The sequence below is a fragment of the Eucyclogobius newberryi genome, unplaced genomic scaffold (genome assembly GCF_026437365.1).
Source record: "Eucyclogobius newberryi isolate DKJ021-1_F unplaced genomic scaffold, fEucNew1.0.hap1 SCAF_4, whole genome shotgun sequence".
Taxonomy (NCBI): Eukaryota; Metazoa; Chordata; class Actinopteri; order Gobiiformes; family Gobiidae; genus Eucyclogobius; species Eucyclogobius newberryi.
The window spans coordinates 23,128,438-23,256,909 of NW_027316056.1; the positions used below are offsets into that span (position 1 = coordinate 23,128,438).

The 128,472-nt window shown below is 40.9% G+C and overlaps 11 protein-coding genes and 1 long non-coding RNA gene across 23 annotated transcripts in view; 3 read left to right on the plus strand and 9 right to left on the minus strand.

The window, feature by feature from the left end:
• Positions 1-9,699, plus strand: part of tnrc6c2 (trinucleotide repeat containing adaptor 6C2) — a 115,261-nt gene extending 105,562 nt beyond the window's left edge. For 2 of the 5 annotated variants that reach the window (XM_072463870.1, XM_072463871.1), the window contains 11 exons: positions 994-1,113; positions 1,203-1,286; positions 1,501-1,774; positions 1,871-2,035; positions 2,134-2,325; positions 2,440-2,589; positions 2,691-2,798; positions 3,143-3,358; positions 3,768-3,841; positions 3,924-4,063; positions 4,691-9,699. In XM_072463870.1, coding sequence (XP_072319971.1) covers positions 994-1,113; positions 1,203-1,286; positions 1,501-1,774; positions 1,871-2,035; positions 2,134-2,325; positions 2,440-2,589; positions 2,691-2,798; positions 3,143-3,358; positions 3,768-3,841; positions 3,924-4,063; positions 4,691-5,063 — 1,896 coding nt within the window. In that variant the 3' untranslated portion in view covers positions 5,064-9,699. The remainder of the gene's footprint in view (positions 1-993; positions 1,114-1,202; positions 1,287-1,500; positions 1,775-1,870; positions 2,036-2,133; positions 2,326-2,439; positions 2,590-2,690; positions 2,799-3,142; positions 3,359-3,767; positions 3,842-3,923; positions 4,064-4,690) is intronic. The other 3 variants (XM_072463872.1, XM_072463873.1, XM_072463874.1) reach the window with 2 other exon arrangements.
• A 1,683-nt stretch (positions 9,700-11,382) lies between these two features.
• Positions 11,383-15,201, minus strand: cd7al (cd7 antigen-like). Its single transcript, XM_072463913.1, has 5 exons — positions 15,082-15,201; positions 13,948-14,304; positions 13,127-13,480; positions 12,206-12,309; positions 11,383-11,841 (listed from the first exon to the last, which is right to left on the minus strand). Exons 1-5 carry the CDS (start codon positions 15,137-15,139, stop codon positions 11,638-11,640), a joined length of 1,077 nt encoding a protein of 358 aa, XP_072320014.1. The 5' UTR covers positions 15,140-15,201; the 3' UTR covers positions 11,383-11,637.
• A 4,545-nt stretch (positions 15,202-19,746) lies between these two features.
• LOC140377458 (cilia- and flagella-associated protein 52-like) lies at positions 19,747-23,634 on the minus strand. The gene is made up of 14 exons (XM_072462869.1): positions 23,573-23,634; positions 22,656-22,855; positions 22,450-22,586; positions 22,241-22,369; positions 22,061-22,160; positions 21,844-21,960; positions 21,686-21,786; positions 21,440-21,610; positions 21,220-21,368; positions 20,991-21,136; positions 20,623-20,774; positions 20,411-20,513; positions 20,028-20,139; positions 19,747-19,929 (listed from the first exon to the last, which is right to left on the minus strand). Exons 1-14 carry the CDS (start codon positions 23,625-23,627, stop codon positions 19,748-19,750), a joined length of 1,854 nt encoding a protein of 617 aa, XP_072318970.1. The 5' UTR covers positions 23,628-23,634; the 3' UTR covers position 19,747.
• An 18,045-nt stretch (positions 23,635-41,679) lies between these two features.
• znf207b (zinc finger protein 207, b) lies at positions 41,680-46,648 on the minus strand. 3 transcript variants are annotated; one of them, XM_072463876.1, is made up of 11 exons: positions 46,469-46,648; positions 45,859-45,985; positions 45,149-45,287; positions 44,887-45,057; positions 44,153-44,228; positions 44,015-44,076; positions 43,772-43,905; positions 43,542-43,616; positions 42,893-43,129; positions 42,488-42,632; positions 41,680-42,417 (listed from the first exon to the last, which is right to left on the minus strand). In XM_072463876.1, exons 1-11 carry the CDS (start codon positions 46,507-46,509, stop codon positions 42,269-42,271), a joined length of 1,356 nt encoding a protein of 451 aa, XP_072319977.1. In that variant the 5' UTR covers positions 46,510-46,648; the 3' UTR covers positions 41,680-42,268. The 3 variants fall into 3 exon arrangements, with proteins under 3 accessions (XP_072319977.1, XP_072319979.1, XP_072319980.1); XM_072463879.1 differs by having other exon boundaries at positions 42,272-42,396; positions 42,470-42,632; XM_072463878.1 differs by lacking the exon at positions 43,542-43,616.
• Positions 46,649-47,694: 1,046 nt separating this feature from the next.
• Positions 47,695-86,161, minus strand: rhbdl3 (rhomboid, veinlet-like 3 (Drosophila)). Of its 4 annotated transcripts, XM_072463328.1 has the most exons (9): positions 85,931-86,161; positions 84,964-84,987; positions 59,941-60,093; positions 55,960-56,184; positions 55,124-55,272; positions 53,177-53,289; positions 50,146-50,246; positions 49,511-49,571; positions 47,695-49,340 (listed from the first exon to the last, which is right to left on the minus strand). In XM_072463328.1, exons 1-9 carry the CDS (start codon positions 86,075-86,077, stop codon positions 49,069-49,071), a joined length of 1,245 nt encoding a protein of 414 aa, XP_072319429.1. In that variant the 5' UTR covers positions 86,078-86,161; the 3' UTR covers positions 47,695-49,068. The 4 variants fall into 4 exon arrangements, with proteins under 4 accessions (XP_072319429.1, XP_072319431.1, XP_072319430.1 ...); XM_072463330.1 differs by lacking the exon at positions 59,941-60,093; XM_072463329.1 differs by lacking the exon at positions 84,964-84,987 and having other exon boundaries at positions 85,931-86,143.
• Positions 86,162-91,382: 5,221 nt separating this feature from the next.
• Positions 91,383-98,671, minus strand: rhot1b (ras homolog family member T1). Of its 3 annotated transcripts, none has more exons than XM_072462704.1 (20): positions 98,367-98,671; positions 98,038-98,096; positions 97,764-97,845; positions 97,644-97,687; positions 97,519-97,572; positions 97,394-97,446; positions 97,187-97,295; positions 96,373-96,474; positions 96,164-96,262; positions 95,982-96,090; positions 95,790-95,910; positions 95,631-95,715; positions 95,272-95,417; positions 94,545-94,645; positions 94,050-94,180; positions 93,484-93,567; positions 93,237-93,359; positions 92,958-93,160; positions 92,486-92,550; positions 91,383-91,970 (listed from the first exon to the last, which is right to left on the minus strand). In XM_072462704.1, exons 1-20 carry the CDS (start codon positions 98,401-98,403, stop codon positions 91,963-91,965), a joined length of 1,815 nt encoding a protein of 604 aa, XP_072318805.1. In that variant the 5' UTR covers positions 98,404-98,671; the 3' UTR covers positions 91,383-91,962. The 3 variants fall into 3 exon arrangements, with proteins under 3 accessions (XP_072318805.1, XP_072318803.1, XP_072318804.1); XM_072462702.1 differs by having other exon boundaries at positions 91,384-91,970; positions 92,486-92,608; positions 98,367-98,670; XM_072462703.1 differs by lacking the exon at positions 92,486-92,550 and having other exon boundaries at positions 91,384-91,970.
• A 1,231-nt stretch (positions 98,672-99,902) lies between these two features.
• LOC140377415 (arf-GAP with dual PH domain-containing protein 2-like) lies at positions 99,903-102,486 on the minus strand. The gene is made up of 11 exons (XM_072462806.1): positions 102,206-102,486; positions 101,861-101,991; positions 101,552-101,643; positions 101,304-101,392; positions 101,097-101,209; positions 100,870-101,019; positions 100,658-100,741; positions 100,526-100,588; positions 100,367-100,444; positions 100,070-100,298; positions 99,903-99,990 (listed from the first exon to the last, which is right to left on the minus strand). The coding sequence occupies exons 1-11, from the start codon at positions 102,291-102,293 to the stop codon at positions 99,962-99,964; spliced, it is 1,146 nt and encodes a 381-aa protein (XP_072318907.1). The 5' UTR covers positions 102,294-102,486; the 3' UTR covers positions 99,903-99,961.
• Positions 102,487-102,733: 247 nt separating this feature from the next.
• tefm (transcription elongation factor, mitochondrial) lies at positions 102,734-104,864 on the plus strand. The gene is made up of 5 exons (XM_072463556.1): positions 102,734-102,866; positions 103,324-103,796; positions 104,094-104,243; positions 104,312-104,490; positions 104,563-104,864. Exons 1-5 carry the CDS (start codon positions 102,824-102,826, stop codon positions 104,825-104,827), a joined length of 1,110 nt encoding a protein of 369 aa, XP_072319657.1. The 5' UTR covers positions 102,734-102,823; the 3' UTR covers positions 104,828-104,864.
• Positions 104,865-105,216: 352 nt separating this feature from the next.
• atad5b (ATPase family AAA domain containing 5b) lies at positions 105,217-109,370 on the minus strand. Its single transcript, XM_072463841.1, has 14 exons — positions 108,929-109,370; positions 108,578-108,856; positions 108,387-108,483; positions 108,232-108,308; positions 108,004-108,152; positions 107,769-107,940; positions 107,469-107,698; positions 107,297-107,390; positions 106,764-106,828; positions 106,523-106,685; positions 106,343-106,434; positions 105,627-106,267; positions 105,387-105,548; positions 105,217-105,307 (listed from the first exon to the last, which is right to left on the minus strand). Exons 1-14 carry the CDS (start codon positions 109,347-109,349, stop codon positions 105,232-105,234), a joined length of 2,718 nt encoding a protein of 905 aa, XP_072319942.1. The 5' UTR covers positions 109,350-109,370; the 3' UTR covers positions 105,217-105,231.
• A 447-nt stretch (positions 109,371-109,817) lies between these two features.
• On the minus strand, positions 109,818-115,830 carry suz12b (SUZ12 polycomb repressive complex 2 subunit b). The gene is given in 18 exon segments (XM_072462497.1): positions 109,818-111,227; positions 111,329-111,408; positions 111,726-111,924; positions 112,164-112,321; positions 112,999-113,142; positions 113,226-113,311; positions 113,382-113,430; positions 113,433-113,573; positions 113,650-113,755; positions 113,833-113,938; positions 114,025-114,256; positions 114,335-114,420; positions 114,496-114,545; positions 114,621-114,689; positions 114,763-114,827; positions 114,898-114,944; positions 115,172-115,316; positions 115,508-115,830. Coding segments are annotated over 18 exon segments (2,082 nt in total). The 5' UTR covers positions 115,523-115,830; the 3' UTR covers positions 109,818-110,923.
• Positions 115,831-116,284: 454 nt separating this feature from the next.
• On the plus strand, positions 116,285-120,568 carry utp6 (UTP6 small subunit processome component). Its single transcript, XM_072463103.1, has 19 exons — positions 116,285-116,515; positions 116,654-116,738; positions 116,807-116,848; positions 116,928-117,020; positions 117,093-117,140; positions 117,222-117,285; positions 117,369-117,487; positions 117,551-117,628; positions 117,700-117,781; positions 117,865-117,946; positions 118,021-118,199; positions 118,298-118,377; positions 118,542-118,619; positions 118,704-118,883; positions 119,506-119,586; positions 119,685-119,794; positions 119,877-119,943; positions 120,071-120,143; positions 120,240-120,568. The coding sequence occupies exons 1-19, from the start codon at positions 116,424-116,426 to the stop codon at positions 120,392-120,394; spliced, it is 1,788 nt and encodes a 595-aa protein (XP_072319204.1). The 5' UTR covers positions 116,285-116,423; the 3' UTR covers positions 120,395-120,568.
• Positions 120,569-123,028: 2,460 nt separating this feature from the next.
• Positions 123,029-123,741, minus strand: LOC140377610 (uncharacterized). Its single transcript, XR_011930113.1, has 2 exons — positions 123,611-123,741; positions 123,029-123,346 (listed from the first exon to the last, which is right to left on the minus strand). It is a non-coding gene; the product is annotated as an uncharacterized lncRNA (long non-coding RNA).
• Positions 123,742-128,472: the final 4,731 nt, after the last annotated feature.

Here is a 128,472-nt window from a genome sequence, read left to right on the forward strand (position 1 = left end):
TTCATAAGAAACTCACAAACTCCCAGACCTTTTTAATGCTATGATCATGTCTTGATTTTACTCCTGTATAACATGCTGGTCCCAGGCAAAACTTAGTTCCTTAGTATCCTTAGTTTAGGCCGTTGAAATCCCTGCACAAGCAAGTCTTAAAAACCCTAGACCGGAAACCATGCCAGCAAAAATACAGAGTGCTAAACTTCGACAATATACAAGAACTAGCTGCAATTTGAATGGTATACAGAAGCACCTCTTAAGCACTTTGTTCAGTCCACATCTGTAATGACTTCCAGAGCCACACAGGCTTCCACCAGGGGCCAGTGTGTCATACCAAAAATGTAAAACTACATTGACATGAACAGCCGTCTGCTAGAACACAGTAAAGGAGTGGAACAATATTTCTGCTGAACTTAAAAGTCAAACAAACTATTCAACATTCAAACAAACTATTCAACATTCTCTGTGGAATAATTAAACTTGTCAGCATTAACAATTTAACATTCTTCTGCTTATAATAAGTCAAATGTAGAGCGCATTGTTTTATGACATGCAACACCACATGCTGCGGTAATGTGTGTATATTATGTAAATATGTAATTATACACGTTCATGAATAATCATGCTTCTCAGGACAAATTGAGTGTGCTATATATATATATATATATGATGATATGTATTTTATGGACTGTTTTAATAGTGCAAAGCTAAACTGGTAGGTCATGTATGCTCCTTATATTTATGTAAATACACTCAAATACTACCACACATCTCACAAGTATTTGGGCCAGAGAGTTGACTCCTGTAAATCAGGGACTGCAGATTAGCTACTTAGCTACAATTTGGTGCAGAACATCTTTCTCTTTTACGAGCTTAATGTCTCATTTTATACTTTTAGCTACAAACTGTCTCTGCAGTTTCCTTTCCAAAAACACTGAGAAGTTTGACTCACACTTTGCTGAAACTTCTTTTCATTTTGCCAACTCATTTTCCCCCCAGGTCCAAGCACAGCTCTTGCAGTTTGCAGCAAAAAACATTGGTCTGAATCCTGCACTTTTAACCTCACCAATAAATCCTCAACAAATGACCCTGCTATACCAACTACAGCAACTGCAAATGGTAATGTTTTTTCCAGAAACATTCACATGATGATAAATTAGATGTTCACCTTTGTGACTAATTATATTAAATGCATTCTCCCTCGCCAGGCATACCAGCGTTTACAAATCCAGCAGCAGATGATGCAGGCACAACGCAATGTTTCTGGCCCTATTAGACAACAAGAGCAGCAAGTGAGTCGACACACAATCCCAGCACCTGTTTTTGTGATTAGTGAGAGACTAAAGCCACTGCCTATGCAGTGATGGTATGAGAATAGACTTTATAGAAATAGAAAAGAGGTGAACTGCTTTTATGTGACCATGAGTTTCAGTTAGTCTTTTTGACAGTAACAACACATTTTTCTAAGAATCTGCTGAACAACTAGTGCTGTTATTCTTTTTGTAGGTTGCACGTACAATCACCAACATGCAGCAGCAGATCCAGCAGCACCAGCGTCAGCTATACCAGGCGCTGCTGATGAAGCAGCAGCAACTTCCTTCTCATTCCTCCAACTCTTCCTCTTCTGCCGGCCTGCACCCCCCAGGAGGCCCTCCTGGAGGCCCCGGCAAATCATCCCTGGACCCTTTCTCTGGCTCCCACCACGCTCCGGGCCTCGCTGACTCACTGCACACCAAAGAGCCTCAGTCTTCACCCAATACCTACAATACCTATCCTCTCAGTAAGTACTAAAAATGTATACCACACTCTCTACATACTGTTTAAACTCTGCCTTAACCCTTCTGTTTTCCCTTTTATTCTGACTGTTTCTGTGCAGCTGGACTAAATCCGAACATGAATGTAAACTGCATGGATGTGGGGGGCCTGTCCCTGAAGGAGCCCCCTCAGCCTCAGTCTCGTCTGTCCCAGTGGACACACTCCAATGCCATGGATAACCTGTCCAGCAATGCCACTAATATGGAGAGTAACCTCAATAAACATGGTAAGTTCATTAAACATGCAGGTGATAGTCGCAAGATGCCGTATGTCACAACCTATTTTCCCCGTTAAACATCAACAAAATATTGTAATATGGTTAAGGTGCCATAACTGCTGCCTCTACTTTAGGCCCTCCTGGGAAGTCCCCGCAGCTGGACGACTCCTACAGCCCTTATAACCTAATGTCCACTTCGGAGTCTCCCTCCAGCCCCCTGGTCACCTCAGACAGCTGGGGCCAAGGCAAGAGCCCAAATGAAAAGTTGTCTAATGGGAACAACATCAACTGGCCTCCAGGTGAGAATATGGCATCAACCTGTTTGACCACATTTTATTATTTAAAAAATAAATATATATACATATATATTTTTTAATAAAATATATATTAAAATTTGGGTTTTTATTTTACAGAGTTCTGCCCAGGCGTGCCATGGAAGGGCCTTCAGAATATTGACCCTGAGAATGACCCCAACATGACTCCTGGCAGCGTCTCAACTGGTCCCACCATCAACACCAACATTCATGATGTCAATAGATACCTTCTACGGGACAGGAATGGGGGTATGAAAACAAAACACCTTGGCATGTTGCATGTAACTGAATCACTGTTTATCAAATCATATTTTTCTCTTTATGTTGCTTCATTATTCTTACTACAACAGTCATATCCACAGCTTCTCCACTTGAGAATGGCTCATCCATCTGTGACTGGCCTGTCAGTAGCTTCTCTTACTCTTTCAGTCTGTCGCCCACTCATGGAGACGACGCAGGTACACCACTAAAGTGCCCTGTTTTTGTGTAGACCTGCCGAGTTCCCCACAAAGAAGCCTTGATAAGACATTATCACAGGTTTCAATTCCTCTGAAACCCCAACATTAACTACACCTTTCCTGGAACAGCAGCCTCGCCCCGTGGTTTTTGGCCACACCTCTCTTTAGTTCATGACCCACCTTGTATCCTGTGTGCACCTGTCACTGTGTTTTTATCCATTATACAAAACCATTTCTTTATTTTTTCAAAATCCCTTGTAAACACACCAAAAGTCATGCCTTTCATATCATACGTTACATGCTATTGATCATTTCATCTCATCTGTTCTTTTTGTCATGTAAAGGGAAACTCTCTGACATGAAGTCCACTTGGTCTCCAGGGCCCATCTCCCAAAACCAAGGCTCTCTGTCCCATGAGCTGTGGAAAGTTCCTCCAGGGCCGCGTAACACCACAGCCCCTTCTCGCCCCCCACCCGGCCTCACCCACACTAAACCTTCCTCCACCTGGGGTGGCAACTCACTGGGACTGAGCCAGGGCTGGAGTGGCTCCTACTCCTCTGGTGAGTCCATTTTAGTGCAAGCCTTTGAAACTTATAACTTAAAAACTGTTTCAGTTGGTATAAAATTAATAATTATGTCATTTACATTGTTACATGACACATGACCTTATCTGCACTTCAACATTTATCTTCCCTGTAGCTGTGAACTAGTGTTTGATCTTGCAATGATTTAGCTCTGCTGGTGTCACATTTCTTTGTGACGCATAGTGTCAGTAGGTTTTGAGAACACACCCTGTTAAACTGACATTTTGAGGTTTACTGGTTCAAGAAACGGTTATACACAAACTAAATCAGATTCCTTCTAATGTATAACACAATTGAGTACATTTTCCTATTTCAAAAGTATGAGATATTTAAATCCAAATCTAGTTGTGTGAAGATAATAACTGATGTTTAATGGACGTTGTAGAGGGGACCACTTGGAGCACGGACAGCACCAACAGAACCAGCAGCTGGCTGGTGCTGAGGAACCTTACTCCACAAGTATGTACTCTCAGTACTGTAACAATGTCAACTGGATTTCTGTATTCGAGATGGTTTTGAATTATTGTTGTCTGTGTTCTAGATTGATGGTTCAACTCTGCGGACTCTGTGCATGCAGCACGGCCCCCTAATCACATTCCACCTCAATCTGACCCAGGGCAACGCTGTGGTCCGCTACAGCTCCAAGGATGAGGCCTCCAAGGCCCAGAAGTCTCTGCATATGTAAGCTATAATCATTTAAGATTGAAAGATTATTTTAAATGAATTATTTCCTAAACTAGAAAATGGGAAACTGACTGACTGACAAGTATAACCCCCCTTTAAGCATATGTGTAGAAAACAATAAAAAACTAATTACAAATGCAATATCGGCTACAGGCTTTTTAGGATTGATAAAGCACAGATATATTGTAAAATCTGTTCAGGTGAAAATGAGACTAAAGCGCCATCTAATTATTATATTTATTCTCCGAGAAGCAGGAAGTGTGCCGTTAGCATGCTAATGTTGTAAGCTTTACTGTCAGCTAAACTCTGAGCTCAGAGAGTTGTGAAAAGCGTTGTTAAACTCATTGTACTTGTGAACTGCTGCAAAGAGTTAAGTTCTGTTCTTTACATGTAAAAATCAGGTACAGCTCCTTAAAGTAAAGTAATTACATATTTAATATATATTTTTATCAAAAGTAACAGGGCTCAGTCTTTAATCAGGACTTCAGCATCAGTAAGATGAGGGGCACATGTTTCTGATCTGGAGACCTGTAACGGCAAATGAAAAATTCCTTTTGGACATTTATTCAATTAATAGTTTCATCTTCACTCTAATGTTTGTCTTGTTTTTGTGCTCTGTCATAGGTGTGTGCTTGGAAACACCACCATTCTAGCAGAGTTTGCTGGTGAGGAGGAGGTGAACCGCTTCTTTGCACAAGGCCAGTCACTTGGGTCCAACACCACTAGCTGGCAGGCCAACCAGGGAACCAATCAAAACCGGATGGGCGGGTCCACGCAGTCTCACACTATTGGTCAGTGGAGCAGCGGTGGCAGCGGAGCAGGAGGCAGCGGCGGGGCTAAGAACGGCGGGGGCAGTGGCGACCTGCTGTGGGGTGGCGTTCCACAATACTCCAGCCTGTGGGGGCCTCCGAGCGGGGACGACGCGCGCGTGATCGGCAGCCCCACTCCCATCAACACACTTCTGCCTGGAGACCTGCTGAGCGGAGAGTCCATGTAGAACCATGCAACAACACCCAAACACCTACTTGCCTTCTGCCACCGTCATGTGAAGCAATTGGTGCAGAGCAGGCAACAAACCAATTCAATATGAACAGGAGCTAAATCCAAGCAAATCATGTGGCGATAATCAGTATCACTATTTTGAACTATTTGAACTGTGAATTGTAAATCAGGAGACTGGGGTCCCCACCACACCGACAAAGAGACTCCAGATCTTTTGATTTACCTTTGTTGTTTTTGAGAATTTCTTTTTTTTTTTTGAAACAAACTGAACAGTGTACACAGAAGAAGCTGTGTATTTGTTTTGTTTTCCATAAGTATACTACATTCTGTGTGAAGTGTTTTTAGGAGAAGCAATCAAAGCTGCCATCTGAGACTTTCCTTTCCCCTCTAAAAGAAATCATCCCAAAAGAAGACCCAAAATTACCATTCCCAGCATGTCCATGGCCAATGACCATGTGGTTCAAAGACCTTTACTAGCAATGCTCTCATTTGTTTCTCAGCACTAATATTAGCCTTAAGTGCTCTATGGCCCAGGTTCTTCCCAAGCCGCCTTTATTTGTTGTTATTTGTTTTTGTAACTGAAGAAATTGCTAAAATCTTGCACAGTTTTCACCTCTGAGCCAGAAAGTGGTACAGGACACAACTGGTGACACACTGTCACTGGGCAGTATCAAGGCCTGACCTGAGCGTCTGGTCCTACCAATCATCAGCGTCAATGTTCCTTTGACTCCTTCATCCGTTTACTGTTCATTCTGTAGGTCAACCCCGTCTGTGGAAAGTAACCACAACATGTAAGCTCACGGGACAGGGATTTATTTTACAGAGGCACTGAGTCAAGAACAAGTCCACATTCTTCAAGGAAGCAAGTTCATCACCTGGTGCTTTAGTTGAAATCTTTTATTGTTGTTGATAAGAAGTCCAGCATTTTGCCATTTTTGGAGGACAAAACCCAATTTGAACTTAAAGACAGTATCATTGTGCAATATGCCATAGACTTCTTCCGTCCATCTTCACACCGGAGCTGTTTTATTGCTTTTATTTGATCTTTTGTTTTAACTCGGTGCAGCAGCAAAAGACTTTGGAACTTCTGAAAAAAAATACCCTTTTTAAAACGTTGACTTTCTCCCGACCGCCAATTCCTAATAACTGTTGGGACACGTTTGCAGAGAGGAAGCCGTAGCTGTTGAACTGAGCATGCTGAAAACTGTTTTGAGAAGTGAGACTGGAGATTAAACGCACACTTCCTCGGTGCGCACCACAGCCACACCCAACAGAGACTGAATCCTTCTGGGATTGGCCGGTTCTGGCTCCCTGGCACAATACCAAATATGAGGGGTTTCTCCTAATGCAGTAGACCTACGAGTGTTCCTTGAGTTTGGTTCTGTACAAACAAAAAGAAATGACTTTTATTAATTCAAAAGGTTTTATCATAGCACTTATGAAGAGCAAACTGCTTCAACTGCAATCCAGTAAATCAAAAAAGAGCAGCAAAAAAACAAAAACAAAAAACCACCTGCTCTTCACGTACTGTATGTATTTGATGGCGTTGTGTATGGCGTTGTTCATCTGGTAGCAGGGCACGAGAAACTGAAATGTACCATTTGAACTCTGGAGGAAACACCTGCAGTGTGGTGTTTCCCCTCTTTTGAACAATATCTAAGTGAATATCACTGTTACTCCAAATGTTAAGCCTTGATTTGTTTGGAGGCACTTGACTTGCAACATTAGCTGTTTCAGACCCCCGCTGGCCGTCAGTGGTCAGTGCGTGCGTCGGAGTGTGGTGGGGAGCTGGTGAGTCCACTGAGTGCCTCTCTGCTGTGGTCTTGGCTGCTCACGGAATCACTTCCTCCTTCGTTTGCATCTCAGTAAGGCAAGTACACAACAGCTCGGCCTAAACCTGGCAACATCCGTCGCCCGCCCTCTCCCCACCACCACTCAGTCCTTTGACACAAAGATCACTTTAGCTGGAACATGTAATAGTCATATTTCTGGAATTTTGCCAGTGTAATTTTTATGATGGTTTATTTTATTTTTTTTGTCAGTATGCAGTGGTAAAGCAACATATTTGCTGCTGAACTAGCCCTTCACTGTTCATATGCAGAACACTTTGGTCAGAGGTGCCTCTGTATGTTCATCCTGTGTATTGAATGCAAAACAATACTACAGACCATTATCGATTGTCTATATGTGAAACTGCTCATGCTTTGTGTTTGACAGTATTCTGTAGTACTTCCAGGTAGTTGTCTTGATGTGTAAAAGTAGTGTGTCTCACACAGGGTTGTAGCTGTTGGTTGCTCCACGCTGCTCCACCTGTCCACAGGCTGTCCCCCCTGTGCCCATTGCCAAGCTGCTACTTTATGACCTCCTCCTCCTCCTCCTCCTCCTCCTCCTCCTCCTCCTCCTCCTCCTCCTCCTCCTCCTCCTCCTCCTCCTCCTCCTCCTCCAGACCCAGTAGCCTCTACCCCATCAGGCACCCAAAGGCCCTCCAATCTGTTTCTATGCAAAAGACTAGAGATTGGAGAATGCCACTCCTTTTGAGAAAAGCACTCGTTTCCGGAGCTTGTATCCCTGAGCCCTATACATACACTTTCTCTGGTCAGTCTTTGCCCCTCTCTGTGCTGACCGCACTAGTGTCCAGCTCGATCTCAGGGTGGTGGAGTTGATGATACAAAGTATGAAATCCAGCTCTCCATGATTGTCCTTTTGACTGTGAGAGCAATGTCTTACTTTTAAAGGCCATGTGCACAACTTAAACACAGACCTCATGCCTAATAAACGTAATTGGAAGGAGACAGGAGGATATTGTCACATCCTGTTCTCATTTTGGCCTGTATGGCAATGTAACGTGCCGCGATGTGCCAATCTGCTGCACAGCACTTGTTTCCTGTGAGGAGGAGCTTTGAAACACTGAGCAGAGGGTACAGCGGGGACAGAGGGAACAAAGACTAGGGCCCAACGCTCAGTCCTGTAGACATGTTTATATGCTTTGAGGGAACACCCACAGAGGAGAAAGTCCTTACTCAGTTGTGGGTTCCAGTTTGCTACAGTGCACAGTTGATGATGGGTAATCCCGGGTACATATTTTTTTAAAACCAAAAATGAAATTGCATTTTAACGTCATTTTTATGAAGTTTGACATAAAATCTTAAAAAATGTAAAAAATCTAAATGTAAAAAAAAAAAAAAAAAGATCTATAATATGTTAAAGCTCTGCACTTCTAGCTGAAACGTCTCTGGTCGTCAGTGTCTGCTGCCACCATCCACTGGAGCGAGCAAGCTGGCGGCTGGTGCCTTTTTGTGGATGCTATATTTAACTTTTATTTTTGTGTCCTGCTCAAAGCGGACCCTCTGAACTGTACATTTCCACAAACCCAGATGACTTGGGCCCACTGTATCAGCCTCACTCGTTTTACAGGAGAGGCTCAGACTTCATGAGGTACAAAGTCTTAAAACAAAAGAAAAAAAAAGAAACAAGAAAGCAGAAAACGGCCACCTTTCGGGGCTCTGTGTCCTGCAGCACACAAGCAAAAATCACTATTGCCTGTTTCTGTAACTGCCTTGATCCAAGCTCAGAAAGACCCAATAGCCGAGGACCTCCCAGCATCCTGTCGAACTGGAGAACCCTAACCGTGAAGGGGTTTCCTGTGCTGCACCAGCATCGAGAGGCTCTCCTCTCTACCGCTACATCTGTCAACAGTATCTATGTACATTAGGCACAATGATACATACATACTGTTTGTACGCTGTGTTCTATCAAGACTCTTGGATCCAAACCTCTGATGCGTTCTGTTTCTATTCCAAAAGGTCTTTGATACAAACTGAAAAAGAGCAATATGTCATTTTCCGCAAATAAGTAGGTGGAACAAAAGATTTTTGGTCGGATGTTAACTTGATACTTGATTGAATGAAAGCTGCATCTTTCTGATCTGGCGCTGGATATTGCACGCTCTAGTGTAGACGGCATATGCAGTACACACAGTGTTGTACTGTGTATGCGAAGTACTTGTTTGTTTATTAACGTGTCTAAAAGCCCAACCTGAATCATCTGCTTTGATACATATTTTAACCTAGTTGAATCACAAACATATCAAAGCAAAATACTGAACATAAATACTTGAATCATACAGCGCCAATAACATAATGTGAAGTCAGTAATTAATTTTGTTGTCTCAATCTGACAGGTACACATGCAGCATTTATCAAAATGTATTACATTAAGTTACACAAATGTAGAAAAGAAGCAGTAGTCATCTTAGATGTGTGCTTGCTGTTGAATGAATGTATGCAGAGAACTGTGAGGATGTTCCACTCGGTATGATCACATTGTTTTGTTGATTTTGTTCTGTCCAAACTATTCTTCTAACATTGTTATTATCTTCTAATGTTGCACTGAGTGTCTTCTACCCCTCGCTCAGCTAATCGTAAAAAAGGAGTCAAAGTACAGAGGGGAGACCGTGACAATTCTCGTGTACATGTTTACTCAAGGACTTAATGGATTTTATTTCATTCTATATGTAATAAATTATCTACCTTATAGTGGCTTTTATTGTGGAATAATCCAACATATGGATTATAAGTATTGCACCACTTTGTTCCAGTTCAATATAAAAAGTTTTAAAAAAATAATAAAAACTATGAATAAAAAATTAAAAAAAAACACACAAAACAAAAAAAGCCTAAAAACAAGAGAACTGTGGCCATAGCTAGCTGTAGAAAGACTAGTAAATCCCTATGTTACTACTTTGAAAAAATGTTAAGGGATTCAAGGAGATAACCGTGCAGATGGTGAGTTTGTTCTGAGACTCATTTCAGAGGTGCCTATCTTTTCATTTGTTCTGCTAAAGCCACCTGTCGTTTACAAGCATTTCATTTGTCTAGAGTTTAAGGACTTGGACATATACAACAGCAATGTATGGAAAACAGTTCACCTTCCATCAAAAATGGACATAAAATCTTACAAAATGAAGATTTATGCTACTTAAGAACTCTGGGATTGATCAGTGTTGTCATATTTGGATTTTTAATTTGTATGTCGATGGACTATCTCTGTATTTGTGAATTGTATGTTTTTACTTTCTGTAAGCAACAGTTTGCTTACAATCTTGCACACTCATAAAAGATGTGGATTTTGTCTCAGGAAGGCCAGGGTTCCAGTTACCAACTCCATAATTTTTATGTTTTTGTTTTAATGTGAAAAGAGCAACTGAAGACCCAAGCGGCATGGAAGTTGGACAGAATCTAGTACCATTTTGTTTGAAACAAAAAGTTTGTAGCAAGTTACATAATTACCAAATAAGACTGAGAATCAACTTGGAAAAGTGGTGTGCTTTACGTGTGAAATCTAAGTAGAAATTGCTTTACATTTAATATGAACAGTTTGATTGTCAAGACATTGACAGAAAATGCATTTGTATGTTGTTTTTATTTCCCAGGAGCATCGTGTAAGTTTAGTTTGAATCAGCTCTCGGCCTGTTGCTGAGAGGTTCTTACATGTGTGGAGGGGTTTCAGAGGAAGGTGGAGAAAGTCGAGATGGTTTCTAAAGGATCATGATCTATGCACAAGTGGGAGGGAGAGTCCAGGCCGCAGACTGTGGACCTGTGCACTCTGGGAGGGTTAAAGTGGGTTGTATTATTATTTTTTTGCTTTCCTTTTACTCATCCCCTCTCCTTGCCAATTCTTCATTGTCTAATGTTTTTTGCAACACTTACCATTGCGAGGCCATCTTGTGTAATTTAACCAATGAGCTCTTATTTTCTGCTGAAGCACTGTGGGTTTGTACTGAATAAGCCCATGACTTTTCTTTTGAAGGGGAGGGTTTGGGGGGTCAATAGGGACTTTGCCTTTGCCTTTCTCTTTACTTTGACAAACATTAAGGAAAATGTCTGTAACTCAAAATACGTTGTGGCTTTTAATGTTGTTAATTTTTCTCCTCATAGAATGTGATTGTTAAGGACATGAACCGAGAAAAAATGTTTCCATTGACAATGGAGCTTCTTTCTGACTATTAATAAAGTAAAACATTTCTTGGCTGTAATATTGTCATCTACCTCATTGTTTTCATAGTTTAATTCTGTGATGGGTGAGTTCCAATCCTGCTCTCGACAATTTGCTGCATGTCATTCCCCAGTTTCATTCCCATTTCACGCTACACCGTCCTGTAGAATAAAGCCTACGGGCCCAAAAAAATCCTTCAATAAAAATAAAGCCTCACACAACAAAACATACAACAGTGTTTTAATTCAAATATTCAGGTGCAGGATTCAAACTATTACAGAGGTACAAAATATAATAGAATCATTAAAACAACCATATGTCTGTTTGCCATCTTAATGTATTACTAAAAATGCACAATAAAGGAAGGAATTGCACAAAGGTCTACAATACATTTGAAGCCCATGTAAAATATAAGCAAACATTAATTTGTGGTATGGCATAAGTTAGAGACCTACACATAATGTTAAATAAAACAACTAAATAATTAATATATTTATGTTTCTTTTCTTTTTACCTTTTAAAAGGAGAAGAAAGCTGGAAATGTTTCATGCAGTTTAGTAACGTTCGTAACACAATCACTCTAGTTTGGAATTGATGGCCCTACTTGGACTCTCATAGTGGTTTTCGGGGCAAGAGTCCTTAAGCGAAATGTTCCTGTAGTCGGTTAGGGGCTCGTCTGTGGGGCCCCTGGACCGTTTGGGGCAGTTGGGCTGGAGACCAGTCATCTCCTCGTATATGGGAGCTGTGGTGTGTGTCGTCTTCACACTTGGACGATTTCCCTAAATGTGAAAACAAAACCACCGAATGAAACTAAATCAATTTCCTGTGTCAAAATCAGTGTCTGTGACTTTTTGTATCCGTTTACAGACAATTTTACCACAATATTTAAATGTTTATATATAACCTTTTAAAAAGACATATTCGTGTACTAAATAAATGCATTAATGGAATATCATCTTGCTTCTCATTTCCATTTGCCAGGAGAATAGAGAACATTTTAAAACTGCTCGGTTGTGAAACAGAGTGATTTTGTGGTTAGTAGCAGAGGAAGTGTGTTTTACTTCTTAACACGCAGGTGCTGTAGTTCTACGCCTCAGTTTAGCCTGTAAATAGATGTTGCAATATGCTTTGTTTAAAACTCACTCTGTACACGAGTACAACCACCACCAGGAGGGCCAAAGTGACCGCCACAGCTGCAGACAATGCATATATGAGAGTCGAGTAACTGGAGCAGCCACACTGGTCACCTGCACACACGAAAAACACAGTCACTGTTTAAGATGGATTTGATGTGGGAAGAAGAGGGAATCCGCCTCTTCTTCACCTTGGCCTGGAGAAGCGGTGGAAGATGAAAAAGGCACAATGTAAAGACAAGCATGAGAAGATCTGTTGGGGTTAGTGCAATGTGTTATAGAAATGCAGAAACCACTGAGGCAAACTTCCTTCCTTTTAAGTATTACAAACCACAAAAAACCACAAACAATTAGACAAAAGGCATCTTGAAATGTCAATGAACTGATCACAGACACAAAGAGGCTAGTTTGACATCAAACTCCTTGAGCGGCGGGATTAAACACAATCTGATGCTTCACTATTAACGTTTTTTTTAATATATATATTTTTTAATATACATAGTGTATGTTAAAGTGCTATTAGTCTCAGTTAAATGAACAATAGGTGGACAGATGCAGTGCACCCACATCAGCAGTATTTATTTTATTTTATTTGTTTGACATTTATCCAAGTAGTTCGATAGAGGGACTAATTCTCACTTACAACAATGACCTGGTCAAGAGGCAGCAGTGCAAAAAGCAGACCGACTGTACAGTGAAACATACAAAGAAAACATTACATTTTCACAGATTATTAGTAAAAGAGTATTAACTCTGAGCCACTTAAAACAGGTTTACTCTTCAGAAAGTTCATGCCTTAAGGAGGACTTGGAAGCAGCTAAAGGGGTCAAAGCATGGAGGATTAACATTTTTGGATAATGCCCAATTTGTGACATTAATTATGAGACAATCACAAGCTCATTCCAATGATTGAGGGCATGCAAATGTTTACCTTGCACAGACACATAGAGCCCCTGTGGGCCCATGGAGGGGCTGTGAGGCCGACCCTGCAGCAGCAGCTGGCAGCTGTACAGCCCACTGTCCTCCGGCTGCAGATCTCCCACTGTCAGGCTGTAGCTGATGCCCCCTGGTCCTGGAGCCGTGTTCAGCTGAACCCTGTCCACAGGGAACTGCGAGGGCCATGAAGTGTGCTTTGAGTGGTACAAGAGCTCCACATGCTGCTGGCCTTGCTTCCTTTTCAAGACCACACCCTCCACAGCAGAACCATCACCCACCGGTGGGACACAGGGCACCAGGGCGGAGCCCCCAACACAGGTGTTAACCAAGTCTCTGTCAACATCCAGGACTTAAAATACACATTATGATTAGATGTTTTGACTTAAACACACAAATAACCTTTTACAATGACTTTCAGCTGAAATAAGCTAGAGAACTAAACTAGAGAAAAGAAAGGATTGGGTTTCATAGGTTTCATTTTCATCCAAGAGGATAGAAAAATGTAGGTTTGACAGAAGTTTGTTCCACATTGATGGCTTTGATGTCACTGTGATGATGATGCCGGACACTTCCTGTCAGGATATGAGTCATCACCACCACAGTGAGGCACATGAGACATGTGTGAGCCGGAAGAGCTGATGGTCATGCCTTCACTTACAAAACAGTTCAATCATTTTAAACACCAGCTTCTGTTTATAACAGGGCTATGCACAAAACTAGTTCATGTGCCCGTCTGAGCCCGCAGAAAATGTAATAAAAATAGTTGCAGAGAAAACTGTTTAAATGTTGTTTGTCAGTGTTGTGTGGGCCACTCACCGCCACTGACAAAGAGGAAAAACTCCTTGTTCCCGCGCAGGACCGTGTCTGCGGCGTGCGGGGTGTTTACGTTGAACTCGCAGTAGTAGCGGTCGGTGTCTGAAGGCCGCAGCCCCGAGATGGTCACATTGAGCGCATGGATGTTGGGGTCTCCGCTCACGCTGGTCCGGTTGTGGTACTCCTGATCCAGTATGCTGACCTCTGACCCCTCATACTTGAACAGAACACTAGTGCGCCGCAGCCATGAGCGTTTCAGGTAAACTCCAATGGGCGGGGATGTGGTCTGGTCCACCAGGCACGAGAGGACCACTTGGTCCCCCTCGTCTCGCGCCACAAACTGAATGCTGCTGCACAGCACTGCAACAACAAACACAATCATTTCTTGTGTGCATTAAGTCACTTTTCTGGTGGAGGGTCTGCTTATCTCCGCGGAGATGATAGTGCTTTGTTTAGAATGTCCCACACTGTGGCATTAACAAGCACACTGACTGAACTGTAAACCATGTCCCTTGTTCTGTTGAATTGCTCATCGATGAGGCAACTGCTGTTTTCGGGTTTACAAATTAAATAAAATAAAAAAAACTCAAGCATAACGCACATTCAACAAATTACACAATTTATACAATTTATACAATGTAAACAATTTATACAATGTAAACAATTTATACAATAGGGGGTCCCCAGCCAGGGACCCCCTATTGTATAAAAATGTCTCCATGACCCCCAAGGGTCCCTGGACCCCACTTTGAGAACCACTGACCTTAAATATAAAACAAAAGTCCAGTTAGGGTTTGTTGTCACGTATGAAAATAGGTGAGAACGTATCACAACACAAGAGCTGGATTATTTGTCACACTTTCACCTCAGATTTTTTTGAAAACATTGCAATATTGTGTTTAAATGTGGGAAAGAAGCTTAGTCTCACATAGAAAATAATCAAGTTACTGCCCTGTCTTATTCTGTTTATTAAACATTTGTGTTGGAGTTCTGAAAGTGACTTCATGCTTTTCCTATTTCAGTCTGGATTTACAAAGCAACCAGTAAACATAGTTCATTATTTTAAAACTTGAACATTTTGATTACATAACTAAATGCACGGTGTATGTGAGTAAATAAAAGCAAAAAAGCACTCACCAGTGTCTGCATGTATAACTATCAGAGTCCATAAACAAAGACATTTAAAGTCAATCATGTTAAGGTGAACCTCAAAATGAGGCAGTGAGACAGTGACAGCGGGTAAACCACAGCTTCAATGTTGTGTGCTGTATGTTTTAACTGTCAGTGAAACCAAGTAGGAACTCTGCAAGGCTCCACCTTCAGGCATACTGCGACTAGCAGCTGTTATAAATAAGATGAAACATATAACCTAAAGTGAAATTATTCAGCTTAAGACAAAAAACATAGTAGAAACAAATAGCAGTGTTGATTTGATGTACATATAGTATATTGTTTGTTCAGCTGCGGATATAAGCATGATGTTTGTTCAAAATAATAGCTACTTTTTAATAATCTTTTTAAAAGTGCTACTTTTCCAATGGGACAGACATTTTCCGTGATAGTTCAAATCGATGCCAATGTGTCAGATCATTGGTTATAGTAAAGTTTTTGCAAATCCACCAATCCACCAAGAAATTGTTCTTGTGACGGGAGGTTCTGATCCGGATGGACCATAGCCTCCTTCCTGCCTGAGGGGAGTGGCTCAAATAGTCTGTGTCCAGGGTGAGAAGGGTCAGCTGTGATCAGTCAGCTGTGTCTAATAAAAGTGTTTATTAAACCGCTCATTAAATAGTATAAAAGTATTTGTTCATCAATAGAAATAAATAAATGTATAATAGTCTTTTATAAACCTCCAATAATGAAGCGTTTGTTCATTTATTTATTAAATATTAATTTTGATAAAAGCTTTTTCCTATTTAACGCAGCTCTCAGGGTGCTCCATAATTGTGTCATTTTGTAGAAATGGTCCTGACATGAATACTAAACAGACAACAAAACAAGGCTCTCAGGGTTCTCCGGCTTCCTCCCACCATCCCCTGTCCAGAGTGTTCCCCGCCTAAGGCCCAAAGTCACTGGGATAGGCTCCAGTCACCCGTGACCCCTTACGGGAACAAGCGGTAGAAAATTAATTAATGAACTACAAGCAAAACCTAAATGTTATTTTTTTTTGTCAGTTCACTTTCTCAACAAATAGGCTCCCTACATTGTTTTGATTGTTTAATTGAATCCACTCACAACCATAGATTTATATGGGACATTGTAACCTCAAGGACCTTTTCTGAAAATGCATTTTTCTCTCATAAACATAAAGATAAGCCCTAAAAGGACCTACACACACAAACTTTACAAACTTGTACATAAGATTTTGATAGAACATAAAAAAGGAAAAGGATCTAATTCTCATGAAATAGGCAAATGTCTGATTTATTCAAGTTTTAATTGTAAAAAAAAAAAAAAAAATAGAGTAAATTTTCTGTCAGATCGAGTTTACTAAAAAGTTAAATAAAATATTAAAGATATCCAAAATCCAATTATTATTTTTTTCATTCTACAGTCAACAAAACAACCAATTTGAACATCCCAATTTGGCCATTTTTACACATAGAATGCCTTATTTCTATATGAAAATCATACATCATGGAAAAACTCCAGGAAAATTTCAATTAATATCTTTAAATTTAAGATTTTTTCCTATTCACTTGTAGTGTCTTGCCCAAAGTTTATTTATCTAATCTTCATACAAAGTAAGTCCAGCTGTGTTTGATGCAACCTTATTTATATGCCTGTATCTCTCAAAACCTTCACATTTTAACAAATCTTCTCAAACGTTTTGTTTATGACACTTAAGTAATGTTGGATTACATCCAAAAAGGAATAATAGAGGATTTTTTGACACCAAATCTGAGTCTCATTTCCTCGTGGCGTGGACAGCCGAGTAGTTCATTCACATGTCAATCATAGGATGCACCTACTGCACACCTGCATCTTCGGTCTGGCTTGTCCCCAGCATAGCAGCACATTTCCCTGGCTGTGAATGCGTGGTTGATATGCCGGTAGTAGTACATATAGTACATATAGTACAGTAGTACAGAGACTCAGAAAGGACCGTTTAGCAAGCTTTATTACGTGGGTCATTTGGCGCTCAGACCCCGGCGGAAGACATAGCGATCATGGGAACTCCATAATCTAATTGTATTAGATGTCTCCCCTCAGGGCCTGGAGACTGATGGTGGTAGATATGGTGAGAAGGTAGAGAGGATGATTAGGATGAGAGGGATGCAGAGGAGGAGGAGGGGAGGTGGTGGGTCGCAGTACGGTCTGAGCCAACTGCATGAGGGTTTAAATGGGACTGGCTGATGGGAGCAGAGGAGGTGCGCTGTGCCATGGGGAGGAGTGACTTGTGACTTGATTTACGATGTGAAGCAGGTGCGAGGGCGATGTCCCTTGTCCTTGGACCCTCCTTCTTGGTCAGGAAAAACTACAAAAACCTCATTGGGAAAAATTAGAAACCTGGAGGAGTTCCACGCGAAGGAGGAATCTGACTCTCACAGAGGGACAGGCGGACTTGGGTGCGTTAATAGAGGCTGGAGAGAGGTGGCCCTGGCATGGCAGTTGACGCAAATGGAGTTAGGTCTTCCAGGTGAACTTACGCAGGCTTCATTTGTCACGTGACCTAAAATGTCCAGTAACAGTTTAGCCTCAGACGTTCAGTAACCGACACATCTCAGAGAGCAACTGGTCCTAAGTTTTTTTTAATTTATTCAAATCAAAAGGTCTTTCTTAGAGAAATTCTCTACAATTCTAAAACTCATTTGAACATGTAAATCATTTTACTGGACACAATAGCCCATTGTGCTGGTGTCCAAGCGCAGCTCATCGCAGGTGCCTGGGGAGAGGGTCAGAACACACACTGGTTAGGTTGTTGGTCGGCACTAAGCCTACTGTAAAGCCCAGGAAGAGCCTGGCGCACCGACCCACTGACCAATAGCCAGGTTTTAACACTAAAGCTTTGGTCGAGGGAGGGGCAGACGAGACTAGGTCCGTCGGTAAAGATACAAAGCGCCACACATCAGGTGGAGGCGTCGACGAGAGTCGTCGTAAAAGAAACATACGCTCAGCACAGACGTGTGCAGTTTGCAGAAAGCGCGTAGATATGGGAACAAATCAATTTAAAAGTGATGTGTCCATCCCAGAGACGCCTGTCATGCTGCAATGTCAAATAAATATGGGAAGGAGTGTCTGGAATGCCTGCCAATGTGGTCAGATAAATTTGGGTTTGGCTAGGTGTTTATTATTTAATTTTTTTAAATTTAGTTAATTTTATTGTATTTCTGTTTCTGTAATTTCTTTGTGATTTGAATGCATTTTTCCTGCTGTGTGAAGCACTTTGAATTGCCCTGTGTACGAAATGTGCTCTACAAATAAACTTGCCTTGCCTTTCCTAAGATTTATGTTTAATGGGCTCAAATGTGGGTCTTTATTCTACCCGCACAAGCCAAAATGCTGTCCCTAATAGTCGTCTCTCCCTCCCTGGTCTGAATGTCACAAACTCCAGCTTAAAAAGGCACAACAGTCTGAACATGATGTCAGAAAGTAATGGTTGTTGTTAGAGGCTTTTGTTTCATCCCTGGCTGTGGGTTATCAGGCCGCTCACTCAAGGATGAGCACACAGGCATCTTTCCTAATCCCTCACATACAGGATAGTATTTTATGGCAGAGGCCTCTGTCCTTCACCCAGCCAGTGTCAACTGACCAAAGCGCAGAACAAAGGTTACTAAACTGACCATGTTGAAACAATCAAACATCCTGTGTAACTTATTCGCTAAACATCAACAAGTAAATTAACTTCTAATGAACTGACATTTTTCCATTTCACTACTCATCCTGCATTCCTGGTTTAAGGCTTTCTTGCATCACGTCGTCCGGCATTTTGGTTCATTTTGCTCGTAATGTTTGATGGGAATCAACAGCTGTTCAACTAAAGTGGTCTATGACACAAAGCATACATTGTTTTTCTTCTTGAGTGCCATCTAGCAGACCACAATATTCCTGTTATCTCACATTTATTCAGTTTTCGTTCTTGTCAAAGTTGTTTTGTGTTGGGCTCCTCCGAAGCTCATGCTCTAGTTGAGCCTGGTCGTTTTACTTGATGTAGAGGCTAATCTTTTCATTCAGTAAATTTAATCTATTCGATAAATAATGACTGCAAGAGCCTGTTTTACGCGTAGGACAACATTGATGTCACCACAGCGCGGTAAAACGACTGTGTTGCGTCAGCCATCTTTCATTTCCAAAGTTGAAAGTTCAAAAAATTACATGAGCAAAACATCAAGGTAGCAGTAGTGCGCCCCAAATCATGTATCCCATTTCATATTTAAATTGTATTTAAACAGAAACACAAATTATTGTTATTGAGTTGTAAATGACTCATGCAAAAATATTGACCATATAATAGGGTGCTTATAGCTAGAAAATACAATATGGATTAATGCACAAAGGCAAAATGGCTATTGCCATTAAAACACAACTGTAATTGACAGCAAGCTTACAGGCCTATAGCCTACTGCACTCAGATATGTAATGTAGGGCTACATTATGGTACATATACATCACTGTCTCCAGATTTTATAATGGATAATGGTTTATTTTTACAATCTGTCAAACACTGGTTAACGTATATCATTTACTGACTCCTTTACCTTATGCTTGTTCACGTTCAAAATTCTATGATACCATCCAATGAAAATTCTACTTTTGTTATTCAACAAGGTGTTTTGTTATCAGAATGGAATGTGTGTTCTAATCAGGAGGAAGCAGCATGAGGGAACCTCCAACACAGAATGGCTCCATCGGCACTAGTGCTGACCAAGAGGCGGCTGTTGTTACAGACTTTGACACTGGTTATACTGCCTCCATGTGCTATGCCTGTGTGGGTAACAAAGGCATCCATGTAGTCCCACACCTTAACCAACTTTTCATCCCCACCTATAAAAATAACAAAAGGTTATTTATGTTAATATCAGCAACACTGGACCAGCGATGTCACTAAATGGAACAAAGAAATGACAGGTTAAGGTCCTTACCTGTCACAAAATATTTTCCATCTTGAGTTATGTGGACACCATTGATGGCGCCTGACTGTGATCCTTCTAGTTCTCTAATAGGTGAGCCATCATACACATCCCAATATGTAACCTATAGCGATGGAAAGAGAATACCGGTAATTGAAATCCACAATGTGTAGTTTTTTTACGGACTCATTTGGGGAAACAAGCCTTTTATTATGTTAACTGTTTTCAAACAGTTTTTCAAAGATAAATTCACAAAAAGCTTTACAGAGAGCAAATGGTGCTATGCTTATGCTGCTCCCACAGCTTGGAACCCTCCTCAAACTGAACTGACACTTTGTGTGTGTGAGCTGGTTCCTCTTACGGGTGTTTGCTCTATTTAAAAACATAAAACATACCTTTCGATCAGTCCCACTTGTGAGGATCTGGTATTCCTCCGGATGGTAACAAACTGTGCTGAAAAAAGTGTTTGCAATCACAGTTTGAAGACTCACACAACGCCTGTAAAAATAAACACATAAAACATTTGAAAAAAGGTGGCACAATAATGCAGTATTACAAAAGTATACAGGCACTAGTGGAGGATTTGTATCAATAGCACCCTACTTACTCTAGGTCCCAGATAATACAGGCTCCATCAGAGCTCGCGGTCACACCCTCCTTATCATCACTCTTAATCTTAATACAGGTGACCGTGTCTTTGTGCTCTTTCATGGAGCCCAGCATTCGGTGGCTACTTGACATCAGTTCCCAAATTCTCACCTGCAACAATCAAACACACAATATGTTACTCATTTTATAGGTTGACTTCATGTGACTTCACACCATCCTAAACTGAATTCTATGGGAGAATTGGTCTTTCAAGTGGCAAAAGATTGTTTGTGATGAATAATTATTGCTGGGCCGATCCACATGAAACCACATCTGACACAAAATCTACTAAGCACAAATAACCCAAGTATGTGTGGAAAATCTCACCTGCCCTGCTCCTCCTCCACTTACAATCCTTCTACAATCTCTGGCCCCTGCAATAGCCGTAACTCCCAGTTTGTGAGCGTTATGAATGGTCATCACAAGTTTGCCACTCTCTGGGGCGAATACTCTAATCTTGCCATCATTCCATGCTAAGAAGCAAAATCCGCACAATGAACAACACATTGGTAAGTAAGAACAACCAAACAACAGATAAAATGATCATCTCTCATACCACTGATGATGCTATGTCCGTCTATCATGAAAGCAATGGAATTGCACATCATGTTGGGAACAGTGATGCGCAGCAGTTCTTTGGCTTTGTTTATGTGCCACACCCTGATATCTTCTTGAGAACATGTTGCAAACAGCTCGGATGTGCCACTAACAAGAGTAAAACAGTTAAAGAAGCGCAGCACTATCTGCATTTGTAACCCACTAGCTTTTCCACTTACTATGGTATAGCCACATCTTTTACAGCACTATTGTGGCTGCTCGAAATTAGCTCTGGCTTGAAGTCCTCAAATGAGAAATGATAAATCTGAGCAGATTCTGTCCCAACAAAGAACTGTCGACCATCTTTTCGTAAAGTAATGGAGGTGACCCCTTTCTCTAGCTCCACCTGTCTAGTGTGACAGAAGAGAAAGTAGAAAACCACATTTTATTTAAAATACATTTACAATTTTACAACAAAGACTTACTTCAAAATTTTGAAATTCGCTTTGGAACACAAAGTGAAAAGTCCTGATCCGGAACCAACAAGTAGATGTCCAGAGTTCACAAACTTCAGGGCAGTTACACCCTGTGAAAACACAAAAGTTACAAAAGGACTTGATGTAAGATGTGAGAAACGACTTACCAAACTGTATTTAGTTTTGACAGGCCCAAAGTCATAAAGAAGGCCGTTCTTCATGTTCACTCTCATTATGTCTCCACTGGTGGTGCCACACAGAACAAAGCCATCATCCTCTTCTATCTGGTCAAAGACGTATAACAAAACATCACTCGCCACACAGCAGCAGTGCTTTTCATATAAGAAACAACTATATTTACATTCATATTTATTTTTGCCATACCTCTATGCATTTAACAATTCGTTTCAATTTGCCTGTCTGACATTCTAAGGGTCGAATCTTCCTGTTAGGAACATCAAGTTCCCAAACACGCAATGATCCACTGCACACACAGAACAAATCAAATTCTAAAGATAAAATACAACAGGCTACCAAATAAAAACATGTAATTATGTATTATACCTTCCAGCAGACACAAAAATGTAGTCGTTATGATTTGAATACTTCACTGTAAGACAGTGACCGGCCGTCTGGGCAGAAGCAGGGCTCCCACAGACGGCCTGCTTTGTTTCAATGTTCCACACTACAAGGCTTGAACAAAATAGGCAAATACAAATCTTAATCAAACTTATTTTAAGGTTTTCTCACTGTGGTTGTAAACATAAACTTACCTCCCATCATCTACACCACCAAGAGACACAAGATATTTGTTGTTGGGTGAAAATGACAGTGCCTCCACTTTAGCCATGTGGAGTGAAAGCTGAGCATAGATGCTCCGCTGTTCAAAGTCCCAGATAATTATATCAGCCTAGGATCAAACACGTTATAATCAATAGAATGATACTTTTCCTCTGTATTGTTCTTGCATTGAACAAACCTTAAACCCCATAAAGTGGACCTGTCCAGAGGCAATGTACTGTCCACTTTTGGACACAGATAAGCAGGACACATTATTGTTATGTCCATGCAGGAAGTCCTGCTTCCCATCGCTAATGTTTTTTATGAGGACTGTCCATCCTAGAGGATAGATGAGATGTTTTTGGTCTGGATGGAGCCTCAAGCCAGAGACTACATGTCCTGTAAACACAAGAGTCCCAGGTAACTATCAAGGCAAACTATTCAACATGTTACAGAAAAGAACAGTAAAAAACAAACAAAAGCTGAATAATGTTGCTAAAATGTCAAGGTAAACATGCACACACGGTTATGAGAATAATGATGAGAATTCCCTCATCATTTGCGTTGTAGGAGCCATATTTAGGTTTTGTGCATGTGCTTGGATACGAGCATGACTCTCCGGTTGTTAGGAAGCGGCGCTAAGGTATGTTTGTAAGGTTAATTAGTGAGAGCGCTCACCTGCGTTTATTGGCTCGGATAATGGCGGCGGGGTGAGCACGGGGAAGGAGAACTTTGTTGACCGTTTATACTATTGTCACGTAAAGTTTTTTGTTACGTTTTGTTACCGTTATCATTTTGTTATTCGTTCACGTATCTACGCCTCGTTTAAGTTGATCGTTTCCATCACACCAGAAAGAGACTGTTCAGGTATCATTGTTTTGTCCCAAGCGTGTATCATCTGCTTTGCGTTTTGGAACAATAAAAGTAACCTGGCATGTGCACCTGGCACGTGCACCTGTCTGTGACGCGTCTTCAATCTCAAATACCTGTGTCTTTGCCCGACGTGGCTTTGGTTTGGTTGGATACCATCGCCGCAATAAGCATAATATCCATTTGGAGTTTCCCAATTAACGGTAAGCGACCAGAACCAGTGAATCACCTAAAATGCTCACTTACCATTGAATCCAATAACTGATTCCAGTTCGAGAGAGTTTTGTGTTTCTTGAGACATTGCACCGAAAAAATGAACTGCAGGCCGATTTCTTCAAGGCAGGATTTCATTCAACAACAAACACAGTAGGCGTAGGTTCACGTAGCCTACTTACAGGTAGACCAAGTGAGCAAAATTTTATAGCAGAGCTTCTTAAACTTTTTTCTAGCACGCCCCCATTGGGATAAATAAAAAAGTATCCACGACCCTCACAGTGTCTTGGACAGAGCAGAATTGGCGCTTTACTGCTGTAAATAGGGCATTTCGAGGAGAAGATGCACTTGCTTTACTTCTCATCACTTTTACCACTGCAGGTCCACTGCTTTCTGTTGTTGTTGTTGCTTTTAATGGCGGCTGGCAGCCAACTGCAAAGGTGCATTTACCACCATCTTATTTAGATTTTAGTCTTTACACTTTATTCTTCAGACTTTCTTGAAACAGGCATTTTCAAGTTGGTATCCAAGCGTTACATTACCACCACCCACCCACGGTGCTGACTCGTACCTCTTCTGTTTCATTGTCTTCAAAGCTGAGCTCAAAGTGGAAAGGAATCAATTGCACACATTCTTTTCGCATATGCTTTATATGTCACATGACCGGTCAGAATCTCTTTCTCTCTCTCTCTTTCTCCATTTTTACGACATAGCGTAAAACACATACTTTGAAGACGTACAACTACAGTAGGTGGCGGTAATGTGGATACAGAGTGATCAGAGTGACGAGATGGGGGTGGGGGTGGTCTCCTGTCCTCGCCCAGTCTCGTAGACGCACGGCTACCAAGCGGCGACATCAGTGGACATATTAAAGCCTATAGAATGAAGCCTGAAGAATAAAGCTGTACGGTGGAAGCACCGAACGTCAAAGAAGGAGAGGAAGATGAAGAAGAGTCTCCCTGGAATAAAGCCGGTTGTTGTTGTTGTTGTTGTTGTTTTATGGCGGTTGGCATCCAAGTGTTGCATTACCGCCAGACTTTATTCCTCAGACTCTGTCGTAGTCCGTAAAAGTACTCCTTCCATTGCTTTGGTGTTACAAAGCCGGTTGGTCTCTGAAACAACAACAACTATTCTAGTCACAAAGACATATCATGACCTCATGGGCTTTGTAACACCAAAGCAATGGAAGGAGTACTTTTACGGACTACGACAGAGTCTGAGGACTACGACAAAGTCTGAGGAATAAAGTCTGGCGGTAATGCAACACTTGGATGCCAACCGCCATAAAACAACAACAACAACAACAACAACCGCCATAAAACACCAAAGAAGAATACCGGTCAGAATGTTGCAAACATCATAAGACTGACCATTGTTTTAGCTGGGTAGGAAATGCAAAGGCACAACTTGAACCATTCAGTGGCTTTGTCAACCATAGCTCCTTGGAAGTTTATTCCGGCTCTTGTTGATATTAGTTCACATCACAAACTTAAAGGAAAAACTAAAAAGGCAAAAGGCCTTTTTAGTTTTTCCTTGGATACCAACCGCCATAAAACACCAAAGAGGAATTGTTGTTGTTGTTGTTGTTTTATGGCGGTTGGCATCCGAGTGTTGCATTACCGCCAGACTTTATTCCTCAGACGTTTCGTAGTCCTCAGACTCTGTCGTAGTCCGTTGTTGTTGTTGTTGTTGTTTTATGGCGGTTGGCATCCAAGTGTTGCATTACCGCCAGACTTTATTCCTCAGTCGTAGTCCTCAGACTCTGTCGTAGTCCGTAAAAGTACTCCTTCCATTGCTTTGGTGTTACAAAGCCCATGAGGTCATGATATGTCTTTGTGACTAGAATAGTTGTTGTTGTATCAGAGAACAACCGGCTTTATTCCAGGGAGACTCTTCTTCATCTTCCTCTCCTTCTTTGACGTTCGGTGCTTCCACCGTACAGCTTTATTCTTTAGGCTTCATTCTATAGGCTTTAATATGTCCACTGATGTCGCTGCTTGGTAGCCGTGCGTCTACGAGACTGGGCGAGGACAGGAGACCACCCCCACCCCCATCTCGTCACTCTGATCACTCTGACTCCCCACAAGCAGACCCCCATCACTCCGACTCCCATTTAGCGCCTTTAGCCTGTTTTCTATATCTGCCCAATCAAGCTCCTTTGTTCCAAGGAATCTCCCTGCAGCTTTAGCAATGATCCTGATCCTTTCAGTTCTGCTTTGAGCCTGAGCAGCACAGTTTACAACATCCACCATAAAGAGTACAAAATCCTCTCTATCCACAACCAGGGTATTCTCATTAATTCTGGAACCTGCACACTTGGGACCTCCACTCTTGAAACTTTCACACTTCTTGGGAGCCACGCTGGCCTCTCTCATTTCGCCCTGGCTGGGAGCAGCGCTGGCTCCTCTCTCTGTATTTACTCTAAACTCGTTACTTGAAACTTTCTTGACTGCATCTGCATAGGATATACCTTGAGAGACCTTTATTTTCTGCACCTCAGCAGCTCTTTTGCTAAACCTGCATCCCCCGTAGGCAGAGCTATGTTCTTCCCCACAGTTACAGCACTTCAGTTTTGCACCCACGTCACACTTCCCATACTCATGATCTCCTGCACATTGATAAGCATTCTGATGACGTGTTTATTTATACCGATGGATCTAATAGTGGAGCGGTTAACCTCAAGATTTGAAAGGAATTGTGCACTTTTTGAAAGAAGCGTGAGACTTTCAGGACAGGATCATTACACCCCTTAGGTAAATATTTGATGTGGAAGCACTCTGGATCTGACCCGTGACGGCCTAGAAACAGGATTTTCAAAAATGGCCGCCAGCAAATAAACCATACATAGTTATTTCACTTGTAGGACACATAAGAATATGAACTTGGTGTCTAAACATCAGTTTTGAGAAACTGTGAGTCTACTGGCATATAGTACAAGGTCCCAAGTATGTCAGCCATCTTGATTTTTCAAAATGGCCGACACCAATTTGACAAAACTACACATTTCAGCATATAGAGAAGATAGAAGCATGATTTTGGTGTCTAAACATTGGTTTTGGGGTATTGTGAGTATACTGTCATATGCTAGAATGTCCCAAGTATGTCAGTCATCTTGGATTTTCCAAATTGCTGCCTTTAAAATGACAAAATCACTAATTTTAGCATGGAGATATGAGTGACCGTGCCACAGCATGGATCTTAAGGCTTACATAGAGTGGGAGTGGAGTTTCCTGGTTTCGATTGTGGGGCCCAGTGCCAGTAGATTCTGGGCGGGCATGGATGACACTGTTAAAGATCAGTAACTGTGAGACTGTGAGGGCAGCGGTTTTGGTGGATGAATTTGAAAGTTGTGTCTGGTCCTTTATGTTGGCACCATCCAATATCATGCTTATCAGTGCAATTAATGTGGGTGGAACTGCCTTAGCCTGGCACTCGGGCCCTCAGGATCAAATGAACCATCAAAGGTGAACTTGGCTTCAAAGATTTCTGCACGTATTGTTTTCGCTGTTCTCATATGTATGGCAGTCACAAGCTTTTTTCAGGGCTTCTCCAAGGTTCTCCTCAAATGTGATGAGTGTGTCTCTCCCATGTGTATATGTGATATAAGGCCTGGGACTGTCAAGAGAAGTCTGTTCTTAAGTCTAGTGGTACGGCTGCGGTTCTCCGCAGGAGCATCCAACTGATTGAGACAAACCTTGTAGAGTTCTGCCAATTCTGCTAACCTGAACACTTGTGAGCAATCCATATCTCTCCTTTCCTCCATAAAGGCCACAAGCTCAGCAAATGCAATTCCTTCCAGACAGGCATCTTCTTGTGTCCTGTTGCATTGCTCTCCTGGCCCTATTATAGAGTTTGTTCAAACAGTTGTGGTGGTACTTAGCCTCCATGGCTATCATGTCTCCAGGCACAAGCTTGGCCAAAAGCTTTGTGTCGTTTAGTTGTGTGGCACACTGTCTAACATTTATATCTAACTGTTTAGTTATGCTCCTCCTTGAACCGACACCTTAACGTGGTGGAGGGGTTTGAGTGCCCGAATGATCCCGGGAGCTATGTTGTCGGGGGCTTCATGCCCCTGGTAGGGTCTCCCAAGGCAAACAGGTCCTAGGTGACGGGTCAGACAAAGATCGGTTCAGAAGCCTCTTATGACGACGACACAATCAAGGCAGTTCACGTCGCCCGGATCGGCGTCACCGGGGCCCCATCCTGGAGCCAGGCCTGGGATGGGTGCTCCATGGCGAGCGCCTGGTGGCCGGGTCTTACCCCACGGGGCCCGGCCGGGCACAGCCCGAAAGAGCGACGTGGGGCCGCCCTCCCGTGGGCCCACCACCCGCAGGAGGATCCATAAGGGGCCGGTACAGAGAGATCTGGGCGGCAGTCGACGGCAGGGGCCTCGGCGACCAGATCTCCAGACACAGAGACTAACTCTGGGGACATGGAATGTCACCTCGCTGGGGGGGAAAGAGCCTGAGCTTGTGCGGGAGGTTGAGCGATACCAACTAGATATAGTCGGCCTCACCTCCACGCACAGTTTGGGCTCTGGAACCCATCTCCTCGAGAGGGGCTGGACGCTCCACTTCTCTGGTGTTGCCCGCGGGGAGAGGCGGCGGGCTGGTGTGGGCTTGCTGATAGCCCCTCAGCTCAGCCGCCACGTGTTGGAGTTTACCCCGGTGAACGAGAGGGTCGCGTCCCTCCGCCTTCGGGTGGGGGACAGGTCTCTCACTGTTGTGGCGGCCTACAGGCTGAACAGCAGTGCAGAGTACCCGGCCTTCTTGGAGTCCTTGGGAGGGGTACTGGACAGTGCACCGACCGGGGACTCCGTTGTTCTACTGGGGGACTTCAACGCCCACGTGGGCAATGACAGTGACACCTGGAGAGGGGTGATCGGGAAGAACGGCTTCCCCGATCTGAACCCGAGCGGTGTTCAGTTATTGGACTTCTGTGCTAGCCACGGATTGTCCATAACGAACACCATGTTCAAGCACAAGGGTGTCCATCAGTGCACGTGGCACCAGGACACCCTAGGCCGGAGGTCAATGATCGACTTAGTTGTCGTGTCATCAGACCTCCGGCCGCGTGTCTTGGACACTCGGGTGAAGAGAGGGGCAGAGTTGTCAACCGATCACCACCTGGTGGTGAGTTGGATCCGCTGGCGGAGGAGGAAGCCGGACAGACTTGGCAGACCCAAGCCCATTGTGAGGGTCTGTTGGGAACGTCTAGTGGAGCCCTCTGTCAGTAGGGTATTCAACTCGCACCTCCGGGAGAGCTTCTCCCATGTCCCGGGGGAGGCTGGGGACATTGAGTCCGAGTGGACCATGTTCTCCGCCTCCATTGTTGATGCGGCTGCTCGGAGCTGTGGTCGCAAGGTCTCCGGTGCCTGTCGTGGCGGCAACCCCCGAACCCGGTGGTGGACACCGGAAGTAAGGGATGCCGTCAGACTAAAGAAGGAGGCCTATCAGGCCACTCTGGCTTGTGGGTCTCCGGAGGTCATCGACGGGTATCGGCAGGCCAAGCGAGCCGCGGCTCGTGCTGTCGCAGAGGCAAAAACCCGGGCCTGGGAGGAGTTCGGGGAGGCCATGGAGGAGGACTATCGGTCGGCACCAAAGAAATTCTGGCAAACCGTCCGGCGCCTCAGGAAGGGGAAGCAGTGTCTCACAAACACCGTTTACGGTGCGGGTGGAGGCCTGCTGACCTCGACTGGGGATGTCGTCGGACGGTGGAAGGAATACTTTGAAGATCTCCTTAATCCCTCAGTCACGTCTTCTGAAGAGGAAGTAGAGACCGGGGACTCGGAGGCTGGCTCATCCATCACCCAAGCTGAAGTCACTGAGGTTGTCCGCAAACTCCTCGGTGGCAGGGCTCCGGGGGTGGATGAGAACCGCCCTGAGTACCTAAAGTATCTGGATGTTGTAGGACTGTCTTGGTTGACACGTCTCTGCAACATCGCGTGGCGTTCGGGGACCGTGCCTCTGGACTGGCAGACCGGGGTGGTGGTCCCTCTGTTCAAGAAGGGGGACCGGAGGGTGTGTTCCAACTACAGAGGGATCACACTCCTCAGCCTCCCGGGTAAGGTCTATTCCAAGGTACTGGAGAGGAGAATCCGACCGATAGTCGAACCTCGGATTCAGGAGGAGCAGAGTGGTTTTCGTCCCGGTCGTGGAACACTGGACCAGCTCTATACCCTCCATCGGGTGCTCGAGGGTTCATGGGAGTTTGCCCAACCAGTCCATATGTGCTTTGTGGATCTGGAGAAGGCTTTTGACCGTGTCCCTCGGGGTGTCCTTTGGGGGGTGCTCCGGGAGTACGGGGTCCGGGGCCCTTTGCTCAGGGCTGTCCGGTCCCTGTATGACCGGAGCAGGAGCTGTGTTCGCATTGCCGGCAGTAAGTCAGACCTGTTCCCAGTGCATGTTGGACTCCGCCAGGGCTGCCCTGTGTCACCGGTTCTGTTCATAATTTTTATGGACAGAATTTCTAGGCGCAGTCAGGGGTCGGAGGGGGTCTCATCTCTGCTGTTTGCAGACGATGTTGTCCTGATGGCTCCATCAAACCCGGACCTGCAACATGCACTGGGACGGTTTGCAGCCGAGTGTGAAGCGGCTGGGATGAGAATCAGCACCTCCAAATCCGAGGCCATGGTTCTCGACCGGAAAAAGGTGGCTTGCCCTCTCCAGGTGGGTGGGGTGTCCTTGCCCCAAGTGGAGGAGTTCAAGTATCTCGGGGTCTTGTTCACGAGTGAGGGAAGGATGGAGCGTGAGATCGACAGGCGGATCGGTGCAGCGGCTGCAGTGATGCAGTTGTGGTAAAGAGGGAGCTGAGCCGAAAGGCAAAGCTCTCTATTTACCGGTCGGTCTACGTTCCTACCCTCACCTATGGTCATGAGCTTTGGGTAGTGACCGAAAGAACAAGATCGCGGATACAAGCGGTCGAAATGAGTTTCCTCCGCCGTGTGGCTGGGCGCTCCCTTAGAGATAAGGTGAGGAGCTCGGCCACACGGGGGGAGCTCGGAGTAGAGCCGCTGCTCCTCCACGTCGAGAGGAGCCAGCTGAGGTGGCTCGGGCATCTGTTCCGGATGCCTCCTGGGCGCCTCCCTCGGGAGGTGTTTCAGGCATGTCCCACCGGGAAGAGGCCCCGGGGAAGACCCAGGACACGCTGGAGAGACTATGTCTCTCGGCTGGCCTGGGAACGCCTCGGGATCCCCCCGGAGGAGTTAGAGGAAGTGTCTGGGGAGAAGGAAGTCTGGGAGTCCCTGCTCAGACTGCTGCCCCCGCGACCCGGCCCCGGATAAAGCGGCAGAAGATGGATGGATGGATGGATGGATGGATGGATGTTTAGTTATGACCTCATGGAAGCCTTCGGGACCCGCAGGATCGTCAGAAGAAACACAAAGATTCTTCAACTTGTCGCATTGAGCCTGTTGTGTTTTGTTGTTGCGTTTTGTTATAACACACCCCCTTGTTCTCATAATATTTACCCAGAACTTGTATTTCCAAAGAACCATTTTTGAAACTTGAATATTCTTCATTATTTTTCTTAAAGACCAGCTCAAAGTCATTTGTGCCTTTGAGGTACCTTAGGACATGCTTTGCCATCACCAAATCCTCTCTCTTTGGTTGTGCTAACCTTTGTGACAGTTTACTGACCACCCAGCTGATGTCTGGTCTAGTGCTAGTCATGGCATAAATAAGACTGCCCACAATCTCACGATACTCTCTTGGGTTAACTGTCTCACGTTTGTAATTTTCTTCATTTGAGGTAGTGTCTGTTTTTAATTCACAAGGTGTGGACCAGGGTTTGCACTCAGACGTGCCAAAACGTTGAAGCATTTTCTCAATGTACTTTTTCTGAGTCATTTTGATTTCATTCCCCTTCTGTTCAAACTGTATCCCGAGAAAATAGGAGATTTTGCCCAGGTCTTTCATATTGAATTTGGACTTCATCGTTTCTTTAAATGCCATTAGCAAATCCAGGTTGCAAGCACCAATTATTAAGTAATCTACCCAAATGATGACAAGTACAGTTTCATTTTCTGAACATTTTCTGTACACACAATGATCAGAAGAGTTTCTCTCAAAACTGTTTTGTTTCAAATAGTCATGTAAAAGTTTGTACCAGTTTTGGCCGGATTGTTTTAGGCTGTAAAGAGATTTTCTTAATCTATACACCTTGTTCTTTTCTGACCCTGTTTGTTCAAAACCTTCAGGTTGATCTATGAATATTTCCTCTTCAATAGGAGCATGTAAATATGCCGTCTTGACATCCATTTGATGGACAATAAGGTCACTTTGGGTTGCTATCTGCATTAAACCACACACCGCAGTGATATTTGCTGTGGGTGCAAAAGTTTCGTGATAATCTATTCTTTCTGTTTGGCTATATCCTTTTGCCAGAAATCTAGCTTTAAAAAAATTTCCCTGCACATTTTCTTTAAGTGCATATACCCATTTTCCACCTACAGTGGTTCTACCTTCAGGTAATGTAGTCAGTTCAAATGCCTTGTTTTCTTTGAGAGAGTTCATCTCTTCTGCCATTGCTTGTTCCCACTTAGAAGCCTCCGGTGCCATCAAGGCCTCTTTAAAGATTTGGGGGATCCCACATGCTGCCATGTAACAATAATCAACACTTAAATAGGTTACAGGCTCATCTTTACAGTTTGATGTGTAATCCTCCAAGTATTTTGGAGGTTTTGTTTCCCTCTTTGGATAGCGTCCTTGTTGGCATTGCTCCTCAGTCTCTTTTGTGTCTGTTGTATCACAGTCCGGTTCATTGATGTTTTCTTCACTTTCATGTAGTGATTCTCCTACTGGAGCGTTTACAGGTGCTTTGTATTTGTCCAGTTGTAATTCTGACTCACTTTCTTCAGTTTGTGTTTGTTGTTCAACTTTTTTGGATGTGTAATTTTTAATAAACTTGACCTGTCTATGCTTTGACACTTTTCCCTTGTGTGGAATATAAACTAAGTATGCTGGGCTATTTTTGCTGTAGCCCACAAATATTCCTTTTTCACATCTGGGATCAAGCTTCTTGTGGTTTCATGGATGTATGCGTAACACTCAGATCCAAATATCCAGAGTTTAGAGACATCTGGTCTTTTGCCTGTAAGCATCTGATATGTTGTACTTTTAGTTATATTATTGTAACACCTGTTTCGAATTTGAGCAGCATTTTGAATGGCATAGGGCCACAGTGCTTTAGGTAACCCTTTTCCAACAGTAGGCGCCTTCCCATATCAAACAAAGTTCTCCATTGTCTCTCCGCTGCGCCGTTCTGATGAGGAGAATATGGTGCAGATGTTTCATGTTTTATACCCCCTTTCTCTTAGTAGGGTTTGAAAGGAGATGCTCGTGAATTCAGTGCCATTTTCTGATCTAATGCACCTGACACGGCCGTAAGGTGCACAGTCTGCTAGAAACATTTCTGTCGCCACTGTGGTTTCACTTTTGTATTTTAGGAAATAGACCGACACTGCCCGTGAAAAGTCATCTGTAAATATAATAGCATACTTATGACCACTGTGGCCGTTTGGCTCAATGTGGCCAGCTAAATCAGAATGCACCAATTCTAAGGGCTCACTTGCTTTTGGGTCACATTTTCTGTTTCTGTTATTTGTGAATTTTCCTTCTGTGCACACCTTACATTCTAATTTAGTATTACCAGTCATTTTCATTCCCTCTACAACATCAGGTAATTTATACACATCACTCACATTGCAGTGGCCTAAAATCTCGTGCCATGTTATCACATGTCAGATTTACATTGTCACAAGATCCTATGTCATGAAATGAAGAGTAATTGTTTACCGTTTTCAGGTAGTAGAGCCTATTGTATTCTTTGATGGTGAAGGCAGTCCCGTCTTTGTTGATGAGCTCATTCTGGTCTTTCTTGAAGACCACCGCTGCTCCGTAGGCTGTGGCTGCTTTCACAGAGAATATGCTCTGCGGGTAAGATGGGATGAAGAGTGCATCCTTCAGCGTGACTGTGGTCCATTTGCCTTGAACATCTTGTAGAGCGACGCTGGCATCCCCCCTCTTCAGCGCCACGTTGTTGGTCCTGGATCCATCGGCGAGTTCCATGTAGTGCTTCCCAGGGTCGAAGGTCTCGTCGAACTGCCTGAATTTATTCATCTCTGTAATGATGTGTGATGTAGCTCCACAGTCCACCATTAGTCTCTCTTTCATTACGTCAGTGGGTATTAGTCTATTGCTGACTTTGAACACAAAGGTTTGTTCTGCTTGTTTATCAGCTATCTGTTTAGCATCATCTTCATTTTTATTCTTCCATCTGCATGTCTCATCACTGTGTGTAGAACTTCTGTGATAAGTACACCACTTTGGGGCAGTTTTATGAGGACAGTCTTTGGCAATGTGCCCACGTTTCCCACATCCATAACATGTGATTGAAGTTGTGTTTACTTTCATCACATTGTCTGCTTTTGGTTTATTTTCAAACCTCTCCATCTCTTCATAACTCTGCAGGTTGCTCTTAAACTGTGTGAATGTTATGTCATCCGTGCTTTGGGCTGTGTGAATAGAAAAAGGTTTGTACCCTTCTGGAAGTCCCTTCAGAATCATGGCGATAATGAGGCCATCACTTATGACTTAATTTGCATTTCTCAGCGCTGTTACTGCTTTTTCAGTTCGTATTATATATTCCGTCACAGGTTCATCTGGTTTCTTTTGTAGGGATGTGAGCTCCGTGTACAGCGCGATGATTCTTGGCTTGCCCTGACTGGCGTAGTGATCCCGTAATATTTTAAGGGCCTTTTTGCCGTCATCAGCTGCGTCCCGCATGACCAGGGATAAACTTTTGTCGTCAAGAAATTGGATGAGTTCCGCATAACACACAGCGTTTTGGTCGACATCAGGCTCAGCAATCGATAGGATAATGTCTTTCAGCCCTATTATTCGTAAGTGGCCGAGAAATTTTACTTCCCAAAGTTCGTAGTCATTTTCATCACCGCTGAAGACCAACCTTTGCCATCTTCCTCGAGTGTCGCGCCTGGGCCCATAACCTGTTGCGTTTTGTTGTTCATCAGACATCTTTTCTGAAAAGAACACACACTTGTAGCTTCTTTGTTCCAGTTTATTTCCGTCAGGTGCAGAGCTCAACAGCAATCAATTTATGTCCCGCCAAGACACCAGGTAGAGGTGGTCACAACCGGAAGTGATCAAATATAACAACAATATAATACATTAACATAAAGTGCACATAAATAACAATATGTATGAGAACACAATTCTAACAGAGCCAATTGAAGAACGTGTGTGTATGCCTGATGTCTTCTGCTTTTCTCACTGCTGTTTTAGATACCTATTTAGCATGCTTTGGTTGAAAATCACCCTACATCTTTTGTGCCACACTGCCTCATTAACAACTAGGGCTGACTCTATTCCTTTTCCTTCATCTAGTCTCGTCAGATCAAGAGGCAATGGAAAGTACTCTGCTTCTTTGCATAGGAGTAAATCTTTTTCAAGTGATACAAAGCCAGCACCAACTAGTTTATTTGTGGACCGGATGGGACATTGCACGTCTGGGTCATCACTTGATCCTTCTTGGCACAAAGCACTATTTGTCCAGTTTGTTGTACATGGCATCTTTGGCTGTTTGTGCTCCTGTGGTAAAGAAGTATCTACAAGCGAAGGTCGTTTAGACATGTTCACGGTTTCTAGATAGTAAAGCTGATGCAGAGAAGCAGATGTGTTAAGTGTTTCTAGTCTACATTCGACCACCACCATATATAAAAGCACCTTACATGCACCCTGAAACAATATAAAATATGAGTTAGTGTGACCAATGCAGAGACAATGAACGACTTACAACTGCTTATTCCTGATATTAGGTAAATGGCTTTATACATGACTCACTCCTTATCATAAGGAATTTTGGGTGCACCATTATATATGCATTGCCATATGCATATATAAAGGACAGGGTATTAATCAGTATTTGATCATTTTATACATTACAATTAAAGTGATTTTGGTATATTAAATACATAATCGATGACGAAAGTAATTGACACAGCAAATTACCAACAGAATATTATATGTGATTTAGCAAAGAAACTATATCATTCTTCATCATTCTTATATAAACACAGAAATTGATAGCTTATAGATGTATTTTGCAGTTAGTATGACTAATTTAGCAAAAGCAAGCATTACTTGACACATTTGGTGAATTCAAATGAGCTACCCATACCCAAAAGGCTGAGTTCAGAAACCATAATAATGCTTCTATCATGTCTACATGCTAAACATTTGTATTTTGGTCATTTTTGAGGCAGCCATTTCGAAAATCCAAGATGGCTGAGATACGTGGAACATTCTAGTGCATGCTATAAGACTCACTGTACCTCAAAACCCATGTTTAGACATCAAAATCATGCTTTTATCTTCTCTATATGCTGAAATGTGAAGTTTTGTCACTTTGGTGTCGGCCATTTTGAAAATCAAAGATGTCTGACACACTTGGGACCTTGTATTTTATGCCAGTAGACTCACAGTACCTAAAAACCTATGTTTGGACACCAAGTTCATGTTCCTACAAGTGAAATAACTATGTATGGTTAATTTGCTGGCGGCCATTTCAGAAAATCCTGTTTCCAGGCCGTCATGGGTCAGATCCAGAGTGCTTCCACATCAAATATTTACCTTAGAGATGTAATGATCCTGTCCTGAAAGTCTCATGCTTCTTTCAAAAAGTGCACAATTTATCACCTTAACCGCTCCACTATAAAGATCTTGAGGGTGGGCTAACCAGGGGCGATTCTAGGGAGTGTGGGGGCCCTAGGCAGAAATTCTTAGGGGGCCCTACCGACCAGTGTTCACAAAAAATCTTCGAGGTCTATTCTGGCCTCACTGTGGTGTCACTACCAGGGCTAGACAGATAGCGAACATCCAAAAAAGAGAGTCCAACGACCATGTAGAGAAGACTTGTCTTTAATGTCTTTTAAGACGCTTTTCCCCACAACTTGTCTCTTTGACAATTGGAATTTTGTAAAAGTGTAACAAACACATAAAAACACATATTTACCTTATAAATGTACCTTCACATTAATTGTACATGAACAGATACATATAAGCGCAATGAAAATAAAGGTTTGAACACATAGCCTAGCTTAAAATGTGACAAGGCTACATGCACAGCAGCTAGCAACAACCAACATTCAAAGGAAGTACAGATTAAGCTTAAGTTTGACATAAGTTTGAATATGCAAACGTAGAACAACATTATAACACAGAATAACATTCAACTTACGGACAAAGATACCCCAAGGCAGAAAACGGGATGTTTTTGTCAGTAGCTGCACTGCCGGAGCCGGACATGCTTGACTCAATGCATGAGGCCGAAAAACGAAACTTATACCGACAACGTCCACTAGGGGCAGTAGTCGACTATCGCGCGCACGAAGAAGTTTATAAATGACGTAATCCTGTGTCAGTATTAAGCACAACCAGAATTAAACCATATATTAAGCGCACGGGCGGCTTCGCGGGGGGCCCCTAGTGGCCTGGGGCCCCAGGCAATTGCCTGGTTTGCCTAATGGGATGCAGCGCCTCTGGGGCTAACTGGCGTTGCTTTTTTCATACCTGACCTTGAGATAGCGGTTAAGAAGAGGTTAACAGATCATCTCTGTCTTCACCACAGAACTCACAGCAATACAATAAGCAATGGAATGGGCTGAATCTACTTTGCAGTGTCACAACACTGTGATAACTTCTGACTTCTGTCTCTCTGCATTGCAAAGCATTAAATCTGGAACATAAGATTGTAGACAGGATATTGAATATAGTATCTTCTATTTGATAATCTCTCTGTCCAGGTAGGGTGTGAGGGTTTCCTTTAATTTGGGTTCCTATCCATTTTGGGGTGGATGGTAATGAAATGGTTAATTTGCTGGCTAAAAAGTCCCTAAACCTGCCATAAATTGATGTGATGATTGAAATAAGTAGATCTGTGTAAGTAAACTTTGGCAGGTTACTGGATTATTTGTGATACTGGACAGCATTGATCTCCTGTCCACACAATCCAGTAGGTGGCAGTAAATGCATCTTTTCAGTTGGCTACCAATTAAAAAAGTTACAGAAGTAGCAGAGCAAGTTCAAAAGTTAGATTCATGGATCTATTATATCAGTTTAGATTCAAAAGGGGAGTGTAGTATCCAGTCAAATTGAAAAGGCTGAGAGAGATTGAGAGAAGAGGAGAGACAGGAGGGGCAGAGGAGAGACAGAGGAGAGACAGAGGAGGGGCAGAGGAGAGAAGAGGAGAGACAGAGAAGGGGCAGAGGAGAGACAGAGAGACAGGAGGGGCAGAGGAGAGATAGGAGAGAAGAGGAGAGACAGAGAAGGGGCAGAGGAGAGAAGAGGAGAGACAGAGGAGGGGCAGAGGAGAGAAGAGGAGAGACAGAGGGGCAGAGGAGAGAAGAGGAGGGACAAACATCCATCCATCCATCTTCTACCGCTTTATCCGGGGCCGAGTCGCGGGGCAGCAATCTAACCAGGGACTCCCAGACTTCCTTCTCCCCAGACACTTCCTCCAACTCCTCCGGGGGATCCCGAGGCGTTCCCAGGCCAGCCGAGAGACATAGTCCCTCCAGGGTGTCCCGAGTCATCCCCGGGGCCTCTTCCCGGTGGGACATGCCCGAAACACCTCCCCAGGGAGGCGCCCAGGAGGCATCCAGAACAGATGTCCGGGCTACCTCAGCTGGCTCCTCTCGACGTGGAGGAGCAGCGGCTCTACTCCGAGCTCCCCCCGTGTGGCCGAGCTCCTCATCTTATCTCTAAGGGAGCGCCCAGCCACCCGACGAAAGAAACTAATTTCAACCGCTTTTATTCGCGATCTTGTCCTTTCGGTCATTACCCAAAGCTCATGACCATAGGTGAGGGTAGGAACGTAGACCGAGCTTTGACTTTCGACTCAGCTCTTCCTTCACCACAACAGTCCAATGCAGCCGCTGCACCGATACGCCTGTCAACCTCACGCTCCATCCTTCCCTCACTCGTGAACAAGACCTCGAGATACTTGAACTCCTCCACTTGGGGCAAGGACTCCCCAGCCACCTGAAGAGGACAAGCCACCTTTTTCCGGTCGAGAACCATGGCCTCGGATTTGGAGGTGCTGATTCTCATCCCAGCCGCTTCACACTCGGCTGCAAACCGTCCCAGTGCATGATGCAGGTCCGGGTTTGATGGAGCCATCAGGACAACATCGTCTGCAAACAGCAGAGATGGAATCCTGTTGTCCCCAAACCGGACACCCTCCGACCCCTGACTGTGCCTAGAAATTCTGTCCATAAAAAATATGAACAGAACCGGTGACACAGGGCAGCCCTGGCGGAGTCCAACATGCACTGGGAACAGGTCTGACTTACTGCCGGCAATGCGAACACAGCTCCTGCTCCGGTCATACAGGGACCGGACAGCCCTGAGCAAAAGGGCCCCGGACTCCCGGAGCACCCCCCAAAGGACACCCCGAGGCAGGACTAATCGGCAGTCCACGCAACGAGGAAATAAGACTTAGATTTGTGCCAAAAAAAAAAAAAAAAAAAAAAAAAAAAAAAATCGACCCGATAAAGGCTTGTGGAAATTTACTTTCAAAATGATCTTTCAAGTGTGAGAAATTAGTTGTGGGGACTCGTAGCCTATAGTTCTAGCCCAGGGTAGTCTTGGTTTAAATCTAAGTCTAATACAATTATGGTACTTTTTAAAATTACTTTAGACACTACAACACTATACTGCTTTAGTTAGTGTGAATTGAACTAAATTAATTAAAATCAGGATGAACGTAACATTTTGTATTACTTGTTGTGCTTGTTGTCCATTTATAATTAATACCATTGGGTGCCAAATTAATATATTATTAAAAATCTGAAATGCATTAGTGAAATATAATACTTAATGGTAATGAATTAATACAAACTGAGGCCCGAAGTCACTGGGATAGGCTACAGTCACCCTCGACCCCAAAAGGGAACAAGCGGTAGAAAATGGATGGATGAAATAAAAAGAGACAACAGAATACATTAAAGCACTATTTATATTCTATGCCATTACAACAAATGTAAGTTACTTTTTAGGCCCACACACGCGGGAGGTGGTCCTGGTGCATCAACCTGGAGTTCAACCCCAGCCCAGGTCGGATCACAGCTGACCCTTCTCCTGGACACGGACCACCAAGACCAGAACCTAGAGTTTCTTTCCCTCTACAGTTGGACTCATGAACACTTGACACCTGTCACTTTAATATGTCAACCATTTGCACTATTGTTCTGACCACTGTAAAGTTTGTGTATTTATTAAATTTAAGTATTTAGTCCAAGTTTATTTTAATTAGAAACACTTCAATTTTTATGCATGCCTTACTTTATCCTAGGTTATATTTTTGGGACACAGGCCTTGAATCTGTACGTTAAAATATAAGCTACTATTTAATTGTGTTATTTGTGCATTCAACTAAAATCTACATGTACTCTTTAGGTTTAAAGAGTGATTTAATGGTGCTTTGTTGTGGGCTACTGAATGTGTAATGGCTAAAATGTACAACCTAATAAACTGCATACATTGGCCGCTTCAACTACAATTAGAACACACTAGCTTTATTTGACACCTGTCAACAAACCGTTCAATTAAAACACATTTAGACGTTTAGATGACTGGCTGTGTATTAATGACACAAAATTGAGTTAATCTTGAGTTTGTTACTTTATGTGCTGCATCAAGTTGCCACTAGTATAAACCTGTAGAGTAACTCACCCTTTAATGATTGAAATGCGTGTTGAACTGGAAAAGGAAAAATTACTTTATGGTCTCTGAATTTGAAATAAACTATCAAGCTAAATATTGTTTAGTGGTTTTCAAGAACAAATGGGAGAACAACAAATCAAGTACAGTACAGCAGTTTATTGGAGGACACTTTTTACAAGGTTGGTAAAATGTTTGTACAAATGCATGTACACATGACATAATTACAACAAAAATACCATTCTCCATCTTCATATTGCCTTTATACCAATTGCCGTTTTAGGCCGGTATAAATCAGACTTCACTGGTTACTTACCAGTTTAAAAAGGTGCACTAACTAACTTTTGATAGAGTCCACTACCTGCTTGTCCCCATAGCGATGTCGCAAACTTTGCCTGGAATGACCCACAGTATGGCATTAAAGCTTCATTCCAGGTGTTAGTGTAAAATACATTGGAAAACATGCGTTCTTACTATGAGCAGGCTCCCCTTACAACAGATCTGACCTATAACTTCACCAGATGGCCCCACCTGCGCATCTCCATGGAGATAGATGCCATACTGTAGAACATTCAAGGCAAAACAATTACATCTCCATGGAGGCAGGCAAGTGGCAGACCTGCACCAGATGCTATTGTGCACCTTTAACTTCATTGGATTGATATACAGTGGACATCTGTCACTAAAACACATTTCCTGCTTCAATACACATGAAGCGCAGGACATTCAGTGAGAAAAACTAGAACAATGAATAGCAGGTACTTACTGGGTTTAACTGACCTGTCATGGCAGCCCAGTAGATTTAAAGGCTCATAAGCTGATGGAAGGGCTACAGACAAAAACAAATACATATCAATGATATGTTTAACTGAGGATATATCCCAGTCCCCTATGATGCGAGACAGGGCTCACGGGGCCCATAAACAATTTACTCCTTTAAAGTAAACCTAATTTCAGGGATTTTAAATGTCTTAAATGGAAGCAACAAGTGTCTTGATGCAGTGAATTGCACTTAATGCTGTTGCACAAAAGTTCTGTAGTTGTATAGGAAATCCACAACATACTGTACATGGATGATCGGGGGTGCTAAATAAAGTATGTGACAGCTGGCATTCGACAGTTAATTTTTTCCCCTGCAAGATAAATAAATGTACTGGCCTCATTTTTGACAAATGAGCAAAATAAAGAACTATTTAGATTCAGCCTGCATAACCACTAAACATTTTTGACTTTTACTTTACAAAACGCAGCCATTTTTAAGACGTTGATATATGTGGTGGATTTCCCGATTTTGATGATGGCAAACTTGTGTGATGAAATACCAGTTTAAATATATCTGATGCCCCATTATAACACCAGTACTAACCTTCATGACTCACCTTCGTAGGTCAGGACAAACCAGCATTGGATTTCAAGATGGATTTTATTACAACAGATTCATAAAACATTACAAAGGATGAATACATGTACCCTTTTAACCAAGATAGTTAAAAACAAACCTGAAACAAAAATAAAGCTAGAGACTGATGAGTCATGGATTTGTAACACTAATCAGGAATCATCTTTACCACTGAGACCCTCACCAACCAAAGTTGGGGACGCAAGTCCAACAGCACCTAAATGTGCTGTGAGGGCCTCAATATCTACCAAACAAAAAAAAAAGAAAGATCCAAATGTTTACATGAGAAACTTGCCTTTGTAAGAAGATGGGTACGCTCATGTTACTCCAGCAGCTTCAAAAAGGTAATATGAAATCGTTTTAACACACATTTCTATAAACCTGAGTGGAACCTATAGGGGAAAATACATCCTTACACATAAGCAACAGAGAGAATCTTGTGTGGTGTTTTATAATGTTGCATTAAATGTCCATGTGTCTAATAGTTCACCACCACAGAGCTCACAGCTGGTTGCGTGCAGCTACTGTTGAAAAGAGCACTAGGATGAGAAAAGGTGTTAGCCTCAAACCTAATGTGACGGCAGCTTTGAAGCTTCAGTAGCGTCCAGCTGGTGACATGACAGGTGGCCTCATGCCTAAGGGAGGGCCCCCCTGATAAGGGGGAACCATAGGACCCTGCCCATATGGAGGCATCCCACCAGCCATGTAGCCAGGCATGGCCTGTGGAGGAGCACCGTACTGACCTGTCGGAAAAACAACACATTAGACATGTTGACGCCACATTTACTACTAAAGATTAGGTTCACAACTTGCCATGCATGGGATGCCTCATTCCGGGCTGCTGGGGTATTCCTTGTTGTGGGGGAATCATGCCACCCACTGTTGCTGCAGCAGCATGGACCTGTCCCACTCTGGGGACGAGGCGCTGATAACGGGGCAACTGTGCCCTCATTTCTTCCTGTTCAGAAACACATTATAGACAGTCTTTAGACAAATTAAACATGAGACGCACAGATACAACATTAGCAGGGATACAAGGCACTGTATTGTTAACTATCCTTCAAATAAACTAGGAGTTGAACAAGAATAATTTGTTACATAAACATGTCAAAATTTATCATTTCAAGTGTCATTCTTCCATTATAGCATATTATAACCAACTGTATAGCATTCATTACTTACTGTGAAAAGAGAAAAACAAAAGCTAAAGCGACTTACCAGTGAGATATCCTCATCAGGGTGGATCAACTTACTAGTTGCACTCGTGGTAGTTAGTGTGGCAGGTTTACTAGTCACTGTGGCCGGGGGTTTGGCCACAGTGCTGCTAGAGGGATTAGAAGCAGAAGTGGAAGAGGAGGCAGAGACAGAGGGCTGAGTATAGGCGGGGAATGTTGCTTTGGGAGGGTCAGATGAGGCTGCTGTGGAAGCAGCAACTCCTGATGCATTTTGCTGGGCCTGTTCAAAGAAGGAACTGCACTTAGCCAACATGTTGGTTAAACTATACAAGTTATTAACATATAGCAGACAAGAATGAAAGACACCATTACAAAACCAGTCTTGTTTTCACTGAGCTTGATCATTAATGTTCTGGAATAGCAAAGTCTTTCATTCTTGTGTCCTCAAATTAAACACCATTTTACATCGAAGATTATTTCAAAAGGCAAGATTCACGAAACAGAATAATGCTACAGTAATTGAGACACAATGAACGGCCTATTGTATTAAAAAAGCACATGCAATCTAATATTGTGTATAGATGAAATAGCTGCTCTTCCCCAACCCAAATACTCTTTTGGGCAAAACTCAAGGATTACAGGCTTTAAATAAGCAACATGCAGCTGCCACAGTTCCAAGTCTGGGAGCGTACTTGAGGCGTGTTAGGAAAGGATGGCTGGGAGGAGGCAGACTGAACGTCTGCAGGAGATGAAGCTCCAGAGCCCATCTGCAGCATGGTAGAGAGGAGATCACAGCGATGACACAAATGTCTATATTAAAACTAACCCTTTCACACCACTTAGTTTACTGGCAGCAAACTGCAGGCAAGATCTCGTATTTCTTCAGAAGGAAATGTGTTCACTAGTCTTGGATTTTTTTTACCTGAGCTGCACTGGGAAACAAAGGCTTAGAGACAGCAGGTTGTGCTGCTGAAGATGGTCGAATCTGGATCGCTCCTGTGGGAGCTTGAGTCATGTGAGGCATCCCAGGCCGTGGAGCCATGTGAGGAGGCATTCCTGCGGATCACAAACAGAAGACACATATATGACAAAGGGATCATTGTCTCATTTCAGGATAACCTGCCACCAGTTTACTGTTACTAAAAAAAATCTATAGTGTACTAACCTGGAGGTATTCCGGGCATCCCAGGCATCATGGGAGGCATCATTCCACCCATTGGTATCATGCTGGAAAATACAAAACAACACACTTAGCAATCTGTAAACTGTTTTGACAGGCACAGTTTTACTGAGGACTTCATACCCTGGTGGCATCCCATGCATTCCATGAGGCATGCCATGCATCATTGGAGGAACACCTGGCATCATAGGAGGCATTCCTGCAACAAAAAAATAAAACATTTTGGATTGTGCAATGCAATGGTGTGTCTAAGGGAACACCCTGGTTAACCAATTAACTTAAGGCAGTAGGTCATAACCATTTAGTTGATTAATCGGTCAATGGTGTCCTAGTTGAACAAAATTTGCACGTCATCTCATTGTTCATGTTATAAAATATGGGACAACAGCAGAAAGGAGAACAAATAGAGTGAGGTAGCAGAAGATTTGGGAGTGGATCAAAAGATTACTGTATTTTTTGGGGAATAGAGCACTCCTGAATATAAACAGCACTTACAAAGAAAAAATAAGTTGTACACATACAGACTGCACGCCACCGGTGCCCAAATTGTAACATGACATATTTACACATACGGATGGCCTACGGTAATGCTGCTTGGGTTATCTTTAGTCTAGACCAATTTCTGATTGTAATATAAATCAGCATTTTGAAGTTTAACATACAGAGAACACATCTGAAGACCATGAACAGTGCTTCCACCGACATCTTTTAGTGTGTGAGAGACTTGCGCTTCCTGCTAGTGCCCCCGACGGACAGTAAAAATCTATAAATTAGCCGCATTGTTTTAAAGGCCGCAGGGTTCAAAGCATGGGAAAAGCGGCAGGGCTAGGTCTTTGCTAAAACGACTAATTTCTTGCCTTGGTATCCTCCAGGAGGTAACCCTGGTGCCCCAGCTACAGGCATTCCAGGCTGGGCCATGGGCGCAACGTAGGCAGCCTGAGGTTGAACAGGAGGTTGAGCTGAAGGTCCAGGCTCATCATCATCATCGTCGTCATCAGAGTCATCCTGATTTTTCCTTTTTTGACTTTCTTAAAAACAAACGTACAAGCCGATATAAGTGACAATAATAGTGTAATAATAATGTAAAGAAAAAGATGATATCAGGGCATGCAATGAGACCTTGAGATTTTTGTTCTAACGTCCGTCGTCTTTCCTGCATATCTTTCTCCGGTATTCCTTCCATGCCGTAGATCTCCAGCTCAATGTCAGTTCGTCCCGGAATTGCATTTGGAACACTATCAATTGTCTCCTTGTGAACCTGAAACACATTCAACCCATTTAATCATAATTCTGTCCTTTTATTTAAGGCTTTATTGTCGTCATTACGCTACATAATAAAGTTTTATTTGTTACATTGCACAATACAATTGAAGAATTTATCAGAATGTGGCTGACTTTCACAGGTCTTGTTTTTGATACAGAAGAGGCTAAGGTCCTCAGCAGGTGGACATTTTGATCAAGGTATGGAAATCTGGAGCTAGATGGGTGATTTGTGGCTTTTGGTTAGGTCACAGTGGAAATGTGGGAACAACGAACAAATAATAAATTGAAATAATGCAAAATTGTGTGGAATGATACGTAAAACACTATGTAAAAGCCAGGAGTCAGACCGTGTATGTGACCCAGTGCTCACGCCTGTCAGCATGCATGGAAGTATTCTTGTTGCATTTCATAAAACTCAAACATTTGATCTAAATGGTAAAAAGCTAATAATGGCTCAAAAGACACGTTCCATTTTTGTTTCAACCGCTCAAGTGTCACACAGCAGTCTCAATCTAAATGGGTTCTTACATGGTTAAATTTAAGTTAATTAATACAAAAACACTTACTTGCATACAGTGGATGGCTAAACCAGGGCCAGTGTACAGTTTCTTGTGGCAGATGTGACATTTAAAATGCTTAGCCTTTTGATGCTGAATAAGAATCTTTTCATCATCGAAGTCTCGATTACAATACCTTAGGAAGATAGTTAAGGGCCGATACATGAAACACCAAAAACGCTGACATGCACTTGATATGATTGATAATAGAAAACAACAGATATCCTAAATATAGGCTAAATTAAGACCAATTGTGAAAAAATATACATACAATATAACGTTATGTTGCCTTGAATATTTTAATTGAAATTGCGGTCAAATAGCTACAAAACAATTTAGGCCTTTGCCATAAGCGACAAATGTTAGCATTAGCCCCGTAAACCTTAAGCTAGCGGGTAGGAAAAACAATCAGTCACCACGACAAAAAGCAGTTTCACAGATGGATGCTCTACCCGGACATATATCCAACTTGAGTACACACACTTTCAAACAGTTTACAGCGAGTAAAGGTTTATTTCCCGTTTAGCGTAGAAAAGTTAGCATCCAAACACACAGGCCTCGAGTTGGCGACGCGAACATTTGCCACTACAGTAAACAACAACTGAGTCTGAAAGGATACCAGCACCATGGCTTCATCTGCTTCTTCTTCTTACGTCCCATCTTTCAACAAACACTGACACGAGTTATTAGAAGTGCAAATATCGGCCTTATTATCTGTTTGATAATGGCATGCTTTTATCCAGGGCCGTGACGAGGCCGAAAATGGCGCTTGGCTCAAAGACCGTTGTAGGAAGTGAGGAAATATCGCGAGATTACATCACGTCCGAGAACAAGCGCTACATAAAAGCAAACACATCCATGCGTAGAGCACAGGAGATAAAGGAGGTAAAGCTATAATGTAGGCGGGACGATTTGTGTGCTTTTTTTTTTAGCTCTCACACATTCACATACTAGCAGGATTATAATTTATAACTAGGGTAACAAATCAATATGGATTTTATAACTTTCACTAACCAGTCTGGAATACTAAGGTATGACCGCTGGATGGCGTCATTGCAGTGTTTTCGACAGTGTGTACTTTGTGGCCAGTAAAAATCCTATTATCATGATAATTATGATTATGATAACCAAATTAGTCAATCGAATAATGATCTGATGTGTGTTTACATGCATAAGAGATATGTGACAGTTGATCAAAGGAGTTTTGTACAATTAATTCTGAAATAACTCCCCTTTTCAAAAGTCTTTTAAAATACTTTCAAATTCAAGAATTTGTCAGCCAAAATTGCATTTGCACCCTATGCCCCAGGATATTTATTTAGCCAAGCTTAATATTGGCCTTTGGCTAACTCATTGACTTTCCCCTATATTCATGCTCTGGCAAGAGCCTTTTACCTAAAGATCCAGTTTACACTTCTCAGAGCACCAATCATTTTGTGGCTAGTTTAGTTTAGTCTTTATTTGAAGGGACAATGTGAATAAGGAGTATACCTGAGTAGGTCAGGTACTGCTACATATTTACATATCACACACATTTCCGCAGCATGTGGCGTTCATGTCATAAAACAGTTAACAAAATGCTACATTAGACTTATTATAAGGGGGAGAATGTTAAATTGTTAATGTTGACAAGTTTGATTGTTCCAAAGCCACTTTTTAGGTTCTACAGAGAATGTAGAATAGTTTGTTTGACGTTCTAGTTCAGTAGAAATATTGTTCCACTCATTTATTGCATTACAGGTATGACACATTGGCCTCTGGTGGAAGCCCGTGTGGCTCTGGAAGTAACTATAGAGCTTATAAGCACAAGCATAAGCATGCACAATATGAAATAACCACTCAGCATTACATTTATGTATAAAACAGTTTTAATGTACTTCAGTACGTATGGAATCTACAAAACATTAATATAATCCCCACAATGAGTTAGGAGAGCCGACTTGCCCTTAAAAGAGACCCATCCACACACAGTCTCTCAAACTTTAAATAGGACAAAAACAAATTGTTCACAATGAAGAATATGCACAATATAAAGTAAAATAGTATAATCAATAACATTTCATTTCTATCTCAGATAAAAGCTTGTAAAGTGCAAGCATTATGTCAGTAGCCTATAATTGAGTAGCCAACAGCACACTTTAATAATTACTGATGAAAGAAGGGTTAATTTTCTGTCTGAATTTTCAATCAAATAGCAGTTTAAGTTGTGACACTGCCTAATGAGGGAGCATTGATTTAGTACAAACTTATCTTTTAAACAGGGACATAAGGGGAGAGGTGTGTGCCACAGTACATTAAGACAAATTAAGTCAATACAAATTTTCAACAGAATTCTTCTTTGATGATACAGGTCTCTTGACTACATTCCACCGTAAACAGTTAAAAAGCTTACATTAGCTCCGAAGTGCTTGAGTCAGTCTTTTGGCATTAGTTTAAAAGCTAATGGAATGGCACTTTAACATACTACACACCATAATATAAACACCGCACCTTCCATGAATGAATTAAATTGGAAACCTTTTGTAAGTTTGTGCCAAATAGCCTACCAATTTGCAACATGAATGGTAAACTACACACAATATAGTATCAAAGTTACTCATAGCGCACAATGCAATGCCAACACCGCATATTTAGAACAAGATCTGTGCTGTAAAAGTTCCAGCTATTACCAGAGGTTAAGAATTTCTTCAGATTTGCGACAAATCACAAGCTTCTAAGACATAACGATGTAAGTGAATCAACATATTGCAGGGCTGTGCTTGAGTTACCCCACACAAAAGGCAAGTGTGCTGACATAATTTATAGGCACCGCTGGGTTGTGCATGACGAGGCAGAAGAGATTATGAGGAGATCCAAGGCCTCTGAACGTATACAATTTCTGGCCACATTGTGACACAGTACGCAACGCATACTGTAAAACACTTCTACTAATTGCAAGAGGCAAATTAACAGATCACTAGGTAAAACCACAGTCAAGATAGAAAGACTGTCTGGACAATACACTGGAATAGAGACATAGTATATTTGAATTTAGTGTTCTTTCCATGACTAAATAATGTTTCAGCATTTGGTAATTATATTTTTTACATTTGAAAGCATAAAACATATGTACTGAATAATGTGGCCAGCGTATTTGTCAGTACACTGTTAAGACATGATTTTCGCTTTGATTGATATACCAGTGCTACAAATAGTCACTTTCAGCCCCTCTGCCATAAGTCACGGTGGTGGGGGGAGCCGGACGTCGAGCAAGCTGTACGCAAATATATTCCAGAAAACAGCACATAACACAAACAAGGTGTAGACACAGAAGAAGATCCAGAACAGGGACTGCTCCTGGAGTTTTTGTTCATAATTGTGGAGGACAACCACGCCCAGAGTCAAACCCACAACCACGCCTCCCAGGTGGGCCACGAAGCTCGGGTTGGGACATGGAGGGAAAGCTGGGGGGTAAAACCGGAGCCACACAGCCCGACCAAACTCAACGCTCACTGCAAACAGAACAGAGGAGTTAAATGATTAGATGCATTGAACCTGTGATTCTTTCCTCACCTTGCCTGTGTGAATATGCATGCATGATTGGGGTATTGGGTTATATAAGTAGCACAAACGGATTGTGTTGGAACGGCCACATGTATATTTATTATCTGTCTTAACTTACTGCAAACAAGAGCCATGGCCATGCGGAATAACTTGAACTGACACTTCATTCCCGACCAGTTCTAATGAGAAAGAGGACACAGAATAAAAAACGACATATTATACATTCAGATACAAAGAACGGGACAACTTGTGCAAGGTCACGTTTCATCTGGATACACAAAGTCCTCTGACATGACATGGTCGCCGCGTGCCTCAATTCATGTCAATTTCCACGTCTTCAGATACACCCTGACCCCTAATCTCCTCTGTCTGGGAGAAATAATGTGATTTGAACTGAGAGGGCAGGCCATTTCTATCTCGACCTGCAGATTATTGTGGGGGTTGTGGAGAGGTATATAATAACCGAGCTTATCTCCACACAATAGATCACCTTGAGCACTCGATGCACACAATGGTGAATAGAAGAACACTGGCATCCGTTGCATGTACCTTTTTCTAACTGTAATGTATATTGCATTTTGAAAGGCACGTGAAATAAGATTTATGTATATTATGATTATGATTATTATCAGTTTCTTCTCAGTGATGTATGTGGTGGTCCCTAACAGATTCCTTAGTCAAGTTTTGTGCTCCACATAAGGCTGACTTCAATTTCCAGCTCCTTGTACTTTGTAGTAAAATATTAAAGCTTACCATGACCACATTAGCCAGGTGTGCCGACACAAGAGCATACACTCCACCAGATGAACCAACCACTGGAGCAGTCATATCGGTGACAGACACGGCCAGGGACCCTGAAGAGATGAAGACGTTTTTGATATTCATAATGTCCAAAAAAACACACCGAAATGAGCTTGGCAATGGTTAATGGCACTCTGAAGACTTTGTGACGGCGAGACTCAATATTATCCTGCTTACAGTGTGGTTGGATAAGAACCTCCTTTTCTCGGCAAGTCATAACACATTGATCTTAAAGGTGCCATAACATGCTTTTTTCACGTTTCGTAGTCTATCCTAAGTGTATAATTGATAATAATAAGGGTTGTGCAACACCTCTAACATAATAGTTAAGAAATATCACCCAGACCTTGGACCCCCTCACCAACCCGGAAATGCAAACGGCTTGGTTTGATATTCGCCCCCACCCTTGCGAAGAGCGATCTGGCTCCTCCGCCCAACCCGTGACGTAGTCTCAGAGCGTGTGTGTGCCCCGCCCACCCGTGACGTAGTGTGTGCCCCACAGCTGTCTGCTCCGCGCTGCGCCGCTCCTGCAGCGCGACTGAGTGAGAAACGATAGAACTTCAGATCAACACTACTTTGAGACTAAATAAATCTGGTGTTTATTCTACATCGTGCGCAGAACAGATATATATATATATATAGATCTATATATATATATATAAAAGTCTTATGTCCATCGCGCTCTTATTTCCTGTTTTTTTGGTATCAGATAGAACTTCTCTTCGTTTATTTTCCTGCTGCATCAACTGCCACATAAACCTTCACCATTGTGATAATAATAAAGAGTGCGATATCATTAATGAAGTTTTGGGCCTCTTTGAGCCGTGTTTCGTCGTAAATCGAAGCAGAAAAACTCCGGGGCTTGTATGGTGAGACGAGCCTGGAGCCAGCGCGGAGCTGGGGGGAAGGGGGCGGGAGGCGGCAGGCGGGAGGGGGGATGATGACGCGTGCCTGTGGGTATGATGCAGTCTTGCACCCACCGCCCGTCAGTTTGGAGATTCGCGGAAAGGAAATAGTCTGTACTATAGCTAAACACTGCGGGAATCAATCAAAAAAACACTCTGGGTACATATATGAAGCACAAATAGCAATGTAAGAAGGTTAAAAGCTCTGAAAAGTCGATTTTGCATGTTATGGGACCTTTAAATACATAAATGATTCCAATGATGGCATAAGGATTTAAATTTCACAACACCATAGTTACGGGGCCATATTAGATGGTTCTTTTCCTATTAACAACAAGACTATAACTATAACTAATCTTTACAATGTTATAAAATACATGTTACCCTATATGAATAAAATTACTGAGGTGCTTTATGAACCCTCACTAAAAAGTATACCAGCTTTGGAAACAGCTAGTGCTTTTCCTCTGAGGCCGGCAGTTTTTCCACAAAGTGACAGCTCATTTATCGTCCGAACAGCAGATGGAGGATGAGGAACGTAATGGCAATAATAATACATATCACTACTCATGATGGAAGCACTTTATTTAGTTTTGTGTACACACTTATCCCCCCAACATTTCCATTGTATACGTTTAAGTCCAGCAAGCCTTTGGGATCTTTGACTGTCCTTGAATCATTACTTGACCTTTGAACTTTGCCCTAACTCCTTTGTATAACAGCTGAGCCCGACTACCAGATAATTTTATGATTTTCACGTCTGGTTTCTTGAGATTGGAAAGGAGAAAAGGACTCATCCGACAGTGTGAAACAATAGAAACCATTCCCTGTACACTATAGTCCTAACTATTTAAGATCTTTTAGTTCAGAGGTAAATGCTTAATCTATTGAGCCTTCTTTCTATCCAGTCCAAACATTTTTCCTTCACAGACATGCTTGGTCATCACATGTCGCAACTAATTCATCTATTTCTATTACTGACTTTTCATTAAAATGTATTCCAAATCAATTACTTTTTTTAATGAGATAATCAACCAACACGCCAGAAAATGGTAGAAGGTCTAGAGGAACACAAAAGATTTATGGATGTTAAATAAGTAAGTCGGTATGAGAGAAGCAGAGAATAGGCTTAAAGACTTGTCACTCGCTGCATCCAACTCAAAATATATGTACACGTATGTACTAAGTTGACTTTGACTTGTGTCCTCCACCAATATTTGAAGAAGACACGACAAATCCAAACATGAGGGGCGACAACAGGGCATGTCTTTGCTCCGGCTCCAGTGGTCGATAACTAATTAAAGTGTGAGGCGTCCGGGTGCGTGTCTGTCTGAGCGCATCTATACACTGTGTGTGGGTGATTTTTAACACATTAGTTTACAATGGGATTAACGCTACAGATCACTGCTTGTCTACCTGGGGTTTATGTATCCGACACATATAGTAATAGACAGTTTTGCTTTCATTACTCCCTTGATGCACTTGTCTTTGGCATAAGCAACATTAATTATTAGATGCTCTGATCACAACTACAATTTATTCTAGATCTTGGTTGTAACGTTCACATTTTTGTAACATTGTGGGAGAATCTGTAATTGGCAAAATATTAGTTTCAGTTTTAAAATTTGTGGATTAAATCATTTCGCTTTTGCCCTTTGACTCAGGACATACAGTTACACCTATAACACAAGAGAAAGACTTTTATTTTGTATCCTTTTATGTGTTTTTCCCTGAGTGAAGAAACATGTAGGGGCTTTGATGTGCTATTGACAACCCCCATTTCACCATGACTGCAATCAGAGACACCAGCGCTCAGCCATCTGCCTCAACAATTGCACACACGCCACATTTTACCATTGAACAGACTCACATTCTGCTTGGACAAGATTGTGAATGCATGATAACAACAGGCAGAGAGAACAACGGTCCATTCCATTGGCCTACGCGGCATTTGAATTGAGCGTGTAGGTGGGGGAGTGCCCTATGCAGAGTGGAGGATAAGTGGATCATGAATATGTATATGAATGTGTGTGTGTGTGTGTGTGTGTGTGTGTGTGTGCGTGTGTGAGACAGCCCACCTGCTAACACACCACACACATAGACCAGCCCGATTCTCGCGGCTCCGTGGACCATCTCCAGAGGGACCCCGACCAAGAGCTGCATAGCCATGTTCAGACTTAGGTGCTCAATCCTGCAAAAAATAAATTAATTTTAAAAGTGATGGCCTATTATTATTTAAAGCCATGTGGATTGAGTTTTGATTACAATCCAGTCAGATTTTTCCCAGTTCACTTAAATTGGTTTTCATCTTGCATGTACACACATTCAGAAAGACCTGCACCTCCATCAGACCACACCCAGTGTCCCCGCACTCTTCAATGCACCCAAACACAAGCAATAAAGGCAGAAAAATACAAGATTAAAGACCACTGCAAATGTACCCAATTCCCCTCATAGATTCTGATCATTACAGGCACAAAAACAGTGTCCTTCAGAATTTGAAAGTCCTCTCTTTCTCAATGGTACATCACAGCACAAGATGACACAAGTCTTCGCAAAATGGCCTATAACAAACTTCACATTAGTTTGGTGAAGAAAAAATATATATTGATTTATCTAATATTATGTAGCAAATAATATATTATATATATAATACTAGATTGAAAGAAATCCTTAAATTGTTCTACAAGAAAATGGAAATGTATAGAGTTAAACACATACATTGTTCATTCATTGTTGCAAATGTTAAAATACAGCAAAAGTCCAATAGGCCGTGACATTAGACAACCATATGGTTTATTGACCAGGTCAGAGACCTGTATAAAATCCAAAAGCCATTTTAGATAACAACAGCAACACAAAATTAGGATTTTAAGAAAAGATTTTTGGAACGTTTTTACTATGCAGCTCTTCATGTCACAGTTTTGCAGAATAAATCCAGCATACTTAGATTTGGTGGGGAGAATTGGGTTGGAGTCACTGCAGTGTTATGCTGTTGACAGGATTAGATGCTTTGTGTGTGTGTGTGTGTGTGTGTGTGTGTGTGTGTGTGTGTGTGTGTGCGTGCGTGCGGGCGGGCGTGCGTGTGTGTGTGTGTGTGTGTGTGTGTGTGTGAAGAGAATTGAGCAGCTTCAGTTTGTAAGCCTTACGGTACATCACTCACACTGAACTCTACTGTAAATATATACTATTATTGAGCACTCATAGGGAGAGTGCATTTAAAGCCCCAGCTGTCAATCATCTGTGGAAAATAACTTACTTAAAGCTAAAATATTACCTTCTGAACTACTTCCCATTTACTTTTCTTTTTTACTGCAAACGATGATGTGTTGTGCAGTGATTTACATAATAAATGAGGCATGATATAGATATATTATTATAGAGGCATATTTGACTTATCTTAGCTTCATGCCCTTCTCGACCATTTACAGTCTTAGCACAAGAAAAAACGGGCACAATGGCTAGCATTTAGAGATTTTTCACTCGAGGCAAGTATTTATTATTCTCCAACACAATCAATGTATGTTAAACACCTAAATCCATCCTTCTTTTCTATTCAGCGGCATCTGCTCACCTCCGGCTCGCACTAATTAAATTACAAATTTAATAGTTCCCTGGAACAACACACCGGGCTATGATTACTGACTATCTGACATAATTTATTTTTACATATTGATTTTGTATCCAGGCACAGCGGTGTTGACTTAGGGCGCTACCCAAAAAAACACATTGATAAATGATAATATTACAGGCCATTTTACCATCGATACAATGATCCAAAAGTAAACCATGATAAGAAAAAAGAAGCATAATCCAAACACATTAATTAAGGTGTACTTTAATGGAACTAATAAAAGCCTGCAATCCCATTACTAGTGGTTATAAGATTGTTTACTTAAGTAACCCTCAATTTCCCACTTTAAACAAATGCCCCTAAACCATATTGAGCTATGAAAACCTGTTTTGTTGAACTGAACATAAAGTGGATCATACAGTATGTAGACAGAGGACATATTAAGACTTACCCTGTGTGCATGAAGATGTAGCTGAGGTACCTCCAGGCCTGCGCTCTCAGCTGAGGATGGTACGGTAAAGGACTCTTGAGGAAGGACGGACTAGACACTTGCAGCACCAGACGGTCCAACTTGAACCCGTAATACATGAAGACTGCTACCTGCCAACGCAAGCACACAATCAAAGCACTAAATCAACAAATATCAAGGTCATTTTAAAATCCTGTAATATGTTTGTTTTGAGAGTGATTGGTGAATTGGGCCATCATGTAGAAATTGCCTTAATTGCAAAATGTGTTATCCATCAATCATAATTAATATGATTGATAGATAACAAATTTTGTAATGAAGGCAATATGTGTGATGACATTTTTATTACATAGCAAGGCTGGTTTGAAACTGACCACAAGATAATGTAAACATATATGAATTAAACAAAAGAAAGGAAGTCATCAAAAAGCTAAAACGGAGCAATGGGTTTTTATATGATTTAATCTCAGAAACAAATGGCTATTGTCTGTTTGCTTGTATTTTAGTTATGTGTTTGTGTTTTACTCTACTATATATATACAATACTATATATAGTTAATGGCATCACTTGAGACATATCAAGAGCAGTTTACAATGAACAAAATGCAAAATAGTAACATATGTATGTTTACCGGTCAATCTTAAATACCCTGTGCGTCTTTCCTGTTTCCTGCACCTTACATTAATTATTTGTTCTGTTTTAAATCAGTATATCATCTAAAAAAATCCTGAGAAGAAAGGAATGATACAAAGGGAGATTTTTTTCATCTCAATTATGATTAACTAATTTACAGTGAACTAAAAGTAAATAAACTGACCTCTGCTATGGTGATGGCCAGTATGAGCCAGGGCGGGGGGCAGTAGGTGTAGCTGTCGAAGTACCACTTGCGGTCCACTTCTCGCGGCAGAGTTTCATAGGCGATGTGTCGTACCAGCCTCTGGGACAGTCCCAGCCCCACCTCGTCCCGCAGATTGCATCCCTTCAGCTGCCGGCTACCCTGAAGGATGGCCCGCCGAAAACTGTTGGAGCGCTTGTTGGTCATCTGGAAGGAGACAGACAAAAATATGACTGATACATATATAAAAAATATTTGAGATTTGGGGAGTGAGATGCTCCTGTGTACGTATATTTTGTGATGCAGACTGCTAAATCCCTGTTTTTGGACCACACCCCCCCTGCTCTGACAGAGGCAGACCCTTTCTCCTTGTCACAAAAACTGAATGCCTGTCCCATCGCCTAGCAACCACCAAACCCTGCACTTCACCTCTTTCTGTCCACAAACATTCATTCCCCAAATACAGTTGGCATTATGTCCAGTTTTCTTCTGACTCACAAAGACGGGTACAAAGCATGGTTCCAGCTCTTCCAGCCAGTAAATGGTTGTGCTGGGCAAAGAACTGTTTAGACATCTCGTAATTTTCAATAGATTTATAGATTTATATATATATATATCCTATTGTTAGGATGAACAGTATTTAGAACCAAACTTTTCCCCATAGACAAAAATAAGTTATTCAACTCGCTGAGCTCATTTGCACGTCTGGCTACCGTTAAAACTACTATACAGGAAAGGGTAAGGTACTAAAGATAGACCTGATTTATATTAAGACATAGATAATTAATGTGTAGTGGATTTTAAAACCAGGTATTGCTTAAGTACTGACAAAGATGGAATGGCCCCCACTACTCAGCCTAAGTAGCTTGTCTGTTCAATCTGACCTCATGAGCCAAACTTTACACCCTAATGCATCACCTGAGCACAGGCGCATCTGTGTTTAACACACCAACTCGAAATAAACTGTAATGTCCACCTTTTATACTGAATATCCCATTCCTTTCGTCTAAACAGCCCATGAAGTCTTATAGTTGTAGCAATAGAAATGATGCAGCAGCAGCAGTATAGTTATAGTCATAATTATAATATAAGTTGCTTCTTCTAAGCATTAAACATTTTATAAATGTCCTGATAAAAACAGCAGTCCCCTCAAAGCATTGTATAAAATATTGCTTTGTTAAATTTAATGAGGCCATGTCTGTGGAGAAATCACTATTTGAAGACTGCTGAGAAAAAGCTAATTATTTCAGCTTTTATGTACCAAGCCCAACAAAACTGTGGAAAAATGATTACAGGTTACCATGGTCAACGTGGTCATTTTTTTTGCACTGCTCCCATAAAGTCCCTCAGACAAATAAGACACACATACACAGACAGTGCTCCCCGAGCAACCGCCGTCCAATAACAGCCAATGCTTTCTTTGTGTGAACTGACTGCAATTCCAATTCCTTCCCTCTTTGTTTTACACAAAAGGAAAGTGACACCCTGTCTGTTTGGGAAAAGGAGGGGAAAATGGCACAAATGGGCATCGAGCCACTAACAATTTTACTGTTTGATCAATGACACAGACAATCTGAGCCAAGGGATGAGAAGCGAGGCGGGAGAGACACAAACACAAGATAATTAAAGAACACATTTTAATCCATAACTTTCAGACGTGTGAAAAGATGTTTTTTGTTTGTAGGTGTAGTTTGCTGACATTGGCAACCCAACGACAATGGAAGACTTAAAAATAATTATAGTGTGACTGATCTCCTTTTTATAGAAAACATGTGTTTTTGTGGCTAAATAGTAATTCACTCCTGAGGTAGATATTGAAACCATTGCTCCTATAGTACTGGCATGAATTGCAGTAGTAGTGATGGTGGAATTGCAGCAGTATTGTAGTAGTGATTGTGGTAGTAGTAGCCGTGGCTGTCGTTGTAATATAATATCAGCAACCTGCATGTTATACTTCTTAAATTGTCTCATGTTACTCATAGATCAAAAGTTCTCTTTGCCATTAAAACTTTTAACTTCATTTTCAGGGTTATTTTGGGAGGCGTAAACCTTTTACCAGCACCGCAGGACAGCCATAAGCACAGCAGGAGTGTGATGTACGAGGAGCTCCTAAGCAAAATAGAAAGGCAGAAAGCTTCAAATACGAACGTAGCAACAAGAAAAAGGCTTAACTTGAACAGAGGAAGCAGGGTGAAGGGTGCATATAGAAGATTGATGGAGGGACCCGGAGCTGTGATTGGAACCTTTGCTGTGATGAAGCTGTGGTCATGCAGTTACTGACTATAATCGTGATATAGGAGAACACTGCCACAACTTAAGTCTCCATATTTGGTGAGGGATTTGGATTTTATGGTACTATTGCAAATGTCTGTGGTTAACACTCATGTCATTACAGAGTATATCTCCTGAAGATACGGGATTGAAGGTGCATGTTTTTTTCACAGCTGAAAGTTTAGATTAACATGACAGAATACTATTTATTTTATTTTTTTCATTTTCTACAAGGATATTTGTATATCTTTCAAAATAGTGAGTTGACCAGTGAGAAAAATAGGCTTTACCTTTGGAAATTTGACATTTGAATAATAAAATACCAGAATGTGAATCCAACCAGACAAAGTCAATTAACCTGTTGGAGATTTCTTAGTTCTCCGAAATGCATTATGTGCCTTTGATCTTACTCTCCAAGCAACTCACATTTGACTTTCAAGGCAACTTAAATTATATTTACATTCATGACATTCCTCCCACCTTATTCTGGAAAGTAAATGAGGAAAAGACATTTCACCTTGAAGCTTTGTTTATGCAGCCAACAAGACGCACAACAAGATTAGATGTTGTTCTCTGCAGATTTGTCACATTGACCTTTATTTAACCAGGAAAGTGCCACCTAGATTAAGAATCTCTTTTGCGGGGGAGTCCTGGCCCATGGTCACGTTTCAAATTTAGATAAAACAAAATGTTTTTAAGTAGAAAAAGCTTCAGTTGTAGACATCTGGACTCAGTTAGAAAAAATAGACGTTTCGACTCTCATCCAAGAGTCATTGACAATGACTCTTGGATGAGAGTCGAAACGTCTATTTACAACTACAACTGAAGCTTTTTCTACTATGGAACACGCCTGGACGAATGAGGGATTACACCGACATATTTCCAAGAATTTGGGGCCTAAAACCTTGGATTTAGTTCGGGAACTCGAAAATGTTTTTAAGTTTATTATGGTAGGAAAGTAGATATATAGTATGTTCCCAAAGCCAGGTTAACTAAAGCTTCCATAATTCTCAGTTACCCACAAATTGGCTTTAATCTAGGTTTTCTCAGGTCAAGATGACAAAGTACGCACAAAGTTTCACTTTCTTCTCTGCATGTCCCTAAATAATGTACTTTATAAAGTAATTGTGCAGTAATTTCTTCAAATTTAGCATTTGACCAAATTATAATGAAAATGTCCTCACTCTCTTAAATCCAGTACAATATGTTCTGAAATCTATCAGATGACACAAAATCAGCCAATCAACAATCAGAGGATAAATGAGCTTCTTACAGGTCACATTCTGTATCAGACACTGCTCAAGTCAGAGAAACAGGTGGATGTGGTCACGGTCACAGACAACAACGCCGTCTCCAGTGTCTGTCACCCTCCCAACACAATATACTGTCCCAGGTCAGTGCTATAAAGCCTCCCTTTGGACCAGAGGGGGGCAGAACAAAAAGGGAAGTTAGAAGACAGCTAAAGATGTTCAGAGGGGACCTTGGACTATAAGCAGCATGGACACTGCAACTAAAAGGAGGACAAGGTGAAAGTTCCGAGGAAAATTCATCAACAGTTACAGGGAGGTGGATAAAATTGTTTATGAAATGCTGAAATATTTTTAATGAATTCAAATTTTCTTTTATGTTTGATCAGACTAATCACCAAAATAACAGACGTTATGTTGCAGCATTGACCCTCAAATGTCTCACCAAGTTGACAAAGTCTTGGTAGCAGATCTTTCCATTGCCATCAGCGAGGGCCAAAAGGACTTCCAGTTTGTGAGGGTCAATCTCAGAGCTGTGAGTGGCCAGTAGGTCCCTGAACCGCTCCGTACTGATGAAGCCCGAATGCTCCGGGTCATACTGCAGTCAAACACACACACACAGTGCAAAAACATGAGTGTCTTGACAGTAGGTTACTTTAGAATGTTGGTGTTAAGTTATTTTAGCAGTTCAATTAAAAGGCTTTGAGTGAAATATATCAAACATTTATTTGTTTCAATTGTTAGTACGACTTAATTAGTCCATATGAACTCAAGGACAGCACAGAGTGGTGGGGGACTGATGACAAACAGCAAAAACAAGGTGGTTGAAGTGTTTGGTTTAAGGGTACAATAACAGATAATGAACAACAAAATCTCACTTTACATGAAAAGTGAACCTATTTATTAGTGTTAATGTTTGGGATTTAATAAAGCAATTTTTTGTACAACTTTAATTATTGTTATTGAAATTTGATCACATTGTATTGTTCTTTAATACGTTATAAACAATAAAATAAAGAAATGTTTTAAATACTTCACTCAGTGTGTATTGAAGTTATGAAATATCGATTTCTTTGTGACAGAAAGCCATTTTGCATGTTCCTGGTTATGAGAAAATAGGTGGATGATTGATGAGCCATGCCAAAAAGAAGCGTTTTTCATGAAACAGCACTGCAATGTAGAGCTTGTAAACAACTGCATGTCTAATTACTGCAAATTCGTGCATTACAATGTGACATTTGCATAAATTAAAAGAGCCAGCCAGGTTCCAAATATAGTGGCTGTATACAGGGTGCATAGCGTGTGCGGCTGCCATATGCTGGTGTTGGCAAGAGCTGAGTAAAGCCGGCTGGCAGCAGGTGTTATGTGCTCGGCCCTCTACAGGGACAACAGACTTGGCATGTTACTGGAATGTTTATCTATAATGCTTATACAAGAGAATATCAAAAATTCTTGTAATTTCCACTGTTTGAGAGTTAACTAATGTAAACAATATTTCTTTTTCAAGTCAATCCTAATCAAACAAACATTGACAGATTGATTTATTGGGCTTCTCTTATTTCTTAAAAATCTGTTTTGTGTGTGCCGGAATTTTTCTTTTTAAAGGTGAATCAAACGCCGTGCTGGCCCATGCAGCTCTACCTAATGTGTAGAGAAAACACAAACTAGCATAAATGTGTGCTCCAAACTGGTATCCCCAATCACTCCAAAATGTAGAAGAAATTCAGATGAGGAAAATGAACCACTTCAGGCTAATAAACAAAATACCAGTAAGTTGACATGATGAGCGTGTCCCAAAGAATCAGTGCAAAAACAACTGAAAAAAAACACCTTTTGGATCTACACAGTTTGTTCTGTACTCTAGGAGGGATTAGCCAAACCAAGACCCTAGGCACGCCTCCACACACACCTCCAGGCACACCTCCACACACACCTCCATGTACACCTCCACACACACCTCCACGCACACCTCCAGGCACACCTCCAGGCACACCTCCACGCACACGTCCAGGCACGCCTCCACACACACCTCCATGTACACCTCCACACACACCTCCACGCACACCTCCAGGCACACCTCCAGGCACACCTCCACGCACACGTCCAGGCACGCCTCCACACACACCTCCAGGCACACCTCCAGGCACGCCTCCACACACACCTCCAGGCACACCTCCACGCACACGTCCAGGTACACCTCCATGTACACCTCCACACACACCTCCACGCACAACTCCACACACACCTCCACGCACACCTCCAGGCACACCTCCACGCACACCTCCAGGCACATCTCCACGCACACCTCCAGGCACACCTCCAGGCACATCTCCACACACACCTCCAGGCACACCTCCACACACACCTCCAGGCACACCTCCAGGCAAATCTCCACACACACCTCCAGGCACACCTCCACACACACCTCCAGGCACACCTCCAGGCACACCTCCAGGCACACCTCCACACACACCTCCATAAACACCTCCACGCACACCTCCACGCACACCTCCAGGCACACCTCCAGGCACACCTCCACGCACACCTCAACACACACCTCCACGCACACCTCCACGCACACCTCCACACACATCTCCACACACATCTCCACACACACCTCTCGCCTCTCACCTTCTGCATATACCCAGACACTCGCAGCCTAAATCTCCACAGCAAGCGCTCCAGAGTCCGTGGACAAACACAAAATCACAAGTCTATAAATACCCCTCTTATCTCATTGTCTGTCACCGCCAAGGATGAAAAGTTACATATTATACTTTAATAACTTGACACCGCAGCCGCTATAGTCGGGTAAGCACTGGCAGGAGCGAAGTGAAGAGACACACAAAGAGCTCCTGCTGGGAATTTCATGCAAGGTTTACCCAGCACCTCCCGTCAATTAGTCTGGATTTCCTTTACTGGGAGGTCTGTGTCACTTACTGGGTCAACACTAGTGCTGAGCTGAATGGCAAAAAATAAATCTGTTTTTTTTTTTTCTTCAAATGTATCGATAAATTTGTTTTGTTTGAATTTACTTTTTCTCATTAAAAACAAATAAGTATGCCTGTCTTAATTTCATGTCAACCAGAAGGACTTTCATTTAGTGCCATTTAACACTATTAAAGTATTCCTAAATGAGTCGAAACTCTGCTCCAAACCACACACTTTTACTGACAGAGGATTGGCTGAATAGACCTCTCGATTAAAAAAAAAAAACACAACAATTTGAAAGGGTTAGATCTTGACTGAATTAGATTAAATTTTGATTAATTGCGCAGCCCAGGGCAATTCTCCATACATTTTTTCATCATCCAGATCCACTTTACAATGACTACGAACAGAGCTGAAAATTACAGTATATTTAAAGAAAAACACTTTATTAGAATTTATATTGATGCCAAAAACATAAAGGCTGAAGTATTGAACAAATTGTGATAACACTATTTGATATCTAAACTGCGATTATGTACATTATTTCTTGTGTCTCATTTATTGTTCTAACTTTAACACATAATAGTTTTTGAGCAATCTACTGTGCACTGCATAAATACCTATTACGCTAAATACTATAGATACTACTAAGCCTTCGACCATCACTAAAGTTGCGAGCAAAACTAAGGAGTTTGCACAATGACTGAAAAAAATACATTGTCTTCTTTCTTGTTTGGCAAAGAGTGTTATATAAATCCATCAGATTGTATCAAGCACATTTCCTGTTTCGGACCTAATTTACCCACAAAGGATCAGAGCTTTCATGCACTAGTGTAGTGAGTCAATGCCAAAGAAAAAACAGCAGCCGGGGGAGGAGAGGCGGGCAGTGAAGTTATGGTAATGTGGAGGGGGCACAATACCCAGGCCTTTTGTCTTCAGCCTCATTTTAATAAAGCTGAATATTTAAGAAGTGTGGTTAAATCCCACACTAGCTCGAGGGAACGATGCGGACCAGACAACATCAAATATACAAATGGAAAAATGGAAACGCCAAACCACTTCAGATGAAGCCCTCGGGGTGATTGCTGAAAATTTAAAGGGAATAGAGATTACAATATGTGTTTACCAAATTCTATGATCTTTTTATTATTTTCAAAGTAAGTCAAAAACATCATTACTTTTAGAAATAAAAAAACGACGTGCCTTGCCCTTCTACTGCCTGCACCATGAGCTGAAACCAAAAAGTATTGATTCAGAAAAGCAGAGTAAGCAGACGGGGGTGTTGCTGGAGAATGCTGCAGCATTTGCACTAGAACCAAATGACATGATGTGGTTCTGGGGTAAAGGTCTTCTATGTTGAGGGATTGAAAATGACACAATTGTAAACAATCCAACATATCAAAAAGGACACATCAGATCACTATTGACTAGTGGTCAGCAACTTTTGAATCATCTCAATGAATATTTAGAAAAATATTATGACAAGCCATTGTAGATTTACTAAAATTAGCCAAAAAAAAGTCATGATTGAATTGTGAATGGTGAACTAAAAGAGCAAACTTTGTACCGGTGTAGGGATTGCACTCATTTTATTTCTAATCAGTGCTTTTTGCAAGATTTTTATTTTTATTTAATTGTTATTTCTAAATTGTATAATTTACTACTTTGTATTTTATCATATTGCTTATGTAAGCACTCCGCACTTGGAGATTACGCTTTTACCTGGACCGTGGAGCACTATATCACCAAAGAACAGGAAGAGCAATAAAGTGTTTCTGGTTCTGAGAAACTGTTCAGGAAAGTACAACTTTTTCCTATCTTCCTTTCTAATTATTTTTGTTTTTTTCCACTTGACACAGAACCACTTTGTCGGGAGAATTCATAACACAGTAAAAACAAAGCAAAGCCACAAACATCAGTGCTCTGTCATAAACACTTGAAATGGTCTGAAAATGCTAGAGTTTTGTGGTGCACTCAAAACATGCCCCTTTCATCTGTATCAGTTTCATATAAAAATAGTGCTTCCTATTGATTTTTGGGAAACCAAGGCAAAGGCAAAAACCTTAGATGCCCTGCTGACAACAACTGTGCCCATAATACATCAGCAGAAAATGGATCCCAATAACATCTCATTACGTAGACAGCTCAGCACAGGACATGAGGCTGTCAGGGAGCGCTGCAACAAATACAAGTAGACACAGTTTTAGAATTTGTAACAGTTTATTGTAGTTTAAATTTTAATAAATATAAGTACTAAGAACACACCCACTGGCCTTATAGAGTTATATCTGGGTTATCCTCATCTAATTTCATCCTATAATCTAATACAGTCTCACTGATTCAGGTGATAATGACCATGGAGTCATCAATTAGGACTGCTTGAGACCTGTCTCTGGAGACATTTGCCTGCATCAGGGTAATTTTCTAATCACAAGTTGTCATGTGCTGCAGGTGAAAATAAGAGCAGAGGTACTACGTGTTGCCAGACGAAAACTGAAAGTAATAAATTCACCAATAACATCCTCCAGATTGAAGCACTGGCAACCGTAACTGTGGTTAATCAGCTCTGTCACAAGCGTGACCGGAATGGCTGCAAGAAGTCAGTGACAGATCAGTTGTTTCCAAGAGCAAAATGCAGGCGTACGTGTGAATGTGACGAAGCTGCCAATCTTTAATCCACTTTTCCACAGCAAAATAGTATTTCTAGACATACAAAAATCAAGAAAGTAGGTCAATACAAACCTTACAGACCAAAAACACGTTTCTGGTTTATTTTGTAGAAAAAAATATTTAAAAAAAATAGAAGAAGAAGAAGAAAAAAAATAATATAATATAATATAATATAGTATAATATAGTATAGTATAGTATAGTATAGTATAGTATAGTATAATATAATATACTATACTATACTATACTATAATATAATATAATATAATAATAATAATAATAATACCAGTTCCTTCTACAAAGCATACAATTCTTGTGCAATTTGTAGACATGCTTATTAGAGAAAGAAAACACCACATTTGAGTTGGGCTGTGATGAAAGTGTTGGATTGATTTACCTAGACAACACATGTCTCTTCAAGCATGGATTCAACCGCAACCTTTAAGGTAATAAAAAATGAATAATTAATATTAAATCTGCATTTTCAGGCAAATGGACAAACTCAAATTTGACAGCACCCTACATTCATATTGTTAAATTCAACCCACAGTTTGTCTTTCATTTATGTGAGATGTAAAGAGAGCGCCTTTCCCTTGATGAAGAGCCATTAGCTGTAGTAATAAAGAGGCGGACGCTTGTTAGTCTGCGGCTAATTACAGCTGAGCGGTAGCGAGGAGGGAGGGACCAGCGTATTCACCCACCGTCACTCACGCGCACGCCGACATGACAGGTACAAAGGCACACGCACACGCTCACCTTCTCATGGTAATCAGCCGAGCAAAGGATTGTGGGTAGAGCGGTTGCCCTGTGATGTGATGTGTCCCGCTATATATGGGGTTTGGGCTTCAGCAGCTGTCCCGGCAGAGAGGTGCCATCTTATTGCACAGACTTGTTTAAAGTGAAAGTGGCAGCTCGTCTGAATTGGAAGAACAAATGATGGGCAGGTGAAAAGTCAATCTGAGCACCCTAAAACCCAAAATATTTAGACAGGTTCTCTGATTATTACTCTGAATATTACTTAATCTGGTGGGATAGTTCCTGTGGTGAATATGTATTATAGTTTTACACCAGTTAAGTTGGATTTTGTGATGACAAATTGTTAAAGATGTCATCATTAAGCGACATTCCAACCCAAATGAAGGGACAATTTATCTATAATGCAAAGCAAAATAAACGTTTTAATAAGACCGTGTCCCCTTTCCATTAACCACTCAAAGTTGTATTGAGAGTGAGTCACGCATATTGGAGTAATTGCTCCGACAGTCCAAGTCTTCACCGCTGCTCTTTACATACTCCCTTCTGCAATTTTATCTCCTTAAACATTGACCAATGTAAAGGAGCAAAACAGAGAGCGCAGCGGTTTCTACCCGGAAGTAAGATGACTTGATTTTAAATGAGGTCCTTTTAGATCAATATTGCAAATTAACATAATTATCTATGAGGTGTTGTAGGTTAGAACAATAAAGCAGACGAAAGCACAATCCAGGTTTTCTTTAACAAAATAAAGGTGTTGTTATGCATTATTGGTCAAATCATAACTATTGATTTTGGCTCATGTTTTCAGTATGGTTGCCAGGTAACAGTCGTTGAATTACATCTACCTACGTCACATCAGCTTCTCATGTCCAACCAGGAAGTATGTTTTTTTTACTTAACCAAATTATCAAATTGGGGAAAAATAGGTTAAATGTTTAGCAATAGATGAAATATTGTCATGTTGTCTGCTGTTTAGTGAAACGTGTTGTCTAACCGTCATATGGACTTTGAATTTGGGCTGGGCACGAGGGTGATAAATCGTGGTCTCGCTCCTGTGACAATATACTAATTTATCCAACACCTCCTACAGACTGAGCAACAAGTGGAGTCAAGCGAGACAGAGTGAACTTTCAGAAGAAGCAGATGACTTTATTTACTTCTTCAAGGCAATAAAGATACTAACTGAAAATGTGATCAAATAAAAATTGTGATCTGGCGCCAAACCATGATATTAATTGTTTGACATATCCCGAACTCCTAATTCAAATAACATAATCAAAAACTTATGTGGGATACTACAAGTAATCAGGATGTGCATACTATTAAAAAGCAAAAAGGATGGATGGATGGATGGATATTCTCCTGAAATAATAAAAGTGAATTTGTCATGAAGGATTTGGTCTATTTTATCCAATTCAACGGTGTGTCGTTAATAATGTTTCTTTGCAATGTTTGATTTTCACAGATAACACACACATACATTTTAATCTGCTATTTTGTCACAGATGCTTCTTGAATAAACTTATACCCTGGCTGGGGAATAGGCCAGAAAAAGTGGTGACTTGTGACATGATGCTGTGGCTCATGTGAACATCTCTCTGCGTGGTACAAAAGAGCAGGGGTGTGTTGAACAAGGTTGGCATGACATGAGCTAGTCTAATCTGCAGCACAGTGTGGTTTGACAATGGCAGCACCGGGGCTGATGGGATATAGTCGTCTGAGGCACAAGGCAGCAGTTTGCCTCATTGTATTTTGACAGGGAGAGCATTCACTGTTCAACACACAAAAGAAATAGTGTTCGGATCATAGTCAGGGGGAGATCTTAGTTCCCTCTGGCGTGTATGATGTGTTGTAAAATAAGGCAGCATTTGTGAGAAAAATAAAACATGTTGATAAGTATGTCAATTGTGATTCTATTTCTAGTATAACAGTTCACAATACGTATTTCAAAACACATCCTGGAGCATTGACATTTGAAAAAGACCAAAACACGAACTAATTGCTATAAAATGCAAAAAGACGATATTGCAGTAGTTTGTTCATTTTGACTATTAAAACTACAAGAGGACAATATTAATTTGTCGCAATGGATCTTGCAGCCGTAATTGTTAACGACAAAGGATTTATAGGTCCCATACACTAGAAAGAATATGACTTGCACTGAATTTTCTCATCGTAAAAATACCCAATGGAGAGGATATGATAACGAGACAGTGAATGGCCTACAAAAGGCTTCAGTCCATGTGCAAAATAAGATACAGTTGAAACCATTTGATTCACCATTAATTGGAGGAGGAGAGTAAAGAGATGCAAAAGCTGAAGACAGATATAGCAGCATAATGATTATTGTGTTACTTGTAATTATCCACCTTGACACCAAATATGTGAATGCCTCTAAATGAAACATAACAAAATCTTCCTTCTTTCTGATTATGCAGTCGAAAGATTGACAGATTGAAATCGAGTCATGTGAAACAGTCAATTATTAAGAAGGGTTTTTGAATGAAGAGTCCACAGACTATCCTTTAATGAACAAACAGGCAAAACATGTGATTTGGAGCAGATGTCAGACTTTATTATTAATGGTACAGATTAAAAGTCTGTATACCGTAGTTTATGTTTGTGAAAACATGACTAAAAGCCATTTAGAGATCGATAATCGCCCAGCCCTATTATGCAGCCACATTGCTTGCTTTTTGACGCTGTGTTGCCTCATTGTTAAAGGTGGAATGGACGATTTTTTTCAGCAAATTTTTTATCATATTTCCTCGTGGTGTGGATAAATCATTAGTCCTGCCACGTATCAATCATAAAACGCACCTATCGCTCACCTGCAGCCGCGTGCGGTTCGTCCCCACATTTCCGCGTGCCTAAGCGCATGGATCTATCATAATATAGTTCCCTCAGTGTACGGGACAAAATGAAGAGGGAGAAAGACAGTTCGAGCTGACGCAGAAGTGGACAGAAATCTACGGGAGACGAGAGATGCGATGCGCTCCGTTGAGCAAATAAACAAACGCACGTGTGTGTTGTATCAGTCCGCACTGGGAAGTGCGCATGTGCACTTCCACCTGAGTTCTCAAATCGCCGAAAAATTGTCCATTGCGCCTTTAAATTAATTTCAATAGGCAAACCAAATCAATTAATCAGAAGCCTGACTGCGCAAAGATCTTGAAGATTACCAGGCATAGAGCCACCCACTCTTCCACTCTCTTTAATCAGCTGCTCCGGCCGGATGTGCACTACTTATACAAGACTAGAGACTGAACCTGCTTGTTATTGTGTGCTGAGATAATTATTGTTGAACGGCTCGCAGACTAAATCCTGTGTTAGCTTTTGAAGTACGACAGGCACTAGAAACTGAAGAGAGATAAACCATGAGGACTAATTATCAGGCTTGTGCTATGATTGTTGTGAATGGCTCGGTCGACATTCACAAAAGTCTTAACATAACACACTTAACACAATCTCTTTTTCAGAAGGAATGCTTCATGATCATTCAAGTACACACATTATTGAGCAGCAAAGTACTTAAAGGGGATATACCCATTTTCTTTTAAATATGTAATAAAGAAAAAAATAGTTTTGCTGCAGTACAGATGTATACATTAGTAAAAGCAACTCGCAGGGGTCAACACAACTGTGAGCTGTTGGTATCTAATCACAAAGCGTTTTATCGTCTGCAAACTAGGAAGTAATCCTGGTGCACTCTTAGCATGTTGTTGTTAGAAGTGGCATTACGCAAAAACTCTAGTCTAGCCTCTGAAAATTGAGAACCAGGCTTATAAACTCATCATGGTGAGTAATTAGGATGCTAGGAATGCGTTAAGAAAGTTTTGACTGCTGTAAACAGTTTAATCAAGTACCCCAGTTCTGTTTTTCAGACTGGATCCACATCTTCCCTGAACTTCCTCTCGTCCTCATTTATTAGGCCTGTGCCGGGTCACCTGTCTCCTCTGACAGATTAGAGCCTCATTCATCTGTCCCACACACAGTGGTTTTAGCTCGGGCTGTCACTGTTTCCTTGCCAACTGGACTGTAACCAGGCAACATAGGCTGAAGTGAGGATGTTTGCACCACAAGCACATAAATATCAGAAATATAAGGCTCTGGACCCTGGATTTCTTCACTGATGCCACAAGCAATTATGTCCAACAATAGTGGCCAAACGAGGGCTTCATGATATTGGAAAAGCTTGAGAAATCCATGATGGGCAATAGAAAATTCTGTCACAATACGGTTTTTAATAATATTTGTTTAATGTAGCAATATTATATACATATGATTTAATCTTAAAACAAAATCAAGGTCACCCTTTTAATCAAATGTAATATATTATTATAAAGATTGGAATAAGATACTTCTTACACAGACATAATCTTAGCTTTGACAGTAACTGAGCCCACTTGCTACTGTGAACAATACAGACATAATGTTAATCTTGCTGGACTAATTAGGTTTTCAAACGAGTCTGACGCCACAGTTGCCCATTTGCTGAAATTTTGACGGTGTCTCAGATGAAAAAAGAGGGTTTATTTAAAATACTGACCAAATACAGAAACACACAGGAACAACCCCAATTTACTTGGCTCAACTTGTGTCAGCCGTGAAGGTTCATTAAGACACACTCACACTTCACTGCACTGCTATTGCACTTTCCCCTCCTGTCTCTCTTCTCACTCAGATGATGTGGACAACATGGGAAATTGGAATCATGGTAAAGCTGACCAATACGAAGTGAAAGGCAAAGCTAATCAGAAACCGGGAATGCCAAGTCAAGTGTTTAACCATGTCTATAAAACAATCTTTAACTATTAATAATCTATATAAAGAACATTGGTCTTGTCAAGGTTGTTATAAATTACAATAAATGTGTTATTGGAGATATTTTGATACTTTTATTTAAAGAAAATTACACTTCAAAGGGTGACCTATAATGTTTGATACTCGCATGCCGTGATCAGCAGCTACATTCTTCAAAACCTGTACTTTTCCTGCCATTCCTTGTATTCAAAGAAACTGCGTTTTGTGTGAACTTAAGAGTACATTTCTACAAGATATTCTTCAGCATGTTTAAATTAACGTAGATACAGTGTGAGAATATGAAGGTTGTGGGTCAGACCACGAGTTATAAATGTGCTTATGAAGGTTGATAATATGACTCTTGCGTTTAAACTGAAGGGCTGCAGTAAACAACAGTTAAACAGGCAGGGATACAAACTGCTGAGGCGTTTTTCATTATTTTCTTTCACATCGCTGTGTAATCAGTTACAATGGCCTGGTTGACGATGTGAGAGAATGGGGGGCTATGGGCACACTTGTTTGGGATTGTTTCTTTAACAGTGAGAATTGTGATGGTCGTACAATAACCCCACAGCGGGTTCTGCAGCACATGTTCAAATAAACACTTAACCCCCTGTCGCTGCCAGTGAAAGCATTTGCAAAAGCGCTGTATGCCCACAACATGATACACAAGACTCGCTTATGGCAGAAACAAAACTGCTTTTTTCAAAACAGAAAATCCTCAGATGGAGTATCATGTCAGGCAGACGTAGGGCACAGACAGGTCACAGTGGAGACAAAGCATCATACTCATGAACTTTGACCTCCGAGCCTTGCGTTTACACAGTGGCGTCCCCCTTCATCACCAAGACGCACTCCACATAATGAGCGTGATACAAAAAAAAAGGGAGAAACATTTGTTCGACGGGCTGTCTGCCGCTTCCATTCAGGCCGTTGTTCCGCACTGGGCCTGTCCCGAGGTCAGTACCCCCTCCTGCCCCATTCAGGCACCAAATCCCAGTAGCAGCCATTCACGCAAGAGATTTATGATGTCTAATAGTGGGCAAATGTGGCAAGGCTATAGGGCTGCAGTGCCTGAGGGGAGGGTCCAGACCTATTTTCTTTAAATCACAGGAAGAATAAGAAGGAGTGTACGAATAGGGTGTGTTGCAAAGATTTTCAAGGGTCCCATCTGTCTGTCAGGAACCAACAGAAGGTGCGAGAAGGACTATTAAAATGCAATAGTGTCAAATGCCTACTGTCGCCACTGACATTTCACTTTGAGTCAAAGGGAGTGAGAATGTGGCGCCCGAGTGTTTTTCTTAATCTGCTCAAATCGTGTCCTAAGCCTGTCAGATGTGGTGGTGCCAGTCACCCTCTGTTTTATAATCCTATTCCCCAAATCCTCCAGCGGACCCCCAAACATCCAGCCCAACAAACCAGCTTTACATTATACATTGGGGAAAAATATATAGACTATAATTTGGAAGTATTACATTATAAGTCTATTTTAATCTTTTTTGTCTTATTTTTGTAAGGTTTATTGTATCGTATTTATTGCTTTTATTCGTTTTTATGTTTCTGATTTTATTAGGCCTAGTTCCATTTGTTTTAAATGTATTTTTGCTGATATTTAGAGCTAAATGTTTTATATCACTCTTATGTGCTGCATTTTGGACACTGGCGTTATAAAATGTGGTGTACAAATCAAGTTGAATTGGACTGAAGTACTGTAATTGAAATGAAAATTCACAAAAAGTTGGGCCAGTGCCTTTGGGGAGATCATCCAGTTCAGTATACATGGTTATGATAACTATTCAACTAAAGCGGTTCTTTCTGCAGACATCTGTATCATTACGGAGCCTGAATGGGCCGGCCAGTTGACATTAGGTTGACGTATCATGTCATCCATGAGACCACTTTTAAACTCTCATATCTGCCCTCAAACCGCTGTGGAAACCTGTTTGAGATGGTGACAGAGAAATCAGTGTTATCCGTTAAAAGGCTCCCCGCAGCCCTGTTTTTACACAATTTTGCTCGTGCAGCTTGGATGATACTGCTTTGAGGAGAAAGCTATTATTATACAGCATGACGTACAAGGACACACAGATTCCATTATTTGGAGGTGACATGTAACCACCTTAAATGAACCTCTTGTACTTTTATGCCCATAGTACTAAATCACCTCATTGGCATTGGCCCACGTGAACCCTTCATTGTGGAGGCACAGTCAGGAGTGGGCAGCGGTGCCATGTAAGACGACCCACAGGGGAGAGGACGAAGAGAGGAGATCAGAGTGAAAGCTAAGCACGGTCACTCACGCTCACCTTGGGCATCTGCTGAGCCAGGCCCGGTTGCTATGACGATGGGAATGCAGCTGCCCAAAGTTCAATAGAAAAGTGTTTTTAAATCAATCCTCAAAAATGAAATAGGGCTCAATAAAAGGCAAGGAAATTATTATTCCACCATTTTACTGTAGGTCCTTCCACAGCCTACTAATAATCCCCTATGTTCATATCCACGGGTTTCAGAATGATGAGAATGTAGTCTGTAGACTTTTGCAATAGTGATTACCAATTAAAAAAAAAAATATTATATCTTTTGAATGGGAAAAAAGTCCTCTAAATGTTGAATTACCCAAGAAGCTGAAACCCATGAATACTTTATGCTGCGTTTCATTTATCCTTGGATATTGGAACTCGTAGAGACGTATTCTCCAAGTTCGGAAAAATTGTAGTCGACGAAAGAAATCCTTGGTCGACTAAAGACTTGCCCTGTTGATTAGTCAACTAAAACGCTCTCAAAACTATAACATTAAATATGTCTACGTCTCGGACCTAAACTGCACTCACAAGACCACAAAGACACAGGAGTTCATGCAAAAACAACTATTTAATTTAATGTAAAAATGTAAAAAGGCTGATACAACTCATGATTCACTCACAAATCTTCAGCTAACTTACTCCATATTTTCTCTTTTCTGCCTATTGAAATCCTTATAATCTAAATAACAACATTGACAAATTCTAATTTTGTTCAACTAAGAAACGATCGACCAATCAATCGACTAAACAATAAAAGGCCCTACAACCTTACTGGGCAATACATTACAGTTTATGGACCGTTAACGCGGACCGTGTTATTACCGTACATACGTCTGTCATAAATCAATGTTTGAGAGGGAACTACTGGATCTTGCCGCCAGCAGAAACAAACTGGTGTAATTTGTAATAGCTATTTGCAACAGCTTCAAAAGGTGGCGACATAATTCGATTCTAAGTTGGATTCCCGCGACAGATAAACCTTTCTGAGGAGTGTGCTACAAATAGTTACTCTATTTAACATCACATCCAAGTCTAGCAAATATTACTTCTTGCTTTTCTGGCTTGTGAGGCTTCCTAATGGAGAAACTGGGACAGCCACACAGTGCGGAGAAGTCCTCTAAGCTCTTTACAAACTCTTCAGACGGGCGGGACATTAAAAAGTTGTTCCTGTGGGAGCTGTGATAATCAAACTCTATGACAGCGCCGCTCATGAAGACACCTGCTCTGCGCTTCAGGGAGATCGCGTTCCCCTTACATAGCGAGTGTCATAGCAGGATGTGTAGAACTTCTGCTCACTTCAGAGCTGTAAGTTTGTCACAAGCCTGAGTGAGTATGAGGTCCTAACATCTCTTATGTTTTAATTGGGCTGTCTGCAATGGAGAAAGAGAGTGACAGTTGCATGAATACAGAAATACTCCAGATTCACTGTATCAAACCTGGGACAGCCGATTGTCAATAGGCCTGTCACCATAATTACTATATTGACTGAACTGAACGCTGTAAAGTTATTTTTTCTTCACATTATAGATACAAACTAATGAATAAAATGTTTCATCCAGCTTTGTATTTGTTGCAGCTAATGTTTTTACAAAGATATTGTACATTTAGAAAAGGGTTTATTGGGATTCTGTGTCAGTGGCCAAAAGTAGCTTCAAAATGATTATATATCGTGGTATTTTGATGTAGCATTAGCACTCAATTGTCAACGCTTACCAAGTCTAAATCCTGTAGTTGATGGGAAAGCATTTTTTTTTTTCGGTCTTTCGACTGTCACAGCATCTCCACAGATCTCAAACGAGTACGCTGGTGCGACAGTTTGTTAGAACATCACTTTACGGACAGCAAACCGTGTAGGCGGCGCGCAGCAAAGAGTACATCTGCGCTGGGAGTTGTCAGTGATCATTTGCGGTTGTCAAAGTGCCATCTGTCTAAATAAATTATGAACTATTGTACTAAGAGCTGTTGTACATAGCGTTGGTCCATAACGGCCGATGTGCTGGAGTGAGAACACAAACAGGTGGAGGATGGACAGACACTGGGTTATTGTGAGAGTGTCAACAGTGCACCTGCCCCACTGAGGCCTGGACCTGCTGGACCTGAGGCACCGGAATGTTACACAAATATGTGAAGCGCTGCTGCTACTGGTCATATTCAAACTTTACTGCCAGTGTTTCTATTGCCACTCGCACGTTAACAGCCTTGATCAGTAAAAGCAGTAAAATCAGTAAAATGTGGTTTTGACAGATTAGATTGAAATAAAAGCGTTGACAGTGCATTTGATATAAATGGCAATTATTAAAATCCTTTCTTGCTTATGTTGTTTATAATACGACCAAATAAAATTGACATTTTTTTTCTTCAGATTATTCACCCCTATTGCCATGGGTGCCAAGAACTTTTTTCAGCATATTTCGCAGTTCATTTTTAGTTGTAAGCCACTGCGCCATTAAGTTTTCATCCCCCACTTCCCCCACTATTTCAGCACATGGTCACCTTCCTCCTCTTCTTGTGCTCATGTGTTAAATACAGAAAAACTACGGTGTCCCCAAAGATGACCTGTGAGCGCTCTTTGTAAAGGTCAAATACATCTTTGTTATTGTTCCTTAAAAATATACAACAAATGAATCAAGTCAACTGTGTCAGGAAGTACAGTTCCGGTTCAGGTTATGATTTTTCTCTCTCTTTCCATGTGCTCATTTGTCCTATCTCTCTTCTGGGATAATAGCCCAGAAACTAGTTGCGTCTTCGTCTTATATTTCCAGTTCTTGTGCGTAAGACAATAGAGGAATATGCAATGGACCAGAGTCACACCCCCTCACGCTGCACTCTGCCCCAGGCGCTGCTGCGATGGCTCGTATCCAGGACACAGCTCCATCAGCAGCTCTGAAACTATCACCTGTGGGAAGGTATTCCACTGTCAGCCATAAAGAATGACTGGCCTCTTTGATCTCCCAGAATCACAGTGGCAGGATGAAATAGGAAGCTGCATACCATTTAACACCGCATTCAAACTCAAACAAAGACTTTATTCACATTACACAAAACACACTTCCTTGCGGTACCCAAAATATGACTACATTGTTAATCTTACAGCGCACCTCTTGACCCAAAGCCTGAGTGTTATGTTAGGAATTTAGACTGTTTTCACTGTGATAATAACACAGTAAACTAAACAAATACGACTAAGATAGAAATTTGAAACTGACGTGATCACAGATTCATCTTTTTCACTGTTAAGACTTTTGACAAGCTCTGTTGGTAGACACATTCAAAACACTAAACTGACACTGCAATTTCTGAAGTTTTGCTCATACTGTGCTTTGCATTAATGTTTAAAATTGCTTTGCACTCTTGACACTTGAGACACATCCTTATAAACCCATCCCTGTGAAAAATAGAGATGTTAAAAATGCGTTACCAAAAGAAGGAATGAGTTTGGACCGTAGAGTTTGAAAGGGGAAAATGTGTACAGCGCTGGACTTTAAAGGCACTGAACATGATTTTTATTTTGTCTTAAAACATGAAAAACAGAACTAGATTATTTTGAACAGTTTGAAAGAGCCCAAATGTATTGCTATTGCTATACCTAATGAGAATCCTACATATTCACCCTAATAAGTTTACTCTGTGACCATGCCAACATCATCTACAGCCCCTTTAAGTTAACTTGAGTTCCTGGGTAAGACATCCACATCGACAGTGTTGGGAAAGTTCACTTTCTACATAAACTAGTTCAGTTCATAGTTCATACATTTTAAAATGAACTAGTTCAGTTCATAGTTCATAATTCAAAATTTTGAACTAAGTTCACAGCTCCAAAAAATGAAATAGTTCAGTTATATTTTTCAATATTATGCAATAATTGTTCTAAACTATTTCCACAGCCCAAATACAACCACAGGCAGCAATTATTTTATTAGTTTATTGCTGAAAATATGTGTCAGATTTAATCTTCATATCCAATTTTTAATCCTTACACAACCAGGATTTACATTCACATTGAAGGGACAGACTTCCCCCATTTGTTGCTGTCCATTCAGCCCACACTAGTAGTAGTAGCAGTAGTAGTAGCAGTAGTAGTAGCAGTAGTAGTAGCAGTAGTAGTAGTAGCAGTAGTAGTAGCAGTAGTAGTAGTAGCAGTAGTAGTAGCAGTAGTAGTAGCAGTAGTAGTAGTAGTAGTAGTAGTAGTAGTAGTAGTACTAGTACTAGCAGCAGTAGCAGCTTTCAGCCCCACAGTATATTCTCAAACATATGAGGGAAAACTTGCTGGGCAAAGTTTGCACAGACATGTTAGATTGTTCCCATCCTCACCGACCTTATCATAAAACTCACGTAACTGGTCGTAGGGCGACTCCTGCTGCTCTGTTGACTTCACGTTGCGGTCGCGTCTGTGCTGCTTTTTGTTTTGATGCGCATGCGCAGTGCGGTGCGAAACGCGAAATCTCTGTCTCCGCGATCTAACGCCTCTACAACTCTGGAGCTCTCACACTTGCCAGATACAGGCTCTTTTTGGTCAACTTAACGGTGTTTTTCGCCTGGAAGTCTCTAGAAATCTGACACTTTATTGAACAAAAATAAGAAGAAAGAAGATGCCGTTCACAGACATCAGAATGAACGCGTTCATATTATCGTTCTTCAGCCGTAATACCGTTCGTTCAGTTCACGTTCACCAAAATTATGAACGCGTTCATGAACTTTCGTTCAATGAACGCGTTCAGGCACAACACTGCACAACAATGATATGACTAAGTTACTGTGATTCTGTAATTAGGCCCGAGCGCCACAAGCTGGCGAGAGGCCTATTAATCTTGTAAGGCCGTGCGAAGCACGGCTGCGAAAGTGCGCACGTAGTGCGCACGAAATCAAGCGCGAAGCTCACTAACGCACTCCTTCACTCATGCACGCCCCGTGCATACTAATTAGTAGTAGGAAAATGGAACATTACCGTTGTAAACGGGCGAAGCCCGTGCAAAAGTGCGCACTAAACGAGCACTTTACATTGCGGTCACAAAAATTTGCACACCTCTAAAAATCGTGCCTCTCTACATTCTGGCTATTTCCCTTTTCTAAAATAAAAAAAAATTGGCTTGTCAGCGCCCCCAAATGTAACAAAAATGCATTGAGAGATAGGAAATGACCCCAAAAAAATCTGATCGTAGAATCATGAAATTTGGCGCAGAGGTAGATGGTGACAAGAGAAGTAAAAAATGTTATTATGGCAACGCCGTCCGCCCAACCAAATGTCGGCCATATTGGTTCAAAAATGGCTAAGCATGACTCGGGAGTTTTTCCAAATGTCGTACTTTTACGAACTCCTCCCAGGGCGTTGGCTGAAATTTGGTGAAAATGGTACTGAGGAGTGGGACATCAAAAGTTATTCAAATTACATTGATAACTGTCACGGTCTCTGAGCGGCGAAGCCGCAAACTTTAGATAGAATTTCAGAAATCTCGCAAATTTAACATTTCTGCCGTTTGCGCAGATAAAGTCCGAATTGCGTCAAATTAGAATCAGTTGTTAAACTCTTTGCCCTAAACCTACTTGAAGTGAAATAAATTAATTTGGCGCCACAGCGCCCCCTACAGATTTTATATGGAGGTTAAATGTTTAGTTTTGCGAAATTATATGAAATTTGACACACAACTCAATTTTAGCATCCCCATCAAAAAAGTCAAAGACCCATGTCATAATTGTTATGGCTTTGCCGTAGCGATGACCAAAACCTCCCACGTTATTCCAATGGGGAAATCGCCAGAACATGTTTACACTTTAGACTTTCATGAACTCCTCTTAGGGCGTTAGACATATTAACCTGAAATTGGTGAGACTCATCTTCAGGACCATCAAAAGTTATCCACATTTTTATTCAAAGAGTCACGGTGTCTGTGCGGCAAAGCCGCACATTTTGTCAAGAATTCTAAATAAAATTGCTTTTTGATGGTAAAACAAAGGGGAGAAGATGTGACAGCGTCACAGATTCAGCAGTAGGCGTAATAAAAGGACAATTGGGGCGCATTAGCGCCCCCTCCTCTTGCGGCGGGGTAGCGGCGGCGTGGCGAGGGCCGATCATTGCCACTTGCGGCTATATTTGATGTTGATATCACAGTTTAGAATGGCCATCACGTCAATATTTAGTGTCCCAGATCTCACTCAGCCTTTGTAAAACCAGCAACGATGAAGAGGTGCATCTAGTGCCAAACGTTCAGATTATTTTTACAATGTCATTGTCAGAAGTGAGACAAGCAGCCAGCGGACTCAGTGCACCTTTACAATCTTTAAGTAACTAGAAGCCTTCCTGTAAACTATCAATGCATAAAACTAGATTTAGCAGAATGTGAAGTTGCATCAGTGATAGACAGATCTAATAAAAGCTGCTGTGACCTCGGTGCATGATAAAACAGAGCGTGCAGGCTCTTATTAAGCAGTCAGACTTGAGCACAGTGATGCTGATGAAGTGTAAACATAGCTAATGGACTGAAACGAGCAGACGGGAGAACAGCGCCTCACATTTGCCGTGTCATCCTCATCACTAACACTTACTCAACAAAAGACACCACAAACTGCGAACGGGGGAAGGATGGCTATTAAAAACAGACAAATTGAACTAAATGTGGCAAGTTCTAGAATGAATGACGCCAATTACATCAATTCAGCATAACGTTACGACCTCTGGCAGGTGACGCAAATACATGGAGCCTGATGGTGGACTAAATTAGAAAAGGGACCTTATCAAGCTTGGCACGTTTGAAGAATTTAAATGACTGTTAGGCCCAAATTGGGTTAGCGAGATTCATACTAAAAAAAACTGCAGTCAAAGCCCAACTCGGAGCCCACCACGGTTCAGAGTGAACATTTCAAAACAAATGCTAAGAATTTAAAAGCACAAAGCTATGTTACAACAATTGTCCGTCCAAAAAAACATACTTAAAACTTACAATTCAGTGAAACGTTTCTATTACGTTACAGTTTATACGTTTTGGGAAGTCTTGACGTCATTAGTTGCCAAATAGCAGACTTTTTTTACACGCAGAATGGGAGCAGGCTTTTTGAGGTCCATTATTGAAAGAAAGAAAGAATTGTGAAGACATAGCATAGTTTAGCCAATGCAACAGACACGCTGTTGACAAGAAACAATTTTGTCATCATAAACTGGTCCAAACTAGAAAGTTTAACAACTGATTCAAATTTGGTCCTAATCGGACTTGTTTTGATCAAATGGGAGCAATTTTTAGATCTGCAATATCCCAAAATAAGTTGTCCAACTTTGCGGCTGCGCCGCACACAGACCGTAAAAGGTATCCCAAAAAATGTAATAACTTTAGATGCCCCACTTGTCCAGAGGACGTACACGATTTTGAAGTCGGTGGGCAAAACGCCCTAGGAGGAGTTTGTCAAAGCTGCAGTTGTAGCATAAATTGAAGAAAACTGGAATGGGGCAATATGTTATGTGTGCTATGTGTCTAACTGTATAAAAGCTATGCAAGGCTGTAATCGTTTTTTAAAGCTTACACGCCTGGTTTTAGATCCAAAAAGACCAGACACGCTGTTCTATTTTTACCTCCGCTGCATCCACCTAGACAGTGTTTTGTGCTCTGCCAATTGTAGCCTTTTATTAAGTAAGTCTATTTCCAGCTGAGAGAGGGGAGAGCGCAGAGGAGCAGCGGAGATGAGCTGTGATTATGGCTGTTCAATCAAAATGTTTGCAGCTCTGTGCGGTATTCCAGAGTATCCTATAGCCAAAACATTAAGTATTATTCATGCAGATCAATGCGCTTTGGCTCTAGCCAGTGAGAGCAACAGGGTCAGCAGACTGTGACCCCTCCATCTGTGCATGTGTCAATGGTAATTAGGTTGACAAGCACTTTCCGGTCCAAAATAATGATTTAAAATTCTGATTGTGTGCTTCTTTTCAGAATTTATTGTCACTGAAAGACAAATACAACAGACACTATTCAGAGTCAACCAAATTGGCAATTACTGACATATATATATATATATATATATATATATATATATATATATATATATATATATATATATATATATATATACTTTACATACACAAGCTCTGGCCATGTGCAACCTAAAATCAGGCCACATGGGGTCAGATCAATGGAGGGTTGGGAGGGGCACACACACATTTGTAAAATCAATATGCAAATCACTACACCATAGGGGGAGGACCATGAACAAGTGCAAACTGAAATTAAGCCACTCTCAAGCCTGAATATTGTTTTCATAACACAACATTTAAATTGAATGTAGCACATAACAGAACATATACAGAAAGGTCTGATATATACAAAGGCAACACAAATAGGCCAGTTGAAAATCAGCCACTGCTTCATGGAACCAAGTTAATATTTGGTATATTGAGTGAATAATAATTTAGGGTAAAAAGTCACACAAAGATGCATCACTCAACTTTACACTATGGGTATTTACATATTTGTATATACATGTTTTTACAGTTTAAAGAGCAACCAATATCATGTCCATCTCGCAGGTTCCTAAAAACACAGCGACAAACAACATAACAATGACATACAGCAGAGATAAATTATGTACATAGAGGTCAAGTAAAGTAAATTGTAGCTGCACACTCGTTTTGCAATACAACGTAACCTCGCCATGACATCACTGATTTAACTAAAACTTTCTCCAGACGTGATGCAACATGCTGTTCCTGCACGCTTCACTGCACTGAGCCAGGGCTTCCCCATGCATTTACAAGACTCATCCCAGAGAACCAGCGAGGAAACTTTAATGCTCCTTTTCTGTGTCTGCTTGGAACATATTTACAGTATGAGCCAGGCAATGTTTCTTTTACCATTGAAATGAATCTTCACATATACATATACAACATATACTAAATTTACAGTACTTGTGTAGTGATTTTTCGGGCACGTGCACCGCTTTATAACTGCTTTTTTTCCCACTACTTCTACTAAAGCAAGAATCCAAGCAATGCTTATGGCTCTTTCTCCTGGGTTTGTGAATGATGAAATACTTTCTTAGATGCATATTCAAGAGATTTGGCAACAAAACCCAATTTTGAAATTTACAAAGATGGTGGGAGGCTCATAAAATATGCACGTTTGTCCCACGGCCACATATGCCCAAAAATATGCTTCTTTATGGCATAATTCCAGAATCAAAATAGGTACAAAGCCAATATACTGGGCCCAATGTTAACGAACGGTGTGAAGAGTATTGGCGATTTATTTGAGGCAAACAGCTCCATGATGACTCAAAGAATAATTAACTTTTGCTGAATTTGCAATTTGCTTTTTATGAGAGAGAAAATACATTTTCTACCGTGATTTACAAGAATAAAGTCAGGTATCCCGCATTTAAATCGCACAAGTTTGAATGTGTGAATAAAGCGTTCCTTGCAAATGTCTTGAACGTCTTAGTTGTGGTAATTGGCAGGTTGTTGGATCATGACACGTCTATTTTATGCCACCAAGCAAGAGACGACTTTGATGTCAGGTATGTAGCCATGTGAAAGAGTTTAATCACTAAGCTGAGGCAGGCGCGTGCCTGGGGTGTGTAAAAACACCATTGGGAGCTCCATGTTGACACACACCATCAAAGAAATATAGTTCTGAGACAAGCTTAGCCCAAAAGCTAAAAATGTGACAAATAATCAGGTTAAGTGTTGGCATATTTTACTGTGATTAAAATTGTTGAGCGCTTCCTGAGAGTCTCGTTTGAGCAGATATTAAGACACAGGGTAAAATAACGAGACATACAAAGTCACATACAAACAAGCACTCCTAAAGGTCTGCTGATATCAGATGCATGTCCATAATAGACATAAAACGGTGCATGGCAGCAGAATCTATAGCCTTAATAATCCAACCACAATGACAGCAAAAGGTTTGAGGGTCTTTTTTCTTTTCCTCATCCATAATACGTGCTTGATGAAAAGGAATTGTAAATGAGGGGCTCTATGGCGACGAGCAAAAAAATCAAAGTATGCACATCAACGATGCATCTTGTTTTTGTCGCAGAAATACTGAACGAATAAACATGTTTGGCTCCAACTCCAGCGCTATGACAACATGCTTAATCTGATAAACCCTGAGCACACTGACAACTGTGCTGCAGTCTCAGATCCACACAAATCCTCCCCAAACTCATGCCTCATGCCGGCTTTAAACATTTGTATTGGACCGTTTATGCTCGGTTATGAAGACTTGGGCGATCCCGTCTGTTTGGGGGACTTGTGTCTGTCTTCATGTTTGTTTCAGGTGATGGAGGAGAACACGATCAGATCATTTGAGGTTTTAATTTCTAACTTCCTGCACACAGCGAGGGAAGCACTTATACAGCAACAAAATCCTCTCCAGGGACGAGAGAAAGTGAAGGGAAAGACAACTCAGCCACGAAGCATATTGAAGAGGGTCTTGCCTTGAAATTCAGACAAGAAAAGCTAGAGGGATACTTTAAACGGAGGATGGGAAATGCAATTAAAGTTCAGCTTTAAAAAGTTAACAAGAGGAAAGCGGATCCCGTCTTCACCGCCCAGTGTAAACTTTGCAAACAGAAGAATGTTGATCACACAAGAAACATTTTTAGTTAGAACGGTCTGCGTGATGAAAGAAAATTGACATTTGGCATTCAATCTTTTGCACTGTCCCATTGGTTTCCCTGATTTCAGTTAATATTTTTGACCCTGTTCTGCAAATATTCAAAGATTTCTACTTCTTCAGGTTGTCAGACTCATCTAAACTCTTTTGGTGGCCACGCTTTTGCTGTGTTTAACCACTCGTACAAAAAGTGTTTTCTCTGAGGTCACTCCCTTGACAAAAGGCACAGCTCTTTGTAGAACGAAGAAGCCAAGGACAATGACAGACTAAAAGGGAGGATTTGTTGTTGCCACATCAAGCGAACACTTTACTATTCAGATGAAAGTACAAAAACTTCCACTTGAGGGCACTTCCATCGCCCTCAGACAGACGGCATTAAGAGGCCCACTTATAACTTGAATCTGTTACTTTCCACCTAGTGTTACACATAATCCCCCAGGAGCTTTAGCCTGTCTGGAACGTGGGTATGACACGAGTCCCCACAGGCGTATTAGAGCGAGTGTGGGGCCCCAACAGGCAGGTGCAGGACAGCCCCACAGAGTGCATTAATGCTGGAGTGCACGAGTGAGCCTGCCGTCTGTCGGCCCACATGCACAGAGCTGGTCTGTGTCTGCTCTCATGGGCATTCTTAGATACATCATTGTATGTGTGCATATTACACTGATGACATCAGCCTGTGTAACGCACATGTCTCTGTAATTGCATTTGGAGGGGCCCATGGACAAGCGCTCAGTGCACAAGAGATTTGTATTATTGCAATTTCTTATTTATATTGTTTACAGTAACCAAACTAACATGTGGAGAAGGGATGTCGAGATTAATCGGTGAATCAATAATCGTAACTATTCAGATAAAAATGTAATTGTAATAATTCTGTTGTGTGTTAATGATTATGAAAACACACAACATTCCATATCATGACATTGATAATGTGGAGTAACTCTGGAGTTAGTGAAATATGTATGTTAGTCAGGTTACAGGTTGTAGAACTGCAAATGCTGCCACACACAAGCAAAAAGCCATTCACAAAGATACACAGCCCATTGCTTATAATTAGTCATTAGTCAACATAAGAACTTTTGTTAACAAGTCAACTCTGACTTAAATAACAATTATCTGGCTTCTGACATGATTTACAATTTCGTGCTAAACACTTAAACCTTCCACATTAATATCCATGAGTTCTGTCTTGCGTCTCATTCAAGACTACAATAGCTTACATGCTGCAGCCGGATTCCAAAACAATATAACATTTCCCCGCCAGTGTTTTTCGTGACCTTTAAACATCTGCACCACTCTGAATACTAATCGCGGGGATGTGGTTAGGGAGGTCAGTCACTCTTCACACACAACACCACCACCGCTGCAAGCCGTGAGACTCATGCATGAGCGCGGAGACAATGGAAGCTTACCTTGTCAAACATAGATTTCCATAGCTGGGACAAAGAAAGAGAAAAACAAACAGAAAGAAGTGACGGAGAGGGAAAGAGAGGGAGATAGAGAGAGTCAGAGGGGAGCGCTGAGAGCCAGTGCTGTCAGAGAAGCACCTGTGTCCATTTATGAGGCCGTTTAAGGGTGTCGTAATTGTGGTCTTACAATAACAGCGCGATTAACTGATCATTGTGTTAAATGAGGCATGCGGAAGATAATGGGGCGGCAAAGTGTGGACTATTTCGACTTCACTACTCTACATTAGGCCTACATCGTTACAATCCTATCACAGAAACGCTGAATGTAGAGCCTGATTAAGGTCAAACATGTACCAGCTTGCATGTAGTAGCAGCCTATTATCTGTCATTACTGTCCCGTTAACTTGCTTGCCTTTTTTTGAATTATGATTTGTTTCAGAGCGTTGGAATTGGATCGTATAACCAATAGTTGCAAGAGCTAGTCAACATGTAGGTCAGAGGTGGGTAGTTCCCTTTACTTGAGTGGCTTTTTAATACAAATGTTGATCTCAGAGTAGTTTTCAGTAGTAGTAGTAGTTTTCCATACTTTTACTTCTACATGTTTGAAGTTTTCTTAGTCCACAAAACTGTGAGCGTTTTGTCACAGTATGTTGACAATATTATATGATTTGAACATGTGTGTTTGTTGTCTCTAGATATGGTTTATGTGGTCTTTGCTTTGAAAATACCAGATTATTTTATATTTTGTCTTTCAGATTACATTGACTCAGAATGCCGTGACTTTTGTTAAGTAAAAGTTTCCATAGCACCCAAATACTTTTTACATTCATCTCATGGACCACTACTCTGTACTTCTATTTAAGTAATATCATTTTGAAGTAACTTTATCACTTGAGCACAACTGTTGTCTGCTCTACACACCTCTGTATGACAAAAAGCTCGTGCCGTTTGCGTCTCTGTGTGAACTCACTTCCTCTGATGCCGCGGGAATCACGTCTGTGCTCTCCAAAACCTCGATCTCTTCTCCTTCTGCATTCGCTGCCACCGCTGGGGACGAGTTCAGGGTCGTCTCGCGGGTCCCACCTGTCATCTTCGGGCTACTGCTCTCCTCCTCCATGGATCCGCGGAGAGAATCCCGACCCTCAGGAAGGACCACCAGCCCGCGCAGCCATCCAAATGAATTCACGTCCGAGCCCACATCAGGCGCCGGCGGCGGTGAAGGAAAGACACATTCGCGCGCGCGTGCTCTTGGGTTAAAGTTGGACGGGGCCCCCGGGAGCGGAGCAGAGGCGGCGGTCCAAGTTTAGACCAATCATGACATCACCAAAAAAACAGCGCACATCAGGACGATCGGGACGGAGGCACGGCGTGACGTACGTGCGCGAGTCCCGTGTGCGGCTCCATCCGTCCGGAGTGAAAGAGTGCGGGGTCTTTAGTGTCACGTGCGCAGGGGGGGGGGGGGGGAGTCCACGGGAGCGCGGTGGTAACTCTCAGTGCGTCATCACAATGGAGAGACTCGCGGCGTGGGGTCCAGGGCCGGGCTGTGGACACTGGCACCGGGGGGAGCGCATCTCTGCTCCAGGCGGCCAAAGCGCGTCCTCCGGGTTTGAGGGGGAGAGAAGACGGAGAAAGGGGCGGGGCTGGTCTGGGATGAGGAGTAGTCTGTCTGCGGCTATATTTACACACCACAATCTGACACAAATGTGGACTATAGTAAGAAAATAAAGGCAATTTATCCAATTCTTATATTTGGCAAATACATTTTCAACGTCAGTATCCCTTTTCTCCCCTGTCCTTATTAAACAAATTGAATCATATTTGCTCACCATTTCGAAAAGTTTAGACCAATAAGCCATTTCTACTTATGAAAACTGTATGTCCTTAAATGTTTTTGATGAATAAAGTGTAATTGTAATTGTAATATGCCCCCCCTGGCACTCCCTTAACTGTTTATTGTCTGTTATAAATGTTTTGTCATAAAGAATTTTGACAATAAAAAAATAAAAAGCACACCAAAATCTGATCATTGTCTGATTTCTGAGGTTATCAGACTATTGTAATGTCATCCGTGAAATGTGAGTAATTCGATTTCTTTTTCTGGTTGTTTATTTCTGGTTGTTTCAGGGCAAACAAATATGGCAAAGAGTAAATGTTGAAAATTGAAATAGTTATTTAAAAAAAAAATTACATTTTCTTCATTATACAACTGTTTAAAATGAACTAATACAACATAAATTAAATGATTAATTGACGCAATGTTACCAGGTGTTGTGGTGACCACCTCAAATTGTAGAAAAATAAGTTTTTGAATGTGGTGGAACACTCGAGGAATGTAAGCTCACAGCTAATAACTGCAATAACATTATTTTCAGTTTTATCAATCATAACACACAGAGAGAGATTGGAGTAGCAATAGGTGCCAAAAATCTTACAACCCTGAAAGTCACTACAGCAAAAACGTGTTTCTTTACAATAAAACATACACTATTTGTTCAAAGTAAATCTCACGTTTTATACAGTGCATGATGCATCAATGAAGAAGTGGGACATTCTGCAAGTGCAAGTGGGATGAGGGACTGAGGCATAAATGGATGTGCAGGACCCCCAAAAGGGGGGCATGTGGTCATCCTAACAGGTGTGGTTGATAAGCAGATTTTTCTTGTGCATGTAAAACACATGTCAAAAATCTGATTTAACTATTGATTATCGATCTGTTTTTTCTAGTTATCAGATTTTACTGGCTATGTAACTCTAACCACTATGAATAAGACTTAATGTCATGCCATTTAAGCAATGCAATTCACACCAATCATAGATATCACACCTTAATAAATGTAGCGTGGGCTAAATTCAAGTAAAGTGACAGCAGTCGGCTGGTTCAAGTTTATTAGAGCTGTTGGAAATAAGTTTAGACAAATTCAAATAAGTATATATTGATTTATTTGACATACTTATAGATGATTAAACACATTACAAGTTTTAAGGGCCTTATATTTCATTAGATTATCCTGACATTTTTGAGAATAAACCATGACATTTGTTATACAACATAGATTTTCATAAAGCTAGAGCACCATCTTTGACACAATTCACAAAGTAGGCTAATGTTTCCTAATAGCCTTCTACTACAATATAATATGCAATGGAAGTTTGGCAATAACAGGGGAAACTGGAGAAAGTCAATAAATTACTCAGTTCCGGCTTTCCAAATCCCTGATCAATATACAGCTACAAATGTAGTACACCATGCTGATGTGATTGGGGTCAAAAAAGTGTAAAGCCTGTCTATTAACATATTATTGGATGGAATGGGCTGTTGGCAATATTTGAAGCACCCTTTAATCAATCAATTATGAAGGGCACACCTTGGTTAAATTGTATGGTGCTCATTGGATTGGGGTGTGTCCTCTGCAGTAAATTCCAGGTTAGATGAGGGATAAAACTGCCCCCTCCAGCCAGGAACTGTTCCACAAATGACAGTGTTGTTGGGCAAATAACACAGTATAAAAATGTGAGACATCAAAACAAAATTAATAATGGGGTGGAAGTGGCTGCCTATTATTCAAATGACAAGAGGAAAAGTACCTACATGGTCCGAAAGACGCCAGCTCAGTGGATTCTGCAGGTCATTCCTTCTTTCCACTGCATCCATGTTTTAGTGAAGTGGAGCTTGTCAAAATCAGGCCCAAATGAAAGGAAACAAATACATTCAATGTTAATTGCTCTTACCATTGGAAAATAATCCACACATGTTCCATAAATGAATAATACATATTTGTGTTGTAACATTGAAAATAAAAAGTCAATCTATTGAGTTAATAGCTACTATGTGAGTAAAAAGCAAAGTTGTAATGCCTGAATAAATCTATGAAATAAGTGACTTATCAAAATCACCTTGAACATAGTTTTATTGATTTAAAATCATAAGATAATATATTAACACATAAAGAACAGAAGAGCTGGAGGTGTCTAACTTCTACTGAGCAGTTATAGCATCCACGGATACTTACTGCGCATGACATCTGTGAAAAAGGTACTACCGTATTTGTGTTTTGCAAGAGCTCTCTTTTTTGTACTTTATTCATTTTACATTATTTTCTTGTAGTTTTTGTGTGTGTGGAGGTTTTTTTTGGCTCGAGAGCAGATTAAGAATAATCATAGTTAATAATAAGGTTAATTAAATTACATCTGAAAAAGTAAGAATAGCATCTATTAAAGAATAGCCTTTGAACAGAGTTTTGAACACAAAGAAAGATTGTGAATTTGTACTGGAACTATTCATTGGAGTGTGTTTACTTTGACAAAGTCTGAGGGGAGGAAGAACTTCTATAGGATACAATAACAAAGGCATCTCATGACCTCTAGGGCTTTGTCAAAGCACTGGAAGTCAAAGCACTGGAAGAGGAACTTTTAGGACTACGACAAAGTCTAGGGAATAAAGTCTGGCGGTAATGCGACACTCGGCTGTCGACTGCCATAAAACAATAACAACAGCAACAACAGTCTAAGGAATAAAGTCTGGCGGTAATGCAACACTCGGATGCCAACCGCCATACAACAACAACAACAACAACAACAACAACAACAACAACAACTTTGATAAAAGTGCATGCTCCACCAGGAAGTGCCCTCATTCCAAACCACTCTGAGGGAACCCTTGTCTGCAGCGGCGATTGAAACTTACACATTCAGCCAACGTTAGATGTCTTAAGCACTGGTAAAACTATAAATGATGCATTTCGCAAATTAATACATAATTTAGGGTTAATTGATATCTGGAGAGATGAATCCCAATGTCCACCTATATACACATTTCTCTAATCCACATAAGATATACTAGAATAGACCATTTTATAAATGTTCAATAAAGATGGGTGAAAAATCACAGAGGTGGACATAGATACAATAGACCTAAGATATCACTCCCCATTGAATATCGACAATGTTTGAGGCACAATGGAAAAATATTGAGTGTAATGTTGTGCCAGAGGTTCATGTACAGGCCTCACTGGCAGACGACAACGGTTCAGTCATTAGGAGGAAGTTGAGAATCCATATGTAAAATCTGTGCTAATCAAAACATATATATATATTTTTTTTTTAAACCGGATTATAAATATAATCACATGAAAAGCTTGATATGTTGAAAGAATCCTTTGGTTTGGAGAAACAGGACTTTTATATTTACAAATAAGAAGTTAATATAATCTAGAAATAAACAAAGCATGACAACTATAAGCCTCTGACATAAATCTTTATCAGAACTTTCAAGGGGAATATCTAAAGTATGTAAGTGCAGTAATGACTTGGGCAGCCAATCTACTAAATATCTAATAATTAAATGGGAAAAAGAGGGTAATTTAGTTCTGACAGACGAGGAGTAGGAACATGTATGTACTTCACAATGTAGGACCACAAAGTCCCATGTTTGGAGGGAATTTAGTTGGAAGAACGTGACCCGGCTCTTCATAACACCATGTCAAAGTGCTTATTACTCAGAGCGAGGGGCTGAATGAGCCTCACAGCGATCATGTGTTTTGCACTGTCCTGTTGCACAAAAATATGCAGATGCAGATTATTTTCGATACTACCATCCCCCTCAAATTTCGGAAACAATGTATATGGGCCTCAGAACATGGACAGACAGGACAGATATTTGTGGAACATACTCATGGCAGCTGGAAAGGAGCCAAAATGGATGACACAAACTGTCACGACGATTAAGGACATCATAACAGACAAACACAATCACATTTTGGATTTAATATGCTTTAACACTTATTTTCTTTGGATGCCACAGCCTTATTTTCTCATTTAATTATTTACTTATCTTGTGTCCCCTCTGGTCCTGCTGTTTTGTTTTAGTTTTTTTATGTATGTTTTTGTTGTTTTACAAATCTATTTAAATCAAATCAAATTGCTCCACATCTTAATCACTTACATGTTTGATTGTAGAGACTCATGATCCAAAATGATCAACCAATGTGTTATATATGCTCTGCTGCCCCCTTGTGTTCATGTTCAAGTGGCTTTGAGAGTTCAACTCAAAACAGTCAATGGAAATATATTCAACACAGAGAAAATAAAGCAGTTAATAATAACTTTATTGTAAAAATTTGGTAGATGGAAAAAATAACAGTACATGTGTTTACATTATTGCATTTTTTGGGAGAATAACATACCAGAGGTAAATCTGAGACAAATCTATACATTGTATCTTATCTTTTATTACTGTATTAGCACACAAAATAAAGTAATATGCATTAGTAGGATATTGCTTCGACAATACTGTAATGTAAAGCATGCAACTGTAAACTGTTTGATAGATAAAGCAACTTAACAATAACAGCAATTTACAGAGAGCATAAAGTCTTTTAATTCCGTAATATTGATCTGATCAGTTAGTAGAAAAACCCAGACTGATTGAATTTAAAACCTGATGCGTTTTTTTTAGTTTCCATTTCATAATTTTAAACAACGTATCCCAATTCGGATATTTGCATACAATAAGGGCAATACTAAACAATCTTGTACTAGATAGTGTATATTTACAGTAATAACAAATTACTGAAGCAAACCAGGCCACACAATGACCCTAAATATATAAATATAGCTATTATATATGGGACCCACCTCACTTGCAACAGCCTTTCACCTTTTTATAAATATAAATATATTTATCTTTACTTACAAACAGTTGAAGACAAACATTGTAAGGGACTTAAATACAAAATTATTTCCCATGTGAGAAATTAAATGTTATGCAAATTAGAAAATAAATCTGGAATGGTAGAGTTAAAATGACATGAATATGTGCATTTGTAAGTATATTTTGCGTCACTGTTATTGGACATGAATCAGTCTAAGTGGTACCAGGAGGAGGGTTGGCGCATCACCGCTGTTTGAGGAGGATTCTGTACATGGCAAAGCCCAGAACAGCAAATACTGAGGCCCCAACACTCGCTCTGAGCCAGAAGGTGGAGCTCTTCAGATCAGCTTGGTTCAAATGTCTGTGGACGAGAAAAACTCATTTGTAATCAAAATATAACCTGAATTGATGAACGCCTGCTTGTATCAGATTAAAAGTGATGACTATATTAAAAGATGCAACATGTTTTATCCTTGAGAATGAACAAAATGCTCTATTGAGCCTTCCAGCAGTGTATGGAACCATCATCCACAAGATGTATTAGAATTATTATTATCATTATTAGGAGCATAAATTTGGCGGCAGTGAAGAAGAACATAGAAAAAAATAAAAGGCTGACACACACTATTCTATAACTGAAAATCAAAAAATAGACAAAAGCTCAATTTGAAAATAGACAATTTTGAAAGACTTTGGACCAAATGTGACTTGCTTTTAACTTGCTTCAGACAATTTCCTAGATGCTAGGAAATCCATAGACGATTGGAGACCGATAATGCATTTTCTACAACATTATAACTTCCATCTCTTGTATTGCCAGTTTTCATTTTCTCCTCAAAGACTCATTGTTAAAAAGAAAAGAAGTGTTAAGAGGACCTTCTGAGTACGACAGCGTAGAGCTTGGCCCTGATGGTCTGCAGAAGCTCAGAGTTGAGGAAATTCTGACACAAGCAGAAGGTACAGCGGTTACAAGTGCACATGCAGCGCAGCCGGGCGTGACTGAGGAGGAACATTGCAGAGAAGACGCCCCAACACACAAGAGAAAGAGAAGGAGGTTAGAGAAACGTGCCGTCACCATGTTAATCCAGACACTGGATCATCATTTCACAGGCCAGATGCATCAAGACAAGATCAACCATTTCACTGTTATTATTATTATTAGCACATTTACATTTCAAAGGTTTTACAGAACACACCATTTAGACATATTTTAAAAATATTTTTAGCATGAAGAAAAATGACTACACACTTAAAATGTACTTTTTTCCCCTGATGTTTTCTCATGTAGAAGTAATGTTTTATTTCAGAAACCAAACAAAACCTGACTATTTTAGATAAGTATACTTACGGGTACATGGCCATGGTGGCCAGTTTGGTGTAGATGTCTCTGCTCGGGGCAGTTGAGGCGTTACAAGTGAAGGACTGAGGCGGAGGCATCTTGTGTCTCCTACAAAACTCCAGAGGACTGCAGCCGTACATCTGTTTTACCTCAGGAAGATCTGACTTTGCAGCGATCATCATACACGGGATCTTACTGTCCATGAAGTAATGCTGGAAATGAACATGAAACTCTTGAATGGTATGTTGAGAAGTTAGAAAATGTTGTCGGCAAAAGGTGAAAGGTTACCTTAAATACTTTGGCACAGTATTCAAAGGAGTAAGGATTACTGACATCATAGACCAGACAGACAATGTCGCAGGCTAAATCTGCATCATTCAGGTAGTCAAAGTCAGGAAACACCTCATGAAGCTAAAAATGTAGGGGAAAAACATAATTAATAAAGATATAATTTAGGTTTATGATTACGCCTGACCCACTAAGGCTTAATCCTTTGTTTTACATCTATAAATAAAAGGTCACAAGCAAAACTCACAAGAAGATATTTCTCCTGCCCATAAACAAAAGTTGTGCTGATGGCATAGTACGATCGGTGTTCCTCGCTGATGGTCTTTTGGTGCTACAATTAAAAAAAGAAAAATACATGAGATATTGACAAAAAATAACATCTCCTCAGCCAATATTTCAACAAAGCATCAGGAAGGTCCTAAACTGTGCCTGTTAATGTCTTGGTTGAGATTCAAATATTGCGCAAAACATGAATGGAGCATAAAATGAACCAGAAAATACTTTTTAATCTTGTTTGGAAGATTACAGTTGATGTTTCTGTCTCTTTTTACTTGTTTTAATCATATTTCCAAAACAACAATACATTTTTCGATATGTGTCTCGCCTCTATTAGTTACTATTTGTTTGTACAACTTGATTTAATTTAATGTGATGGCAATTTTTGGTAAACCTGTGCAAAAAATGGATTTACAGTACACAATTTACACAGGAATATAGAAATAATCTGTATTTGAGGCAGTATTATTTGGTCAGTTCATACTCATCTTTACCGAATGAGTAACTGTTTGAAACGGTTGTCTTTTACACGTTTACCGTGAGATTCTTGCCCAGAAAAGACAGGAGGAAGCCGCTCTTTCCGCTGCCGACGTCGCCGAACACGTTGCAACGGAAAACATTGCGCTGAGTCTGTTTCTTCTGCAGGTCAATCTTCTTAGCCCTGGTCACTGCAGGGGGCACAGCACACAGGCACCAAGCGGATCAGCTCACTTAAAGAGGCAAATGTAGCCGTTTCACTTATCTAAAGTCAACATAGAGTTAGATAAAGGCCTTTCCTGAACTGTATAACAATATAACAATAACAAGTATCCTACAAAAGGTTAATGCAACAAAAATACCTTCAGCTATTGCATTTGCCAGTAAATACAGCCTAAAGTTTGGTGCAAAAAAAAACAAAATAAAGAGACACAACATTATAGAGATATTGTCGTGTTTAGAGGCTGAATTACAAATAACTCTTTTACTACTGAGCAATATCAACACAGCTGCAGCTTATAGTAATGCAACTTCAGATATGACAATAATATTTACCAGTTATTCCCGACGCTTGGGACTCCTGCTCTGCTATTATTGAGTAACCGAGGTAACCCAGATATTCCAGGCATCGCTGCACATCGAGATACGTGGTTAACCTAACAAAACAAAACACCAGTTAAAAAAATAACTACATTTTAAGATTTTAGGTTAAAGCAGGGCTAAATGATTTCAGAAAAGCAATTCATTTACAATAATTGTGATTAGATTTACAATGTATGCTTTAATAGTATGATTTGTTTCGGAGTGCACTCTGTTTGACTTTTTTTGCATCCAAGAGTGTTTGGAAGAAGACTAAGACTCACAAGCATTTCAGTTTCATGTGTGCTGAGGTAAAAACTACAGGGTTTGTATGCAATAAGATGTAATGTTGTCATTTGCAGAGGAAATTATGTTACTTAATAAAAGGCACAGTATGTAACTTTCATTTCTACGAATTAAACTACATTTCCATGGAAACAAGCAGGAGAAGGAGGAGTAAGAGTCAATTTTGTGTAGATGCAGGCCCACTCGCAGTAAGAGTTTTAGTGCAAAAAACCTCCAAAATGAAAAAAATAAAACCAAAACAACATTCTTTCATTTATGTATATTTTTGGGCTTTACAGTTACATAGTGTGCCTTTAAATAATTGCAGTCTTTGCGCGTTATTAACTCCAATTTGTATTTGATTGTGATTCATTTTGCAGCCCTCAGTGCAGTGGCATTTTAGATGTCTGTTCCTTACGTCCACTGTGAGAGGAATCCCTGATACGTCACCCAGCCCTGTTCGTTGGTACACACGGTATTGTTCACGTCGGGACCCCAGGGCATGTACGGGAAAACATCGAACACGTCGCTCAGCTCGTCGGGTGACAGGGCACAGTCTCGGTCCTGAAAGAGGCCGCACAGACGGAGTCAAAGCGTGTAAACAAACACTTGGCATTTGGCACTTTCTCAACTTGACTTTTAAACCCTTTCTCTAATTCTCCTGTCAATCCTTTCCAAGTGGTCAAAAGTTTAATCGTTTCCCAGCAGGTGCTTAACATGAGTGTATTTTGGTGAAGATCCACATATAAACACTGGAGTAGACACGCAGGAGCCCACCTTGTCATGTTTGTCGAAGACGCTTTGGAGGAAGAGGTAGGCATTGTGGTTGAGCTCGGTGGTACAGTCAGGGGGGACTTTCAACCTGGAAAAAGACCTTTTATTATACGCGATATAAACAAAAACAACGGATTTAGATTCCGCTTTTCAGACACTGACGGAGGAAAGAGGTAGTCCTGATTGAGCTCAAGATCATCATCGTAACCAAATCTCCGCAGGACTGTCCAGGTGGTTTCGTGGCGACCTCTTTGAATGAATAAAGTGTGGAGAAACAAAAAACCTACACAGAAAACATAAATTAGGCAACTTTAGCTAACCATTTGTAAAGATGATCCTTCCTTTAATTGTTACCTTTCAAAGTAAGTCCATTATCGCGGACGCCGTCACTTAAATTCTTTTTGACCACATTTTTTACATCATCCAGCGCCTGTGGCTCTAAAGGAGAGTTGAAGCATGTCCGCTATGTAAAAAAAAGGGGAAAGTGTAAGAAAAGAGAAGCATAGTTGTGTCTTAACCACAGACAAAATGTTCACCTGGAAAAAGTTCAGCTCATTATCGTTCAGTATCCCGTCATTATCCAGATCCGACACTTTGAAGATACGAGTCAGGGCTTTCACACACATGGATCTCATCTGTTTCAGCAAAGGACAACAAAAGAGTCACAATGGAATATTCAGCTTTTTCAAAATAACTCAAATGGTATAAGCATAAGAGCTCTTTGTGCTGCGGGTCAACGTCTTACACATTTTTTCTCAGGACAGTAGAGAGGACCGGTGGGGTGCAGCACGGCCTTTTGGGCGTAGTAGAACAACTCAGAAATGTTCTTCAGGTTTTTTGCTGAACACTTTAAAAAAGGAAGGTGTCTATTAATATAATTCATAAAATAAAATGAAAAGCTAAACATCTGTCCAAGAGCAAATGTACATGTGGTTTATAATGATTAATACACATTTTTTCACAAATTAAATTGTTGCAGTTACATTTTCTGAAGGACGTTGTGTGAGAAGCATCTCAAGAACTTATATGTTGCATTTACTTGGCTAAAGGTAAAAGGTTCATCAAATGTATGCTGTTAATGTGAGGCCACTCCTGCTGGACGTACAATTCTACATGTGTGAGTGAGATAGGTCAGAGCCAGACGAGGGATTAACGCTCTGATCTGTCTGAGAGACAAGCTTGTGCCAATTAACAATCAACTCACCAGAAACATTGCAGGAGCTGTAAACAGTGAGACGAGAGGACTAAAGGGATCAGGATCAGGTCAACAGGTGGAGGGAAGTCAGATTAAGGAGAAAGTGAACAGCAAAATACACTGATTGTGTGTGTTCTGTGCATCAGTGTTTCATTCATTCACAACCTGGTGGTCGGGACCCAAACATTCTCCAAAGCTTATTACAAAAGAGATCCAAACTAGATTGTGTGAATTTTGATGATAAAATAATTAAATTTTTCCTAATAAGACAGCATCTGATCCGGTCGGAGAAGGGTGTTTGGCTCGCCAATGTATCCACAGATCAAATGGGGGTTACACTATGCTTAAATACTATTACGTTTACCTCCACACACGTCTCAATCTCACTGTACTGGTTCATGATGGGCAGAATGGTCTCCATACTGCTGTGCTCCACCAGGTCCGACTTGTTCCCCACCAAAATCAAAGGAACCCTTTGCATAGAAAAAGTAATTTATATTATATCAATGTACACATTATATTGAAGGGTTTTTAATAGTCAATGCATAATGAAAACAAGAGGAAACCCCACCTACTGTCCTTGTCTGTGTTGTCTGTGATCAGGGGGATCCAGTGGCTTGTCACCTGCGAAAACAGATTATTAACATTGTTTGTTCATTCAACACTTTAAACATTTGACTGCGAGCAGCAACTGACCTTCTCTATGGACTTTTTGTTGTTGACAGAGTAAACAATGCAAATCACATTTGCCTGTGCAAGAGAAACACACATTTGAATTGATGCCGAGCAGTTCCTGATATTTAACACTTTATAAAAATAACCTTAGAGATCTCCTGAAACAGCTGTTCATCCGTCTGTTCAGCCTCTGTGAAGAGGTTTAAGACATTTAGAGACGACTCATTTCTTATTGTAGTTTAAAAAATAAATTAAAATAAATGCACCAGAGTAGTCTACAATGTGTGTGGGCACTCGCTCTGGTGTGACATCTGCAGGAATAGTAATCTCCTCAGCTCGATAAGGAACCTACAAGAAAAACAATGGCTCAAATGTTACAACTCATCACCGGTTATGACCGGTTTAAAATTAAAAACTCCAAAGCAAAAACTTTTGTCTCAATAAGAGTTCATCACTCTTGGTTGATGAGCATGAGCACAGAGGAGGCACTTTCTACACAACAGTGTGTTTCAGGACAGGTTCAGTGGGATTGATCCTCACCACTTCTGGGAATTCCTCGCTGACCAGAGACATGATGAGAGAGGTCTTCCCCACTTTGGCTGCGGAGGAAAGATACACAAGGAGAAGTGTTGTGAAAGAGGGCCACACTGGAAGGGATGATGCGATTAACGAAGACTGTGGATTATACAACATATATGTCAGTGTGTGTATATAGTGAAATATTAATATAAACCAATTCAGACTTTGGATTTGACAGGAGCCAGATAAGGCAGACCTTGACTTATCGGGTCACACACGTTGTGTAATGAATGTTTTCAGCTCCAGGCCTAGTCCTCTGAACAGCATGAACAGCATGAATATTCACTTACACTCTCCCACCAACAGTATCCTCACGTCCTTGCGCATCTTCTCCAGCGTGGAGCGGCGGCAGCGGCTGCTGCCTGGTACACCCGGGTCCACACCGGGGTGAAGGCAGCATCTATGCCCTGCCCGTCGGACAGCAGCGGCCTGGCACCGCGGGCAAAGCTACGTGTGCATTTCAGCGCCTGGTTGACATTTTAGTGCATAATTCACCGGAAACGGGTCCAAAACGAAACTCAGTCAATAGTTCACAGGACGCAGGCTGTCATTTAAACAGCCCTACGCCAAAAAAGCCGTTCACCGTTAACCGACATGAACCTGTAAGCAACGTGTTTACGGCAGCGGCGTAACCATGGCCACGCCCCTCACACGGACCAAAGATCGTGTATTGGTATTTTTAATCAGCGGTAAGAAGCTTTCATCCAAACTACTCAAAAAAAATGACCCCACAACATTTTAGGTAAACTTTCCACTTTCATTCCAGCCAGAACTGTATAGGTTTATTTCATACAATCTTCATACATACCCAGATGATCAGGAAATTGAACCCAAGACTTTTTTACTGTGAGGCAGAAGCGCTACCAACTTCATCATTGGGCTGCCCTGTGGTGGCATGAAGTGTCTTGCCCAAGGACACATACATTTTTCTGGGAAGCATCAGGTCAGTTTGTACTCCAGAACTACAAGTAAAAACAATATCATAAACTCAAATCAAACATTAACAGAACTGTTATTAGGACATTAGTCCCTAAAACAAATTTTTCGTTAATTTACCTTCAGCTTTTAATTTTTTTTTTTGTCAAAACCCAACAAATGCTGATTTTAATGTCAATCAGCCTATCACTGCAGAAACCAGTTTCACTCATTCATATATTTAACAAAGAAAATCTGGGCTGGATTTAAATCTGAATTCCTCTGTGACTCAGAGCTTGTTTCTACTTATAATTAGAATAAATCAGTCACCACAGTCCAAAACTACAGTCTCAGCTTCACAAAAGCTCCAGTCAATTGTTTGTACTCTAAAGCAGGGGGGTCCACCGAGGGCTGCATTTTGAATCTTATACAGAGTAGAAGGTCAAAGACAACCCGACAATGAAGTGAACCATTCGGCATTTTTGATTTGACATTGTTTCGATGCCTACACACCTTTAATAAACATAAATATTAGGAACATAAATATTAGGTTGGTATAACATAAACAAGTTTTTCATTGTTTCATTTTGTTGGCCTGAGGGCCAACAAAAAAGTGTCTGAGGGCCGCATTAGGCCCCAAGGCCACAATTTGGACACCCCTCCTCTAAAGGGTTCAGGAACAGCTTCAGTTTTAATTGGGGGTCATGGGGGCATGACCCCCACCATTAATAACTTGACTCAGACAATACTCATAATTAATAAACACGTAATTAATAAAATAGACAAACACAAAAAGTCAATGAACTTTAAATAAATAAAAATATACAATGCTAAATGAGTATATAACATATTACAAAAGTGATAGCAGCAGTTGTGTATGAAATACATATACTTGTCAGGGTGTCCAGTCCTGGGTCATTTACCACCATCAAAACTTTTAGTTTAGTTTAAAAATAGTTGGTGGAAGTGTTCATTTCACTCTTCTAAGGCTGGCTTCATCTAAAAAAAACAAATCAAATACAACAGTCAGATGGTAATATTTCAAAGAACATTGTACTAGGGCAAAACCACATCTTACTTGCATAGTCTTCAGCACTCATGGGTAAAGAAATGACTTTCCTAAAGGCATTGAGCCAGTCGTGCTGGTCGTGTTCTTCCTCACACATAAAGACAAACTGTCTCCTGGGGGTTTGCAGGATGATGCCCCAGTGCCAGCGCCCACCCCTCGAGCTGCGCCCACTTAACTCTGACACAGAGTAACTGTGGCCCTCTGTGCCAATGAAGACAGCCCCCAGCTCTGTGGCATCCTGTGAGGACAGCAATGCTTTCTCATTATGGGACAACATACTATCGTTTATATGGACAAAACACTTACGAGAGGCGTTTTAAAATATAGAAGTTTACGATTCATAGAGCACAATGTGAACCACCTCTTCTTAAAGGGCTCACGCTGCTACAAATAACCCCAAAAAAGAACTGTTAATGTTTCACTCAAACCCCGTAATTGTTTGAAATATTTCTGAGAGTAACCGACCGTTGGCCCAGTTTTCTCCATGTATCCTTCCATTAGACAAGGTCTTGTGAGTTGAGGTATTAACTGAAATGAACCATAGTGAAGATGAATTATGCAGATAAAAAAGATTTCCTGTTAATTATTTTGCCTTACGTCAAGAACTTGAACAGTGGGGTTTTTCCTTTGGAGATAAGCCAAGCGTGTTTTCCGGAGCGCATTAAAAAAAGAAACAATAAACTGCAAAAAAGCAATAGACAGACAAAGTACTTTTGAGAATACAGTACAGTCATGTCAATACAATTCTACATTTACAATATAATACAGTTGTATATGATATGAAAATATGTGTGATTAGCCCAACTCACCTGTGCATTTTCATGGTAAACAAAGATATTTCTGGTTCTTTCGTCATTATGCAGAAAAGAAATCTGAAGCCCATGAGCGTGTCCTATTTTCTCTGGTTTAAAAACTGCATTTAGGTCCTTCATACTGATGATGTTTTTAGGTACTTTGCACTTGACAACATTGAACAAAATGTTAGCGAGACAAACTAGGCGTATGGTCATATTTAATGAATGGGACGACTACCCACATCCTCTTTTACAAAATATCGGAGGGTGAAGTCTTTCTGGGACAGAAAAAAGTTCCTCTTTAGAAACTGCTTGTTCTTTTTGCCCTTCTTCCAGAGCACAATCTCAAATGGATCTAAAAGACAATATTTATATTTTCATGGCATTTAGCTCACTTACATTATTCATTCTCTAGTTGTTTGGGCTTCTGTTGAACACTCATTACTCACCCAACATATATGCTTGTGGAAAGTCCGTGGCCTCAGCAGTAAACTCTTTTCTCTCATATTTTGCCTGTATCCACTGGTCCTTAAGCATACTGCCAATAAGACCAGAGACATTCAAATATAACACCAAGATTAACTTTAGCAAAACACTGCCTGTCTGGTGCTTCTATATTTGTCATTTAAATTAAAGTCACACCATTAGTTATTTTTAGTTTTGTTATTAATTATAGTAATTAGAGACTTATACTCACACACAGTCTTCCTGTTGTGGTTGGTAATAAAAATCAGGGATGATTTTTTCATAGAAGGCTTTGACAATCAAATTCCCCCTTTTCCGCATGGACTGCAACAACAAAATAATGATTACAATTATTTAATTAAATTCACATTTCTGGTTTTGCCTGATAACTTTTTTGCTGAGACATGTTTTATCTTGGTCACACAAAGTAGAGTACAAAAACAAAAAAATCATTTTAAACTGTGTTCTAGGGAAATGTTGTGTATATAATTTGCATGTGATAGTAAATACAGTTCCCTCTTCATTTAACACACTTTAATACCTCCACAAGTGTGTCATCCCAGAAATCCAGCCGCACTGATTTGACTCTGCTCACAGAAGGGATATTACGGTGCAGCCCAGAGCAGTTGAGACATACAAATATGCCCAGAGTGTAAGACGCCCAGTCAGGTTCTGTGGATTCAAAACATTTGATATGGTAAAACTAGTTTACAGTTTGTCATTTTTCACTCTTGCACATAACACATTAGTTGTAGAGAACAGGTATACTGAACTTCCTCTAAACCATTGACAAGTTTGGCAGAAAAAAACACAAAGATGTCAAACCTCAAATATTGAAATCAGCCATATTGTGAATCACTAGAGTGTGATACGTTACTGTACTTGCCTGGAGATCCACAGTCAGCACATACGTTATTCCCAAGTTTTTGCATCAATTCAAGTAGGATTTTGTTATTTCTTTCCAGACTTGCCATGAGTAAAATGTGTGAGCTCAAACAAAAGAGCTATTTATTAGGTTCAAACTCCATTATTTGACCCCACCTCTAACCACTCACTGCTATTACTGCAGTGTGACTGAGCTGGACAGCATTTCCTCTTACCAGCACAGCATCATGACGTTTATTGTTCAGCACACAAATGCAGAGGTCTAGAAATAACAGAGAAAGGAAGTGAAACAATGTCACCTTTTTATCACTGTTTCTGGTGACTGTGCATTTCATTTAAACAATGACATATAAATATAATTCATACTTCACTTTCCATGTGTTTATTTTACCTTGGTAAAGTAATTTTAATATTTGACAAATTGAATTCAGGTTTATGGGAGTTGGGTGGGAGCTGATTAAGCGGCACTGCGCCACCAAGACCCCGGAACTTTGTGAAGCAGTATCTTTTCCGCCGGAATTATAAATGTGTAACACTGCGACTGAAGGGCGACGCCGCTGTGCTGAAACTACAATATGTTGACGCTAAAGTTATTATTTTCTTAATATTATTGTCTATAATGTGGGTCGCAAGGCAGTTCCTTGCATCTGTAGCTCAAAGAGGTAGGCTTATCTTTATTACGTGCAGTATTCGCAGGTGTTTTTGTTGTAACAAGCAACAACCGGTTGGATTTGTCCAAGTCGCAGATGAACAAAATCACTATAATCATGAATACACACTCTACATTAATATTAAAGTTGGATTGCGTGGTATTGACAAAAATGTATCACCTCGATTACAATATTCAGACTATTTAAACAAAGCGTCAGGAATGTGCTAAAAGTAAATATCTTGCTTGAGGTTTAAGTCTAGTACAAAATGTGAATCGACCATAAAATTGCCACAGAAGGTCAGAAATGTCACTTTATTCCTGTTTGGGAGATTACTCTCTGCATCTGGCTCAGTCTCAAGTATAGACGATATATTTGATATTGTAATTGTACATACCCAGAACTACAATTGTGACATTTTCCATTTTAATTCTGATTTTAAAGTATGACTTTTTTCTTACCCTTGCAGCACAGCCTGGCCTATTCCAACGGACCCCACAGTGCTCCCTCCCTAAAGTCGAGCTTCGTTATCTGCAGTGCACCTGCTGCTGGAGAAGCCGTGTCCCTGTGGTCGGCTTTGAGACCTTGAACGCCTCCATTGTCGGATCTGTTCCCTGCAAAGATGATGACGGCAAGCCCCTGGACGCCTACTACACGACCGAGCAAAGAGAATCCATCCTGAAGCTTCTCAACAACGCAGCGCTGCCCGAGCTGTCCGGGGTCAAGCTGCTCCGGGGTCGAAAATCCCACAACATTGTAGAGTACAGGACTAAAAATGGGCCGTTCAAGACTCTGGAAAGCGTGGTGAATGTGCCACTTCTCAAACACAAAAGTGCTGTGGTTGTGTTCAACTCCATCCTCAATCCTGTTAAAAAGGAGCGGAAGGTTAAGATTCATCTGGCCAAGTTCATCAGACCAGAGGTGGACAGGTCCTGGCTGGAGGTAAAACCCATGTAGGGCTGCACACTATTGTAGAAAAACTGACTGCGGTTAGTTTTTGCGGTAAATCTATAAAGTAAGCTACTGTTCATAGTGCACATTGTAAACAACTCCAGAAGCATTAACATTTGAGGGAAGATGAATACTATAGAACAGTTTTGCAGTGGTCCAAACTACAGATACAACCTGTTTTTCTATTTAAAACATACAGGAGGGTTAGTATTTTGCAGCCATTAAAATGTGATAAATGTGCCGAATAAAATGTAATGTGATATTTTAACAGTTTACTTGTTTTTTCAGGATGCTGGCTCTATAGTTTCCATTGTATGTGGCACAAATAAAATAGCCTGGGCTCATGTGGATCGTGGGATGATGGTCTTGGATTGGCAGCAGATCGACTGTCCCAACTTTCTGAAGGGAACATACCTGGCTTCTTTTTACCTCACGGATGTAGGACTTGCAAAACATTTCTACTTTATCGTTTCCTGTGAGGTTTTGACGGATATTGTTAACGACAGGTTTCTGCAGTTGTGGAGCTTCTTCCGGACGCCGACTTCTACATCATTGAGAAATCATCCATCTCGGTTCAGAATACGTCTTTGTTCCCTGTAATGGCTCATATGAGGACAGTGGAGGCCATGCTTTTCGCTTTGCTGGAGCCAAGAGTCCCACAACCGGAGCCGAATATCCCTCCGAGGTGACGACCATCATCATTCATAACAACTTGTATTTTTAACCGTTTTACAAGTGTTAATTTTGCCTGTCGTAGAGTGCTGAACATGATGCGCATGGCTGTCGGGCGACACTTCGGGCTCATGGTGGGTGAATCTCGGACCAGCGGAGCACAAACTGTGAGACGACTCATGACCGAATCCGTGACTCAAAAGCTGCCGAGGATAAACTTCCCTTCTGAGCTCTTGGTCAAACACAGGAACTCTTTTCAGATGGGCAGCCGACGCACAGGAGAGGAACTCTGCGATGCTCTACTCCAGGCCGTAGCTTTTTATGAGCTCCTCAGCGAATCGTCTGGATAATGGTTACTCACATGTTATATAATACCACAGCAACCGCACAACTCTAAAAAACCTCGACACTGCAAACATACTGATTTATAGGTTCTTATACTTGATATCAAACTGCTGTCGAATTACATCGACAGTTTTCATGGTTGGTTTTAATAAATTATATATAATATATTTGGATTTATGTCCGTCATTCTCTCTCTGGTCTTGTTTTGTTTGTTTTTTCATGTTTGTATATATTCAATGTCACTATAAAGTTAAAGTTCAAAAAAATCTTATTTTAAATTATACATTTTAAATAAGGGAAAACCAAATGATAGAAAGTATTTATTCTTGTGCTTATAAAAGAAACCCATTTCATACTTGGTAAACAACACAAAACATAATGCATGATGAGGTAGTTTTGCCTTTACGTCTTAGGAGAATTCACATTCCAGAAGATGAACGGTTTCCTTTGCCAGTCTTAGGTGAGTTCTGAGGGCCTTAACGCACCTACAAAGAGCATAAAGAGAATAAGTAAACAAAATAAAAAAATAACTTTTAATGTGAATCCTCTTTGTATTTGTAACACCTGAATAGCTCTTCTTGTCTTCGTTTTCTCCACTTCCTGTGTGTGCGGCAGATGAAGCGTATGGCGGGGAGATAGTCGATACAGACGGCGCGTTTATTGTGGAGCAAACTGAAGTATCGACCGCTCAGAATTCTCCTGCTTAAATCAAACCTTTGAGAAACACTAATAAAAGATACACGTTTTCAAACAAAATTGACAAATAAGTGGATTTAACATGTATGTATCTAGAGTCATACTCACATGAATGGATCCAGATGTTGAGTGATCAAATTGAGGTTTTTGTGGTTGGAAGTTTCTCCTCGTCTGAACTTCTGGACTTTGTCTGAAACTTGCCTCCAGCACCGGTGAAACCCCAAAGCCTCCAATGTGGCACCAAAATCCAGCATCATCTCATCGTTTTTGTCCTCTTCCTCCTTCATCTCATCCAAGAACCCGTCCTGTATCTTTGCCCCAGTCCAAACAAATTCCTGTATGTTACATGGAGCTGCCGCTGGAACTGTGGCATCAATGAAGGACGCCAAGTCAAAGAAATCAGACAAAGCGGTCAGGCCGTTCGCCGTTTCCAGTTTATCAGTGGCACATTGTGGTGTTTGAGGAGTTGGTGAGTAGCTCATTGGCGGAGACAAAATATTCTTCTTTCTGCTGAGTCTAGATTTAGTCTCGGCAGTAGACCTGGTGGAATATCGACCGAAGGTTTCTATTTGTTTAGTGTCACAGAACAGCATTTTACCACCTGAACCACGATACGCATTGCCCAGTTCATTTGCATTAAAGTGCAAAAGGAGCCCTAGGTTGGCGTAAAGCAAAGGGAAACCATTCCTCCAACTTTCCGTCATGGGCAGCAGTATTTCAGTCATCTGTTGCGGTGTCCATAAAGGCGCCTGTAAAATAGAAGCCAAAAATGTACTCAAACTGGGCCAAAAACGCATCAATGAAATCGCGACGCTGATACGCACTCGTAAAAGCTGCAGCAAGTTATTTTCATTTACAGATTGAAGTCCTAACATGTTGGCGCTGCAGCCTTTATAAGTGAACTCCCCCTCATTGACTTGGAAAAAAGAAAAGAAAAGGAAAACTCAGCATTATTGTGAATTCATGATTTGAATATTGAAATGGTGCTTGCAGAGATGACTCACATGTACGTCTTCCATGACCTGCAGTGTTGGTCCATAGCTGCAGCTGGAGCAGACATCGCCGCACATCTCCACGCGTCACGGTGAAAAGAGTCTTCACGTCGTCCGGGTCGACCTGGGCTTTCTCTGCCAAACAAACCAGCTGCAGGTAGCTACAGACGACGGCCTTCAAATGAAAGAAACGCGCTTGTTATTTATTCCGAGGGACTTTAGCTGATCACGTCAAGACTTGAGCTCGTCTTACCATCGATGGAGTTTGAAAAACGATTTCATCCAAGCTGGAGTTGAATCGCTCTCCGAACAAAGGATCTACGAAAAACACATTTATTTGACGAACATTTGAATCAGCTGGAATGTCAATCTATTAAATTGATTAGTGCTGCAACAATTAATCAAAAGTAGACAATAAAAAATATTCCTAGTCATATTTTGATCATTGTAATAGTCATCGGGACTTTACAGACTCTAAAATGCACACGGACAAACAGTGCCATTATTGAAGCAAACATGAATTAATTGAAATGATTTGAATTTCTTCTTATTATATATTGTATTATTATATCCACTTTATCTGTAAATATTGTCTATCCAGAAGTGTTCGGTCTTTATATTTCAACCTTTATCTGATTGATAATGTATTTAAAACGTCAGAAGAATGAATAATTTAACTACTCGACTAATTGTAAAAAAGAATCATTAGTTACAGCCCTACAACAAACAACTGTATTCATCCCGTGTAATAATAAATGTGTTGCCTGCTGTTGTTTGTGCGCGTACCGCTGGTCGTCAGGACAACAGGTCTTTTTGTAGTTCTCATAAAGGTCTTGATGGCTGCGAGAAATCCTACGTCGTCTTCAAATATGACATCCACCTGCAATAAAAAAATAATAAAACACGGCATTTTTCGTTTTGTTTTAATTCCAAAGTTCAGAATTGCCAAATGATTTACCTCTTCAAAGAGAATGAGAGATGTGGTCACGTTTTTGCTGGCCGTCCCGTCTTGATCTGTACATTTCGTTGGGTTCTTACAGGGCGACGCCCCAGTTTTACGGTTTAAATCATCTGCTTTTGCCTTCGTCTTAAAATAGCTGGTCAAAGTGATGGGTTTAGCGCTTTCCTCACGTTTCTGCGCTCGTTTCTTTTTGCAGGTGGAGACGGAAGCCTTTACGGTCGTCTTTGCTGCGGAAAATAAACACAAATCAATCACATTATCGTCAATAATTTGTATGTAAATCCAATTGTATCCTACCGGGCAAGGTGTCCGATTTGAGTGAGCTCCGGGCCGTGTTGTAGCTGTTGAAGAAAGCTGGCTTCAATGGGTCTTTGCTGGAAATCTCCACTAGATGGGATTGAGTTGCCTCCTTCAGCTGGGCCAGCACTTCTCTGCCGCTGCGTTGCGAGGAGCAGTTCACCTCAAAAACCTGGTGAGACAAATGTGTTGTTTGCATCACACACAAAACCACCGTCTCAGCGTTTTCACAGACCTTGAAGCCGAGTTCCGCGGCACACGCGTACACCGAGGCCGTCTTGCCCACACCTGGAGGGCCAGATATGAGGACGGTGTTACATAAGTGCTTTTCTGTCCCGTCCTCTGACCCCACCTCATCCTCAAAGTCCCCACAGTCCCACGAGTCTGCAAAGAAGCATTAGAAAGTCCCAAAAAACGTCACGTCAACACAAATATATGTAAAGTCGTCATTTCGACTGTGCACCATTGCTCTGTGCCTCGTTTTTTCGTTTTTCGTTCTCGTCCTCAGCGTTTGATCGACGCTTCCACTTCATTAACCAGCTGGAACACACACAGTGACGTCGCTGGTTTTACTCACATGAATTACAGTTGATTCTTGGTGAAATCTTTTACAATTACCTGTGCAATTTCCCCACCGCAGACACGTTGCCGATGATTCCGCTGGAATGACGAGGGCGGTATTTATCTGTCCAGAGAACATCTTCACTGAATGGTTCTGTTTGAAAAAAATGAATAATAATAAACTGGTGATGACACATGTTTGATGAGACTGTACAATACGATGTTCAGATGAGGTGAATGAAGGATACCTCTTTGGAAAACCACTGTGGTCTTCTTGGTTGACTGCTGATCTGATTCTGCCTCTTCTGTGTTTTCATTTTCTGGCTCATTTCTCTGTCTGAGTGTCCGAGTGCGGCTCAATCTGTTAGTTCTGTGGTGCTTTTCAGGAGTTGACGTTGGACCTTCCTGAACAATATGTGAGGGGGCAAATGTTGCAGTGGTGGTGCAGACTTCTTCAGCCACACAGGACGTCCCATGTGCTTTATCCTGGTGGACGTTGTTCTGGACTGGTTGAAAATGTTCCTTGTCTGAAAGTGAGATTGACAATTACTAACAAAATATCTAGTAAGATCACTCACTGCACGTGTACAATTACTCACCACCGGAGGTGAAATCGTGTCCTTGTTGACAGCCTTTCTCGTGCAGGTGACTAAAAATATTGTTCACCGGAGAAACTTTGACATCTCTCAATCTCACGTGCAGATCCGAGATGGGCAGTTTATCTGGCTCCTGACAAGTAAAGGAGTCTGCTTCAATAATGTGAGGTCGACCAGAGCCATTTACACCTTTAGAGGCATTTGTTGTTCTCGAGAAAATAGGTGCAAGTCCAGTGCAATTTGAATCTGTATTTGAAAAATGTTGCTTGTTGTTCCACGGTGTTACATCCTTGACATGTGCCGTGTCCACATCAGCGCACCCCGACTCCGAGGAAATGTCAATTACCTGAGTTGTTTGTCCTTGATTTTTATTTGAACATCGCGCATTTTTACACGATTTGCTTCGCTTCAGTTTTGAGCGCATCTCAAACTCGATTGATTTTTTTTTTACAAATTCTCTCCAGCCTGTTAGAGACGGTACGGAACGACATCTGCAGACAAAGTTTTGCCTTTCAGTCTACAATTAAATAATGGGCTACAAGTTATCCTAAGTTTGCGGTTTGGTAAGTTTGCCGCTCCGGTGATGACGTTTAAACTGTGCGACTGCGAAAAAAGCCAGAGATCGTGTATGTTAAAAATAAGCAGTCACTCCGTCCTCAGTGGAATCATTCCCTGTTGTCTGTTATGGTTATGATTATGATCCACAATGGCCAGACTTTACTGCCATAGATGTAAATCTAGATTTATCCCCCTATAAAGTGACGTTTTTAACAGTCAGTGAATTTGGCAATTGTGAATACAAAATGTTAAATAACCATGTAACAATTACACTTCATAACACGCCCTTCTGTAGCTTGAATTATTTCCTCCTAAATATCAATTATATAACAAAAACAGTTGAAATGTACTTTATTTAAATATAAAAGCCCCTTTAGCCAGAGTGTACAAACCAGGGTGTTCATACAGCAATTTTTGAGGAAGTAGTATTTTCTGAAGGAAAGGGAAATAAAATTGAACAGTGACGGATTTGATAAACACTAAACTATACACAACTATAACTTTTAAATGCATTATAAATTGACCAATAAAAAGAATGAGGAGGAAAAAAACCCTTTGGCATAAAGAGCACCTAACGAGACAAAATTCACTTGATATCCCACTGAACCAACAGCATATTGCTTTGGCAAGAAACCTGCCAACACTAACACAGGGATGCATTACAGTGAGTTCACAGCTACAGAACTGAAAATGTAACACTGATTTTCCAGATTATAAAAACACCTTGTGATGCTGGCAAGTTGACATGAAACAGTGATGATCTGCTGGTTGGTTTATTTCCCTGGCTTTCCTTGAGCTATAGATGAGTGCCAAAAGGCCTGGGGTGGTGAAGGGTGGATTTTAGCCTGGACACAATAAGAATTTGTTCTTTTGTCCAGTTTTCTCAATATTACAATATAATAATTTCGTCACAACGCAAATGTGAAACAGACAACCATCCCCAACATAACCTTATTATATTATGTAACAAAAGTCAAGAGGGCTTGATGTACAGCAGAACTGCCTAAAATTCATGTGCTGTAACAGCACACAAATGGTGTTTCGTTTTTCTACATACAAATATCAAGTGCTAAAATAATCAAAGGATACATTTGAACAAGGATATAGTGTGGTTAAAATACAAGGTATCAGCGATACCAGAACAGTTTTAACTGTAAAACAGTCATTTATAAACAAACACCAAAGGCAGTCACACCACACCATGATGTCAGCAATTTAGTTAATTTGACAAGAAATGAATGGCCCCTTGTAGATACAATACTCAGTCCTTGAGTAAATTCATTAAGCCCTAATATTTCTGAATATTGTGGGTAATTTAGTTTGTTTTTCTTTTGGTTCAGTTCAAAGTCCAAACTAATAGCTCATCTTGTGTTCAGAGCTCTGAGAGCTAAGAATCCTCTTATCTAAGCACCATAGGATAATAACTGTTCACCACTATTGTCAGTCTGAGAGGGAGCTCTTGGTCCTCTTGCCCGGTTTGCCACCGCTGAAGGTGATGGCAGTACCGTTGCAGGCGCCTGCGGACAGTGATGGGTCCTGCTCCTTTGTGTCTTTGAGCTCCTCTTGCATCTGTCTCAAGCGGGACATTGCACGGTCGATGGTGGCGGTGTTGACCAGGTTAAAGTCATGCATGCTCACAAGGTGAAGAAGGAAATTACGACACAGGTTACGCCGCACGATGTGTGCTCCACATCTCTCCACAAAAAACATTGTGGCCTGACTCATCTGGTTGTCAGCGATGAAGCTAAAAAAAAAACAAAGAGACGTGCTGCTTACTGAGCCTTTGTGACTCAAAAACACACTTGTTGTGCTGCTGCAGTTGGAAAATACAAATGTTCAACATACCCGCTCTTCATAACATGCAGGTTCCAAAGTTTCATCACCTCCTTCTCTCCCTCGTTCACATCAGTGAACTCATCCAGTTGCTGCACAAACAAATATAGTAATACACAATTTAAATATGTTTTCCATGAAACTGGAGTCCTTTTGTGGACATCACATTAACACCTCATGATAATTTATAATGCAGAGCAATTTCCTTTTTGAGAAGATTCTTAGAGTCTCATGTGGATCGTGGGATGTCTAGAGACAGTGGAGAGGTATGGACGGCCTTTTCAGATGAATCCCTTCATCTGTCCTTGTTTTTTTGGCTTTTGTTTGAATGTCATCTTTATTTCAGGGCGTCTCACCCATAGACTGCTTATGTAAGAGATTATATTAGGAGAATAGTCCATGTTCTCACCGTAGCAGTTTTCTCTCTGAGCCAGTCCGGGTCGCGCTCGTCTTCACTGTCCTCCTCCATCTCCTGAGCCCGCAGAGGCATGCAGCTGTCACTGTGGAAGTATAGACGATTGTGTCCGCTCACATACGTCCTCTGCTGCTCCAAATCTCCATCTTCAGACTCCAGAAACTCTGAAAGACTTGGCTTGGTCCTTTTGGGTCTGATGAAAAGTAAATAAAAGTCAAGATTACATATTATGATTTTTTTTCTATGCACAGTAGTCTTCTACTGACAAGACAGAAGTTCAGTGCAAAATAGCTTAACACTAATTATTTGTAGTTGCTACGGCTCTGAAATAATAAGAACCAGCCCAGTATATTAACCGAAGATCGAGACTTTCACAAATAATTTTAATTGATCATTATTACATTACAAACAACAGGCAGTCCATTTGATTACCTGCAGACTAGTATGTGAGTGACTGCGGTTCTCTTCACAGGCCCATTGCGGCTGAAAGCAAAGCCTGGCTGGCTGTGGATGTCCTGAGGGTTTCCAACATATGAACCATCATAACATTCGTTGATAGACACGTCTATCCTCGCTCCTTTGGGATGAGGCTGCGTACAAACATGCACAAATGTAAAACGTATAATGAGGCCTGTAACAAAATGCATGTTTAATCTTAATTACTTTCAGAAATAAGTAATTTAATTAACACTTCTAAAACACAACAATAGCATGTGAAATATTGGTTTATGGTTCAATACATGATACATCAAATATCTACCAGGACTGCACGGGCAAACATGAGCTGTGGTTAGTGATGGACAAAATTGACAGAATTCGAAGGGAATTTCGAGCAAAAGTGTGAATGAGTCCTCAAACCAAAGCCTGTCAGTAACTGTGAAGTCATGTGACACCAAACACCTGACTCCAAGCACAAAATACTGTATTGTATGTGAGCTGGTATATTCCAGTTAGTGTTATAATTGAGACATACCGGTAGATGACAATTTTAAAAACTTCATATTCTTTATAATCCACAGTAAATGGCAACATTTTGAGACATAATTTCGGTGATTGTGACGCCTCAAATAGTTCTCACTAGGAGTGGTGGCTCAAAAGAATGTGTGAATGTGTACTTGACAATGTTACAATGTCATATTTTCCAGACAGCCAGGCCTCAAAACGGGTGTCATAATATTTATTGCAATATTTTCAGTAACTCTGTATCATTCTCGAATCTTAACAGGCGTATTGACAAACCTTGGAATTTCTTTGAGGGAAATCTTACCACGTAGTTGAAGATGAAGCGTGAGTGGGAGAGTTTGAGGTGTTTGAGGAGGCTGTAAAGCTTTCTGCAGTTCAACGTACACCAAGGACAGTGAAGGTCGTCTCTGGCCTCTGTCTGCTGTCTCGTGTTATTGTTATATAAAAACTTAAAACGAAAAAGGATTTTAAAATCAGGAATGAGCCAATCCAAAGAATGTTTTTCCTCCTCAGTCACACACCACAAGTTACCTGATAAAATATCCTTAACTTCTGTCGCGGTTCCAGTTGGGCATTATCTTTTTTTGAGTGAACATCTGCACTGACCGACTCCTTCACTGTTGGGTTGGGAAATTATAACATTGAAAGACCTAGTTTTACTGACTACAAAAAACTACAAAATACAACTTGACACAAGTACTAACTCATAAGTGCTCTGTGGTTGCTGTTCCTGGTTTCCATGGGAGTGAAAGTGTCCGAGTTGCGAGTAGAGAGTGGTCTGGCTACAGAGCCAGAAGATTTTCCATTGACATCCCCTGTCCAACGCAGGGTAAACTGCAATGTGGGTCCCTGAGAAAATGTCTCGAAAGGTGGAAGCCTCTAGAGAAGGAAATGCTCGTCAGGAATGTCAATTCATAAGATGGCTAACAAAATAAACAAAAACATTACAACTAACCTTTCCATCCAGAATGGTCTCCCATGTGGCGCGTTTCTTGCTTACGGGGCTGTCTTCCATTCCTTGCATTGACACTTCATACTCGCCATCCAATAGCTGCAATCTTCTACAAAACAAGGACATGAAATGTTCATAAAAGGAAAATACAACCCCACCAAAAGCCACAATTCTTGAAGCACTCACCTGTTCTTATCAAAAACAGTCATTTGTGCAATATATGTCTCTATGGTTTCCTCCTCTTCTCTATGTGATGAACTTCTCTTCTTTCTACTGGGTGTATCAGTAACATCTGTGAAGGAAAAGATTGCATCCTTGGTTACAGAAGCTTCAAAGACACTTCAAGTTAGGGCAAAAGGTCAATCCCTTGTTACATACCAACGTTCTCATTGGCCTGACCATTGACCAGATTACTGCTATTCTTCTTTCCTGTGCGTGACACCTTGAACAGGAGCGAATAGGACTTCACCATGTGGCTGTTGCTGGGTTCAAATTCATTGCTGGAGACGACTAAGGAAGGATAGGATCCGGACTTGTTTTGGTTACCGTCAGGGTTCAAAGGCACCTGCTTTTTACCTGTAGGCACTTGCTTAACTGGACAACTAACATCCTGAGACAAAAAACAAAATGGTGTCACTTCAATCTTCATCGCACACCAAAAGGTACCTGTGGGGGGGAACAACCGTACCTTTCTTTTTTTATGGCAGACTTTGACAAGAAGCACCTCTAAAGAAACTGAACTCTGGTCGTTCTCAGAATTTTGTGATGGCTTTTCTGTGTAAACACATGCAAGAAATGAGTCAGTGAATTAGCATTTAAAAAATAAAATAATAAATCAAAAGCCCTTACCGTCCTTATGGAAGAATCCAGTAAACGTTAGCTGTAAATGTGAAGACATGCTGGAAGATAAATAAAAATGCCAGATTAATATCTAGAGTAAATTTGCAATATATTTAGGTTTGTAGCCGTATTACTTTGGTGAATCCGGGTGGCCCTTCATTTTTTCCACTTTTTTCATCAAATCGTCTACTTTAAATGATTTTCTATAAAAAGTAGAATAAAAGGTAATATCACATGATGAAATCAATCATTTCTGTGTGTGCCTTGAATCTGTACCTTTTTTTGTTTGTTCGGATATTTCTATGAGACATGAACGTTAAAGTTCTGTGCAAGAATATAGGCTGGTAAAGAAAAAAGTTTATTAGAACACAAAGTAACTATGCAAGTAATATTAAAGGTTATCTGACTTACTGCAATTATGTTCCTTGTGCGGAGAAATCTGTATATTTGAGTCGGTTCTAAAAACAAATTTGTATTATTTAGATTTTAAAGCTCATAATGACTGTCACCCCAGATCTGCTGACAACCAATAACTTGATTTGTGGTTTTGACTGATACCAATTGGAAAAGGTCTGATCAGCTAAGAATTTTAATAGAGCTTTGTCTCTCATCTACACAACTTATTTTTTAATGTACAAACATGGCATAATAGTGGTTTGAAATAGAATCTTCGGAGGAATCTCACTTTCAAAGGCCTGTAGGAAGAGCTCATGGTCGGCCTGGACCTGCTCCATCTTGGGCTTCTTCACGGAGTTCATCACCGCTGATGAAGCCGGGTACACGGCGCCGTTTGCTTTGCAGCTCGCCCCGCTCATTGTACTTCCTGAGTTCTACAGGGACAACTTGATAATTATTAGCACATTACTATTACACAGCTATAATGGTAGACACAGGCAATGTTAGCAGTGGCTGTCGCTAAAACGACTCCCTCAATGCTAACGTGATCGCTAGCTTGATTTGTATAGAATATTTAGCTTTTATCAAGTGTGTGAACATGTTGACACGAAATTAGATAACACACCTTGGCTGATGGCATAAATGTTGTAGCCTCGCCGCCACAAGCCTGAAGATTCAACAGCAGTGGCCCATGAAGATGATGAGCAGACGAGACGCAGCTAACTTAGTTAGCAGCCGACGCTAGCATGGCAGAATGAGCAGTGTCCACTCGCCCTTGGATTTACGCATCCAGTAAAAATATAAATTAGTGGTACCCGAGTTCAATCCGTATTCTGGCTGAATGTTTAACAGTATGTCTATATTTTAATGTCGGGTATGTCTCTCCTTCAGTTTGTACTGAACAACAGAGCATTAGTCAATGGTCACCCAATGGGAGACGGGCTGTGAGGACGCGCACCCGAGATTGGCCACTCACGTCCGGAAGTGATGTAAACCCGCTCTCACTTTCTGCGATTTTGCGGGAAATTAAGACGATTGGCGCTGATGACAAGAAAACACATGCATATGCTTTTGACAGCTTGATAAAACAACTGCAACGAACACAGTGAGGTACAATGGGCAGAATTAAAACAGTTTATGCAAATGTACAACTAAAGTAGATGTTGCAATATTCGAGTGTGTAAAAATGGATCCATAACAACATATTCAGGCTTCAAACACGATAGGAGTTCAATGAAAATAAACACTGGGACAAGCGGTAGAAAATGGATGGATGGATGGAAGTGTATTCTTAAAAGCTAAACTTTTTTTTTTTGGAGTTCTAGTGAAAAGACTAGACCGGTTAGTTTCTCGACGGAGTCATTTGTATGTTGCACAGGAAATGCACCCAATCACAACTTCCACCCATGTGTGCGGTAGATCCAGGGTTGAGGGGAAAAAAATATAACTAACGATTTCAGAATTTGCCATCAACGAAATAAACAGATCCATATCGCCAAGTTAAGAAGGATTTCAGAAAACGTCGTTATTTCGCAGTGGGGATGGCGGAGGTCGTACAGCAGCGGATCGAGGAGCGGATCCCTGAGCTTGAGCAACTGGAAAGAGTGGGACTTTTCACCAAAAAAGAAGTGAAGTAAGTAAAGACACCATCAAAGCCTCGAAATATACAAAACAAATAGCTACGGATTTAACGTCACAATAGCTATATTAGTGCCATAATTCTGAGAGCATTCAGTTTGAGAATGATGATTTGTCTCTTCTGTGGTCTTAGATCAATAATTAAAAGAGCAACAGCCTTGGAGTATAAGCTCCATCGGCTGATTGTAAACAAAGAGGACTTCATTGCTTACATTCAGGTAAAATGCTGGAGTTTGTTATTTCATTTTTGTACCTAAATGACTAACTTTGCATTTTGTACTCCTAGTATGAAATTAACGTTTTAGAGCTTATCAAGAAGAGGAGGACTGTACGTTTTCAACACAATTTTTCATATTTATTTTTCATATGATGTGATTTAGTTCTACTTACATGTTAATATTCTTCAGCATATTCACTACAATTTTAAAAAAGAAGAAATAGAGTTTCCCATCATCAGCAGAATCAACAGTATTTTCAAAAGAGCAACTAATAAATGGAAGGTAAATAAAGAAAACAACACACCGTTTACAGGCCATAAATTGGTAAGTAATTATCTCTGTTTTATTTTACAGAATGATGTACAGCTATGGCTTTCACATGTAGCTTTCTGTAAGAAATGGGTATGTAAACATTTTGATTTACTATTATTCTAATATTATTATTCAGATTATACTTTGATGCAATGTATGCTCTTTCTGCAGGCAACTAAAGCTCAAACCAGCAAGGTGTTGTCATCCATGCTTGCTATCCATCCCGACAAACCAGGTACAAACAAAATATTTGTATACAAGTCATTCCAGTGTGATTCTCCCTTATGAAAATGTGATTATAATTTTTTTCTGGTCTAGCACTTTGGATCATGGCTGCCAAAAGTGAGCTGGAAGATCGTGATTCTTCTGAAAGTGCCAGACATCTCTTCCTTAGGGCATTGCGCTTTCACCCAAACAGCAAGAAGGTGTACCAAGAGGTAATGGATTTTGTCTATTAATATTATACAGTAATGTTAATGTCCATCTTAATCCTATTGTAGTACTTCCGCATGGAGTTGTTGCATTGTGAGAAGCAAAGGAAGCAGAAAGAGGACCTGGAAAAAGCCAAGATGGACTTGGTATGTATAAATAAATAAAATATAGTCAACATTTGAATATTTTGATATAGTTAATACATTTGTATATTTAGGGTGAATATGAGTTCTCGGCTGAAATCCTGAATGGTAAATTGGCAGAAGTTGTGTACAAAGATGCTACAGGGAAAATTAAGGGTATGTTTTTTTTTCATTAAATTAACTTATGAACCATTTAACAGAAACTAAACTGATGATCACACAAACACTTTCTTTTACAGAAGCAGAGTTTGTCATCACACTTCTAAATATTGCAGCAATTTTTGACTTCACCAAAGAACTTCAGGATGCCATTTTGCAAGAGTAAGTTCTGTTCATGTCCTTGATGTGTTTAAAATTGTTCAATTTACTAAAATTCGTGTCTCCCTTCGTCGCAGCTTACAGTCTAATTACACAGGTGACTGTGTGACCTGGGATTTCATGGCAAAGAGAGAGTTGGAAGCTCCTGGAGCCGGGGAGGAACTTCAGTCTGCTAAAGGACGGGCCTCGGACATAAACCGGAGGGAAGAGCGCTGCTGCCAGGTCTATGAGGAAGGAGTCAAGGGCCTAAACACAGGTATTTATACTGTTAATACTAGGAACTGAAATACTATTCACACAGATGGGTATTGAAGAAGTTGTTTTGTAAATTGTGGCCTTGTGCATGTATTGTAGAGCCTATGTGGACTTGCTATGTATCTTTCTGCTTGGAAAGACAAAAAAGGAAAACAAATGTCCAAGAACTGAAAGAAAAGGTGAGTTATGTGATCAATAAGCAAAATAATAATAATTCATGCTACACACAATATTCATCTCATCCTAAATGTGTCATAATTTAGTGAGATTAAAAGTCCACAGTAATTGAAGTTGCATTTAGACCTGAGCTGGTTCTTTTTTGGGTGTTCTGTTGTTTTCACAGAGGCAAGAGAGATTGATGGATGTACTGCAACGGGCCCATAGCTGTCAAGTGTTAAAAGAAAATTACTACAAAAACTGGGTGACTAAGCATACAGAAACATTGTGATGCATGAAAACCCTCAGTTTTATTAAGTTAACACAAACTATTTTCTGATCTTTCTAGCTGCAGATACTACTTTCAACCGGAGACGACGATGGAGCGGCCGGTGTCGCCATGGCAGCGGCACAGCGGTTTAGCCAATCAGTGCAGATGTGGAGCTTGAGTCTTCAGACACTAATGCAGCTCGGTAGGGAGAATGTGGGCCACCTTTTCCAGGAGGCCCTCACAAAGGTTAATCCCAAGGTGTGTATTTATGCTCTCTTTTATATATATTTATATACAGTATATGTGCTCACACAACAGTACAATGGTGCACACGCCAACAGTCGCAGTACCAAGTGCTGTCCCCAGGGAGTGTGCGAGAAGTGGGTCAGCTCCTTGACCCAATTACTGAGATTGAATTACCGTCTGCAACTTTCTTTGTTTTAAGATAGAATACAGAAATCAGTCTTATATTGGACCAGAATTCATAAATAAAGGATGTAATGATGTTTGGTAGTATTGTTGGAAGGTAGGAATGTCAAAAATATTTTTTTAATTGATAATTGTGACTATTCAGATCACAATATAATCGTAAGAGCCGAAAATTATAATGGTGAACATTTTTTACGCAAAATTGAGCATTTTTGGTTCCGTATATAGCCCAAAAAATTGCCCCGAACATTTATTTATCAGTCTTTTTTTGTCACATTTAACTTTATTGTCTTTCAACAAAACCTGGCAGGACCAGAGAGAAACAAAATTAGTAAAACATGTAATTAGAAAATAAAGAAGGGGTGTCATGCAAAGAAAATTAATGCCCTGACAAGTCTTTAGCGCTATTGTGACATATTTTAAAGTTGCACACGTGGTCTTGTATGAACAGGAGAGTCTGCCTCTGTGGCAGCTGCGGGTTCAGTGGAGCGTGGACCATCAGGACGCTGAACAGACCCAAGCTGTTTTTAAGGTAATGTCCCAATCAAATGACAGAAGAGTACAATTATGTGGCCTGCAGAGGATTTAACACTTGATAGTTTGTTCCCTAAAATAATGTTGCATGTGCAGCTTGGCCTTATGTCTGCTGTACCGGCTGTCGCCATGGAAATGAAAGACCGCTTCCTTGATTGGTCTTACTCCACTGGGGGCTATAAGAAGGCAAGGAAAACCTTTACCAGGTGAATGGCTCACAGAGAAATAAATACATTTCATTGCTGTTTTGCTTGGACATAATAAGGAGAAAAAACCTTCCTCCTCTAGTTTACAAGAAATCCGCCCCTTGCCCAAAACCTTCTTCACCAGAATGATTGAAATGGAGAAGGAGCAAGTAAGTATGCACTCTAGAATTGCGTTCTTGCATACTTTTAAAAATATGCTCAACCAAATGAACACAACTTACCGTAATGCCACTTGTATGTAAACGTACCACTTTTTTAATCAATTTATTTGTCCAGGAAATGCCAAAAATGAACAATTTAAGAGACTATTATGAGAGAGCCCTGCAGGAGTTTGGCACCTCGGATGACGGTACGGAGTCCAAACATCTACATTTTAACATTGAATTCATAAAGTACACGTTTGTATTTTGTGGATTCGGCACTGAACTGTCTTTGGTTTTTAAAGATCTCTGGCTACAGTACCTTCAGGAGGAGCTGGGGCCACTGGGACAGCCGCAGAACTGTGGCAAGATCCACTGGAGAGCCATGAAGTTCTTGGAGGGAGAAAGTGTGGAACGATTCATCTCGAAGTACACTCTATTACAGACCGGACACTTGTAACAATCAGAACAAATAAGCACTGCTCAGTTAGAATAAGGGCAGCCTCGTAGAGTTGGAGTTTAAGTTCAGGTGAATATTCATACTTTTGGACACATAGTCATCTTAACAGTTTGTAATATTTTTAATAGATTGTTCTGCATATTTAGAAACAATAAATTCATTTACAACTAAGCAATGCATTTTTGGATTATTAAGGGCGTTTACTTGATGTTAATGCAACATTTATTTCACTTTATTGAAATTATTTATATATCAATGGCAAAAACAATCATCAGGTAGTGATTAAATCCATACATAGTAAGGACACTGTTTACATGTGTTCCTGTTTGGGACTGTAGACTCCCTCAGAGAGATAATGGTAACACAGCAGTAATAAGGAGTATTTGAGTATTTAACCTTCATCCACTTAGTATAGTTTACTTTGGTCAGCTGAAAAAGGCTAAATTGTTTGGTTTTCACTTAAAAGGTACGATATGTAAGGTTTATTGTGTCCTCGGATACAAAGAAAACATTAAATTGTAATGCAGATTTATTCTTGTGCAGAAATATTGTGCATTATATAAACGTTTAGGTTTGTTTTTTTAAGTTGAATATCCAATCAGAAAGCAGTATGTAAAAGCTCTTTTTTTTTCGTTTTTTTTAGATATCTGTAATCTACTGAAGTAGATACTTTTTACTTTTACTTAACGTATCTGTACCTTCTACTCCATTACATACTTTTCAGATGGTTTGATAGATATTTAGCACATTTATGGTCACATTCTTCTAGTTTAGTCTTTGTCAGGGACCAGGTACAAATGAATTACTCTTTCCATCTGCAGTACCTGTACTAGGCAGGAAAACACAATATTTATTTAAAAAATACACATCATTCATTATGATAACAAAGCGTTACAGCTCATTGTGAACATTAGCTCAGTAAAATGCACAATAAAATGTCACTGTTTCCAAATCATTTGATTTCCTAAAATGGCAAAATGAGTTCATACAGATATTAAAAATACTTTTGCCAGGTGTTACAGTAAAATTACAAATGCAATTAAACTTGGCTGATGCTGACACTGTTGACAATATAGGATGTGTTTTTTCAAGTGAAATGATGAATACCTACAGACTGTCTGGAAGATGATTCCTCTGTCTGATCAAAATGAAACCCCTGATTGTGCAAAGCCAGAGGATCTTTTCAGGATGATGCAGTTTGTTAGCCGCGGAGTGGGCAGAGCGGAAAGTTTGCTTGAAGCAAAGTTGGACACATTTTTTCAAGGAAGATACATAATTTTAAATAGGGTTTTTAGATTTGGAGGAAAAAAATCAAAATTGAGACCAACAGGATAAACAATAAGTCATGAGTGGAATAATCAAAGCACTGAAATAGGTGAAAGTGGCTGTCAAGCTGTTCCTCGTGTGTGAAGAGATACTATATTTGATTGAGTTCCATACAATTGTTATATGGTTTAAAATGTATATGAATATAGGTATTTTGTCTCGTTGCAATATTTATATTTACTCTTAACATAAATGTTAGATATAGTAGTGTTGCTTAAGAGATTGGAGCCAATTACTGATTTCATCCAAAGCAGAAGTGTATTCGATGGCACTTGCCGCATGTTCCTTCCATGTGCATCGATGACATCATCTGCGTACACAATATCTACAGCTCTTCACACTCCAGGAGGTCAATGCTGAACAACAAGGGTCCCAAAATTGACCCGTGGTCCCCCCTGTTGTGCAGGGCCTCAAAGAGGACATTGCATTATTGGTTCTCACACACTGCATCAGATTTGAGAGGTATGGATTTAGCCACTGCAATTCGACACAAACGTTTTAAGTTCCAGTCTTGGCTTTGAGCAAACAAAAATATATATATATATATTTAAAAAAGTCTAGAAACATTGAAGTCAATAAAATATCACTCTTTAATATTTATTTAACCATGTACTTCAATACCATTATTCAAGTACAGCAATAAAAGGACTGAAGACAGAATCCCACAAACCCCAACCTTTAATTTAATAAAGTGTGAAACTTGCATGTTATGCAATGTAAACATTTATGGTTAACTAAAATGGATTTGTTGATAGAAAGTTGTTTTTAATCTACTATATATGATGTAAAAGAATATTGTTTTCTACCACTAATAAAATTATAACCTATATCTTGATACGTTCCTTTTCATTTTAAACCTATCCTTAGGTAAGACATGTAAATGTGATGAACAGGAGAGTGGTTACTGCCGAGTGAAAGAGTCACACAATGTAAAGCACTTAAAGGGTCATGAAAACCACATTTAAGACATTCTATTTGTGGATGCTGCTGTGCAATTAATACCATTTTAATCGAGAGTGAGATTCAGTCATTAATTGTGAGTACTGTCAGTGCAAGAATGTAGTTTGGAGTTCAGACTTTGAAGGGAGACTTTTATTTTGGTGGCAGTTCTCTCTTGTTTTAGACCTATTTGTTTATAATGACATGATTTTGTTTGTTTTTTTGTCATTTTGTCCAGCTCTAATTTTAGAACAGTCGCTTCAAATTGGCCGTTCGTCATCTTAAATCTAACCTCTATAAACAAAAAGTGACTTTGCAGAGAATCATCTTTTTCATCATCATCAAACATCATCGTGTTTCCCATCAAAGTATTGTAAAAATGCACTTAAATTATTCATATTTTGCTAGGTCTACTTATGTTATTATATGAATACACAGAAAAGTCTTGGTGGTCTGTCAGATCTTCTTAAAAAGCACATATGTGAAGAGCACACAGACCCCCGCAGACAGCAGGCCGATGGCGCACTGGTGGAGGCTGATGACGTGCTCCAGCGCGTGGATGCGCTCCTCCATGGCGCTCGTGTTGATGTAGTCATAGATGGAGGCGCCGATGCTCCAAACTGCCCACACTGCATCCACCACAGCCTTTATGGTCGGAGAGACCATTTGGAAAGTGGACTGCACCCACTGGAGAGAGGACACACGAAACCACTCTATAATGTTCTATAAGGATCTGTTTTATATGGGATTTGTGACAGATGTGTCAAACCTTTGAGCAGACAGACGTAATAGTCACGTAGACCTTTATCATATTTTACATACATCTATCATCTTGTATTGTTTACTTTAGACTCACAGCAGCTGTAAAGGCTTATTAGAATGGGCCAAGGCCCAGAGGAGGACTGAAAACAACAGTCCTGAACTAAGACGCACACAAACATCTGAACTTACCCTCGCGCATAAGTCTCTGTTGGACGGGCGTGAATATGAATCGGATCAACTGCAGAAGAAGTGATGTTAGCCGTGTGTGGCAGAGGCTGGGATGTTCCTGACAGCCACCAAACCGGTCATTGTTGTGCGGGTCCTGGAGCCTCTGGGTGAAACACAAGCTTTCCGGGCAAACCTTTCAGCATAAAACAATCTTAAAGTTACAGCTTTAACTTTACAGCTCTAGCGTTCCAAAAACAAACACAGTCTTTTCAAAACCATCATTGTGGCTACGATTTTAGGCTTTTGGGGGTTTTAAAACGTAAACCGTGAGTGTTTTATTGTGATAATGACTATTGTCGTAAGGTTTTCTGGTCCAGAGGCAGCTGACAGGCACGAGTCACTGAAGTGGCGCGTGCGACCCCACAAAGTGTTAACAGTCCCAGAGCCGCACGGCCGCCAGGGGGCGCAGTGCACCAGCGTGTTGCACGAGGGAAGAGGTGTGCGATAAACCTGGGCTGTTCATAGCCTCCCAGAGCTGTATCGATAAAAGAGGGGAACACCTTGAGAGAGCGGCAGACGAGACAGCACCGCCGCGGAGGACGTGCCCAGTTTGGCTAAAGAGTGTTTGTGGACACCTCGTGCCGAGCCAACACCACAGGAATATGTGCACTTTACTCACTAAGGCTCCGAGACTACCCATCTTAATCGATATTAAGTTATCTTTTGTCAAAACGGTTGTGGGGCCCTATCCGGCGGAATTGGAGACGAGCCAGTGACACGCTGAAAATAACCAGGTTACCGGTCCATCTTGGGGAGGGCCCGGCACGAGGGCGCAGCACCATTATATGTCAGCTCCTTCCAGCTGTTTGGGAATATCCTACTCATAATGCTGTGCGTCTGCGGCAGCTCCCGCGACTGTCTCCGGGAAGGATACTGGGAAGTGGCGGCTGGTACCGGGCGCGCACCGGGGACCTCTCGGGGGCAAAGGGAGGGGGCAGACAAGAGTCCAGACACTGTTGCGTCTGCGTGTTTTTCTCCTGCACAAATAAGGACTATGGGGCCACTTATTTCAAAAGACATTCGTTTCGCCTCTTTGCTCAGGAAACGGGATATTCATGCTCAATTAGGGATGTTTGCGACATGAAGTGACCGGGCGACGCGACGCTGCATCAGAGGCAATGGATGTGATCATGGATGAGCGCTGAAGAAGTTGAACTTGCTGATCTCCTCCAGACAGGCGCCTCCTGTCCATCCCCTGTCCGGATGCTGCCACCTGCCTCAGGTAACACAAAGGGCACAGTCTCACCGCGGGCTCCTTTTAACTCTGAACCCAAAGCTGTGGAGTTTGTGGATGTCTCAGGAGAATATGACAGAGTGCGTCCGGGACTGGGTCTTTGCGGGCAAGGTGACTTCATTTATTCAACTGGCCTACAAAGTCCCAGTTTCTGGCCCACGTGAGCCCTCAGTTCATATTCCTGAGCTGTGTGAAATACGGAAAGATGTAACTCAAATATAGAACTGTGAATAAACAACTGCTGGGCTAGAGACGTAAATCATGCAATCAACTATTGGTTAATAACAAAAAAATGTAATGTAATGGGTGCTTCTATGTGGGCTAAAATGGTAATAATGTAGACTGTAAAGAAGTTGTGCATAAAAAAAAGCTTGATTTGGAGTTGTAGTGACAAAGTTTCACATGATAGTTGTTCCTTGTGTAAATCATAGCACATTTGTCAGCTGGCCCCATTCTGTTGAACCCTCTGAGATAAATGCTTTTGACAGAAATACATTTATTCCCTTCTTTGAGCATGTGTAGAAAATAGGCCACAGCTTAAACAAAGGTAGGTCTATTTAAAGTTGCGCCATTACACTATTTTATATTTAATATGCCATCTACTTATTTTTTGACTACAGTACCAGGAGTCTACACCTGAAAAACAAACGACCAATAGCAAACATTAGATAGATTGCTAGATTCTGAATAAAAGGTATCGCATATTTGCAGAAGACTATTATTTGGAAGTAGTGGTGAAGGAGTTGTTTTGGAGAGCTGTTTCTATATATGTACTGACCCTTGCATGCCCAACATACCTCGCTAATGAATTTAGCATCCTGACACGAGATGCTTTATGTAATTAATAGAGCTGAGGCCTGCAGTGGCGTCTCCGTGCTGCAAGTGTCACATAGGTAAGACATTAGCTGGAGCATGAGATTTAGATTTTCATGAGACCAAATATTTAATAAAAACATACAGGGCATGTGACCGATCCTGCTGAAACCTCTGTTGGGTTGGAGTAGTTCTGTTAGTCCAGATGTGCATGTTGTTTCCTCCCTAAAAGTGTCAGACAATTTGGCCTTTGTCACAGTTTTAATCCAGTGTTTTATTGTGTAGAAACCAGATAAAGGAAGACACTAAGTTAATTGAGTTAAGGAACAAATAATTAGTTTCAATACATTTATCGCCTTAGAGAAAGTGTTCTGAGGCTCATTTGATTGAATAATTAACCCTGAACTACTGGACCAACAGCCAACGCTTTGGCAAGGGCCATGTCTCTCACTCAAGTCAATAAGTGCAATTTTAGCCAAAACATTTATGGCGTTGGCTTTAGTACACAAGCTTCACATTGATCTTAAACTCATTCTTTTCCGTGCACCTGTGATCTCATTTTGTTCAAACAACAGTTGTGCGCTCACGTACACACTGTGGAAAGATCAACGCTCTCCATCTCTATGAGAGCCTGAACAAGATTAAAGAGTTTCTAAGGCGAGCCTGAGCTGGTTGTACGGCTGCACACACAGCTCTGGGAGACTCACTAACAGCACTGATTAAAATAGTGATATTAAACAGTGCTGTGTGCTGCTCCTTGCCTGGCTCCTCTCTTGAATTTGGCATTGTTTAAAATTACACTTACACTATCTCCCCAAAGAAAATATGCTTTTAGTCACCATTTTACTTACAGTTCACCACGTTTAAAGCAAAAATGCCATGCTTTACAGCTTAAATTGCACATTAAGTATTGAATTGCTTTCATGAAATTTGGCTTATTCAGGGCTCCATACCTTAGTACAACATCTCACATCAGTGTTTCTTTGAATATCAATTATCTAACACTGTAGACGGCTCCTCAAGGACGATAAAGACGACATCTCGTCACATCACATATTATATCCTAGATGCTGAATGTTTCAACGTGAACTTCATTCAAGACCCCTGAATCTATAATCCTAAAAATAACATGTTAACCGCTCGTATAAACAGTGTAAAAATGCTAGAAATGTTGTGTTAAGGTGAAAGTTTGTTGTGTTCACCATCGCGCGCCTTCTCAGGAAAGGCATTCTGAACCCATTCACCCTCTGTTAAAACGTCATTGCAGACCCCAATAAAACTCTATTTCAAACATACAATTCATAAATACTGGAACACACACCAGCTTTGGTTTAATATAAGATCCGGGTTTCTCTGCAAAGTTGTGGTCATTCTAAGTGTGTGTTTCACTGAACAGATACCAGTCGCACATGAGCAGCCCGAAAACGCATGTAGTTTTGTCTCAAAAGTTTGGAATGAAACAAAGTTGGAAAAGGGAGGGAGAGAGAATGAAAAGGCAGCAAGAAAAGTGAGGGACTTTTAGGGGCAGCTGTGTTTTATTAACCCAGTCATAATGCCCCTAAAAATCCTTATTGCTCTTGCAATGGTCAACAAATCTGTGCAACATGTAGAGGATTTCATGTAGGAACTGACATCACCCTTGTATCACCGGTTTGATTCAAAGTTAGTCAATATTTTTGAAATGAATGAGCATGTATTGTATATGTTTTTTCTCATACCCCTATTACAATGAATTCCTGATTCTACAATGTAAATAACTGAATAAAAAGCAGCTGTAAATTGTTGCAAAAACAGTTACAGCTACATAATCAATCGGAAGATTTTAACTCTGTGTATTTATTATGTAAATTGTATTTTAAAATGTTTGTATTCTTTGTTTTTCGGATGCTTATTATCTGTATTCCATGCACGGATCCAACAATTATGTACAAAAATATTTCTTTGCCCCTGTCGAAACATTGAGATGTGTCATGTATTATTTGTCATTAAAAGATCAGCTCTCATTTCTCATTGTAACTGTCCGGCCTCCATAGTTTGACGTGCCGCCCGGGGGAGTTGAGCTTGTGTGTCCTTGTGCTGTTTTGACTGCACATTATTCCACACCAAGAGACGCTCAGAAAGACAACAGGCCGAGCTGCAGCGAGGCAGGTAGAGTGACAGGCCGGGGCAGACCCAAACAAACCCACTGAGTACTAGGATATACAGTACTGGCTGTGGCAACGCAGGCTGGCAGAAGGGAGCATTAAGACACGTAAACAACGAGGCGCTTTGAAAAGACAGCAGATGCGAGCAGAGAGCGTACCAGAGATACACCAGAAGAGTACACGACTGGAGGGACAGTGAAGAGAGCAGACGAGAAGCATGGGTGCACACAATTAGGAATGCTCGGATATCCTCCATCCTCGTTTCGGCTAAATTAAATGTATAGTCTTATTTGCTAGGGATGGCGGGATTTCAAATGTTATAGTGTAACGATTATTGTGAGAGGAAACATCGCGATTCAACGATTATTAACATCAAAACAACAGGAAGAAAAGGAGAGCAGAAAATCATAACATTTATTTTAATTGAACCAAAAACTTAATTTAGTTTGAAAATTGTCACTTTTCTATGCATTTAATATTAAAAAAACGTTTTTTTTTCTCCTAAAACTGTCACAATTATTATAATTTTGGTAATTTTAGACTACACATTTAATTTAGCCGTTAAGAGGATATCCGATATTCCTAATTGTGTGCACCCATGCTTCTCGTCCGCTCCCTTCACTGTCCCTCCA

Excerpts from the sequence above, each read along its gene's own strand:
- atad5b (XM_072463841.1), bottom strand. The coding sequence starts at position 109,349 with ATGCGCTCAAAACTGAAGCGAAGCAAATCGTGTAAAAATGCGCGATGT. Across the intron at positions 107,699-107,768 it reads CAAATCGGACACCTTGCCCG|CAAAGACGACCGTAAAGGCT; the intron begins GTAGGATACAAT and ends TATTTTCCGCAG. Across the intron at positions 105,308-105,386 it reads AGACAAGAAGAGCTATTCAG|GTGCGTTAAGGCCCTCAGAA; the intron begins GTGTTACAAATA and ends TGCTCTTTGTAG.
- LOC140377458 (XM_072462869.1), bottom strand. The coding sequence starts at position 23,627 with ATGTCTCAAGAAACACAAAACTCTCTCGAACTGGAATCAGTTATTGGA. Across the intron at positions 21,611-21,685 it reads GCGAATTTCAAAATTTTGAA|ACAGGTGGAGCTAGAGAAAG; the intron begins GTAAGTCTTTGT and ends CTGTCACACTAG. Across the intron at positions 20,775-20,990 it reads GTGGAGGAGGAGCAGGGCAG|GTGAGAATTTGGGAACTGAT; the intron begins GTGAGATTTTCC and ends TGATTGTTGCAG.
- LOC140377415 (XM_072462806.1), bottom strand. The coding sequence starts at position 102,293 with ATGGCAAGTCTGGAAAGAAATAACAAAATCCTACTTGAATTGATGCAA. Across the intron at positions 101,992-102,205 it reads TGCTGACTGTGGATCTCCAG|AACCTGACTGGGCGTCTTAC; the intron begins GCAAGTACAGTA and ends TTGAATCCACAG. Across the intron at positions 100,299-100,366 it reads TATATTTTAAAACGCCTCTC|GATGCCACAGAGCTGGGGGC; the intron begins GTAAGTGTTTTG and ends CTGTCCTCACAG.
- tefm (XM_072463556.1), top strand. The coding sequence starts at position 102,824 with ATGTGGGTCGCAAGGCAGTTCCTTGCATCTGTAGCTCAAAGAG. Across the intron at positions 102,867-103,323 it reads TGCATCTGTAGCTCAAAGAG|CACAGCCTGGCCTATTCCAA; the intron begins GTAGGCTTATCT and ends TTACCCTTGCAG. Across the intron at positions 104,491-104,562 it reads GAGCCGAATATCCCTCCGAG|AGTGCTGAACATGATGCGCA; the intron begins GTGACGACCATC and ends TGCCTGTCGTAG.
- rhot1b (XM_072462702.1), bottom strand. The coding sequence starts at position 98,403 with ATGCGCAAGGACGTGAGGATACTGTTGGTGGGAGAGT. Across the intron at positions 95,418-95,630 it reads TCTTCGACAAACATGACAAG|GACCGAGACTGTGCCCTGTC; the intron begins GTGGGCTCCTGC and ends GGCCTCTTTCAG. Across the intron at positions 93,360-93,483 it reads GGCAGGAGAAATATCTTCTT|CTTCATGAGGTGTTTCCTGA; the intron begins GTGAGTTTTGCT and ends CTACATTTTTAG.
- rhbdl3 (XM_072463328.1), bottom strand. The coding sequence starts at position 86,077 with ATGGAGGAGGAGAGCAGTAGCCCGAAGATGACAGGTGGGACCCGCGAG. Across the intron at positions 60,094-84,963 it reads GGAAATCTATGTTTGACAAG|TATGACCCGGAGCATTCGGG; the intron begins GTAAGCTTCCAT and ends GTTTGACTGCAG. Across the intron at positions 49,341-49,510 it reads GGCCATGGCTCTTGTTTGCA|TGAGCGTTGAGTTTGGTCGG; the intron begins GTAAGTTAAGAC and ends TTCTGTTTGCAG.
- znf207b (XM_072463876.1), bottom strand. The coding sequence starts at position 46,509 with ATGGGACGTAAGAAGAAGAAGCAGATGAAGCCATGGTGCTG. Across the intron at positions 45,288-45,858 it reads TAGCCATCCACTGTATGCAA|GTTCACAAGGAGACAATTGA; the intron begins GTAAGTGTTTTT and ends AATGTGTTTCAG. Across the intron at positions 43,130-43,541 it reads CCTTTCCTAACACGCCTCAA|GCCCAGCAAAATGCATCAGG; the intron begins GTACGCTCCCAG and ends TTCTTTGAACAG.
- cd7al (XM_072463913.1), bottom strand. The coding sequence starts at position 15,139 with ATGATTGACTTTAAATGTCTTTGTTTATGGACTCTGATAGTTATACAT. Across the intron at positions 14,305-15,081 it reads AGTTATACATGCAGACACTG|TGCTGTGCAGCAGCATTCAG; the intron begins GTGAGTGCTTTT and ends TTGTTGTTGCAG. Across the intron at positions 13,481-13,947 it reads TTTCCTCTTTGTCAGTGGCG|TCCTGGATGTTGACAGAGAC; the intron begins GTGAGTGGCCCA and ends GTGTATTTTAAG.
- utp6 (XM_072463103.1), top strand. The coding sequence starts at position 116,424 with ATGGCGGAGGTCGTACAGCAGCGGATCGAGGAGCGGATCCCTGAGCTT. Across the intron at positions 117,021-117,092 it reads GAGCAACTAATAAATGGAAG|AATGATGTACAGCTATGGCT; the intron begins GTAAATAAAGAA and ends TTTATTTTACAG. Across the intron at positions 117,782-117,864 it reads TGCTACAGGGAAAATTAAGG|AAGCAGAGTTTGTCATCACA; the intron begins GTATGTTTTTTT and ends TTTCTTTTACAG.